Source organism: Rhyacophila brunnea, unplaced genomic scaffold (genome assembly GCF_057557595.1).
Source record: "Rhyacophila brunnea isolate RB1 unplaced genomic scaffold, BYU_Rbru_1.0 scaffold_4, whole genome shotgun sequence".
Lineage (NCBI taxonomy): Eukaryota > Metazoa > Arthropoda > Insecta > Trichoptera > Rhyacophilidae > Rhyacophila > Rhyacophila brunnea.
In genome coordinates this window covers 27,292,229-27,398,170 of record NW_028233068.1, presented here as the reverse complement: position 1 = coordinate 27,398,170, position 105,942 = coordinate 27,292,229, and the positions used below count along the sequence as shown (strand labels likewise).

Below are 105,942 nucleotides of genomic sequence, written 5' to 3'. Positions count from 1 at the left end.
ATTGATTGAAGATTTTAAATGTATGCAACACATAACATGCGATTTATGATTGATAATATTATGTACATAATTTAAAATATTATATTACAGTGGCGAAGGGTGGAGGTTAGGCTGTTAAGATCCGCCATAAACAATGCACACTAAAATTTGTCAGTCATGCGTATTTGTTTTCATTGAAATAAGACTACAATTTACAGATGGTGTTGGTTAATCTAAAAAATTCAATTAAACCCTGCGAAAACCAAGCCATAATAGATAATATACAAAAAATACTCGTCTATCTATAAAATATCTAAAATTATGCAATTAAATCATACATAACTTTGAATATTTTATACATACTTTATCTATTATGGTTTGGGCAGAGCTGGGCTTAATGAATTAAAAAAATGAACCAACAATATGTGTAATATGTATTTCATAATCTAACGAAAACAAATAAGTATGAATGAAAAAGTGTGAACAATTTTGTTATATCGCCCAAAATATACCAAAACTATTATGGTTTGGTTAGGCAGGGTTTGACTGTTTTTTTTAAACCTAACCAAAATCAAAATAAAAACAAGTACGTATGACTAATAAAGTTTAATGTGCACTAATTATGGTGGATTTTAACAGCCTACCTCCACCCTTCGCCACTGATACTATAGGTTTTCTTCAATATCGTTGGACTAATATTTATTTAAAAATAAAAGTAAGTTTCAACTTCTGTACTTATGCGTTTTTGATTTACTGATTTAGGTACCTATCTGATGATTTTTTATTTAAAAAATGCTAGATAATTCCATAACTTGAAATTAGTTTATGGTAGATATAGATAGCACTTCCGAATTTACCGCGAATCACAAATAAAATTATTGACTTGATAACTATTCTGTTATATTATTGTAAAGTCAAGTTGAAATTGATGACTTCCAGGTTGCCCTTAGATAACGATAACCGGTGCACCGTTATGCTATATTATGGTACTTTTATGTACTTCTCACAATTTATTCTCCTAGATAAGAAAAATTAAACATCATCTAGATACATAATAACACAGACTTCCTAGTGACCAATGGCAATAATCACTAATGCATGTTACATAACAATACGTAATATCTTACAAAATGCGTCTAGTTCGTATTTTTTCTTCTTAGAATTATTATTTAGTCATTATTTATTCAGTGTGAAGTTGTCTAATAATAATATATAATATTATACAAACTATCACAGGTGGAACCATGATTCCCCTATTAGTAATTAATACAAAAGTGATACATTGCGATCATGGCCCCCACAAGAGGGGGGCTGACAGGGCTCTAGCCTGGGGGCCCGGGCTAAGGAGGGGCCCGGCGTGGCGAGTCGACCAGATAGGTGAGATAAACACACATCACAAATTTGCAAAAAAAAGTCGCCTAAGGGAGCTATTTTCCTTCCATAATGTTATTATTTTAAACTCGACAACTCCATAATTCAAATGGATGTATTAAAATATACAAAAAACATTAAACATACACATTAATTTTACCGCGTACACCATTTGGAAAATACTACTGTAGAGCATCACACTGCCTTTATCCTTAGCGATAGGTAGGGGGGGGCGCCAAGATCCTAGCCTGGGGGCCTGCTTCAGGATGTGGGGCCCATGATTGTGATACTAGATATTATGGTCTTTCCGCTCGAATACCGTTTAAATTATGAAAGCTCGTTTGTACGACAAGATGGGGTCTAGTGTCGCAAACACCCGGCACCTGAGGCGAGGAACTCCCGCCTGGTGACAGACCTAATGGTAGAGCTCTCAGGCTCCTATCTTCCCTGTAAATAAATCTTAAGATTCAGCCCTTCCTCGATATGCGTACAGTATGTAAAAGTAGTAAATCCTAAAACGCTTTCGCCAGGAAAACCTTTCACATTCACCAAACTTATAAATTCACATCGATTGAGGTTCCCAGTGCCTCTCAAGCTATAACTATTTATGAGAATTTGATTTAGTGTTATTACTTGTGATTGTGTTTATATGTACATGTCATGTTGTATTCGATATCAAGCTGCCGTACGTGTGCATGAACGAATATATAAAATATATTTAACCATCATTCTCCTATTCGCAAAACAGCGTATCGGCGTAGTGATAGCATTCGTTGAACCGGTCGGACGCCCTTTACATAAAAAGTCGTTTTAGAGTGTAATGACTAGGGCCCGGATTTATATGCTAGTGCATGTTTTGTTAGGGTGTATGCAGAGCTATGAGAGTTGCACAGAAATCCGTTTTGAAAGACGCAGACTCCAAAAATGAAATTTTATTGTGCATATAAATGCATATTTGAGACGTTAGAGCATATTTGAGACATTAGTGCATATTTCATAAATAAATGCATATTTTAGAGCTTTTGCATTCATAATTTTACTAAATATTACTAGAATAGGTAGGTAGACAGTTTAGATGCACTTGCTGTGGATTTATCAGAAAAAATGAAATCAACTCGGGCACCTTTATTTAAATTTTGCGCAATCACCTCTGTGGACGTTGAGAGGTCGTTTTCCGCATATAAACAAAATACTTACAGATATGCGGAAAATTTTAATGCCAAAGCACAATATTGAAAAAAATATTGTAACTTTTTTCGTACAAAAAAACAGCACTTAAATAATAGTATTTATGAATAGTGTGTCGTTTTTGTTTTTTAAAGTTGTGTATAGTTTATATTGCATTTCTTATTCAATTATTTGTACTTGTAAACAAACTATTTTGAATATTGTGATTGATTATTTGCGTTTTTTTGTCATTGTATTATATTGATTGAGATTATTAATTTGTTATTCGATTTTTATCAGTAATATTGGGTGAAGTGGGTATTTACAATTTTTTTCATAAAAATGTAGATTTTTAACTGCGTATTTCTTTGGTTTTAATGCATATTTTAATGATTTTAAGTGCATATGTGCCTGCATATAATCATGTTTTTTGTTGCATATAAATCCGCTCCCTAGTAATGACATCTGCGGTGACGTCCCGTGTGGGTAGGCAGGTCATGCGTTGCATATGCGCGTCACATTATAAAGTGTGGCGTATGAAGGAAAGAATACAAACTATACAACTTTTGAGAGCAGTGGCGATTTTACATGAAGCAAACGATGCAATCGTTTCATTATAAAGTACCTATCGACATTCCAGTTTAAAAAATAATTGAAGCATAAAAAATCCTGACAACATAACTATTATTATATTGTAATACTAATAACCATTGTACCTAATAGATATTGTAATAGCGGTTTATCGCACAAACAACATTTTCAGAAGGGTGCCTCCAAACATGTCAGCGCCACATATCTAGTAAGAAACTAAAACGACCAATGTTTGAGAGTAGATTTCGTGTAAATTCTCTAATTCTCAGTAAATGGTGTTCTATGTAAACTTAAAGATTTTTGGTACAGTCGAAAATAAATGATAAAATATGTATGCATGTACCTAACGAGTTTGCAGTCAATTTGAAACTAAAAATGAAAGGGGACGGCATTTTAAGTTTGCTTAAGGACGGTACTTTGCCTAGGGACGTCACTGGACATCTTGGTGGAAACTAATAACAAGTGTGATTCTTCCTTCAACCGCATTGAAATTCCATTACACCCACGTTAAAATTATTGTGTTAGAGATGACAATGAATCGTAAAAGCTCTCCGCGGAAATGGTTACTATGTAGTATTGGTCTGAGGTTAAAGTATGGTAACAAGTAATATATACTCTAATGATAAAAAAAATGAATAAAACCCATAAACACAACTACCAAATTAACTAGTAATAATAATAGACAGGCTATTTTGCTCATATTATTATTATCTAACTGGCGTATGCATATAACAGCAAACTGCATTCAAGCTATTTACTGCAAATTTGCATGCATAAACCTAATTTGAATCTGTCGAATAGTGACGTCACGTCGCTGACGTAATACGCGTCATGCCGTGGCTAATGTTTTTTTTTTTTTTTTTTTAGAATTATTAATAACCATGTCCTTGCTTTTTCGTACAAGGTGGTTGTTGTTAGTAATTTTGAACAATCGCAAACACCCAGGCTTTGAGAAAAACACATAAATGTTTTTCTCACGACCGGGAATCGAACCCAGGAACTCTCGGGTGGAAGGCGAGCGCCTTACCAACTTCACCACGAGAGCCGCCCGTGGCTAATGTTACCAACTTTTAAATTTAAATTTCCCGATAATTAATTTAAAAATTTGAAATGGTGAATAGGTGTAAAAATGTGCAAACGGTACCATATAAATGAATAATTATCATGAACTTATAATATCATATTTATTTTATACTTCTTAATGCACAAAATGATAAAGTATACCCAGTAAATATTTCCATAATATGGCAATACAGCTTTGCGGACTCATTGACAATATTAAATACATCTTTATCGATCCACGATCTGTATACATTTTTACAAGCATTTAGCATCATTTAGCATCATCATGAATCCGATTATAGCACAACGGCACGTTTCAAGTCTCCTACTAAATCAGGGGCGGGCAAACTTTTTGGATGGAGGGCCAAATTCAAGAATTCAAAATGAGCGGCGGGCCGCAAGTAAAATACCATTTTTAGATATACACTATTTATTATCACGAAAAATAGACAATACAAAAAAAATAATGAGAAGAATGAAACTGTTGTACATTTTTTTAAATTTAGGTGAATTTTGTAGTTGATATTCTCAAAACTGCTAGTAAATGGGCATCGGAGATATTTGATCGTAATGATTTTTTATTGAGGTTCATGATCGAAAATGTTTGTTCACATATATAGGTTGATCCAAAAATAACGAACATTTTTCTTGCAAACCTACTCTTTAAGTTGGTCGAATTTGTCTGAATTAAGGGCATTGTAAAATTTGGAGATTTCTTCACGACGATGCAATTCTCTTAAATCAGTGTCACACTGCAGATTAATAATCTCAAGTTGTAGCTCTGTCGGTACACTATCAATATCTATTGAAATCGATGTTCAACGTAGAAAATCGTGGCTACATAGTGTGAGACGAGACGCAAGGAATACGTACTGAGATAATACATTTACGAAAACACAAATTCTTCAAATTATGATCTATTATCAATATTTTTTTAAAAATTATAAAAAAGTTATTCGTAATCACAAGTACAATTATCGATGGCGGGCCGCGAAAAAATACCCGGCGGGCCACATGCGGCCCGCGGGCCGCAGTTTGCCCTCCCCTGTACTAACTGCTTGTTGTGATGAACTCATTTTAGACGTATATTACAGTGACACTGACAGCTCGCGCAGATCGCCGCCATTTTAAGTTTGGTGCGCATTCCTGTACGCATCTTCGTGACGTATGCATTTTTTATAGTTTTCTTATTTGGCCGATAAACCGCTTACTGCGTTGAATGCGGTTCAAAAGTGTATGAATACGGCAGTAAATAAGGAATACGCAGAGGTGGACCACTAACAAAAGTAGTTTATTAAGTATATGAAATTGAAGTTGATTTGGCTTCTTGAACTTTTGCCAGTACCAATTTAGAGCACATTATAATATTATTGTTGTTAACCGTGATATTATGAATTATGTATGTGGACATAATTGAAAAATATGAGCACTGAAGAAAAATAATATAACATCTGCTAAGATGAAACAAAATGTATGATTCAGAATCAAAGCATTAAAATGATAACAGGATAAAAAGAAATATTTCTTTTTCTGTCAATACTACAGTCTATTGTAGGTAATAAAATACCTTAGAATATACTGCGCATTACATTCAGGCGCGCACACAACGGGGTGGGGGGAGTGAAAAATATACAAATTGTCTAAATTCGTCAGGACCTTATGACTGAGAATCATGATACGAATGATTTCGCTTTGCTCTCGCCATTCTACGACACGCAAGATCTGTGTTAGTGGAAAACCCGTGGTACTCAAATTTTAGCTTTAATTAGCTGGCCTTCCATCCCGGAGCTCTGGGCTTCATTCCCGGTGAGGTGAAAATATAATTACATAATTTAATATGTAAATTCATTAAGCCTGGAAGTTTTACCACTGTTATTGGGCTTCACGGCCTGTTGTGGTGTGTAATAAAGAAACAAAAAAAAAAAAGACAAAGTGGACGACACAAACGGACACTAACGATAATTATAACGGTTAGGCCACACGTATTTGATAACCACGTTTTGTGGATGCAACAGGTCGCAATAACGCGTGTTCATCACCAGACTCAAAATTCGGAGTGTCTGGGTATGGGAATATGCCTCGAAAAGTACAGGGGTCTACCATATAAGTAGTAGGAGAGGTAAATGCGGAAGTCAGTGGCACCTGCAATAATTCCGCCCCCTCTCACCGCCTTTAATAAAAATCAATAACATATTATTATAGCCATGCCATTTTTCTGTGTGTGCACCTGATAACATTTACCCATAATTAATGATTATTATAATCTATTGCAAATGAAAACTTAATTGAGTACTTATATCAAAGTAGTTAAAAGAACTAACAACACAATATTATAATGTTTGTTAAATATGCAAATTTATAATACCTTTTATAACAAAGGTACACATATCGTCGCTATAGGACTGGTTTCCCGAATATCCGTTTTTGTCGAAATAGACCTTTTAATGCAGAATGTTTTTTTGTATCTAATTGGACTAGAACCATCCCTTTCTTTAAATTACTTTTTAATGATAATGAATATATCATTAATGTGCTGTAAAAATAACAATTAAAATATCTCCATGTATTTAAATATAGGATTATGAAATTTGTTTTTCGTCTCCTGAACATTTGGTCTATTCGGGAAACCAATCTTACAGCGACGATATGTAGGTACCAGTTTCAATCAATCAACAATTATTCTACAATGTCTTTCCAACAAGAAATAACAGTTAAAAAAAAAAATAATATGTTAATGTAATCAATCAAAAAATATTGGATGAATACGAGATAAAACATTTTTTTTTTATTAGAATACAAATAAAAAAATGGGTATTGTATTAAATTTGACAACTAAAACATCATCCCCTGTTTAATTTAATATACCTATATTTTTTTGCTTAATTCATCAATAATTCCGATAATCAGTTAATCAGTCAATTACTGATTGTATGTAATCTACCTAATTACAGAATACGTCACGTATGAATGTGTATTTTTCAGCTGCTCCAATATTCTGCTCATGGATGAAATAATTCATTTTAAAAGAAGAGGAACCCGACGAGAATAACAATATTGTGCTAAATAACACTTCAATGAACGGAGACACAGCACGAACGTAATGCAATTCATTGCAATCAGGCGATTCATAGTCACATGAAAATACATTCAAATTCACGTTCATGCACAATGTTTATGCACGTAGGTACCTTGTGTATGAACCTGCATTAATAAATCGTAAGATGGGCACAAGTCCATGTATTATTAGTATTACGTACCGGTCACATTGAATAAATATAACATAAAATGTCTACTCGCATAGTATTATATTGTATGTAGGGAATCCAATCCCGAGCCAAAATTCTGATCCCGGGATGTTGGGATTACAATTTGACAATCCCGGGATCCCGGGACTGGTCACGGGATTGACATTGTTTTCCATTGTTAATATAAAATTTTTATATTTACAAATAGCATTGATAAAATCGGTCAAAAATAAATCTAGTATAATTTATACTATTTAAGACATTTATTGTTAATATTGTATACGTTCAATCTTGGAAATACACAAGTTTAATTGAGTAAATAATATTGTAATATAAATAATAATGTGAATTTAATATGAGATTGCTGTTTCTGATAGTAAAGACATAATGAATGGATTAGCGAGATTTAAAATAGTAAAGCAAATAATCATGGCGTACTTATGGCCTTTCCGCTTCATAAATCTAATTAGTCAGCCAAATATGAAACTGCCGTAAAACGTATGATATCATGGTGGAATTACTTTGTTAAGAGTGCGAAGCATTGTTTTTTTCCAATCTTTCTCATTTTTAGTAATTTATGTGAAAAAATAAAATGAATCGGCAACCTACACATAGGTATTAATCAAACCTTATTCAAACTCAGTTTATTTCTAATGTAGTTATTTTTTATTAAAAGTATTTTTTCTGTTATATTTTCCATAAAAATTGATAAAAAAATCTATCCCGAAATCCCGGGATTATGTTTATCAATTCCGGGATTCATAGGTATCGAAAATAGCTCGGGATCCCGGGATTGGAATCCCTAATTGTATGTATAACTACATAATACAACTATTAAATATGAAGTGTAAATATTATATAATCAATAATTATTGGGCGATTGTCCAACCATTGGACATAGTTGTAAAACAAATTAGTGATAATTGCCAAGAAAAAAATCGCTGGCAACATTGCATAATCTTGGATTATATGCATCTGCACCTAGTCAGGTGACTTCCAATAATAAATAAATTATGTATTGATTGAAATTAAAAACAAACTTTAATCTATCGTTTCATTCTTTTGTTTTGTTTACTTGTATTGCTACTCCCGTAGTCACGAAAGCGCGATGCCCGATTGGGCCCAATTAGTCCAATCGACTAATAGGATACCTACACCAATAAATTAATTATAAGTACAGACCTACAAACTTATCTGTAGAATGGCCAAAAATGGAACTACTAACTACCATAGGACGCCATTTTGAAAATCTCATTCGAATGTCACATTTTGTCCAGTTACGAGTCTTGATTGGGTAGTTTTCGACAGTGGGTCCCCCCCCCATCCCATTCTTCATATAATTTGTAGGTCTGTACAATAATTTATAATCGAACCAGTCATAGACGTGTTATAATTTAATAGACTAGGTGCGTTTAAGAACATCTCCGCGTCATCAAAAGGAATTGACGTTCTAGAAAATTGAATAATTTACTACGAGCTACGTTCGAGTATGTACTATATTTAGGTATGACGTATCTCACGGATGTTCGTAGAATGTTTGCATTTATGTTACACGTGTAAAATACCCAGGGACGCAATGTCGTAAACCGGCCCCTATGAAACATAGGAACATTAATACATGTTTCACACATTAATTTATTACACCGTATAGAAAAGGTCGAGCTTCCGAATAGTTGAGGCGTTAAAATTACGTTTTATGTTTACTATTTACGTATATTTGGATGCAACTTATATACACTTTTTTATATCTCTATGCTATGGTTTATCCCCAAGATATTAAGTGAATGACTGGCAATACGTGTACCCTGAGATACACACAAGAAAGTGAATTTCCATATATACTCCATCTGTACATATTATATATAATTTGCCGCATTGTATTGTATCTTTAATCCAATAAAAAACGACAAAAAGAATTCTACTGACTTGGAAAAATATTTTTACACGAATAAGGTACGATGTACCTATCATATAAAATCGGAAGGGGTGTTTTCACAAATATTTTTACAAATTACAAATAACATAATATTTTGCCATACAAATTTTGAAATACATTAATAATTATGCTATATACTTGATTGCAGAAGATTTTCAAAACAAAAGAATTTTGCATTTGCTGTCATTGCTTGCACGTGGATTGGGCAAGCTAAATTTTATTAAGTCATCAACAAATTAGGTGCTATTGTTATAGTAGTCATACATGATAGTAATATTCCACTTTCATGTAATATTAAATCCATAACTAAAAATACCAATTTAATATTAACTACCACATAGCAAATCCCACACCACACCACATTTGCTCCCATAGAGAGCAGTACCGGCAGCTAATGTTTAATTATTTATTTTACTGAAAAAATTCTGCCGAAAAACATACAAGTAACATTCGATTCGAAAAAAAATCATTTTCATATCCAGAAAACACTTTTTGAGCAATTATATTTCATTACATGGATTGGATAATAATAAGTAGTTAAATTGTCCAATCGTCTATTTGATTTTCAATATGGTGTTTTTCTAATACGTTGTCAGTTTATTTATAACACGATTAGTAAATGCACGTTCTTCTTGCCAATACGCTAAATGTGTTGATTAATAAAACAATTTTGCCGAAATTGAATTGTAAATATAATTACCTAATCACTAATGCAAACACAGCTATTTCAGCGGAACGATCATGGCAAATAATATACTGGCCACCTCTTCGTAGAGATCAACATTATATTTTTTCTGTTGCTAGCGACAGATGCGACACACCCACACCACCTTAATTCTTAATACCAAATATAATTAATTTTCATTGTGTGGCAGAATAAATGTATAAAAAATAATGCTATCAGAGTGTTTTCTAGTTATCTTCAGAGTGTAAGAAGAAGCTTGCAAAAACATTGAGTTCAACGTGATTAAGACGTGAACATTTGAAAACAATTAAATGGACACTTTAAAAATGTGTGCGATTAAAGAAATATTTGTAAATAATGCAATTTTGCATGTATGAATTTAAAAAAAAAACTGTGTAGGCCACTTTAACAATATTTATAGCAGTACTTACCTGTTATAGACATTAGGATCTTAAAATAATACATCAGAAGAATTTAATTATGTTTTAATCTCACATATTTCTATAAATACAATGTTATTTACGTACCTACCCATTTAAAAGAATGAATAAAATAAGTAATAGAAAATTCTGACATAATCATCATCTTCACCTTACACTATCCTCTTAGTATACTTATAACAGCAGTTGAAATGGAAAATTGTACGAACTGGAGCGCTCCTTAATTTTCCGAAAATATTAACATATTTATGTAATATATTATATAAAAATTGTAAGTAAAGTGTAAGTATTAGATTTTTTGTTATATACCTGCCAAGCTCAGATGGTCAAAAAATGGAATAACAATCTTTAAACTTATGATATGCAAGATGGGGGCAAGGAAATGTTAGCGTTTAATTAGTATAGTATAGTTAATTAGCGTTAATAATTTTGATATATACCCATTAAATAATATAATATTCTGAATTATAATGTAAAGGTAAAGCGTCTTAAATCGATACACATGTGTCGATGGTACACGGTCGCATAAATTATGAATGACTATTTAATGACAATGGCGCGACTTTTGCATCAAGTTGATTGATTGATTAAGGCGAAGTCTTCATTGAGCCTTTTTTAAAGAGGCACCTAGCGGAAAAATACGAAGCTTGCAATTTGAGACATTTTTTTGATAATTTACAATTTCAACTGTAATAATGTATAAATATGTATTTGAAAACATTAAAAATAAAAATATTTTTTATTTTAAGTCAAAGACAAACTTACAATTGTAAAAAATGTAATAAAATGTGAATTTGTTCTATCGGTCCGCACCCTATTATTACATATATTTTATGGTCATATTTATTATTAATATTTAGTTTATTAAGTTTTCTAAGCATCACCTAAGCGATTTTTGACAAATTCATAGTTTTAATATTTTTTATATCTATTTTAAAAAACATCGATTTTTACAAAAAATATAAATGTGTATAACTTGAAATCCTTTTTATTTATATCAAATCAATTATTTTTATAAATATAAATAAAATATTTATATTAATATAAATAAAAAGGATTTCAAGTTATACACATTTATATTTTTTATAAAAATCGATGTTTTTTAAAATAGATATAAAAAATATTAAAACTATGAATTTGTCAAAAATCGCTTAGGTGATGCTTAGAAAACTTAATAAACTAAATTTTAATAATAAATATGACCATAAAATACATGTAATAATAGGGTGCGGATCGATAGAACAAATTCACATTTTATTACATTTTTTACAATTGTAAGTTTGTCTTTGACTTAAAATAAAAAATATTTTTATTTTTAATGTTTTCAGATACATATTTATTCATTAATACAGTTGAAATTGTAAATTATCAAAAAAATGTCTCAAATTGCAAGCTTCGTATTTTTCCGCTAGGTGCCTCTTTAAAAAAGGCTCAGTGAAGACTTCGCCTTAATGCATTTAATTGAATACATTTTTTTTTTTTTTTTTAATAATATCATCAAAATGTTTTTTTTACTTTTGCCGCCCCCTGAACCCCGCCGCCCGGGTGTTACGCACTCGCACTTGATTAATGGTGTAGAGCAGTGGTTCTCTTGTGCGGCCGCTAGATGATTTTGCTGCGGCCACCGACATCATTTAATTTAATTAACTGGGCTAACGTTAAATAATATGCAAATTGTTAAATAAAAAGTTAAATAATATGAAATTATTGGAAATGGGTCATGACCAAGTACTTAAAAACCATTTTAATAATACCACGGTTGAAAAATGTTGGTCAAAGTTATACGTTCACCAAGAATTGGCAATAATTGCTTTATTAATATTGTCGATTTTTTCTACTGCTGTGTACTGTAAAAGATTATTCAGTATAATGCACTTCACAAAAAACAAATATCGAAGCCAGTTGACAGAATATGTAAACTTAGAAGCAGCCATGCGGCTCGCATTGGAAAAAAGGAGTATTGAGGAATTTCCATTTGCAATATTTTTAAATAAATATGTAGATGTGCACTAAAGTGTTCAAATGTATTTTATTAAAATAAATGGACTTGTCTATAAATAAATCGATCCATGTTTATAGTAAATAAAAATTTGCTTTATTTTTTTCAATCACAACAAAAGTGAAATTTAGTGCGGCCACCAAACGTTTCCATAGAACTGTCAATTTCAATTGTGCGGCCACAGTTAAATATCACATGAGAACCACTGGTGTAGAGTGTAGACTGTAAATTGTAGGTACATACTTACGTCTATAGGTAATATTATAATGTATGTATAGTTACATTATTAAATTTAATGAATTTATTCCATTTTCTTTAACACATGTTTGAATGGCTTGATATAAAATAAATAATGGGCAAAGGTGGCCCACTTATCTCACGGGTCGGTCATCATCACGAACAAAGGCAATATAACAATATTATTAATTTATTTATCGTAAAATTACATAAAAAAAAACAAAGCCATTTAATGTTTTAATGAGATTAAACATGCCAAATGATACGACATTCGTATTGTTTTATGTTATCTGAAGGCGCCTAAATCCTTTAATTACTTTAATATTACATAATATTGTGACAAATTTAACAGAAATGTCAAAAAAAATGATATGCGGAGGACGCCCTTGATAATGTCACACAACCAGCGGCGAGTTTCTTCAACGAGATAGGATTTAAAAGGGGGCCTCGTAACAGTTCAAATACGTCATACAAGTATTAAATTTCACCAAATTTTTAAAAATAAATATAATTTCTCACAAATTGAATAGGTACCTATAGGTAACAAACTTCCTGCAACGAACATCAAGGTGGCTTATAATATTATAATCACTCAATAATTATATTTAGAAACAGGACATTTGATATTTTTACTTGGTACGTTATTAGTGGGAATTTGTCGGTTTTATTTGTTTTTTTTTTATTACGGAGTATTAAAAATCAGTCGGTGCTTTAAGCCTCCACGTCCTTCAACACGCGACTGCACACAATGTTTTTAAAGGTTAAATATATTATTATAGAACTAATTCTTAGCACCCAGTTAGCATTCAGTAGTGAGGTTTAAAAAATGTTGGTTATTATTAACTTTTAATGTGTTTCTGTGGTGTTATCCCCTTGAAAAATTCAATAATAATTTCGCTATATAAAGAGTGTTGAGTGATGTAAATAATCAGAACCACAAATAATAATATAATCGCGTGTACGTACGAATCGTATGCATAAATTTATTATGACGTAGACCCTTTTAAATTAAATCATTGGTCTACGGTCTACGCCATTCCGTAGACCTAAATTCTGTTCTACACTGTGCACACACTGTGCTAAATACCAACGTTTACACTTTTATATGAGGATTTTACCATATATATATAATAATATATGATCTATTTAAGACGCTGAATATCACAATGTAATGTCCAACAAGAAGATTTAGGCACAAGTCGGAAGGCGCTGTTGTTGACTAAATGGGAGGAGTTTGTTAGTTTATAATGAAAGTGTGGTTAAAAATGGGAGGAGCATGTTAGTTCACAGTTTTAACACGTAGCCAAGAAGATGTTGTTCGACTATAGCATTATAATTTGTCGTAATACATGCCTATTCATCCTTTTTTGTCATTCTTGTCATGTCATAATATTAGGTTTAAAATGAAAACATTTTCAATTTACTTTTGACCTCTGGTTGGTTAGAAACTAACATTGTATATAGGTAGTAGGTACCTATGTATATTAATTATATTATTTCGTATTAATTTTTTTAGTATAAATTTGTTTAATAAGAACCATCACACGCATATTATAGTATTATATAACCAAGCTAATCTTTTAAAATACTTCTTTATTTTTATAACTAGGTCAATTGATAACTGTAACAATTTTATTATTTGTTTTAATCAAAAACTTTTACAAAAATGTGGTTGTACCTACTAATTCTATCGGAAGCTTTTTTGCAAATTTTTCGTGCAACCCTGATTAGGAAACAGTAATGTATTACCTGAACAATTTATTATGCCGGTCGTTGATTAGAGCTTTGGGATAATGAAATTAGGCAAACACTGGCCATAAAAAAACGAATAAAAGTGAAGTCAACAAAATCCATATAAAATTGAATAGAAAATAAATATAATATGTAGGTACACAGTGTTCTAGCTAGATCAACGCAAGATGCACTTATAAAAGAAACCTTATATTTATTTATATTATTACTCACTGTTTTTTTATTAAACATCTAATAATAGCTATTTAATATCTATCACGCTATCGGTATTAATTAATTAATTCTTATCAATATGTCCCCAATTCAACATATCGCAAAAATGTTTTATTTATCGTTATAATACTACTTAGCGACACTCAATAAAGCAATAAAAAACAATATTTTCGTTTAAGTACCTACTTTGTTTTTAGAACATAAATAAATCTGAGATATTACAGCCACTAAATGCAAATTTTATATTTTTATATATTAACTAACTCGAAGATGGTCGATATGTCATTTTATAAAGAGAACGGTCAACGATTATAACTTACGGTGGAAAGTTACAAATTATATTACAAACGATATGAGTATCCTCTCTTAATACACAATATACTATCACAAAGTTTTCCATGTCAATGTCACATTTGTTGAATGTAATCACTAATCAGCTAGATGTGACAGAATCCTCGCAAATTATTTTTGCACAATTTCAAATCATTTATCATATCTACAGCTAAATAATATTTACCTATTGTGACAATATCTCATACTAGGCACATATTATTTTCATTGTTTTACCGATAAAGTAAGTTTTTTCAGTAGTTAATTTATAAAACAATTTGCAGGAAGCAGACATTTGATTATTTCAAATAGGAATACGTTATAAATTTATCATATACGTAGCAAGTATTAAATATTAAACGCAGTATAAATACATAAATGGTAGGTATCTAGTTATAGTTTTATAAGGGTCCAATGTTGATAAAATGTCAATAAGTATATTAATATTTTTAGGCACACAGCTGATACACGAAAGGCATATCCTGCATACATATTAAAACACAATAAAGTATAATAAATTATCCAATTAGGGTAATTACGTTAGTTTAGTAAACATAACTTTAATAATTATGATTCATCAGTATACAGTGGAAATAAAAAGTTAATTAATATTATATTTATGTTATGAGCTTTTAATCATTAGGATCTTACTGTCACCGTTTTACATTCAAGCATATTCGACATTTCGACTTTATTATTTTTGCATGCATTCTATTATAATATTGATAATGTGTAGCACTGTCAATAACAAGGACATTAAATTTATTTCGAATACCAGCATTGTTTCACTACATAGTACATACTAAGAAACTGCATATTCTGACATCTGACAATAATTATTATAATTTATTAAACCTACCATTCGCTGTAAATACTTACTTAAAATTTATAATACTTATCAAAGGTTTAAAAATACTTACCTAAATAAAATACACGCTATATTTATATATGAATATTAATAGAATAATGAATTTCTGTGCCGACTGCACCTTGACATCTGAAAATGATTTAAACGGTTGGTATACCTAACCAAATAATGCGAAGTAGAGCAATAGTTTACAGTGCATTAAAGCTTCGGTTCGAATGCTGGCTGTGGCATAAAGTTAAAAGACTACATTCCTGTGGCCAACTATACAGTGCAGCTTTCTGTAGAAACTGTTGGTGTCTGTTGGTTATATTATTTATAATTAACTAATTTTCCTATTGATCCTAGGTAGAAGGGCATCAGAATTGAGTATGAATTCAATTTTGGTTCTGGTATGCTGGTAAGTACATACTTGTTCCACATACTTACACAAGTTAGATATTATATACATACATACATACATACATACATAGTACATAATGGATATATCTATATTTCGAGAAAAAGTCTAGCGAAATATGTATGGCGTACATTGTGGCGCAGGTATACAGTGCATTGTATAATATAATATGTTAAAAGAATGAGAGCATCACACGCCATAACTCGTTGGACAGACACGTATAGCGCGTGGACTAGGTACTCAAGTCATCCAATCAGGTAATTTTCGAAAGCTCTAGGAGTTAAGTCCGAGGCGTCACTGATTATAATTGAATTGATATCCGGGATTGGTGCTGACAATGGAGAACCGTCGAAGTTGAAATCTACTACTTTTTGAAGCTAGAACGCGATATGAAATTGGTACCTAATGATTATTTTATATAATTCCGTATAGTAACTGAAATTATGCGGAAACCACTGACTTAATTTCGGCGTTTGATGGCTTGAATAAAGACTGGAGTCCCAAGATCAGTGCAAAAATAAAAATTATTACATAAAACTAAAGGATAAAGCTCCGGCTAGACGCTCATGCTTTACCACAAGCTTACCTGCGTAAACCGGTTCGTATTGGGAAACCCGTGTGTATGGACGGGAAAACTGTAGCTCGCGCAAACCGAAAAGCGCTGTAAAAGTGTTCCGTATTTTTTGCACAAACTATACCGCGTAGGCAAGTCGCTACCGTCTACCCAGCGCGTAAGACCTTGTCCTCGTGGCGCGTGTCTCGCCGCGAGTGAATGTGGACACCTCAATGAGTTCACCTGTACCGCGACAGTCGACACGGCGCAAGTGACCATGACCCACAGCAGTGATCAAACACGCATCAAGTACAATAGCTGTGGTGAGAATCAAAATCAGCACCCGGTTCCAACTTAATTTCCTTAATCTTGCAATATATCTTTAATCTTCGTTAGTACATAATACATGCCTAATAATACTGTCAAATAGCAGAGATCAAAATAAGTCTTTAGATAGCAACGGCATTAATCAATTAGCATGCAACGAATGTCACCGAATTTACATTGGAAAAATCTCGCGTAGTTTAAATATCAGGGTTAAAGATTATAGATACCTCAAAAGAATTACTTTTAAGAATTCGCAAACCAACTTATCAAAAATAGCCCCTACTTTATTAAAAATAAAAATCTCCATTGCATGAATAAAGTAAACTTTAAAAAAAATATAGTAATACTTCTTGGTACTTGGGTAATAAATAAAAATATTAACAACAATTACAACACCTCAACTAAGGTTATTCGCTTCCAAGTCAGTTACCTTCATATTGCGTATTTTATAGATAAAATACTGTTATTGTCATTAAAATCAATAAAAAAATCGTGTTTAAAGTTGAGTGAACCTCCGATTTAATCCTATCAAACTAATAAACATAGCTGAATTTAATAGAAATTACTTACAATTAATAGAAATATAAAAGTTAAAATGGAGGTAACCTACTTTGATACCAAAATGCTCAATTATAACATTATTTTAAATCCTAATCGATCCCCACTCCTCGTGATTTTCTCATTTAAAATTCCTACTCCCTCTACTCAATTTTTGTTTTAGCTGTCGTTTTCTCATACTATTCTTACCAACCATATCATAGAATTGACTATAATGACACAATAGGTACCTCTTATATATATAAAAAAAATACTTATATATTTATATTTGATAAAGCTTAGGTAGATACTATGCAATTGTAACAAATGTCGTATTAAATAATTTTGTTTGTGGTGAATACACTTTATAAAATTTCATAATTTTGTTCGTGGCTCAATGGTTACTGATTCTTGCAGAGCAAGGTAAATAAAAAGGGTATAAGTAGGTAAGTACCTACTTGAATAATGCTTGTTATGCATATCAGCATATTGCATACGCTCTTACAGCCTTTGAAGTGGTTGTTTAGTGTGCTGGTCCACGAGAAACCCATTCGATGTATGGATAAGAAAGAGTCTAGTATGACTGGCGTGTGAGAAAATGCGAGAAAAGCAAAACAAACGCCATTTATATTTGTTACGAGCACACATTGTTCTGAGAAAACGATTTTATTCAAACTGCTCAGGGAGTTAGTCGTAAACAAAAAAATCACATCGCCGATAAGTTTTGCACAGAAAAGTGTACCTACCTTATTCATTATCGCACAATCGACACATAAGTCATATCGTATATAAAACGTAATCGGCATCCTGTTATAAAAATAAAAGTTCACTACTGTATATTTGCATTTGGTTTACGAGATAAGATGCAAGTAGAATAATATAAATTGTAATTCCAAGAGAGAATGTACACACAATATTATTAATGTGATTGGGTTGATCGACCGGCTAGAATCGATCCTCATAAAAACATTGACATTAATCCCCAATTTTAATGACATACATGACATGGAGGAATATTATAGACATGTAATACATGTTAAAGATTAAAGAAGATCAAGTTACTGTCAAAAGGAATGTACCTACCTAAGGACGTCATATCGAAAGATGCTTCTCCGCGAGGGATTTATTTCCTCACTTCCTTTATTACGACGAGTATATTCTAGAATTTTATATAAATTATATGATATGATTGTATTTCTAATGTACTTACCTATATATTATTTTCTTCTGTCTTTACCTTGTATTCTCGTACTTTATATGCGACTTTGTTTCTGTGCGAAATACTAAGAAATTGAAAAAAAATGTAACTGATGATAATATAGAATTGTACGGGAAGCATATTCGTAGTGTACGTCTTATAATATCTGTATAGAGATGTATCTAATTATTATAAAGATATGTACATATTATTATGTATTTTATGTTATCTATTCATCACCCTAAAGTAGCAATATTTCGTAAAAATAAAAAAAGTGTTAGGTACCTATCGAATAAAATGGGTACCTACATATTATTAAATATGTATACTTAATCAATTTTTACCCACTGTTAATCGTTAATGGTAGGCCATATTATAATAAACGACACAAATTGATTTAATTGCAGATGAGTAGGTACACAATATTCCACTTTCATTATTCAAATAAATCAATGCTGATATAATAAGTGCTTTTATCAGGACGCAAACAGTGAACATCAACACATCTGATATCTATACCAGGAGGTAATTTTCAAAAGTAGTCAACTGTAAAAACTTTTTATTTACTGGCAACGCTAGATCACTCTCTAAATTCAACATGAAATAGCCTAAAAAACCTACTAACTATGGGACTAATTTTAATTAATAATGGATAAATATATCGGATTTATATTCAAATAGCGTCAAATCCATTTCAACCAATCACGTCATGGCTAAGGCAGACGTCATTTTGCTAAATGCCATATATTATGAATGTGATCAAAGAGACAATGTGTTTGTTTTGTTACTAGTAAACACACACCTTTTAGGAAGGAGAAGTGAAAATAACGGATTTTCTCACATTGTCAAAAAGTGGATTTGACTATATATTTTAAATTGTACTCCTGATACAAACTAACAAACAAAAAAAAATCTATAGACAACTGAATTGTGTTATTTTATTTAATTATTAGTAAATATTGTAGACAATATACAATGCACTTAATTCATTGTTAGAATAAGAATAACGGTATTTAAATAATATTCTACTCAAGATTAACTGATATTTCATAAGATATCGAGAATGAACTGCATACCAGAATTTATTGTATGTAATCACGATTAAGTCCCACCAATCTAATGCATAATGCGTCTTTCATGATCGCCGCTCCCCGGGCGAGGCGCACATGGGCGGCGCCGACATTGCGCACTACTGCGAGACGGGCCTGCATTCATGAAATTATCGTTTTATTAGTATGGAGAAAGCCGCAGCGATACATTAATAATTTATTATATAGATCGGGCGCGCCGAAGCACCGCCCACGGGTTCCGGACGTACGGGGGCGACAAAAGCACAACGAACTAAAACATCTAGGTACCTACCTACCAACTCCAAGTTGGTTTTATTCAATAATCATCGAGGGCAGAATATTATATCACGAAGGTAGGTGTGTAAATGTGGATGCTCAGTGAGGTATTTCGGTACTACAATGTCTCTAAATACACGTTGAATTTATTGAATGAAAAAAGTCCGGACGTTTTTTTATGCTAGCAGGAATTGAACATAATACCCCGATCATTTTAATTGACAACCCAAAGCAGCATTATATTATTTAACCGACTTTTATGCTTTGACGGAATTTACATAACTTTAAGTTAAAAGTGCTCATGTGAGAGACGAACATAATATAATGTAGACTACAAAATTTAAAATTGTACCTACTAAGTAACAAAAGCTAATAGAAAACTTCCGAGCAATCTAAAAAGACCTAAGTAAAGAGATCATCACGATGGCAATATGACGCCACAAATTTTCTAAATGCAAGAAAATTAGCATTGTGGCGACCAGGTCAGATGGTTCGATGGGCCCAACAGCTGGTTGAACCGACTTGAGCAGCTCTTCCCTGTACGAACATCCGTACGTGAACAAGTTATATAAAAGTCTGTCCTAACACAAATGTCCATATGCAAACATCTGTTTACAACTAAACGCACATCCACGCCAGCCAAGATTCCCATAAAATTAAATGAAGTTTGTACTGTCCACGTCATACATTTTTTGTGCTTTAATCAAAGCAACATTCTACGAAACCATACGTCGCTACATCCGATTAAACACTATAAAACATGGTCACACTCGTTTGTTAGTATTTTTTCAAACGTTTTCTATACGGTATCAAAGCATTTTAAATACTTTTATACAATCAATGTCATAAACATTTTTTATACAATATACATTCGTTCACGCACATACGACGATACGACGTATCTTAATTCGTAAATTGGAATCGGGTACATGCCATTTTGGTATGCATTTGTATTAGAATATAGTAGGTACGTGGAGACCCGGGGCGCTGACAAGATTGGTGACCCTTTTCCGAAATCTTTGCATCGATTTTTTAGTAATTATGTTGTGAAAAGTACATATCTTTCATTTTCATTATTTCTGACAAAGCAACCGCCTCGTTACGACTTATTTACGACCTTAATATCGAATCACTTTTTACATAAAATACCATTTTTTATTTTGTCTTGTTATTGGCATGACACCGAGGACTACAAATAAAAAAAAAGTTACATTAATTCTAACAATATCATATTTCAATATCACATTGTATTTCATTGTCGAACTCATTGTCATATTATAGTACAAGACCTTCTTATATGTACAGTGGCGCGGAAATGGAGTTTCGCTTAACGCTCAAAAATAAAAATTGACAAATGTCGGAAACCAGTGATAATTCAATATATTATTCAGAATCACTGATCAAAAAAACGTTTTTCATAAGAATATTATGCGTTAATTATTGTGTGCAAAATATTAATCAAAAGGCGACGGTAATAACATCACCACCCTACCACAAAATTTAATATCAGTGCAGTGTTTCCAAATCGTGGAAATTTTAGGAGTAGAAATCGGAAATAGTGAAAGGAAAATATAATCGTGAAATGATCAAATCATGCGAAGGACGATTCTTATTATAATGAATGTTTATTTATTTATCACACAAATAAATTACCTCTTTGTTTATTACCTGTAACAAAAAAATCAGGGATTATTGAAGTCAATTTTAGGTAGCCGTACATTTAAAAAATCTTATATTACGAGTTATTAAATCTGTATTATTTAAATTTATTAATGGCAATTGAATGCAGGTAAACTTACGTATAGGCAATTTCTATGCAGTTTGTTATCACGTAAGGGGGCGCATGTTTTGTAACTGAAGGGGCGTAAAACCACCTTGCTACGCCCCTGTATGTATTAAAGCAACACAATAAGTAGATAGTTTTTGACATCCATTTATGTTACCGACATTTTTTTTATTATTACCATATTTATTAAGTATCACAATGTCATATTTAGTATAGAGAACAATGTTTTCAATGATTGACATTTTGATTGACAAAAAATGATTTCAAATAAAATTAACGTCTTGTACCTACAATGTGGTACCGAAAAATGAAATCGGAAAAACAAGATATCGAACAATTCTTAATATGTAAACATTTAAATTTAGTACCAGTTTTATTGTTCTAAATTATGCATGTTCGATAGATATAAGATAAGATATTAGTTAAATGCATTAATAAGCATTACTCCCAGGCGTAATATGTCCCAGATACGCGGCTGATAAGTACAATGCGTTATAAATTAGGCACTATAATTTCAGACAAGCCGCAAGTCTGGGCTGAATGAAATAAATTGCTTCGCTTTACACTTTAACGACCGCACCTCGTATGTTAAGTTTGTAATATAATTTGAACGATATAACCCTAACAAGGTTTATAAATAGACAGAAAATCGTTTAAATATATTGATTTGAGCATCTCTTACGCAATAAAACGATGAGAAATAACATTTTTTTTTTAATATAATGCTTCCAAGTTATATACATTCAACCTTTGTTTCTACCTTATACCACTACAAGTAGTTTCCACACATATACGTTAGTTTAATCAACTAACGTTGTGAAAATTAACTGACGTTGGAACTAAGGGGTAGAGACAGAAATATTTTGTGTGCAAAAAATAAACAAATTAAATTTACTACATAAAATTATAATTCTAAAAGCGTTCCCTGTTCTATTTTTAAATTCCCTACTAGCTACTGCTACGCTGCGTAGGTAGTGACGTAGAGGAAAAGCTCAACGAAAATGTATTGACTAACTAACCTAGGAATAAGCCGGGATCCAAACCAAATTGTACGAATTTCAGATTAAGTCGGATACACACAATCAAGTATACACATGTGTTGGTATTCTACAGTACACCTTTATACATTATATTATTATTTTATTAGTTCATTTCTAACCGTATCTCATTTCAAAAGGTTTGATGGTCGAACCGTACGATGTAATAAACTCCCTTTAAAATCTACGATAATCAGTGGCGAAGGGTGACTTTTGGAAACAGGTAGGCTGTGGAGAAAGCACAGTTGTTAGATGTATTTACGGGAAATAAAAAAATAATCTGACATAACTACTGATGAATAGGTAGGTACACAAAAATCGATGAAATTTCAAAAGTTCACTGATGGTATAAAATTAAGCAATTAATTTGAATTATGTATTTTCTTAAATATAAACCCAAGATACGCTCAATATATATTGAAAATATCCGTTGTTGTGAGTCTGTTCCATAACAATTTATAATTTAACCCGTAAACTAGACATTTTAAAATACTTCTATATTTAAAACACATACTTAGATACAATATCAGATTTCAACTTACATAATTGGCTGAATAAATTGTCTTACTCTATCACGAGATAAATTATTTATTATTTTTAACAACAATCAATATGTGATTGAATCCCTAGAAACAATTTTTTAAAATATCTTATAAATTATTTTGAATAAATGTGCACTTACGTAAAATGTAAGCGCTCCTTAAATAGCTTACCAATTTATATGGGCCGCCGCAGACGTCTTGAAATTATGAGAAACAAACTTCATATAAAAAAAGTTTTCGATTCACGCGAACGTAATCCATACAATATGTGAAGCGAAACGAGATGTCGCTTATTTTTTTAAACCTTCGAGACATGCCATAAATGGTGCTTATTGAAATAGTGGAAAAGATCGTAAAATTATTATGACAATTATATGATAGATGTCGTTGGGCATATTGAATATATTAAATTTCTGTGATTGTATTATTTAATATGTCAATATAAAATTAAAAAAATATTTTTCTTAAGAATGTAGGCTTTAAATAATCACCTAGTACAGAGTCTTCGCCACTGACGATAAAAAAATGTTATATAGACATAAACAATGGTTTAACTGACGTGAAAATAACTTACTATATCTATTTGATTCAAATAGGCACAGTTTCTATCTACATTCATTAACTAAACTTATATCATGAATATCATGATATATGTTATATTATATAGATCAGTGTTTCCCACGGTGGGGCGTACGCCCCACCGGTGGGGCATGACGCCTCAGAGGTGGGGCACCACGTTTCAGAGATGAGACACGTCGGAATTTCACATATAAAGGGGAATACTCATCGGTCATACAAAAAAATGCCTGAGATGTACAAAATTGAAATAAACTTAGCTTAGTGTTTTATTATTGTTTTAATTTTTATTTTATTCTACTTAATGACATTTTCAATTTGTGTTTTGAAATAATTTCAGTTATAATATATGTATTAGAATAGGTTTTATTTAATTTTATTAGGGGTTCATATGTTTACAAACATATTACAATATGATTTGAAAATTTACCTGCTGTTTTATTAAAAAAAGATGCCGGTGGGGCATTTGACTTTTGAAAAGGCTACGGTGGGGCATGGCATGAAGAAGGCTGGGAAACACTGATATAGATAGTGTGTATCTAATATCCATCCAGACATTTATTATTTATTAAGGTGACAAAAAATGACATTTATGGTCATTGACTATTTTAGATTATGAACCTGTTATTGTAAGTAGAATGTTATAAATATATTCCACATGTGTGATATAGAGTTGAGATCAGATGATCCTAAACCAGGGTTGCGTTGCGCTAAAATTTTTCAATCCTTTGTAATTGAGTAAAACGTGTTAAATTATTAAGATATTCACCTATTAATCGAATAAACAAGCATTTTGAAAATGTTGCTTGGTTATAATTATATTCAACAATCAAAATTAAAAATGTATGAACGCAAAATACACATACAGACATTGTTTTTACGTAATAGCTTTAAGTGAAAATGTCATTTTTCCGTCTACCGAACTATTTATATAATCATTGTGTCAGTCATGTCGGGGTTCCCCGATATTTTAGGGTATATTGAAGGGTAGGTCCCTAAAACCAATAAATTTGGTATCGCTGGTATAGATGGACTGGTTTGTTCACGCGATAGACTTCCTTGCTCATTGAGTGTATAGTATATAAGTAGGTAGATTGGTAGCTACTAGGTATATAAAAATATAATATATTGTTATTTATTATAATGTATATACAATGAAGTCTCACAGGATTGCAAAGGATAATATGTACTTATATGTAATATGTATATCATGACGATACATGAAATGAAATAATGCAAATAAGACAGATTATAATTATGGCAGTGCTATGCAATCTGTGCGCCGCGGCGCTGTTTGAAAAAACTGGAAAAAAACCCAGAGTTTTTCGACGTTTCTGGACGGTAGCTAAAAATGCTCGCACAATTCGGTTTTGGATGGAAGGCTAAAGATTTTAAAAAGCTTAAGGTGAAGCCTTTACTGAGCCGTTTTTAAAGAGGCACCTAGCGGAAAAATACGAAGCTTGCAATTTGAGATTTTTTTTGATAATTTACAATTTCAACTGTATTATAACTATAGCTGTAAATAAAAAGGATTCCAAGTTATACACATTTATATTTTTTATAAAAATCGATGTTTTTTAAAATAGATATAAAAAATATTAAAACTATGAATTAGTCAAAAATCTCTTAAATGATGCTTAGAAAACTTAATAAACTAAAATAAAATATATGTAATAATAGGGTGCGGTACGATTCAACAAATTCACATTTTATTACATTTTTTACAATTGTAAGTTTATCTTTGACTTAAAATATAAAATATTTTTCTTTTTAATGTTTTCAGATACATATTTATCAATTAATAGGTACAGTTGAAGTTGTAAATTATCAAAAAAAAACTCAAATTGCAAGCTTCGTATTTTTCCGCTAGGTGCCTCTTTAAAAAGGCTCAGTAAAGACTTCACCTTAAAAAAGCTCTGTAAGTAGTAAGTATATAACGTCACCGTTTTAGCAAAACCATCTATGTGCACTTTCTCAAATTGTGCAGGAGAAGGATAAAACTGAATAAAAAAATAATGTTACATTTAAACATTAAAATTATGAAGAATGCTTTATTATAATCAGAAAATGGTCTAAGATTATTATTTTGTTTACAAAAATCTTTTATTTTTAATACAAAAATAATAAAAATACAGTTTGTGATGTCACATAAGTTGTTTTGACCGTTTTGTAAATACACATAGTTTAATTTATTCATCAAAATGTGAATAATAATAAATTCATGAAAAACTGTTACATAAATAATAGTTGAAATATACATAGTGCGTTAGTGATAAATTGCAATATCATTTTATTAATTATTAATGCAATAGTGAGATGATATTATATTTATAAGTTCGTTTACTTTCTATTAGCATGTTTAAATGTTAGGTTATCGTAGAAATAGTGGTGATCTTTCTCTATTACACTTTTTAATTCCTGAAGATGTATGTATTTCGACTGCGATATGTGCAATGATTCATTATATATATTACAAAGGCAGTCAAACGGTTGCACTGATAAAGTTGAGTTTGTAAAAGATTGTTCCATCTGGTAGATACTGTAACATTTTAATATCATATACAACAGGATCTCCGATTCGTTTTCCTGGTCTGATTGAACTTAATCCAGATTTAATCTTATCCATAATTCTTAAAAAATCAATGACATTAATTTTATAAGGTTGTTTTGGTCTTGCTAGCCGCATACGTGCTATATAATCAGATGGTGAATATATTGGAGGCTTAAAATACTTTTCTTAGGTGGCATGTGCACTATCGGCCTCTATCATGGTATGGCCTTTTTCCAGAAAAAGCTGTTGAATCTCGATGTTTTTTCTCTCTAAAGATATAACTTAGAGCAGTAGCGAATAATTTATTTCGGTTTTGATATCCACACCCATCCGATATTAGAATTATTTCATTGTATTGTCCTGCTTTCGATGAGATGAAACAAATTCATTAGAAGATACATTATGAAGAATGTATATGGTGAAATTGTGTAGTTGCAGTTTTTGTTTATAATACATTTGTGCCTGTGTTTTGGACATAGCAGCACACTTTGGAGATCCATTGTGATTACTAACCGTCCAGTAATACTTCTGGTACTCTCCTTCATTTCATTTTTGGTCTTCTAGCAACTTTTTTTTTTTTAATAATGTGGCTATTGTATTCCATTTCTGAAACATTCTTCATTTTATAACTACAGCAGATGGCAGTGATGGCACACTGATCTTTACGTGGTTGGTGGATACTGATTTTTTGGTGGTAAATATACTGGAGTATATTCTGCTGCTTTATGACCATTTTCCAGAGACCATTTTTTATATTCATCATGCATTTGTATTTTGGATCGGAAACACGATTCCACATACACCCTGGAGATATTTTCTCTGCAATAATGGCTGGGAACTTTGGAATTATATCCAACCATAATGTAACATTTTTCCACAAATCTCTCCGTTTTGATTTTTGGTTGCACTACCAATTATTTATCTTCAGTCAGATTCTTATTACCTGTCATTGTTGGTTTCAATTGGCCACTGTCATCGATATGTTTGTAGTTGTTTATCCAACTTTTAAATTAATTCTCGCCTATACCCTATTGACCATGTAGGCATCTTCCAGAAATTATTGAATATTTCCTGTCTCTCTTTTTGAGAAAGCATCTTTCAAACCGTCGTGCAAGACCATAATGCATAGCATATAACATAGAAACAAACAATGTGTAGCCAAATTGTAAAAAAACATTACACTCTCGATATCAAAATACCATCTATATGTTACTATAATATACACATAGTTGTTTTTGTGAACCGTGGTTTTTGAACCTTACACATAGCTGTTTTTTTATTTTTTGAAATAACTTCGGAGCGAGTTTACCCAACACATAGATCATTTTACTGGCCTATAGAGAAAAAAATAAGGAATGACTTGGTATTTAAAAGTCATTTTTGATAAAAGTGACACATAGATGGTTTTGCTAAAACGGTGACGATAATATGTATGACGTATATTATATCATGTTGTGAACGCCTTAAATTTAAATGTTCCCTTCTCGAAAAATAACAATATAATATTAGGTAAGTATGTGAAAACATCAAAACACCGAATTTTTGGCAAAACAATTTCTCGTCGGATTTCATAGTATTCAATGGTACAATAATATTGTTAATTTGAATAGAGAAATGGTTACATAAATAAAATGAATCATTCGGACTATTTGGATGTCGTGTTGACAATCCAACATTTATTCTAAACATCAAAGGCAAAAACTGGGATTAGAATAATAGTGTTTCGGATATAAATATAATAATATAACATTTAGTCAAATGTCGTTTGCCTTGGAAGCGAACGAGGTGAGTTCAATTTTCAACCTTCACATACGAAATTTAGCGGCACCACAAAATATACGCGCTTAGCGCCACCATATCATTAGAGCATAGAACATAATTCATCATAACGATACTATTATTATTATGGATCGATATTTTTCATACCAAAATACATACCAAATAGAAATCATTTAAACCAGTGTACCGTGTACCTACTATTCCGTCTTTTCAAGGCGTACAGAAAATTATAGTTGTTTATGGTCTCTACCATCATGCTTACCAAACATTTTTTTGATGATACCTTAGGAATAATAACAAATGGGAATGGTCACATCCTTATTCCTCCTTCCGAAATTTAATGAGCGTGTCGAGCCGTGTTGGCGATAATAAATATAATTCCGGTGGGCTATACCTACTTATACCAATACAGTAAATTTTGACGCAGGGTTTTGAATGTGTGAGTATCCTACGAAAATTAGCCATGCATTATAGACGTGCAATAGTGTGTGCAATACACCAATATGTATTAAATGATCGTCAATGCATAAACCGAGAACGTTGTCAGTATTCGACGTATGAATTATTCTTGATATGTGTTTAAATTTATCCCGTATTCTTCCTTACTCGAGATCGCTTGCCTGCTTCTCCTTACCCGTTAGGTATTTCAGTTATCTTTATTTCTGAGTTCCCTGATGTTGTCAACTCGTTTCAGTAGGTATACTGATTTATAGTAAATCTTCTAGCGAACGTATAAAATTATCGGACCTTTAATGGTGACATTGATTATACAAGATTTTTTTATTGCAGTGTTTTCGATTGGCTTCCGTAACCCAGTTTCGCGTCAAACAAAAATTGCAATATGCTGTCGTAAAATGTTGCTCTACCAAAGGCAACGGCATTATGACGTAAAGTTTGGCGGTCACTAGTTACCCATATAATCACAATCCGAGCTTCTATAGTCCTGTCTTCTGGCCTATGTCATTTCAAAACCCCGTAACTTCCTTGTAATATTTACCCATGTTAGATTTATTTGTGTTAAATAATAGTTAAATCAACCATAGGCATATTATATTATTTATCATAATATAAACAAAAACTTTTTTTTAATTATTAGTTTTTAACTAGATATATGTAGGTAAACGTAGAAATACAAGTTGTAATTTTTTATGTAAATCTTTATGTTTGAATATAGGCTACTTATATTATGATTTAATAGACTATTTTTTTATTCAATAAGACTGTAATTCAATGAGAATATAAATAAATTGTAAATGTACCTTAATTGGAAAAGCATACTGGCGCGGCGCGAGTACAGCAGATGCAGGTTCATGTCCCGTCGGGTGTCGTATTTATTTTTCTACAACATGATTTTTTCTAGTGTGTATGTATATGCATGAGATGTTTTCAAATTGTGTATAATATTATGATTATTATGATAGTTTGGTTGCAGCTGAAATAATCGGTTTTGAAATAAATCACAATGTTCAAAATACTCTTGCTTAGAAGTTATAGTCTTTGATTTTGTCAATGTCAGTGTTTTCAATTAGTACTTTTACTAGGAGTTAAAAATGATTTACTAAATTTAAGCTATTTCTACAAATTAACATATCTACTTATTTAGCTTACATGTGACAAAATCTATGGATACAAAAAATAGCACAATTATATACACACGTTGGCATTAGGTATAGTCTTAATTTCGTAAAAACGCGACTTAAGAAACTTTTACCCTGCAACCACAGAAGTTTTGTATTCTTTAATTCCAAGGTAGGTATGGTAAAATTAGTACGTCCCTAAATTATAATATGTACTTATTTCACTTGGAACGATCTTAAACAACCAACATATTTTAATAGTTTGTCTTCCTAATGGTTGTGTAATGAAGCAAAAAATATGAGTATTAAGTATGTTCTAAAGTCTAAACTGTTCTAAAAATGAATAGTTATATCATTATTCCACAAAGACGCCGCACTTCCACTCTATTATCTTATGTTTATCTGTGTTTAGGATAATTTAACGATTCAGATTGATACATTTCCATAAATCTTCTTTTTAATATTGCAAGATAAAAACATGCTCCACCTACACATATCGGGATATCTAGAATTTATTACAACTGACAGGCCCTTACTGCCGTGCTCTGTGGCCGAAGTAGCACACCACAGCGGAGTGAAATCTGTCGTAGGGCCATCGTCGATTTCACCGGCCTCCGCGGCTCCGCGATATCCTACCAATCTACCATTGCCATTTCAATTCATTCACACGCGATTATCACGCGAGGAACTCACGTAACGGAGTGATACTTTAAAAATACTCGAAAAATGCCTCGGGCGAGAGCGAATTTCGAACCCGGGCGCCGACATTGGAAGACATGTCGCGAGGCCACCGAGTCTTGCTTCTGTAATTCTTATTCTGGCTTTGAAAGAGCGACGAAAATTGTAACACATTATTAAATGTGTAAAATTCTCGTCCGATGTAGGAAATGCAGATTGCAATAAACAATAACATTGAATTTTAATCACATACACAATAATACAGCTATTTAAATTCAGTCGGTAACACATTAAATTTGTTGAAACATTATAGAATTATTTACATAACATTAATATTATTTAAATTCATCAAAGATTTCAATAGATAGTTTCTTATTATTCGATTCGATGGTAAAAAAACAAGCATGCATGTCTTTAATTGATTAAATTAAATGCGGTGAAGTGAAATGGTGAGCATATGCACAGTGATGGCGTAAGTAATGCATAACGACTCGTGTACCTACATCACTGTGGTACCAGCTGGATTGGGGAAGATATTATACGAATCTACGAGTGAGGGCGTGATGTGAAGAATAATGTAAGTATAATATAACGATGGAATTTCTGAAGCTGAACTGAACAGAGCATGCCGGAGACATGCGTAGATATCAAATATAATGTCATTATTGGTAGCGACGATTTTATTTGACGCAAATAACGCAATCGATTCATCAGAAATTTCAAAAAGGGACCTCGAAATAGTTCAAATTACTCATACAATTATTATTAAGGGGGATCCTTATATCAGCAGATGTACCTAGCGGAAAAATACGAAGCTTGCAATTTGAGACATTTTTTTGATAATTTACAATTTCAACACTGTATTAATTAATAAATATGTATCTGAAAACATTAAAAAGATTTTTTTTTAATCAAAGATAAACTTACAATTGTAAAAAAAATGTGAATTTGTTACATATTTACGTCACGAATAACGTTATTATTACATTATATTTATGGTCATATTTATTATTAACGTAACGCATTCGGCGTGTGACAGTGATGTAACGCGTTTGACGTGAGACGGAAGCTGCGTATTTCTTACAAATTGAGAGTAAACTATCACCCAAAGCATTACGAAATCCCTTCAATTAACATAAAAAGTCCTATAACATAACCATTCGAAATAGATAATAAATGTACTTTACTAAGTACTACAAAAAATAAATCACTAATATTAAGGGTCATCACTGTTATCTTCAATAATAATTCGATAGGGAAGAGATAAAATTGTTATTTCACTAGGTACCTACGTTGGTAGTTGGATTTGTATTGTTTATCGTGAGGAGGCTCAAAATCATATAATTCCGTAAACTCGCCACTGATTGTTGGAATTCCAGTAGGAAAGTGATGCGCTAGGACAGTGGTCGGCAAACTCATTAGTCAAGAGAGCCAAATATCAACAGTACAACGATTGCAATTTCTTTGAAGAGCCAAATTCCTTGAACTTAAACTATATATTATGTAGGTACACTGATTATTAACTTAATAAACTTTAATTAAAGTTTTAAGTCTTAATTCAACTATAGGTAGGTACACTGAAAAAAACTTGATGTCTTACTTAATAATGATATTATTATTATTGATAAAAATTAAATTGTAAGTAAGGTATCCATAAAATGAAATCAATAAAGTATATAAAAGTCTATAGGGATATAAATTACATCAATTCTCTTTAAATTAACAATCGCCTTCTATCTTTAGTAGTTTGGGTAAGTCAGGATTGTGTTGTTTTTAATTTTAGGCACGATTCCAGGTTTTCATCAATAAGACGACTTCTCAATTTACTCTTGATAAGGTTCATGCTTGCAAAAGATTGTTCGCATGAATATGTAGAACCGGAAAGGGAAAGAACAGCAAACGCTAGTTTTTTCAATTGATCATAATAATTATGAGTCAAGAATACTATTCCAGGTGTTAGAAATCATCATGTCTTCCTTCTTCAGGTCTTTCAAAGTAGATTATTGATATGTTATGAACCATATTCATATTTGTTTTTCTCCAATATGTCCATATCAACACAGAGACGTTGAAATTTAGAGCTCCATAATTCTTAATTTTTTAAATCCAGCAATTGCATTTCAAAATTTCAAAGTTGCCAATGTCAACATTAAAGGGAGAAAAAAATAATTCTGTTACCGTAGCATTAATAGGTTTTTTTACAAAGACTAACGTCGCTTTGCTGTTTCTGAATCCTGAAACCTGTTGAGAAAAGCTTCCCTCATAATGAAAATTGTTGTTTTGAAATAGCAAATGTCAATATCAGAATTATTTTCGTAGCGATGTTTCAGCAGGCTTTGAAAGTGAATCGAAGATTCTCTTTCGAAATCTTAAACAAAAAGGGATAATTTGTTTTCGAATGAAATAACTTCTTCTAACATCGAAAAAAATCCTTCCCCTGCAGTTTACGATTAAGCTGATTTAGATGAGACGTAACGTCTTCCATGAAATAAAATTTTTGGATAAAGCGATTGTCCGTTATCTATTTCTGGATAGTGAACACCCTTCTCAAGGAGAAATGCTTTAATTCTGTTAATAAGGAAGCAAAACGTTTTAAAACGTTTCCTTGTGATAACCAACGTACCCTGTTATGCAGCAGAAGATCTGCGTACTAAACTAACTAAAAATGATTAAGAGGTAGCTAACTTTCCAAATTTCTTTTGGAAGTGTCTGCGCACAAAGCGCTTTTTGACGAATGATGCAATGTGCTTATTTTTTTTTCGTTCAAAATGGTAACAAACCCTTTTCCTACACCGGTCATACTTTTCGCCCTATCTGTTTAAATTTAAATTGGCACTCAATTACAGCATTTGCAATATCCTCTCCACCTCTTTGACCTTTGAGTGGCAATAATCCTAAAAGTTCTTCTTTATTACCTATAGATGAAATAAATCGTACGACTTTGTCCTGTATCATTTATGTCACAAAACTCGTCAATTTAAGATCGTCGATTTGCTGGTTGGTTATATTCGAAGACATTTTGACTGTTTTATCTTTCACTGTTTTAGTCCGTACGTGGTCATTTGTGGTAGAGCCACACTCAAGGGGCCAAAGAGCCACGTGTGGCTCGCGAGCCGTGGTTTGCCGACCACTAGGAGAACGCTTCTAAACACCGATTACTAGAGAGGGAGGGTCCGCAGTGAATTGCACCGGATGTAGGAAAGTGGTAGAGGAGCTCCCTCGTTTATCGAAATAAGATGAAAAAATGATGAATCTTAATAAGTAGGTGTGTGTGTTATAATAATAAAACATACCTGCGCATCCATTCATCGTATACACAAGACTGCTTTCGGCCGCCACAACAGCTAGATAGCTAGGGTAGGAAAGTATCAAAATATTAGCAATTATTGTAACAATTACAATACGTTATTTGTAATTGTTACAACAAGTGCCATGTTTTAACAGCACCTCTCTTGGCTATGATAAATTTTAGAGCGAGATAGTCAGTTTTGGCTGTTTACGACGGCTAACTTAGCGTAGTTGTTACAATAAGTGTTAATATTTCGATACTTACCTGCCCTAGATAGCTGCCGTAGCAAACCGAAAGCAGTCTTTTGTATAGAATAGATGCGCTGGTGAATTTAAATTTTAATATTTTTTATTCCGAACATTGTTGAATTTTATGCATTAACTTGAATATGTACGATTATTTAATTAAATAATTATTGTTGAGTTATTCCTAAACTGTTCAATGCATGTAGGTATAGTTTATGTTTATACCATAACAAGACGAGGTATACTTTAACTTAAACATGTAAGTTAAATTGTGTGACGAAGAAATTAAATATCATTAACTACAAAGTAAAACACTCCCTCTCTCTACAGCAGAATTAGTGATTTGTAATATAAACGAAAATGATGTTTTATAATATAATAACTATAGCTGTTTGTACATGAGCCATTAATCTAGAAATACAATTCACCGTATATCAATAGTTATTCTGATATCCAGCGCTCGAAATGGAAAAGTTTACGAACCGGAGCGCTCAACAGTTTTCTTAAGATATTTACATAGTTATCAAATTGTGTGTGTCTTATTCCTCGCCGTGTCACGTCTTCAATAGCTACAATGTGTCGCTCCAGAAGTTAGCGAAGGCAAAACCATTTTCCTCGGCTTGTAGGATCTCGTCGAAGCTGTAACTTACTGGGCGAACCTTGCATGAAAATAGGTGCTCCATGATTTGCATTTCACCGCACTCGCAAGTCTAGTATTTCATAAAAATAAGTGTGTTAGATTTTCTATTATATGGCCTATCTAGCTCAGACGGTGAAATTATTTTTTCCAAGAGACGGAATGATCATTTTACCGATTTCACGAACAGGAACGGCGCTCCGGACCATTTCGAGCCCTGCTGATATCTATTATTGAAGTGTAAACGGTACAAGAACCTTATGTATTTTATGTTATGGCCTGACTGACAATATCCTTAAATGCACACAACAACCAACACGACAAAATAACAAAGACATGTGAATCTAATCGGCGGTTTGAAATGGATTAGGCTGTCATCGTTGGCATGGTTCCAGGCAAAGATTTTCACATTAATTTTCTTTATGGCCGTGATATATTATTTTTCGCATATCTAGACATTTCGAGGCTGGGAAAGTCAACACACGAGAATTAATACTGCTCCGACTTTATCGACCAAAAATAAATGAAGCGTAATACCAAATAATTGTATTATTATCATCTCCGCGTATGCAACACGGTAAGTGTGTCACGTAAAATGACTATAACATTATTGACCTATGGTGTATTTAGGGATTGCAATACCGAATGAAAATGTCAATACCGGTTTTTCGGTATTTCTTATTGAATACCGGTATTTCTTGAACATTAAAACAATAGAAGTAGGTGCTCATCAATAAATATAGCTATCAAAATCTTTTTAAAATACCATTATATAGCAAAAACCTACATACCTACATTTATTATGATGACATTTAAAGATATGTATTGATCAGAATTGTCGAACTAGTGATTTTTTTAAAAAATAATTTGAATATATTGATAATTTTAACTAAAGCTCTCAAAAGTTCATCAAGTGCTCAAAAAGCTTCTGAAATTCAACGCTTGTACAGTCATCAATAATTATAGAATAAAATGATCATTTTTGTCACGGATGTTTTCTATTTCGAAATAATATTATGATAATTCATCGCGACAATTACTTATATAAATATTATATTTGATGAAATGTTTTATTATTTTTTCACCTGTGTTGGATTCACTCAATATATTTGCATTTTAGCAGCACATAATTTACAATTCATTTTCAAAAACGTAAACGAGTATGCTTTCTTAATACCTAAAATTTCGGTATTTTGGATTTTTAAAACCGGTATTTCGGTATTGATAAATACTGTAATACCGGTATTGCAATCCCTAGGTGTATTACAATATACATTTATTTTTTTAACTCCTCTAGGGGCATTTTCAAGATGGCGTCCCACTAAGGCATTCACTATAGGCATTTGTTTTATTGTATATGATTAATATACAATATTATGAAACGAATTATAAAGTTTCCACACTTTTATCCTAGATAATTTTATTATACCGGATGACACTCTCGACGAGTTTCGCCGAGCCGCTCGGCAAGGACGTTCCCTTTACATAATATTTAACTATAGTCCTTAATATGTCATAAGTTCACTCTAAGTAGCAAATTATTTTTAAAATATCCTTTAGCCACAACTTTTCCTATTTCTGATTTGTCTGTTGTATTACGTTTATCTGTCACACAGTTAACTTTATTTGGAAATCTGTACTTTACTTTTGAAGGAAAATTAGAAAAGTAACATAATAATACAAATTTACATGTCGAAAAAACTTTTTACATCTGAGCGGTCCAACTTACGATTGGCAGCTTTATATAAAAAAAAACCCACAAATGAATCCAAAAAAGAAAACACCATAGTCATGGCGGTTTTTTCGTTTATACGATGATCGCACAAGTAAAATCAGTACCATTTGAATGTACACATTGAATTCGGTTGCGATGATCGCGTAAAATCACACCATCACCTACATGTAATTTTATTATATGATGAAAAATGGTAAAATTTATAATTGGCAGGTCAGAAAAACCGTTTTATTTGTGAAGGGAAAATAGGCGAAAGAAGGGCAACACAGAAAAGTTTTAAAAAAATGTCTCTACAGTCTTACAAACTTATCTAAAGAACGGTCAAAAATGAAACTATAAGAACTACCATATGGACGCCATTTTGAAAACGTCATTCGAATGACAGATTCTGTCCAGTTGCAAGTCTTGATTAGGTAGTTTTCGACAGTGGCTCCCCCATCCATTCTTTAGATATGTTTGTAGGTCTGTAAATTGACTTGAAAGTAAAGTTAGCGATTGACTGTTCAGAACAAATAAAATAGGACTCATTGTTTAATTCGTTGCATAGGAAAAACTCAATAATTGATGCCCACCATTTTACTAAAGCCACCGTAATTATACGCAATGCTGAACTAAAAAATAAGTCTAGATAAAATGTTGACACTGACTTTTAATGAATAATATGCATCATTATAATTAATTATCAGAGTTATCTGTTATCATTATCATGGATGTTTTTAGGACAATGTTTTTTTTTGTTGCTAAAAATGCAGTGATTTTAATACATTTATCACTTTTTAAACTGGTGATGGCCGGCGGACGAACAGCCTGCCGCGAACCGGTCACATCTTCTGTTTTAAAAATAGCCATCCACATCCAAGCCGGTATTAATAAAATAAAATGTAGCGGGAGTTGTTCCGTAAGTAGATAAAATGTATCCAGATCGCAGACATCACGCCGCAGACGCGTGTTATTCGATTGGAGAAGAGAAATTAATATTATCAGTCGGGGATTTTTTATCACCACCCGACCGATAAAAGAAAATGTAGGTAGGTAGTACGCATTTTCACGTAATACATCACAAAGTAATCATTCCGCGACGGATTATTGCTAAAATTTTACCAATAGATTAATTAAATCCATGAGTGGAAAACAATTATTCTTATCTTGATTCGAAACCTGCGTAATTTTATAATCTTATACAGTGCTTCTGAAACTCAGGCATGGCCACGAAATATTTTCGTTTTTGAAGTCCTTATTTTCCATGAGTTTAGTGTTGGCATTGATATATCAATGAGTGTTAGTTATATCCATGTATCGTCAGTCCTACTGCCGTTTAAAGAAACACTTAAGGCTATACTTCAGCTGAGGCATGGTCTATAAAGATCGTAGCTAGGCGATGCGCGGATTGTGCAAATGACGCGTGCCGAACGAAATATAATTTTTCATAAAAATCCAACATGCGTCCATTTAATGTTATGTTTATTGTTATATTACCAATAATAATAGTATCATTGACATGTTTTCTTTTTTAAGTACATACGTAAAGTTTTTTAGACATCTTTACACGATTTAAGAATATTTTCATCCGAAGCCATGACAAAACAAATCGACGTGCGCACACCTCTCTTTCTGTCTCCGATTGGCGACTAGTGAGAAATTTCGTCGCACCTACTGTTAAAAATTATTTGCCGTTTCACTGAAGAACGCTCTTAAGATAGTCCCTTAAAATACCATATAAAACTCTTATCAAACCCATACCTATGTCAAAGATTCTATACTGACCAACGAATCGCAAAATATGAGACGAACTAGGATATTTTTGAAAGAAAGTTATTGTGGACGCTCTTTCAACCCGTATGTTGAAGTGGAACGTGGAGAGGAATTTAAGGAGTACTAAGTATGAACCGTATGCATTGTATTATAGTGCCTTCCCCTGTTATCTCACATACAGACTTGGGGTGACGCCGTAGGGCAGACCACGTCTGAAAGAGTGAAAGATAGAAACAACCCAATAATCCAAGAAACCATCTTTCAATATAGGTACTGAACAGGGAAAATAGTGCGGAGGTTGGACTATTCATAAAGAGACCCAGAATATCAGAGGCTAAACTAGTGGACAGAGCTCGCAACAGACAGCAGGGGGGGGGGTATAAACGTCAAAAAATATATCCATCTACTAACGTATCAATTTATTATTATTCACATGTTGTTTTTGTAAACAATATGTAAATCTTGAGGCAAAGGGATTGAGCAAATGGCTAACAATCAATTTATTGTTGTCTAAAAATGTCCAATTCCAAAGTGAAAACTCGAATTTACTGTTTCAAAAATATAAGTAAGTAGGTGTATCGATTCTAAAAAATATATACAATTATTACGCCCAAAGTCGCAAAACTGTGTTCCCCCGTTCGCCGACGTGTAATGTGAAAGTTTTCCACAACCCCTGCCTCACACGCAGCGAATATTATCGCACGATATAAAGTCGCGACCATTTTCCATTTATATTATGTACCTACTTACGCGTCAGTACACAATGGTCGCGCGACAATAGTCTCTGCATGAGAGATGGGGGTAGTTCTACTCTCCACTGGAATCGCATTGACTTTGTATCACGCTATAATATTCGCTGCCTGTGAAGCGGGGGCTATTCCATACCCAACCGAAACAGTGAGTAAAATTACGCGCAATGTGTAAATAATATTCACCTATATTATTGGTAATATTGATCAAACTCGTGCGTTATAAGTGTTATAACGAAGTCAACAAATAGTATTATTCAGAAAAATAATAGTGTTTGAGTAGAGATAATAAATATTCATAGTATTTTAATCTATACGATATCACGATACGAGCATGCTTGAAGCACGGGCAAATTTTAATTATGCCATAACAAGTTTTTCTTGGTGGCCAGTTACATTCAAAATATTATTATACGTCGGCATGGTTTGGGGAAATTTTATGCTTCGAGGATGAAAGAAATTTCACCTATGTCGTTTTGTTGCTATGCGTTAACGTTAAGAAATTACCTGATTCATCTTACTGATTAGAATTAAATTAAAAGTAGGTTCTAGACTCCGTTAGAAAAAAATACTTATTGTTTACAGTTAAATCTTTGGTAGAGGACCACAATAATCGAATACCTTTGTATATGTTTTATTATGTTTTGTTTTGTACTAAGTAAATTATTTATTAATTGAAATTGCCTTTGATAAAAAAAGAAAGAATACGGAGGCGAATAACGTGTGTATTAATACTTTAAAAGAAAAGCTCTTCACGTATTTTGGAAACAAATACGTGTTTGCGGTAGACACAGAAACCGTATTTTTTATGATTAATTTGGCAAAAAAACAACTGTCGCGACAGAAACAGTTAATTTTTATTTGATGTTGAAAATATGTTTTCAGGAACTGCCAAGAAAAATATGAATGTCCGATTGCTTGTCAATACGGATGTTCGATTCACGCTAAACGTAAAAGTTATAAAATATCGATTCTACAAAAATCTTTTAAATAGTAGCCATCTTATAAAATGAGTTTCTATATTTTTATTACAAAATTTTGAAATCAGATTCTGATTTTTTATTAATACGTTATCGGTGCCTTTACCTTTACTTGCGAGTACTATGATTTATAAGGAGGTAGGTAATAATCATTAATAACCCTTATAGTGCCCAGGGAAAACCTTTATACTTAAATGATATTTTAAGGGAAATCAGAAAAAATGACTACATCATTATTAAATATAGGTATCGAGTTTATCCATTCAGAAATCAGTTAAATAAAGACCGAAAAATCGCATACCTATCTCTGACTGGCGACTGACGTAGTATTCAGGTAACGCAGAATTTTATATATTGTTCTGAGATTATGATAATATAAAATAGTAAGTAATAAAACTAAATTTTATTTGACTTAACAAGAAATACAAGAAAACTAAATGTTCGTAAAACACCGTTATCATGTAAACTATTTATAGCTCACGAGATGTTAAATTCATTAAAAACTAATATAAACTTTTAACAAATATATTTTACTAAATAATGTTGAATGAAAATTAAAATTAATATAAATGTCCGTGTTGACAAAAGAATATTTATTTTTTAAAAAATGCAATACCGCGGATATCTGAGTATCTCAATATAAAATAAATCATGGCTTTACTAAATTATTATTAAACCATGAGACCTACCTCAAAAATGAGTCGATATTCTTTTTACCTACTTAACGTCACATAAACCACACAAATATTTTTATTCTTACTTTTTTTCTTGCAACTTTACTCCTAGTTGTGTATTAATTTTCCCCTTGTATTATGTTATTATTTATTGTTATAATAACCGATTAAAATGTATCAATAATTGTCCACTGTGACCCGGAATTTGAGATTGTTTTGACTTATTTGTATTGTTCTTATCCCAGAGATTATATTATATATATAAGGTATGTATGTATGCATATTAAATAATGAATAAAAATTGCATCATCCAATTGCATCATCAAATTGCAACACTCAAAATCTTATTTATTCGTTTATTCTTTCAATGTATGGGTATTTTTCGTTAAATGAAAATTAAACAAAATTTTATCGTTATGAGCATACACATAATATATATCTGATTATACCATATATTAATTATACCTTCATAATATAATATTATGAATTTCATCAATCATTATAATATAAAAGTGCTTACCAGTTATTTACGTTCTGAATCAAAAACGGGAAATATGTTATAAATAGTTTAATTCTCTTGAATTACCTATATTAAAATAATAAAATATGAAACTAGAAAGAGCAGTGACGTCCCATGGGGGTAGGCAGATTGAGCGTCGCTTGGGGGCGGCAGTTACTTTAAGGGCGGCAAATCGAGGAGAATCATTTGGAATATATAGAAATAGCTACCTAAACTTAGTAATAACGAAAATATCGTTACATTAAATAATTCAGCTCACTGGTTTTGTCGGGTTCGCGATATCTAGTTTACTTCCGTTGCCCGTCGACGTCATTGGTGACCAGAAACGACACGTGAAAATTTGCGAATAATTAGTCTAGATTTATATATCTAGTTATTGGACTCATGAAAGGATGACAATAATACTGACTACTGTACAAAAAAATGAGGTAGCATTTTGGCGCTGCCTAGGAGCGGCATTTTATCTAGGGACGTCACTGAGAAAGAGTATCTCAATATCAATCTTTAGGGGTCTTTAGGTACATATCAACTGAAAGTTTAGCGAAAATACGAGCCAACGCCCAATGACAGAAAAGTGGTGACAAAAGAGAGACATTCATCCAGCCGTGGATTGAGAGTGGATGAAACGATGACAATAATAATTATCTTATCTTATCGATATAGATTGAGCAAGTGACCAACACGTAAAAGAAGACTCTGGTTAGAAACCTCTTCGTGAGGCGGCCGAGATCCACATAGGATTGTAGAGCTATTATATATATATATTATACATATTCAGTTTAGAAACCTTGCCAAGTTTTAAATCAATATAAGAATTAGAAAAAAATGTATTTTTTCATCATCGGAAGTTTTAGTACCACCGAACTGGATCGATTACTGTTTTCATTATTAAATTTGACTGGCATTTTAGTACGCTACTGCATTAATGGAATCACTAAGAGAAAAATTGCATTAGTTAACAATAATAATTATATTATTGGATATAAAATAATATTTTTGTTTACAGTTCCAACTAATCTCAAACTATTCGACCCGCGGTAACCTTTGGATAAACTTATATTAAACATGGGCGCCAGTCGCCTTCGACCGGTGGCACGTGATGCCTTAACGAGACATTTTTTTGCCGTTGATTCGCGGTTCAATGACAACAATTTGTTATTAGTTATCAGTTCAATTCCTTATGATCTGTGACAGAATGTTGCATGCGAAATTAAAGGAAAATTTTGAGTTTTGTATCAAATCTTTCAAATCCTTATAATGTATGTCTTATACCTACACTACTAGATGCCAGTCGCCCTCGAACTGTGATATAATACGTTATGTGGCACTTTTATGTTAACGATTAATTGATTCATGTAAAATTCAATATGAATTAAATTTAATAATATAGGTACTTACTTACCTATATTTTGGCTGCGTGGCGTTAATTAAAATGTCACGTAAATAGGTACATATTAGGTAAGTACGTAAAATGAATGTGACAGTTTTGGACAGGTTACAATATTTCTACCTATTTGTATTTTGTTTATATATCTATATAGGACGCTAGGACCAACGTTCTCTTGAAGGCGTGCGCAGATGCGCGCGCATTTTAAATAAATGTTCGCGCAAATGTTTCCGATGCACCCAATGATTAATATCATTGGATGAACCTAATTTTTGTAGTATCCATATCGCCGTAACACAAAAATCGTGAAAAGTTGCGCACATATTTTTTTGTAAGAAATTTAGTGCTCAGATGCGTTTATCATTCGCACACCCAACTGAAACACTAGAGGGAGCGTTTCCGGGGACTTGGGCGACTATTAACATCGAACATAGGTACCTACTCAAAAAGATCCAACGAATGCCATGTAAAAACATAACAAAGACAAGAAGGTTTTTTAAATAAACCTATTAGACAATTAAAAAAGAACACACACAAAAAAGAAGTAACGCAAATCTTGTATAAATAAAGAATATCAAAAAACAAGAGTTTTTGAAAGAAAACTAGACTAAGGATAAACTCAGCAGAAGGGATCGTTTAATTTTACAACACAATGCACGGCATCACCCGATGTAAAAGGTCTTACAAATTGCTTTTTGTGAGTGTGTGACAGATGGAATTTTCCTTTAAGTAATGCAATTATTCATCTCATCATAAACGACTGCACAGAAATAGAAAAGTTAGGTCAGTAGACAGTGTCAAGCACCTTCAACCTCGTCGCAATATAATAAATAACATTGCTAAAATGTAATTAAAGACTTATCTGTTGGCAGATTTATTTAGATATTATAATAATCTGTTTTGAATGTACAAAATGCGTTTTAATGCATCCTTATCAACCATAATTATTTGCATGAATGCAGAAAATGTTCTGGTCTGTTTAATTTAAGTAAGTAATAATCCTATAACTAGGGATGTAAAAATATCGATACTTTTAAAACCAATAATTCGATACATTTATTCGATAATCGATAGGTACCTATCGAGATATTTTTTTTCGATGTGACAACTCTAATTAGAATATCGTTTACTAATGAGCAATGTTAAAATATTATTATTAATAGCAATAAAATACCTACTCTCATTTAAATATGTGATATCTACTTATACATAGATGAACTTACATCAGTACATCACTAATGATATGCAATCATTAAATCCAGATATTACTGGTAAAATACTTACTAACTTCCCTCACAATATTGCAAATAAAGCTATTTATTATATGACTGCTATAACTAGAACCTAAATGGAATATATGTATACATATATATGTACTTATGTAGAGGTTGTTATTCTTGATAAATATGAGAACTATTGATTCCTGTTTCTCTAGAAATTGTAAGGTACCTAATGATAATAATATTCTAGAATTCATAATTCGAGATTTTTCTCACCATACGCATAAGTCTTGTGTAATATGTATTTTCCCAGCTCGGAAAAACTTATAATGGTCTCGAGTCCGATTTTGAAGAAAAACTAAACAGGTCACAAATTTAGTTTAGAAATTCCGTAGTTACATTGTCAAATAATTAATTATTACTTTTCTTAATATATTTATCATTTTGATTCTGAAAGAAGGAATTTTTAGGTTTTCGAAAATTCACGACAATATCAAAAAATCAATTTTGATTCCTCGATAACCAAAAATATTCAATTTCTAAAACTCGAAATCTAAATCTAACTACTTCGATAAATAACATGTGTTTAGTGTGCATGCATTTTGAATGTAAAACTGGGGTGGTAAATAAAGCCTCTTTCTAGTAGGTAAGCTCTATATTCTGTGGTATTTTGCATGTTATTTGCTTGTATGATTCAATTCGCTTTTATTTTCATTCCAAGCATTATTTTGGAGATTAGTTAAACAACCACATTCTCTATGGCTCCACATGTTTTGAAATTACTGACACGGCAAAATAGTATGGAAGGCCAAGTACTTCTATTCTTCAATCATCAGATTAACCCCTGCATTTATGATTTTAACCATATTTCTAGTTGTATTTAAAGTTCTAGCGCGATGTGTCCAGCTTTACCTGTTATGTTAGGTACTTAATACATCTAGTGACGGAATTAAGACACACGTAATAAAAAAAAATACAATTTACCTAAAATACATTTAACATATCAATCAATGCATACGTAACAAAACTAAAGAAAATCATTGGTAACAGTTATTTTAATTCAAAGATAAACTTACACAAAGAGAAAAAAAAACTGTGAAAAATTGATAGTTAATTCACTGAACCGTTTTTTGGGTATTATTACTTTTTTTGATTACTTTTAATAATAAAATATAGTTTAATAAGCTATCTTGACTACAGCCATTTTTTCAATTATGAATTATGGCATTGGTATTTTATTTATATATTTTTTTTAGGAAATATAACATTTCATACATATAGTAGTTATTGATAATACCGCATCTACCGGCGCTACCCTGCCAAAAGTACATTACAATCATTGTTTTATAAAGAAAAGTAATTCATACCTACTATGTTGTGTCATCACACACATCACTCACTCATCAGTCATCACTCATCACTCATCAGCATTGATAATTATTAATTACTTTACATATTAGGTACCAACATACTTTTTAATTCATTGCAAAATATCGACTCCTCATAGAGTCTTCTGAAACCGCGTAAATACTTACGGTTGCAGTATAAAACCGCATTCACATATTAAGTACATATTAAATTAATATCGAATTTAGCTATAAGATTACAAACCAATACCTACACAATACATAATATTATAAACGAATATCTATCCAAATGACCTATGCAATGAGACTAAACTCTATTATTGCTCTAAATAATTCCCTTAGTCAATATTTTTGGTCTACAACCACTTTGTTCTAACTGTAGGTAACAGTAGTAACTAACTAATTTCCACGACGCATTAAAAATAAAATCATACGTAAAACATTTTCTACATAAATGTGGGTACCTGCTTAATATGTGAATTATTACAAAAGTATTTAAACTTAAATATTTCAAAACATCCGATATTACTATTTCCTTAATTGTTATAATACTAATATAATATGTTGCGAAATGAAGGGGCAAGGGTTAACGGTTAAAATTATTACCTACCATAATTCCATGTATGGTATGTATATGGGGAATATAGGACTACATATATTTATAAAATATAATAGTCATGATAACGACCTTCACAAAATGTGGTGGGACTTACGCCAGCTACAAACGTAACTGCATACTTGAGCGGATGCACATTTTTTGCACAAGTACCTATACATGACAGCCATAATATTATGCTATACTTACTCCACACAACACAATATACAGATCAACAATGTCAGTTTACGGTTAAACAATGTCGTCAAAAAACACAACTGGTTCAGACTTACGCAAGTATACAATAATAATAATATACAACCTGGGCCCCTCAGATGATGGTTACTTAAACCCTGACGGCTAAAAGTATTAAACATGTAACATGCTTTGCCTACTGATTCTCTGAATGCTGATTGTCCAAATTCGGCCTACGGCGCTATTTATATGGGGATCGCCGCCTACGCTGCTAGTGCGTGGTGCTTGCATATCCCGAAAAGTGTCAAACGAAGCACTCTTTTAAGCGGACTTTCAATTACCAAGGCCTACCGAACAACTTCTACGGACGCGCTCCCGGTCCTGGCCGGCATTCTCCCACTAGATCTGCACATACAGGTCAGCGGCGCGTCAACGATGCTCTTCAAAGGCGAGGAGGCCGTTGTTGGTGACTTTCAACTTGCCCCGCCTCCTCGGCTTGTTGCTGAAAAAGTGACATCGTTGAAGCGGACAATACGTCTCATGACGCTTGACGCGGCGTGGAAGACCTGGCAGCAACGGTGGGGTGAATCAACCAAGACATCGCCAATGTATGGCCACGTGATACGTTCGATTAAGACCGAGTGTGGTGCGTGGCGGGTTTTGGTTTGGAGGGATTAACTTCAATGTCCAAATTCGAAGGAAAATAAAATAAATTACGGAGCGCGGGTCACACGTCATTCCCGAAGCGCCGTTCGCGGCCGCGGGCTGACTGAAGCCACTCCGGCCCGCGCCGCGCTACTTCCGTGACTTTATTTTTTTGTTTTCGTAAAAATGTTATTTTCGTTTTTTCTAAGTCGTTTTCGAATCCGCCCGGGTGATCAAGACAAAAGCATGTTACATGCTAAAAATTATATCGCTTGTACAATCAAAAGACTTGCGCAATGCTGTGAATTATATATTAGGTATGCAGTTAAGTCTGTTGCTGGCTTTAGTAATTTTAGAAGTTCACCATCAAGTACAAATAACTACAAGAGAGATTTAAAATATATTTGATTGGATGATCCTTGAAATATGGTGTAAAGTAAAATCTCGTGGAACCCCTAACTGACATAATATAATATTATATTATAATCAGTTCGACAGGGGTCAACATGACAAGCATTCTCATTTTTCAACTAGCTTAGATAAATAAGTAGGTACTAGGTACGCTAGGTTACAAACATTGTGTTGTGAATATTGTTATAGGTTATATGTACTTATTATGAAATATTTTTTCACGTAAATATCTAACTAATATTTAGATAATATTTGAAAAAGCACCATTGGCTTTAATAGATCATGCGAAAATATTGATTCTTATACGCAATTACAAAAAGTCGTGCCTTTTTGATTTTTTTATAAATCCTCTATGGATGAGCTCGCATAATTGGTTGGAAATCACTGATCATCTACATAACAACTACAATCATATACAAATATAATGTCTACCTAGGTTCATACTTGTCAGAAAAAGACAAGTGTATTGGCACCCTACAACAAAACTTCAATGGATAAGGCAAACTGGTTAACCTACTTCTCATGTCTTTTCTCACACATATGACAAGAATGAGAAGTAATGAAAAATTAGTTTCTGAAATAATATTTAGGTAGGTATCAATGGACATACAGCAAAGCTGCACTAAACCTCGTTGGATCGACGAGCTTATTACAGTTTGGCGGAAGTACGTTGCAGAGCTGAACTGGGGACCGAGAAGAATGGAAGAAAGGAGCTAAGAATTGCTGATGGCGGTGATAGTAGTGGATTTATCGTGAATGGTGAGATGCCAAGTTTATGATAGTTTCTTAAACAGCTTATAAGGTGATTTGAGAGTTATGTAGGTATAGGTAAAATATATTGCATACATTTCCTTTCAATGAATATTTTTTGTATATACCTACTTATTATGAAACCGATAAGTTTACCAACATTATATACTATTACATAATGACAACTACCACTTTGGCATTAGAAGAGTATATAAAATAGATCATTATAATGTACCGAAGTATGCATTGTGAAATCTTACCTTTAATAGTAATATCTCAATAGTTGTTTTGCGGTTTCTTCAATAAAATGTTCTCCGGCAACAGTGTTTGATGTAGGTAGGTGATGAACAATGATTTTATATTATTCACTGCACAACATCAGACGTCGATGTTTCCAATCATTGAAATTGAAATTATTTTTATTTAGATCCAATATTGATGTTTTAATATTAATATAATACAGGCAATACGTATTAATTTACGTGTCCATTATAATCACATGTTTTTAAATACCGGCTGGTTACATTGGGTAGGTATATAAAAATAATGAAATATTAAACCAATTTAGTTTATTATTGACAACTTCGGATCATAGGTCAATTTAGTGCGTATTTTAATTTTAATTTTGTTTGCCATTCATTATTATTGAGTGACTTTTATTACTGGCACAAAAGTAAGTACAGGTGGTTGATAATATTATAGTTCTTTGGAAAGTAGGTAGGTACTTCGCTCTGTGAATTTTTACAGAGAAAACATGAAGTTTATCTTAGGTATTTGTTTAAAATCTTGTCACGTAAGGTATATATTTGTCAATGGGTTAACGACGTACAAAATTGACAAGCATGCGCACTGACATGGAGACAATAATTCATAAACTTGTATTTATTTCACTATGTTTAATAAATATTAAATGGAAAGTTTCAAACACCGGTACGCGGGGTAATAAGATACCGGCAAACACAAGACACAAACAGAAGTTTTATTTTTTTTATTGTTAAATGTTTTCCACTGTTTTTTTTTAATTAATATAATTTATTTTTCATAACAAATTAAATTGTATTCAGTAGGTAGTTATAAATTCACTCCAAGCTGTTTTAAATTTGGTGAACTGATTGATTGGCAAGTAGTATACAGGTCGGCGACTGATGTCGCAGTGGGAGAAATAATTCACAATTATGATTTTTCGTGTATTATTAATTAATTGACATAATAACCGCAGTATCGGAGATAACTTTTAGCAGCTACCGCTATGAACAACCACCAACACGTCCCCCACTACAGACATTCGGCGCCTACTGAAGAAATTTTCTAATCAGTTTTATTTTAAGGCGTCGCAGATGCGCACAACAATTCGGTCACTATCGACTAAAAAATCTACTTGATATTAAATTGAAGACACCTATCCTTGTAGGTTTTGTGTGATTATTTTTTCTGTGATTGATAATGGAATACCTACACCACTTAAATCAGGTACATTGACTTAATACAGCGGTAAGTAGAATGAGTACACACATACTTAGAAATTAATAGAAGTGACATAAAAATTAAATTAAGTAAGTACCTACTTATTATCCCCGTGCTAATTCATATTATTCGGCAACCTATAATAGTAACTTATATTGTAATCCCACAACTCCATATTATGATAAATGCACCGAAAACAGGGACGTATTTGATTCTTATTGGATTCATATTAGTACCTATGTGATGGGTTTCAAATTTTTGTTAATTAGTGAAGATATTGGTGTTCTGGATTATTGAATTACCTTCATAACTTTCATTGTCCATAGGTATTCAGAAAAAAAAATAACTTATCATTAATTTTATTATGTGACCCTGATTAAATTAATCTTAACCACCGACCGACCACATTTTAACTTTTTGTTCAATAGGTATTTCATATTAGGAGCTATAACCCAAGGCCCTCGAATAGATAGGAGTGCCGGAGCTGAAAACCGAATTTTGAAAACATAATTGAAAAATCTCAAGTCATACAAAGCAGCTGATACAAAGCTTTCAACAGTTCGATACTGTCAATAATATTATAATATGTAGGTAAGTATATACTATTATTGAAAACAATTGAAAAAATATTACGCAACTGGAAGAAATGCGCACAAATTTTTATATCAGAGCAGCATCAACCAAAACATTCGTGGTTGAAAGACATGCCATATCATACAGCAAACAAGCAAGAAGACCATTAAAAATGTTTAATTTAATATCGTGTAAAATACTGTTATAATAAGATTTTTGGGCGCATCAATAATATCCACTAGCCGGGCCCCTGGGTGTAGTTCGAGTATAAATACGGCAATGCATAAATTTATGCTTAATTAAGAATCGACGAGCCTTTCGCATAAAGTGTAACCATACTATAATATTTTAAACATATAGGTATCATAGCATTGTTGACTACGGTCTACCTGCACTACACTTTACAAGTCTACAATATGCTACGATAAGAATTATTATCAGACATTTTGGAAACCCTACTGCTAAAATGTTCACTACGTCTGTTTCGAAATCTTTCTCTTTGGTTGGCAACACTGTTCGATCACGCAGCAAACACATGAAGAACAAGTAGGGTGCTTGCCAAAGGAGCAACGCATAATTAACATACGAAATCACGTGAGAAAGAAAGAGAAAGAAATTGATTTATACATATCACGCCACTGCGCAGTGGTATGATACATCTTCTCTTCCCGCCAAAAAGTCGTGGAGTACTGCAGGAGTACTGTATGATACTGTTCCACAAGTAGACTTTCGTATTTTCATGTTCAGTATATTAGAAGTTTTAGTATATTAATATATGGATAGGGCGATGCTAAGTCGTTCAGCAACTTACAGGACACTGTACCGTAACCTGTGACAAAAAGTGGTAATTTGCGGTAGGTATGCTTGCGATGGATTTTGACTGAGCACCTAATGTTAGGCACGCTTTAAAACGTGTTGTGATCGTGAATGTCGAAAATCAAAGAGATTCAGTTCATCAATGTATCAAACTGCGTATTAGACGTTCTATTTGGATCGCTATCATGGATTCAACGATTCAACTGACTTGATCGAGATCCAGATTGAACGTTTAGGATAAGGCCACATAGGCAGGTGCCTTGCTTGGTGGCTACGTACTAGGTGACATCCTAGCGAACGAACGCACACTATTCTATCGCAATGGCCACACTGCACGCTTCGCGCCTCCTTACTTGATTATGAGTCACCTCGCGAGTCTCCTCGGAGAACAAGCGTGTTGGTTATTTATATGGTGTCACCTAGTGATTTTCCATTGTCATGGATTTTGCAAGATGGTGGATGCTTCTTCAGTATGACAAACGTCAAACACCGTATATGTTGAGGTTATGAATAATGACGCATGGGATGAATTAACATTATACGCCCAACAAATTCGAATTTGCGACTTTCGAAATTTTAAAATTAAATTATCTGTGAGAAGTAGCTTTCTGGTTATTTTTGAGAGTGACATATCGTTGTTGACTTGAGCACTACCAAATGTCAATGCCATTTCGGCTTTCGGGATTTCGACCATTCGGGATTTCGGCCTTTGGGATTTCGTCCGGCACCCAGTACCTAAGTAGTTTATCAATCAAACTACTGAAACATTTATACTTAGCAGATAACTTACTTAATATTTTGTTTGTAATTTCATACTATCTTAAAATACGCATTTATGCATAATAATATACATTTTTAAGCTTTATTATAATATTAAGTCGATAAAACGCTGAAATATAATGTAATTTTCATTCTAACATCTAACATTATTTTTAATATTTGTTGTAAATATAAATAAGTAACCATGAATAGACAATAAATTAATTGATTATGCACATCTTTAAGTTTTAGCGAGGCAAGAATTATTTTCTTTTAATAAACATCATAAGGCATAATAATTATTCTCAATCTATATTAAAAATGTGTCAAGCGCGAAATGTATAAGGTACAACTACTGAGAAGATAGAAGCATATTATACTGACTTGCTTATTTACTCCAACACATCGTAACGTACGTCTATTCTTTTGCGCATTTAATTCAACTGTGCGGCGTCAAATCCTCCCGGAGGCCAATTGGGTCGGCGTCCAATTGGGCCGGCGTCCGATTGTACCGGCGGCCAATTACCGGAGGCCAATCTGCGGAGGCCAGTTCGCGGTGCCAAATCGTCCTAGACCCTTAAGTCTGAAACTGCATGTACTAGCGATCCACTAAACTCAGAAGCCATTGAACTACTTGAACAGGTAACCCTCAACCAAAACTCCAATATCCAAATATTTCAATGTGTTATTACTAATTTCTTCTTCTACTTCTATAATGAAAATTAATTGCAAGTCAATTGTCATTTTCCAAGTTTTATTTTAAGGAACTAGAGATCAACGTGTTCAAGCAGGAAACGTGGCTGAAAGCATGGTAGTGGCAGCCTTACCGTATCCGGAAATTTGTACGTAAACAGTTCAACGTGGAACACTTATTCGTGCGCCGCAATACGTGAAACATGAGTTCGTGCAACATTTAATCAAATGACGAGTTCTTCGTTGAACATTTCACCGTGGAATACATTTCACCGTGGAATGCGTATTCTACAACATGTGGAGCTAGTTTGCTGTTCCAATTAGATTCAATACGAATTTTATGAGATGTCTTTATTGGTTTTAAATAATTTAATGTTAAAACTACATGAATAATATACTTATACGATGTGATTGTATTTATAATCTACTTACCTACCTATTTTTTAATGTGTTTTCCTTGTATTACAATGGTTTTATTACGTATTTTTAAGTGTTTTATTTAGACATTAATATTGTAAGTTACCGAAATAGCAATATTTTGTTAAATATTATAAATAAATAATATTATATTATATTTATAATTCCCTGTGTAATATATTAGTATTAGCTAGTATTAGTATATTAGTAAGTAATATTGCACTTTAATGGTATAAATTATCAACAGCTATTGGTCGTAATTGGTAAAATATTATATTAGGAGATTATCTTTATTATTAGAATATTATGGTTTCAAATGTTGTATTCAGATTCCTATAATCTTACCAAAACATTTGAATAAAAAAATATGTGAAAAATGTTCTCTTATTGTATTAATATGTACCTATATTTATATTTGTATATAAAACCAGATCAAATGTTTCTTATACATATAAATTTTGCGTGTGGACAATGGACTAGTTGATTTGAAACCTATATTAAGTAGGCATTATTGAAAATACAAAGATGGCAATACCTACCTACTTTAACTTTTACTATAGATAAATGCTGTTATTTAATTCATTTAGGATATTAATGATTTTTATAGATAAGTACGTAGTAGCGTAAAGACCCATTGGGTTGGGTGAATGGCTAACAAGTGACAACATTCTTTGTAAAAAGTTTATTTATTATTATAATTTCCATTCAATGGAGCCCAATGTATTGCGCTTTGGAGCAAAAATGTTAATTATTTAGCTAGTTCCAGTACAAGCGATTGTTTAATACCTTTCAGACTTGTTAATTGATAATTTTAACAATAATGATGCACTATAGATTTTTTTGTTGTTTTTAATACAAGTAAATAATTTGGACAAGACTAAAAAATAAAGCAATTTTTGAAAAATTTTAAGAACTTTTCAACACTTAACTTAGTACATATTAGACAATTTTGACATAGGCTTCAAATTCTTGGTCGATGGTGACTGGCTTCGAATATCTTATTACTCAGTTTTGTGGTATGACCTATATATATTTAAAATGCACTATTATGCAACTGTAACAAAAGTAACCTATAACGTAAGTGTATTAAACATTACATATTATTATTTATAAATCATATATGTGTGAATACTTAGTAAACAGAATACAGTATGTACCTAGTTGTTGATATGATGTATGTACCTATGTTGATAATTTATACCATTAAAGTGCAATATTACTTACTAATATACTAATACCAGCTAATACTTATATATTACACAGGGAATTATAAATATAATATGATACAAGGAAAACACATTAAAAAATAGGTAGGTGAGTAGATTATAAATACAATCACATCGTATAGGTATATTATTCATGTAGTTTCAACATTAAGTTATTTAAAACCAATAAAGACATCTCATAAAATTCGTATTGAATCTAATTGGAACAGCAAACTAGCTCCACATGTTGTAGAATACGCATTCCACGGTGAAATGTATTCCACGGTGAAATGTTCAACGAAGAACTCGTCATGTTTCACGTACTGCTGCGCACGCATAAGTGTCCCACGAAGAACTGCATACGTACAACTTACATGTAACCCAGCCTTACTGGTTGGGTTGAACAATGCGCGGGCATAGGTATTATTCTATAATATACACGGCACATTTAGGTATACCCCGTATTATCGCGGCCATAACAAGAAAACGCACATGTAAACACGTATTATCGTGCATATTGTTGCAAGATTGCATGGATCAAAAATTTCAGCAGCTTCTGAATTTTCTCGCAATAGTTGGAACTTGCATGGCGGATGCGCATGCGCAATAGTACGATAGTGGCGAACCTGCCAGAAACAATTCGAACGTATGAGAATGCGAAAAAGCATTTTTGACGCCTACCAATTTTCACAACCTGTCAAATAGCACTATACAATGATAACATCGCGTCTCGCTTACGCCTAAAGGCCCTAAAGTGCATAAAGAATGAGGCCACAGCCAGCACTTTTACGTGTAAACAGTTGTTATCGCGATAGTTTAAAATACACACTATTGTTGCCAGTAAATCTATGCAGCTATAAATACAGGCGCTATATTGTGAAATGCCGATTGCGCACATACTACCTACCACGGTTTACCAAAACACTTCAGATCATCAACACGCCTTCAAAGAAAAACAAAATAAAATTTTAAGTATGTATCTACAAAACCTTTTCAGGCCCATACTTATTAATCTATGGTCCGGAATGCTGTGGTGTACCTTTAAGAAACAAGATGAATTTGGACTTCTTTGAAAGGAAGATACTCAAATATCTTCGGAGCCGTCTGCGACGAAGATGGCACGTGGTATGAAAGGTAGGTAAGAACCTGGGTCTGTGGGTAGGTACTGACATACCCATGGACTTCCCGTCTTAAATGGGAAGTCAAATTTAATAAATATTAAAATACGCTGACGAGCAAACAATATAATATTAACCAGTGGTTTACAACTTTGTTCAATATTCTGAAGGAGTTAATTTTATTATGGATAAACATAGTTTCAAATTTAATAAATATTAAAATACGTCGATGAACACCAATATAATATTAACCAGTGGTTTCCAACTTTGTCAATATTCTGAAGGAGTTAATTTTATTGTGGATAAACATGGTTTCAAATTTAACAAAAAAATATTAAAATACGTTGATGAGCAAACAATATACTAAACCAGAGGTACGCCAAGTGGGACCCTAAATTTAATTGCCAATAATAATGATGTTTAATTTAAATAAAATTAACTTCACCGTTTGAAGTTAGAAATGAACTATAATTAAACCAGGGGTTCATTGAAAGTGACCATAACTTTTTGTAGTTTATGACTACCAAAATAATTGAGAAAACAGTGTTAATGTGTACTGGGTCTGTGGGTAGGTACTGACATACCCATGGACTTCCCGTCTTAAATGGGAAGTCAAATTTAATAAATATTAAAATACGTCGATGAACACCAATATAATATTAACCAGTGGTTTCCAACTTTGTCAATATTCTGAAGGAGTTAATTTTATTGTGGATAAACATAGTTTCAAATTTAACAAAAAATATTAAAATACGTTGATGAGCAAACAATATACTAAAATAGAGGTACTCCAAGTGGGACCCTAAATTTAATTGCCAATAATAATGATGTTTAATTTAAATAAAATTAACTTCACCGTTTGAAGTTAGAAATGAACTATGATTAAACCAGGGGTTCACTGAAAGTGACCATAACTTTTTGTAGTTTTTGACTACCAAAATAATTGAGAAAACAGTGTTAATGTGTACTTGTGTTCTGAATAAACAATAACTCGAAAAGTTCTGAGCGTTTTATTAAACTAAACACCACCAACTGAGCTACCCGAAACCCCCCTAGATATGTCAGTACCTATGCGTTGTACGATGATCGCCCTTACATATGTGAAAATGCGGCGACTCCGTTGGACAAGCCATCAAGGATAGAAAATGAAAGAAACTACGGAGACTTGCGCCAAAATATAGTTTATCCGGGGCACCACATACTCCTGTGGCCGGGCCTTAATTCGCAGTAGGTATGAATAATTTGTTTCTCACCCGCATAATGTTATTATTTTTGTTTATTAAAACTGACCCAAAATTCTCAAGGAAATAAAAATTAGTCCGATCTTCAAAGTGGGGTTAAACGAGATACACTCAAAATAATAATGTTATTTTTTACGAATGGATGGATGGTTTAGGTTTAGAGTTTATCAGTGATTGTAATAATTCTCACTTACTGTAATAAAATTAATTGCAATTTGACATTTATTAAACTAACTATCGCCGATAAAGTAGCAATAGTGGGTATGTACCTATCTATTAAAGTTTAAAAAACCTTGAAGATAGGTAGGTAGGTAGGTACCTACCTACCTTCTATCTTGCACTGCAAAATAAAACAATCTTTATCTTTTTCACTCATTAAATATTTGTAAATCATTCATTATTGGGTATGCTTGCAGGGCCGGATTAACGCTTAAGGGGGAAAAACTTATTAAAACTGATAGATTATAAATTTAATATATTATTATAACCCTACAAAATTTTGAATATTTTTCTTCTTTTTTTTTCAGATTTGACTAGGTACCATACATGCAAAATTGATATTGTTTGTGCCTAAACGCTATGGAAGCTTCTAATGATGGACTAATATACCTACTCTTCTAATATTCAGATTTGTGTAGATATGGTAAACATTTCTTCCGGTAGTATATTTTTAACTCTGCTTATTTATTTCATAAAATAAAAAAAACTTTGTTCTGAATTTATTTGTGAACTTTCATTCAATATAAAATTATTTTGAAAGGTGCCGTAAAAAATATTTTATTGTGACAACCAGTGTTGCCAATCGTACTATAATTATAGTATTTGTACTATAATTTTCGTCTGCGTACTATGTACGATATAAAACAGGTATAGTACGCCCAAAATACTATAATTTTGAGAAATCGGAAAAAAGGTTGCCAATAGAAGAAAAACAACGTCAAAATAATCCGTGAGAAGCAAAAAAAATAATCCCCATGCTAAAAGAAAGTGACGTTAGCCACAGGTTTGCAGTTTTCAAATGCATAATTCATAAAACGGCCGCTAGTTATAAACTACACAAAAAAACAGTACTATAAAAGATTGTTTGCAAACCTTTCTGCAAATATAGAGACTCATTTTACAATCCCTCACTTCTATACTACTGTGAAGCGCAATGGGTATCTCGTAAAAAATGGAATAAAAAGGTCAAATTAATCATAATGTTGAAATTTGAGACAAATTTGTTTAGGAACGATAATTTTGTTGTTAAACTTGTCTATTTGGTTGAAATTTGAAAAAAAAAGAGTGAATAAATCAATCCAAGGACCACTAATGCATTCACTGATTTAAAACGACAAAAGTGAAGGCATTCTTAACAAATTGAAGCTTAGGAAATCAAAATGACAAAAAAAAAAGTTCGGCATGTGTCCACTTTTAAATGATTTCTACGCCAGATATATTAAAGCAAATAAAAATCTATCTTTCTTTCTTTTCTTGGTTAGTTTGCTAATGCACTTTCTTGGTTAGTTTCTTCTTGGTTAGTTTGCTAATGCACTTTTCACATTATTTTATTAATAGCAAAAAAAGTCGCCTGCGGCGCTTCTTTATTTCAGAGCTATTAAATATTTTGAATATGTGGTTGAAAAATCCTGACCCGGGGGGTCCGCTTCAGGATGTGGGGTCCATGATAGAATCCATTTGTCAATGAACGAAGATGAATTTGGATTGATTACTATTGAAATTGATTGTGCTAATAATCAAGCATATTCGTCAAAAAATAATGTAATATAAGTAGTAAAACAGTGTTTATTTTTTTTTTCATTTTTGTATGTTTAAGTAGGTACATTGTTGACTATTTAAAAAGGTGTCTGTATTATTACATGAAATAAGGGGGGGAGGCGTCTAGATGAGATTTTTTAAAAGGGAGTAGTAGTAACCTAAAGTTTGGAAACCACTGACTTAACATTTGAATTTTGTCTAAAAAAAACAAGACGTTCATTACCTACCCTTCCTGGATATTTTGTCTAAAAAAAACAAGACGTTAATTACCCCACGTATGCAGAAAATTATTAGTCATTCAACGCGTACTATATTTTTTGCCGAAATACTATAATTTTGAAGTCACTGTACTATAATTCCACTTTCAAAATATGGCAACACTGGTGACAACACTTACGGTCAAACTGAAACAAGGTTTGGCGGCCATATTGAAATATTGCCCAGGAAGCGGGTGTCAAATTTTTCGCCGATATTTTCAGGAAACTTGGAAAAAGTATGTAAATGACTGTTTGGAAATTATTAATATTGTAATTGGTATCCTTTGCATGAGATTTTTGTAGTTTAGTTCTTTAATATTGATTTTAATGATTACCCACTCTGTCAACATCAGTAGATTTACAAGGTTTTACATTTCCATTATTATGCTTAAATCCTTTTACACTAAGTAATGTTGAAATAGTTGAACAGATATTTTCACTCTTATTCAGCTGCTCATGTTTTCGATTGATTACATAGGTATTCCGTTACAAATAAATCGATCGGAATTCTTCCGTAACCTAACAATTTTCCATCATTGTTACATTTCTGGATTATCGATCGGATCGATGCAAGTAGTTAAACTACGTCACTGCATTTGAATTCCCATAAGCGATATGTATTGTCATTAAAAACACAAATATGATAGTAACCGGAATAATTACAAATGTTCCAGAAAGTGCGACACATAGGATTTGAGGTCAGCAAGGTTGAACCTATTTTACTATTCACCAGATTAATAACATTAAGCCTATCCTTTAATGGTCTTACAAGGAATGAGAGATAATATAATATGTCAATGCATACCTCCTGTATGTAGGTTTGTTTCCTGTATGTTTCTTAGATTTATTTATGCCTTTTTATATTGGGTCTAAATTCTGTTGTTGATCTCGGTGGCCACCTCGCAAAAAGGTTTCAACAGCTGATATTTTTATAAGGAATGGTGGTACATGTCAGTTTACAGGAAGCCAGGCAGCACTAAATTTATAGCCGATTTTGGCAAAATTCAAAAATGAAAACCTAACCTAACAAATAATCCAGTATATCGGCTATTTTAAAAAATTGTTTGCCGCTGACTTTCGGATAGTTTAGAATTGAATAGACGATATGGACACCATGCGGCACTTCCAAGAATCTCGGAATCTTTTTGCGTCTTTCCAGGTCATACCAGCATTCCGTAGTTACGCCATATAAACCCTGCGGGTGGTACTCAACGACGTTAAATTACTGATAATTAATTGCATTTTTTTGGTATAGCACAAAAAATGGCCCGCGGAGCAAGAGGAGGTCGCGGTCGTAGAGGAGGAAGTGGCCGGGGCGGACCTTACGGAGGCCCCCGACTCTCATTGAGACCACCATTCGACCTGGCATTGGCTGAGCTTGCTTTCCCAAGATGTAAACCTCATCCTGACGACACTGCGTTTACTCAGGTATAATTATTATTGATGTTATCAGCCCTGACAACGAATATGATTTCAATAATAAATTCAACAACATACGATAAAGTTTTTCTGGGCTGATCACATCATCCTGAGGGGTTTAGACCAATAAGGCAAGAGATAGATACTACCAGACAGGAAAACTACATGCTTTACCAATATTTCCCGCAATTATTGATTGATTTCGTTTTCAATATGATTGACTATACACATAAGAAGTTTTTACTCATATTATGGACTTCTTTGGCATCATTAAGCGATAAACTAGTATGCGGCAAGTTTAATGTGAAGCGTGGCCGTTTCTAGAACTACAAAACTGGCATAGATAGCCATAGATGGCATGGATGGCATAGCAGCGCCCATGACACTTCAACATATCATTTTCGCACTGTATATATGTATCTGCTAAAGTTAATAGCTAATAACCGATGTCTATTTAAGAAAAAACATGATGTTTTAGGCACTACTTAAACGCCACACGGAATTGTGTCCGAGCCCCGCTGATCAAGCAGCCGTTTTAAACCTGGTGACTAAGATTGAAAAGGTTGTTGAGAATCTTGCCGTGGTTCCTGGAGACTTTGCTGCATTCGTAAGTAGACAACTGTTGTAACTTTCAAAATTACTTTGAACTTGATATAGTAGTCCATTGCTGTGATTTATTGTCACTATTATAAACTCCTATTACAATTCTTACACCAAGTAATTATGAGTAATCTAACGGTTAGCATGGAAATTTACTCTCATTATCTGATATATAGTGCATGCTCGATGAGATATGAGGCGTCTAACTACAAAAAGCGACAAGTCCACAATTCAATATATTCGGGAAACAACGTTTTTATGTTTCAAGCTTCAATTATTTGTTTTAACGTGAGATTATTTTTTCCGTTGTATTCTATGTCGAAATTAGAACCAAATGGCAATTTGTTTCAGCCGATAAACTCTTAAATGTAATAAATTTAGGCAAAATAAAATTGGACGAAGCGCTATTTGTATCTCACTTTTTAATTTACTCCGCATAAGGCACATATTTCCGTGGCACTGTCATGAGTTTACCAGATGCTACAGCATGGGAGACGCCCTTTTCAATATTGAACGTTCTCTTATTGGTTGACTTAAACACGCGCGAAATCAACCAAGCTTTAAATAATATGAAACACGGACTTGGCGCTTTTTGTAATAAATCGAGACTTAAAATATTTTTTTTCGTAGTGTTATGTCGCGTTTTGGAATTTATAGATCAATACATATTGTGTAAAATTATACAAAGAATACGGTTCGGTGACAAAACAGAACACGACAAAACAGAACAACGATAAATATAACTATGACATTTCAGGAAAAATATAAATTTAATATTGAAATTATCCTATCTCTATTATGTTGATGGATTTTTAATAGCAGAGATTTTTAATACGCCATAATAAATCAAATTATATACCTAATTTCTGCATTACTAATCGCTAGAAAGCCCCAAATAAACTTAACTCGGTGTTGCCGGCAAGCTTAGGATAGGTTCGGGTCGAAATCTCGAATGCTGAAATCCCGAATGGCCGAAATCCCGAATGGCTGAAATCCCGAAAGCCTAAATCCCGAATGCTGAAATCCCGATTGACCGGGATCCCGAAGGCCAAAATCCCGAAAAATAATTAAGGCCATGCATTAGTTGAGGCACGGTCTAAAAAGATCGTTGCTAGGCGATGTGCGGACTGCGGGTCGCGGGTGCAAATGACACCTGTCAAACGAAATATTATTTTTCATATAAATCCAACATACGTTCATTTTATGTTCTGTTTATTGTTCTATTAGTAACAATAATAATATATTCATTGACATGTTTTCTTTTTAAAGTAAATGGGTAACGTTTTTAGTCATCTTTACACGATTTTAGAATTAATTGACCCGTCGCCATCACGCAGCAAAGTGACGTGCTTCTGGCTCGAGATTCTCTCAGTGAATGGCAGCGAGTCCAAAATTTTGTCGCGCCTACAGTTGGAAATTATTTGGCGTTTCACTGATGCGTCACCTTAAGAGAGATAAAAAAATGCTTTTTTGTCTCCCGTAAAAAATTGCGCAATCGTAACTCTTATCTTGAATTGCGCAAATTTTACAAAATGTATGATTTTTTTGTCTCTTGTAAAATATGCGCAATTCAAAATACGTGTTAAGGTTGCGCAATTTTTCACAGGAGACAAAAACCCATTTTTTCTACAAAAAAAATATTTTTTTTTGTTTCCCTTGTAAAATTTGCGCAATTCAAAATAAGTGTTTCGGTTGCGCAATTTTTTCAGGAGAGACAAAAAACCATTTGCCTATACCTCAGTTGAGGCATGGTCTAAAAAGATCGTGGCTAGGCGATGCGCGGATTGTAGGTCGCGGGTGCAAATGACGCATGTCGAACGAAATATAATTTGTCATATAAATCCAACATGCGTCCATTTAATGTTCTGTTTATTGTTCTATTAGTAACAATAATAATATATTCATTGACATGTTTTCTTTTTAAAGTAAATTTGTAACGTTTTTAGTCATCTTACACATATTATACACAATTTAAGAATTAATACCCCCGTCGCCATCATGAAACAAATTGACGTATTGACACCTCGACGTTCGCTCTCAGACTGCCAGCGAGTCCAAAATTTCATCGCGCCTATAGTTGAAAATTATTTGCCGTTTCACTGATGTATCGCCTTAAGGGATTCTTTATGAAATGGTTGTGAGTCAGCACTGCTTTCAACATGACAGCGCCACATCTTAAGTAACAATCACTTGTCTTTATTGCGCTCGATATTCGGTACGGGAGGTGAATTGTCTTTCTTTGGAAGCATTTATAAAATATACATCAGTGTATATACCAACAAAACACTTGAAAGACAACATTCAATCTGTCATAATAGCGTCTGTACACGTGCATGGAATTACTGTGCAGATCGAAAATAATCTTGCGCGCTGAATTCAGAACCGTCCAAACTTGTTTGATTCATGCATGCAATCTTGCCAACTGCAGAATAATACATGTTTCCCCATACATTTTCTTATTGTGCACAGTAAATCTATGCACAGTAAATCTATGCACGTGTAAACGGGGTATAAATGCCATTGATCGCAAAAAGTATTTTTTTAAAAGTAAAATTTTGTCTTTAATGATTGGCTGTCAACCAAGGTCAGAAGAACGATACTTTGTTCCATGTATAATAAAATAGACATTGATCAAACTTTCAGATAATCTTAAAAAATATACACTCATAAAATGTGTATTTATGTTATACATAATTATGTTCTGTAATAACATTTGGTGTATAATCTATTTTTACAGCAATTACTTATGGTACGGCATGTGGGCGCCTTCAAACAAGGTACAATGGTAAAAGGAGACAACTGCGCAGATCTGGTCTTTGTTCTGAAGACATTACCCACCAAGGAAGCTGTGGAGGGCCTGGCCAGTAAGGTATTCATACTTTGATATTATAGTCTTCATCTCGACACAGCAATAATTTAATATTAATTGTAGATAATTAACTGAGTATAAATGTTGTTTTATAATACTGATACCATCAAATGCCTCCCAAGTTAGGAACTTGACCACAAACTATCTAAGTTTTTACGTATATGTATGTCTTCTGTGTAATTTTACAAAATGCTTCAACAAATTGTTTTTCATGCTGCGCAGGTCACAGAGGAGTTAAAGGTCCTACTGAAATCAGATGCGGCGTATAAACCGGAGCAAGTGAAGACCACCACAAACGAGCGAGGCTTCTGTATCAATCACGCGGATGCCACAGTTCGAGTTCTCGTCGCCACCATTAACCCCAACTTGAGGAAATTGAAACCTGAAGTAAGTTGTTGCCGAATGGAATTTATTTAAATCCTCGAGATATGAGAGATGGCAAATTTTATGAGCATATTTTTTCCCTTCCAGGTGCATTTGCCTTATGAGATTCTACGAGGTCACATGGTGTCTATTGGCCACACTATGTGGTTCGAGGAAAACGCCCATCATTCTTCGATAAAGGTAATTTTATATTGACAATTTATATTATTGTTCATGTATGCCTAGTAAAAAAAAAATTGTGTGTGAGTCGCGTTAGTCGCTGAATATAAGGAATATATTTACTTTGTCGAAGAGGTCCAAATCAAACATCGCTCATTTATATTAATAAGTACAGTAATCGACAAATAACGTATTACAATAAATTGTACACAATATTATAGCATAACAGAAAGTATAACTCGCCGCATTGGAGGAGTTTATTATCCGTTGCGCTTTTTGTTATGCTCAGATTTTGCACACATTGCACATTTGCACACATTCCACAAATTTGCGCTATTCCACCCTAAGAAGATTCACTTCATAAACGTTATGAAGATGTCTATTTACTTATGTTGAATATGTTATTTATCTATTTTAAGGTATTGGTTCGTTTGCTGAAGGACTTATGCGCTCGACATTCGGGTCTGTCACCCGTCAAGCCATGGCTACTTGACACTTTGGCTCACCACGCCATCATGAATAATCCCACCAGACAAGCGCTTCCGCTGAACGTTGCTTTTAGGTTTGTTAATCATATTACAGTGATGTTGGGAGTAAGTTTCTTCTTTCAGACACTTGGACGAAGCATTGACACTTTTTGACCTATACTTCGATGCGATGCCATTGTCAATACATGCTTTCGATACAACGCCGCAATCATTTCTATATGTACGTCGCTATTCTTGTATTCTTGTAGCAGGTGTTGTACATAACATTTATGGTATGTAATTAACTCTACCTGCATTGCAATAAAAGGGTGATTTTCTTAGATGTCCTAAATGTGCTCACTTTGATCGATTTTCAGACGTGTGCTACAGCTGTTGTCATCGGGATTATATTTGCCCGGGTCGACTGGAGCACCTGCTCCAGTGAGAGGGCCCCGCGGACCGACACACGCCGTACTCACTCCTGCTCAGCTCGACAAGGCCACCATGACAGCCCAGACACTGCTCAGGGTTTTAGCCAGAGGGGGCTACGCCTACGTACTGGGACTGCAGGAATTCGAAGATGGTAAACCCACAATATTTTGGCCTAAACAATACTGCCCTGAGTATTGGCATTAATGACGTTCAGGCCATCCAAGTGTTTATAGGCGTTGGCGAACCTTTTTACATACGCATGCCAAAATTTCCCAAATGTTATTTTTCGACTGTGACATGCCGAGCAGTTTTTCATGGGGGGAAAAAATAAAACAGTAGTTTTTAAGAATGTTGTTAAAAAAGTTTAAAAATTACAATTGAGTTCTTGAGATTCTATTTTCACTGTGTTTCTAGCCGAAGTTGAATAATTTTTTCCTTGTTTTCAAAATTTTCAAAGAGATCGTGGAAGCATTTTATCTTCGCTTCTTTCATATTATTATGTTCCCCACGCGACCGTTTCCTATGTTTCCGACACTATTAAAATGCAATAGTTGTATTTGACAAGCACAGAGTAATGTATCTCAAAATTTGTACTTCTCTGTACTGACTAAATCTGGAGAAAAAAAATTGTAATCTGATTTCACAACCCAAGTAGGCTGCTACAAAACGTCTACAAAATGCAGACGATATTCAGCATGATAGTCTTTTGTATTTTTAATTGTTTACGCTGCTTGTCATGGCTAGTCTCTTCAAGCTGTCATTTCTTCCGCCCTCCCTAAAAATATACCTATGTCTTTTAAAAATGTGCTACTCATATTTAACTCTCCTGTGTCAAAAGTTTGCTTACCAACTTTTGTGGTTTGATTCAAGGTACTAATGATACATTGTTACGTTGATTCAATATTATCGAATTTTAAAAAGTTGCGTTTATCGAAATTTGGTAGGGTACAGGTGGCTGAATTGGTAAAGCACATTGACTGGAATCCAATGTATGCAGGGTCGTGTCCTATCTGGTAACCATATTTTTTTCAAGATTTTTATTAATACATAGATGTTTCTTAGGTGTTTCCAAGTCATGTATGGATAACATAATTTTGAAGACGGTGAATAATGCAGAAATTAATTTAATATAGATGATTAAATAGTGTTCAATTTATTATTGTAAGCGTTGCAATAACAGTTACCTTTGAAGGGCGTCAATATAGATGAACATGCGTAACGTGTATTTAAACTCAATGTTTAGTGCTCACAATGCCGCAAGTAGCTCAGGATTATTATTGTTCAGTTCTTTTACTTGTATTTCATGATTATTTCTCAATTATATATTTATAATTTTTCATACATTTCTCCAGGCAAAGACATATCGTGCGAGATCACCATTTGGGATGGCGTAGTGGTCTCACCACTAGCTCCTGCGTATGAAGCACAAGAAAAGAATTCCACTGACGGAGATGACAGCTTTTATGCCGCTATGGATGAAACGGAGAGCGACGGCATCGCTATTGGGGACCACCCATAAAAAACATCACCGAGGAATCCCTCTTTTTCGTTCTTTTTTTAAAATCTGAGATGATGGTGTAAAAACATTTTAGCTGTGATCTCTTATAATATGGTGTCACTCTCATACTATGCAAATCATTAAAAAAATAACATTTGATCAATTCATAAGGCTTCGGCCACATAGGCAGGTGCTTAGCTTGTCCTGAGCTAGATGCTATGCTTGTCTACTAAAAACACTACTGCCACATTGCGGGCTACGTGCTTAGGTACAAATTCATGCAGTGTGGCCATTACGATAGAACAGTGTGCGTTCGTTCACTAGGATATGTCACCTAGCACGTAGCTACCAAGCAAGGCACCTGCTTATGTGGCCGAAGCCTAATGGATATCTTTCTTCACTAGTTAACTGTTAACATAACAGTTATACGGATAGCATTAAAATTTTCTTTCTATACAACATAATGATAATTGATTATTGCATTACATACAAAGATGTACAATTATTGTCATGCCCTATGCCCAATGTTCAGTATCAGTAACATCAATCAATGATCAGGAAAGTGTTTATTGATTGAATCAAATTCAAAAATGGGTTTTCAAGTTTTTTTTTTGTCGAAAAGAAGGAAACAGAATGACAACAATATACAATTAACACGTTATATGTATTTGTGTTCTATCCGAAACTTTAAATACACAGTAAATTCATGATAAAAAATGTCCGCATAATTTTATACTTATTTAGTGGATAACTAAGATTTAAGATTATAATTTAATAATTATTGTCATGTATACATATTTCTTATGCATGGTTAATAAAAAAAATTAAATCTAACATTTATGAATTTTTTCCCCTCGAATTTTCTTATATGACAGCCGTGGCGAACATAATATTGCATGAATGGAAATTTTGCCGCCACGAAAGAATTATAGAATTTTCAATGGTTCCGATAATACGTAGCACCTGGCAAAGGTTGGAAATCGACTTGGATTCTGTATGGATAATTTTTTTTAATGAAAAAACTGAGGAACAATTAAAAAAAATTCAGGAGGAAAGTTAAAAAACAGCTCTAATCCTGGATTTTTGATGGAAAGTTGTTTTAGAGAGAAAGCAGTGTTGTGGATTTCATTTTGGGAAAGGGTTTAACCCGGCCGCCGCGTCAGTTTCAATATGAAAGGGGCTCTCTCTGCGGTACCATTTTTCTAAATGCTATGCTTCGCTATATTATGATAAATACGGCAATTAAAAATAGCTGGTATTACTGTTATCATGTCTAGATACATAAGGTTCGAAGTGCCACACTAAAAAATAGAATCGATTGTTGAATTTAGCTGTGAATACTTGAATAAAATTGGCCATAGTCCCTTGTACTGAAAAAATACGCAGCCATGTTTGTGACGTAAAAACGCGTCATTGAGATTGTGCGCCTATGAAAAGAAATAAATCACTGACACTAATTTTATTTTAGTCATGTTAGAAACACTTAAAAATGCCGTTAAAAATATTGAAAATAATAGCTTTTATTGTGTCGCATATTATTACAAGTTTTATGGGTCGCGTAAAGTTGAGTCCACAGTGGTTGAAATATTGTAATAATTTCTTATGATATTTTTTTAGTGTAATTTGGATTTTTACTAGATTAAACTTTTCAGTTTTATTGAGCATTGTGTTATGTTAGTGATTGTCGTTTTATGTTTTATAAAAAAAAACATTTATTGCGTGAGGTTTTAAAATTTTATAAACATTAAATTGCATACAAAGATAATATGTAATATAGTTGAAAAGTCAATATTCCATGATTTACATTTTATATTATGTTGTATACCCGTGTGTTTTTTTTTATACTTACGTTTATTTATACGTTTTATATATTCCTTCATAGTAGTTCGTAATTTATTGGTAAAACTCGCAATCGTCCTAACTAAAATATAATAATATATTATATTTTTTCATTCCGTGTGGACGTATCTTTACGACATATTTACGACTTTCAATAATGAGCTCGATTTATGACTTTCAAACAATTGGGGTGACACATGACGACATGACCATGAGTAATAAAAATAAATGACATAATCCAGAACACAAGTTCAAGTACATATTTATAAATATTTCGACGACACAGGTTCGGTTTTTTGGTTGTATTTTATTCCCGCAAACATGGTGTTGTAAAGATCGCGGTGAATATTCAACTTGACACGATAAATCACTCGGCGCACACTCAACTCGAATGAAAATATTTTGTATACCTAGTGCGCAGGCGCTATAAAATACCGCGTAGATTTGAACTGATGCAATCGTACCGGCGAATCTCAATAGATCGAGAGGGTTCGAAAGATCGATGTTTATGAAATTAAAACAACATATTTTTTACAAAGTTATATAGGTGGAAGTAGGCGGATGGATCGGGCTATTTTTTAATAAAATTCTCAATGCCGCATGAAAAATATTTCTTGCGTTATCCACAGGTCAAGGTTTGCGTATCTGACTGCTATACGGTCGCCCATGTGTTACGTACTAGCTGTATCCTACTGGAATACGGTCGCCGGGAAAGGGTTAAGATAAGTCACTAAAAGAAGTAAGCTTACCGGTGCGTCACTATTACAATATATTATATTCGGAGAAAGGCTTCAATCTTATGGCATGCTATTTTTATTTCCCGCGTGGGAGTATATTTAACAGAAAAATATTAGGAAGATATTACAAAGGGTTCACAATTATGTTAGTTTAGCGTAGCATAGCAGCTAAACATTGAAAATTAAACATTTATAAATTGCTCTTTATACATGTCTTCTTAGAGCATATTATAGTCACCACATGGCACCTCCAAGAATCCCTGTCTAAATTTAGCCCATATCTGGAAAACGAGGGTTTTTCGCCAAAGCCGTTTAAATTACGCGCCATACACTTATGCACGCACTCACCAAATATTACTTTGATACTCTAAAAATAGGTGGCCGAGTGGCTTAAATGCCGGCCTATAGAGTCGAGGGTCCCAGGTTCGAATCCTGGGTCTGGCAAGTAAACATATTGTTTTTCAATTTGTGTATGAGTCAGAGTATGGACCTAATAGGTTGAGCAAGTGGCTGACATCCATTTCTCGTAAAAACAAAAATCTGTCAATACAAACCTCCACTCTGTGGAGGCCCATATGATCCTATTAGGATCGGACATGGTCGAAAGAAAAGAAAGAAGACAGTTCAGAACAACAATGATATGCACGCTGTTTATCCGTATATGACATACACACAACTCGTGCTTGCGGATGGTTGCATCATTTCGATTTGTTATTGGGATAATTACGTTAAATAATTCAGTTTTATCATGTCGGATAGTAGTGAAAGAGACAATGAAACTCGTCAAGAGTATAAAATTTAAATGTGTTTTTTCTAAAAAAGGCGAGTCATTAAAGAAACTAATCATTTAGTCAAAAAGAAATAGTGGTAAAAATTATAAAACTGTCAAAAGGCAAGATTATCAAGAAAAAAACTTTTGTGTATGTGGACAAGTGCTGTCATAAGCTGTGCTATAGATTATTTTCAGTTGAACAAAATAATCTATTTTCCAAGTTTTGGGAAATGTGAAACAAAATTCAACAGGATGCACTGCTATTTACATATTTGGAAGGGAAGCCAAAAACTACACAAGTTGTTGATGCAAATGCAAAGGTGAGGGATTTTCAATGGAAGTATTTTGTACCAAATAAGGGAATCAATGAGAATGTGTTCGGGAGTTTATATTATCACTTTTGAATATTTCGGAAATGAGGCTACGAACTGTACAAAAGGCCAGGAAAAACGATACTCCTGTGGTAGAACGCAGAGGACACCACACCAATCGGCCGCACAGGATTGATGGAGAAATTTGGAAAATGGTTGAAGAAAACTGGGCACTATATCCACATAAACGTTCCCATTATAAAAGACGAACATCTCGCAACTACTTTGATGACCCAACTTTGAACATTCTGAAACTTTTCAATGGTTTTAAACAATTATTTACCGTTTTACGGAAAAACAGCGTTATTTTTTCTCTCGTATATTTGTTATAAACATGATTGTTTATCAAATAACGTTTTTTTGATTAATAAACAGTGTTTTCAATTACTCAAACCACCTTTATTCAAAAGAATTAAATATTTTCGATAATGGGTATCTCCACAACACCCAACTGAAATGTTTAACTGCCACTATCTCCGAACGCCGTTTTCAGGATAACACTCGTTTTCCGGATATGGGCTCAATTGTTACTAGGGCTTTAAGTTAGCAAGGCAGAGAAGGTTCGTTTTTTACCCGTCGGTCACTTTGAATCACTGTAATCGTTAGTTCACCTTATTACACCTGAATACATATTCTTTTATTTGCTTTCATTCTTATTTAATTACACACCGTCATATTATGCTAGTATCTATAACTAAACTTAAATAAGTATGACAATTTCGGAGGGTATTACAACTCGCCCAGGCAAGGCGTCCACCAACCTTACTCTTCTAAGGGGTGAAAAGTGACTGGATGTACTTTTTTCAAATTATCTCTGTGTTGTGTATTATATTAAAACCACTGTTAGGATCTTGGATCTGTGTAGAAAGTCTTGAAGCAGTCTGGTTTCTTTTAGCTTTTTTTCCTGGCTTCCCTCCAGGGGTGTTCCTATATCCATATTTTTTATAAGAACGCGGGAGTAAACCAGAAGTTGCACACGAAGTTTCGGATATTGGAATATGTCATGGATATTGTATGCACATTGCATGTTTGCTACTTTACTTTGTTATTCATAATACATATTATGACATTGTAAAGTAATACATTTCAACACTAATTGGTGGCTTTTTTGGGGGAAGTTAGAAATGATGTTCCTAATTCTAAATAAATTCATTGTAACCATTTTAATTGAAAAAATACCTTGTTGATCCAAAATTCTGTTTTTTGTAAGCATATGGATTTATTTTCACTGTAATCACCAGTTTTATGGAGATTCAACGAAATGAATATTGTATAATCTATAATAATCTCTGGATTGGATTGCTTATGTGTACAATGCTTGTAACCGGTAAGCCATATTTAAAAGTAAATGAAATCTAGAGGATTTCACAAAATAGTTGAAAACTTCCTCCAATCAAAAAGGTGGTAACTTTGCGAGGATAGCTCGCTATCCGAATGGGAATGGCTGGAGCAACATTCAACTCAATGCAAAATGTCTGGGACTCACGACTTTCTTCGGTTAAAACCTAATGCCGAGTATTCGACAGTTGCATTCTGACGGTGTTGCTTTACGGTAGTCAGTCATGGCACCTTAGGCAGACTCAGAGTAGCTCAGAACTTCGATAATAAATTCGTAGGAGGATACTGTTCGTACGGTGGTATATCTTTATAAGTAATGAGGAGAGTGAGCAGAGCAACCATTACATTGAGAGTGAAGAAGCAACGTTGGTCTTGGTTCGGTTATGGATATCTCAAGAGAGCTTTGACTTGACCTGCTTGGTCTTCAACCGGATTCCCTGCCGCTAAATACCATCTGCAGGATGTATATGGCATAATGCCAATATGCTACCAACTGTGGTGCGGACATGAACAAAGAGGTAAGAAGTAAGTAGTTAGTTTGTCTAAATAACCTACTGCAGTGATGGTGAACCTATGGCACGCGAATGTTTTATTTTGAAGAGAAAAAAAATTGTCCAAGTAGATATAATAGTTTAAAAAAAATTTTTGCAAATAAATATAACATAATATACAAGACCTATTAAAAATAATGACGACAGCCATGTGTATTTTCTTCAGTTTTTTATATTATTTTTATCAATCACAAACGGAAACGATGACGATGATAAATGACAGATCGCATTGTATAAAAAAAGCAGGCAAGTACTCTTCAATAATAAGCATTTCATTTAATGTAAATATATAATTGCATATGTCAGTCTTGAGGTTTTATGCGCTACACATAATATTACCGCACTGACCTCATCAGGCAGCGGGGGAAGCTGTGCCGTGCCGCGTACCTCTGTTTTTAATCAATTTACAATGCTCGAGACCACTATAGCAAGAGAATGCCTCACCCGATCGGAGTGATTTTGAGTCAATTTGTGCGTAAAGAACCAAACTAAGTAATACAGAAACAACCAATTTCATTGCTTCCCACAAAAATGGCTGTGCCAAATAAGAAATAAAAACTTGGGAGTTAGTTGTAGTTTTGGGAACAGTTTGAAAATTATTGATGGAATGAAATGTATGGTGTAATTGAAAAAAGTGATAAAGCTATAAATATGTGCAATATGTTATGACGTATCAGTGGTATCTAGAACATCATCTGTATGAAAAAATCATATGGAGCTTCTTGGCAAAAGCAAAAATGAACAAAAAGATTATATTTTAATAGCAATTAAAAATCTACAATCAAGTAAGTTTATTAATAGTAAAACCAATACTTACTGTTGCTGCTATCTTTGAAGTAGAAAAAATCATTCTGCGATGGAGATTACAACAAGAATGCATTTTTAGACTGTACCATTTTGAGGATTTTAGAAATAAAGAAAAAATAGTCCCATCGAATAAAAGAATTTTATCGCCCATCTCTTGAAATACAATAAAAGACAGATGGGTAAAAATATAAAACATCAACAAAAAACAGATATAAAATGATGTAATTGGATTTGTATTTGTCTCGATGAAATCACTGATGTTACTCTCTCGGCTCGATTAGATAGTTTTGTTCAATATTTTGATGGCAATAAAATAATGGAAGAATTGATAAATTTAGTATCTTTACCAGAAACTACCAAAGGTATCTACAGATGTTTGCAAATCAGTTGTAGAAGCTCTTTCTGAAGCAGTAATAGATCTGTTGATAATCGTATCTGTAACTACAAATAGTGTACCCAGCATCATTAGCCAGGCAGCTGGATTCGTCAATCTATTTACAAAGTTTGTAAGTCATTCAATTTTAGGTTTTCTTGTAACTAAGATAGTGTATTGCTGCGCATGCTTTGAACAGTAATAGGAATTATATGAAAAAAGCATGGTTAAAATGATCCCACGATCCATTTGAAAACAGAAAAAATTATTCAAAGAATAAAACATATGCCTTCAGCTAGAAACACGGTAAAACTCAATAATTGTAATTTTTATGCTTTTTTATAGAATTTCTTAAAGCTATTTTTTCACCATAAAAACTGCTTGGCACATCAGACAGTCGATAAATAATGTTTTGGAAATTTTGGCACGCGTTCGTAAAAAGGTTCGCCAACTCTGACCTACTGCTTATAATACTTTACAGGCGTCAATTTTGTAATTTATTTTTCTGGACCTTAATAATTATTATGATATATATGACCCATCAGGGGTTTCTCTAGATATTTTTACAAAATTTTTCATGGATTCCGCTATATAAAAAACGCTGGGAATAATAAATTAACGGTGTCGAGAGTGAATTTTAGATATTTATTATTTCTACATATTGGAATAATGTTGTAAAAAATGAGATCTACTAGACATCACATCACAGCATACATAAATTTAAGGTAATAATTACAAGATAAAAAGTACTTTTTATATACTTACCATGTTTTTAAATTTTCTGTTGAATGATAAAAACTTGACAATTCTATGTATTAATAATTTAGGACACATATTAAGACAATTATTATTATTGTCAACAAATCAATTTTTTGCTGTTTTGCAACAAACAAAATAGGTAAATAAAGAGTACTGAAATGTCATTTTGATTTCCATAGTATTGCACATATATATTAATAATTTCGTTGCTAGGACCACCCCCTTAGCAACCAATAGTTGTATTTTACTTTTTACGGTTTTCTTCCGAAATAACTTTTCATACAAAACAGAGTTAACTGAAAATGAATTCAATTCTACTTAAAGATGGCTAGTATTAAAAGAATGCATTGGCATCGTGTTCTGATATAAGTATTCTAAAAGTTTCAAATGTCTAGCTAGTCGGGAAGTTAGTTAAAAATCGATTGAAAGATTTGTACTGGATAAACAGCCACTGGACAAACAAGAATAACATAATAAAGCTAAGAAAAACGTGGTAAAAATGGGTTGCAAAATACAATTCACATTGTAAACCATAACATGCACTTAATAAATAGGTAGGTAGGTAGGTAATAAACTCTTTGGCAGACAATTAATAATAATATTATGTACGCGAGTGGAGAACTACAAGGCTCTAAGTGTTTGTCTTTGGCGAAACAAAAGTAACAATGAGGCAGCTTACTAGAAGAATAGTACTTCTTTGTTGGGTTTGTTTTCTCAAGGACGAACACTTAGAACCTTGTAGTAGCTCGCGATTACTGTACAGTTAACTATCCCTATACTTTAAATGGGGGAAATGCTGACAATTTTTCACCAGTGGCAACTGGCAGCACCGTAGCACACGTATTCGATACGTGGAACGTCAGAACGGTTCGCAAATTGTGATATTCGTGGCTGTATTTGACAGACTTCAATATAGTCCACTACTTTAACAGCATAATTACATAGAATCCCTGTGTTAAAAGTAGAATTATATCATAATGGATTCGAAGTACACACTCTGCTCTTTCTTAATTGTCGCTTTTTTAAGCGCCGTGGTCTCTGATTCTTGTGTGAATCCACAAGTCTCTGCAACATCATACACCACAAAAGATTTAGCTGTCGTTACACAGACTGCTTTCATTACTGAATTTTCTATAAAATGTGGAAATTCTCTGCCGCCAAACTTTGCTCTGTATGCAGAAGTTGAAGGAAAGACCATGCCTGCTGCCAGAACTGGTGAAAATAAATACCAGGTTAGTTTTGTCAGTATGTTGTTTTTTCGCTAGGGGTTTGATTATAGGTTAGTTTAATATAATCTACTTATTACTTTCCGCATTTTTTCTAAATGCTTCAGAATATTAGTGTGAATTCAATTACTATTGCAATAGTTTATGTGCACCGCCAGTGTGTCGTTAACATTTTTCTTTAGTTTTGATTATTTGATATCGAAAGAATGCGAAACTTTCTATTTTTACAGTGAGTAGCTAAGAGAAAAATAACCTCCTCGATTATAATTTTTTTCAATGATTTATGGCATTGCAATATTATGCCTATTTCCCAAAGAGCTTTTTCTGATAATTGACATGCCAGTGATGTTGGAACTATTGTCAAACTAACCCATGTGAATATGTTAGTTTTCTTTAAATTTATCTCGGCACAGTAGAACCTCAATTTTAATATTATTAACATATCTATGAAACGTTATGCCAGTGGCGAAGGGTGGAGGTAAGCTGTGGAGATTCCACATAACTAGAGCATGCTACACTTTGTCAGTCATAATTATTTGTATTTATTGAATTTAAAGTACAGTTAGTTTTTAAAATTCTTTAAACACTGCCTAGACCAAACTACAATGGTAGAGGTATACTATGGGGATCTGACAAAAATAACACACTTTTTCAGTCATGCTTATTTGTTTTCATTGAAATAATATACTTAGATTGCAGATGAGAATTCGATTAAACCCTGCCTATATTATATAATTATTCTTCTATCTATTAAATATCTAAAGCTATGTATGATGGATACCAGTAAGATGTGAAAGAGATAGAAATGTAATTATTGGTATAAGCAAAGCGAGACAGCTATAGTGACAAGTTTTACTTTCACTTGGTGAACAGTACAATTCAAATGTGGTCTCTGCTAAGCTATACATTGTTAATTTAACATTCACTTGCAGGTATCATGGACTGAAGAATCTGCACGCAGCGGCACCCGGGAGGTTCGTCTGTACACAGAAGAAGGATACACCGCATTGAGGAAAGCCCTCAGGTCTGGAGAAACTGCCGACAGCGTACAGAGCCTTACCAGCATTCCACTTTCACATTCAACTGGTAAATATTCCCGTATAGTTAGTAAACATTAACAAATTTTTGTTTAGTTAGGTAGGTATCTAATATTCAGAGGTTTTTTGAAAAGCAACTCAAAGGAAATAACAAGAGGGCATCGAAATATTGAAGAAATAAAAGTGACAATCGTGTGATTATAATGTTGAATTATTCACATAGCTATTTTGTTCTTTGATTCATTTACAAATTAGTAATATAGTTACGAAATTGAACCGAGTTTTGCCAAAGTGACAACAGGCCTTCTGGTCAGTTGCACTTGAAAAAGAAATCATTATAATCAATAGTTATCATTCCATGAAAGTGACTATGAACAAACAGTGTTTAGATTAGATTTAGTATTCCAAAAATGATTATTTGAAACATCATAGAGCTTGCTTAGATTGTTTACATAATATATATGCATTTGTGTTGATGCTGTATTGTGGATCATTTCCCTGACTAGTGGACAACCTAAAATTTCTGGCTAACAGATTTTACCCAATGAACACTAATAATATCTGTACCTCAGAGGCAGACGGATGCAAGTGCCAAATACCCAATTGTTCAGGAGAGCCAAAAAACAATTTTTATTTTAAACGAATACTCATAACTTCTAAGAAAATATGCATAGAATGATCATTATTTTTTTTATTCTAATTCAATTAAAGTACTTCTGGAATATGTCAGAAAGGAATAAATATAATACAATTTTATATCTAAAAAAAATAAAATAAAAAACGTAGTGTGGATTTGCATCCTTCTGCCTCTAAAGATATTTTGTTAATGTGGATTTGTATCTTATTTACCTAGCAAAAATAAAACAATTTATAAGTTAAAAAAATTTATAGGTATAAATATAACAAAGCAAAACACATTTTTTTTTTAATTTTATTATGTCATCATCATCATCACCAGCCTGAATCTATTCACTGCTGGATGAAGGCCTCGCTAATCTCCAAGCTGATTCCACTTCTCTCATTCCTGTGCGTTGCCAAGTTTTTCCGCAGAACTTTATCATTTCATCGATCCAGCGGCCTCTAGGTCTACCTTGCGGATGTTTTGTACCTCTTGGATACCACTGGATGACTAAATTTGTGCAACGATTGTCCTTTCTTCGAGCTATGTGTCCAGCCCATTTCCATTTGAGGTTTTTAGCAAACTCTATCACATCATTAATCCTTGTCTGTTCCCTTATCCACTCATTCCTCTTTTTGTCCTTTTGCGTTATGCCCAGCATGCACCTTTCCATACCACGTTGTGCTACTCTAAGTTTCTGGATCTCTCTTTTACTTAGGGTCAATGTTTCACACGCATGTGATTACGGGAAGTACACACTGGTTGAACACTTTGCACTTTAGGCACAGTGGGAGGTCATTTTTGAAGAAATTATTCAGGCGGCCAAAATCACTCCAGCCTAGCTTTACTCTGCGAACAATTTCATCAAATATACATCCATCTATAGACACTTATTGTGCCAGATAGATGTAGTTTTTCACCTGTTCGAGCTGAATGCCATTGATGAGGATCTCTTTTTGGCCCGCAAAGCAGTTGAACATGACTTTCTTCTTTGATACATTTATTTTCAAGCCTACTTTGTTGCTTACTCCAGCGAGTTCCTGCACTCTGCTTTGGAGGTGTTCTGAGTCTTGCAAACTACTATTTATTGTCATCGGCAAAGCGCAGATGACTCACGTATTCTCCATTCCAGTCAAGTTGCCTAAATAAGTCTTCAGGTGTAGCTGTAAATAGTTTAGGTGAGATTGTATCACCTTGTCGGACTCTTTTGCTGATAGGAAATGCGCGATGGTTTATGGAGATGTTGTTGCGCTACTGTATATATTATTGAAAATATTTATATAGCGAGTGCATCGAGTATTGAAAATTTCTTTATGGAATCGAACGCTTTCTCATAGTCTTTATAACCCATGGATAGCAGCAGCTTGTATTCCTGTTACCGCTCTGATTTCTCTGATGACTTGGATATGGTCCATAGTGCTGTATCCACCTCTAAAGCTCGTTCTCCTGGCTGGTTCTCGTCTAGTACATATTGCAGACGGTTTGAGAGAATTTTATCTTAGTGGATTATTGGATTTGCATCCTTCTGCTTCTAAGGTTGGTATGGCATTTGCATCTTTATGCTATGCATATCTTGGACTAGGACTTCCAACTCTCTGCCTCTAATAAATAAAGCCTTTAGCATGATGATTCTTAAAAAAACTCATTTTCCCCAAAAATGGAGTTGCATCCGTCTGCCTCTGAGGTACAGATATTAGATCTACAAAATATTAGTAATTACTTTCAATGTATTGTGCATTATAATATTTATTTTTCAGATCTTTTGAAATAATTGATGGGTGAGTTATTAAGTTGCATTTTTTTTGTTACAGGCTACACTGGTCCCGGAATCAACTCAGAAGTCATGGCAGCCATCTTATCGGTTGTGGTTGCTTACGCTGCTATTACGAACAAAAACAAATTGCTCTCGTAGGTGGCAAACTACCCATAGAGCATACATGTAGTTAACAAATTCTTCGCAGACGAATATAATGGAATAAATTAATAACTGCATTATTTGTATATGTCTCGTTTCTGATATAATTTTCTTCTGTATCATTTGATTACTAAAAAATAGTGTATGTAATAACCAATGTAATGTGGTGCTGTGAATGCATTTACAAACAAAAATGTGCTATTACTAGTAATCTACTATGATAATCAAATAATATGCAAGTTTTCCAATTTGCAAATCACCAATTTGAGCTACTCTATGTGATTAAATTAATAACTATTATAATTATCCTAAGATTGGTGAATATTTCATGGACATTAATAAACATCAATTATTATTGATAATTTAAATGGTGCCCATGTCGTATTATGATGAATTTCATTTATGATGTATTATTAAATTTATCCTATATAAGTATAACCACTGTCAGAAACAGCTCTCTTACATTATTAATATTAACTATGTCACAATTGAAGTCACAAAAATCATTTTATATTTATTGGTTTATTTGATTGTATACTTCTCTGAAGCTAGAAATAAATTGTTGTAAATTATTTCTATGATAAATTATACTGTTGAATAAGCGTAAAATTATTTTATAATAAAAATTCAAGTTAAATCTGTGTTGGAGTTTTATTTATCTTCATAAATACTTACCAACTGTATTATCTACATACAAAAATAAAGTAAATGCACTGCCCTGTTTTTTTTACATAAAAAAAACCTCTGTAAGAATTACTCCACGTTGGATTAGTGGTTAGGCGTGTTTCTATATCAGTGTTTCCCAACCGGCGGTCCGCGGGCCGTTGCCAGTCTGCAAACAGAGTCGTCACCCATTTTAAAATACATATGCCAAAACTTCCAAGAAAATTGTCATTCTAAAAAATATATAGCAATTTTAATACATAAGTATAAGAAGAAGATATAAATAAAAATATTTCCACTCTTGCAAGAATTTTTACTTGGTACTGATATCAACCGGAAAGTTTAAGAGTGTTTAGACATGTAACGGAATTAGTTTAAAACTTTAGTCGCTTTATCCTGAAAACAAGGATACTCGTAAAGGCAATCAATGGATTAATAATCCCTTCACGGAAGATGTCAATTCATGAGCACTTAATACTAAAGAAAAAGGAAAACTTATCGAATTGTCTTCTGACACATCTCTGGTGTCAGATATAAAAAAACAAAAATCGTCTCAGCTTTGGATATCACTGGAAGAAAAATTCATATCTATCTGTTAGTTACAAAGCCATAACATAGTTGTCTGCATTTTTGGCTACCTGTTCATGTGAGAAGACTTACGGCTATGCTAGCATAAAATAGAAATAGAGAAACCGAACGGATGTCAATCCAGCACTTCGTCTCTCAAAAGCAGTGTTGCCATGTCTACTGAAATTTCAGTAGATCTACTGAAATTTTGGTCAGGAAAAAAAGAAATGATATTTGGGATGAATAAAAGTCATTTTTTACATGATATTTAAAAAAAACACTTTGAGCTTTGAGATTATGTCAATATGCACGCTTTCACCAAACACAATCATTGAATTTCATACATTTTTGTCAATCTACTGATATTTTGAAAAAAAAATCTACTGAATTTCGAAAATTTTAGTTGGCAACACTGCTCAAAAGCAACACTGCAGCCACGGATATCAACTATTTGCTTTCTCAAAATTCCAGAAGTTCTATTATTAACAATTTATTTTCTGATCGGTTTCTGATTATTTCCACCAACATTAGAATTTTCATAGTACCTATATATCTTTTGTATTCACTTTCAGATTCTTATCTATCAGTTATAAATATAAGATTTAAAAACTACTAAAACAAAATACTATAGATATACATTAATACTTTTTATTTTGCGTTAGCACCACGAAATATTTACTCTATTATCTGTAGGTGTAAAAAGGTTGGGAAACACTTCTATACCACTGTACCAAACAATAAAATAAGGGTGAATTTTAATTCCTTGTTAGTTTCTTTTGAAGTAACATATTATTTCATAGCTTCTTAGTGGCGGTCTGTGGAACTATGGATCCCCCTGCTCTTCACGTACCCCTGACATAGATTTTATTCATTACAATACATACAATGCAATGAAATTGCAGCCAGGTTGTAGAATAGATAAACACTCGTTTTCAGACTCCATCCTCACAATGACAACAAACCACGCTAGTTTTATCTAGATACGAGGGTGGGTCAATAAGTCCTTAGAAAAGCCGACAGGTGGCGCGAATTGTACTGTAAGCGGTTTGTTTTCATGCAGCGGCACTACCGATTCAGTATGCTGCGAAGTTTCAATTAGATCGGTCGAGTTGTTGTGTGTTTCTCGTACATTTAAAAAAAAAATTTGCTTGTGGAAAATGGAAAAATGGAAAATGGAGAAAATTGAGTTTAGAGCTGTTATTAAACATTTTAATATAAAAGGGTTAACAGCAAAGGCAAATAAAAAATGAGTTGGATTTAGTTCACGGCATATCTGCTCCTTCACTTTCAATTTATAACTGGTTAAATGAATTTAAACGTGGTCGTACATCAACAAAGGATGAACCACGCTCAGGACGTCCTGTAGAGGTGACTACACCAGAAATGATCAATAAAATCCACGATATGGTGTTAAGTGACCGAAGATTAAAGTTGAGTGAGATAATTGAGGTTACAGGGATCTCAAAAGGTAGCGTCATTTCTATTTTACATGACAAATTGGGCATGAAAAATATTTCTGCAAGATGGGTGCCGCGTTTGCTCACAGTCGACAATAAACGCAATAGGGTGGTGGCCTCTAAAGCCCTGTTGTCGCTCATGCAACGCAATCCGGATGAATTTTTTCGTCGCTTTGTGACTGTAGATGAAACATGGATACACCACTATACTCCCGAGACGAAAGAACAGTCAAAGCAGTGGATTGCGAAGGCAAACCATGTCCAAAGAAGGCGAAAACCGTAAAATCAGCTGGTAAGGTTATGGCTACTGTATTTTGGGATGCACGTGAAATTATTTTCGTTGACTATTTGGAAAAAGGAAAAACAATAACAGGGGATTATTATGCATCTTTATTGGACCAGCTAAAATACAAAATTGAAGAAAAACGGCCTCATTTAAACAGGAAAAAAATCCTCTTTCATCAGGACAATGCCCGTGTTCACACATGTTTACGATCAATGGCTAAAATTGAAGAGTTGAAGTTTGAATTGGTCGACCACCCACCGTATTTGCCAGATTTAGCCCCCAGTGACTTTTTCCTTTTCCCAAACTTAAAAAAATGGCTAAGTGGACAACGTTTTTTTTCAAATGAAGAAGTCATCGATCGGACAAATGCTTATTTTGAGGACCTTCCGAAAACTTATTTTTCTGACGGTTTAAAAAAAATTGAGAAACGTCTAACCAAGTGTATTGAGCTCCAAGGAGATTATGTTGAGAAATAAAAAAAAAATACAAAAATAAAAACTGTTTTAATGCTTTTTTCTAAGGAATTATTGACCCACCCTCGTACCATACTGGTAGCTACATACGAGTATTATGTGTATGTACAATAACTTATTTAATATTTAAAATATAAATATCGCAAATAAATAAAAAAACTGCATTTTTGACAAAGTTTATTTACATTTTATAGACAAGTTTTATTTCACTTGTGCAAGAGTTAAACTGAAACAAAACCATAATATGCGATGAAGAAGACATGAAGGATTAAGGACAACCCAAGAAAGTCCATACATTTTAGTTAAGTTAGTATAATATTCAATTAGTATGCAAAAAACATGAAATTATTTAATAATAAAAATATATAAATGATGGCTAATTTTTCTTAGTAACCTACTCATACATTTTTGCAGTTTTGTGCAGACACTTGGGATAAAAATGCCATTATTGTATTGGACACTAAAAAAATGAAACTATTTTATTCAACTTAATTAAATGTGCTTGATAGGTAGAGTGAATAAGGTGATTTATAATAATACATTTACATTTTCCCAACAATAATTAAATCAACACTGCTCCGGTACTAAAATTGTTACTGTTCCGTTGAAATTAATACTAATTATATTATAACTGTAAATCTACAGTGGACAAAATTTAGATAATAATAATTATGATGTTAAATTAAATCAATGATGTAATTTACAACATTATTCAATTTTGCTCTGCACACCAGTGGCGAAGAGTAAAGTTAGGCTGTGGAGATCCAACATAATTAGTGCGCACTAAACTTTATCAGTCATACATAATAATTATATTTTCATCGAACTAAGAATACAAATTGCAGATGGTTTTGGTTAATTATTATTAAAATTCAATTAAAGCATGCATAATCCAAACAGTATTAGATATCTATCCTATTATGGTTTGGTTAGGCAGGGTCAAATTTAAAAAAAACCATCTGCAATAATTTGTATTCTTAGTTCAATGAAAGCAACTAAGTATAGTTGACGAAGCTTAGTGTGCACTATTTATATCGTATCTCTATAGCCTACCTCCACCATTTGCCACTGCTGCACACCAGAGGTAGCTAAAATCCCAAAATGTAGGTGCCCCCCACCGCCCTTATAATATAATAATTATAATATATAAGAATATTATAAATAATATGAAAGAAAATCACAATATTATATTTATTTATGTATGAACATTTAAAAAAATGTTCTTCACTTCATGAAATTTTTGCTTACGCCTTAATAGTTAATATATATTATATTCAATTTTTATCGAGATGAGTTTCATTTTATAGCAAACCATTTTATTAATAAATTATAGCTTCATTTATTATTAAATTATTGATTTTCAAATTATATCATCCTGTTCTTGCTCAAGATTAATTGTAATGAACTATTATTAAGAATGGGTGCACACAGTAGGTATCTACTACATTTCCGTGTGTATTGTTCTTAAACTATGTACAGTCTTCTTAAAATAACACTAGGTTTACAAAAGTAAAACTGATTTTCCTAAGATCCTTCTGGAATACTGCAACTACTAGATGCATCCAACTGCTCGGCCATTTGTTGTCTTCTAGCCAAAGCTAACCGTTGCTGGGTGAGTTCTAAATGTTGTTTTCGCCATTTTATTCTACGATTTTGGAACCAGACTTTCACCTAAAAAATAAAAATAGTTACATATCAGTAAGAAACAACTTATGATGTTTTATTGCAGTCTGGAAAACGTTTTGCAATAGTTCGTGACGTTGACGACTTGGATCCACCATTACGAGCCAACAGTGCTCGAAATGGACAATTCTACGAACCGGAGCGCTGCATAACCTTCAAAAAAATATCAAAGAGTGTTCGATTTTTTGTTGCAATCTTAAACCGATGAAAGAAATAAAAACAATCTTTGAACTTTTGACATTCACAGCATTATAATCAAGTTATGAGTATGAATACTTAAATTTTTTCCACGTGGTAACTTTGATAATTGTATCTATTTACATCATTTATTTTCCGCCCCTTAATAAAATGGCACTATTGAACAGTGCCATTATCTGCATACTTTTTTATCATACGTATGGCATCACAAGTCCTGAAATTTTGTTATACCATATTAATTTAAATATCTAACTTAACCGTTTTATGGGCAAAGAAATTACAAGACCATAGATAAATTCTTTTTTATCGACCATGTCCGATCCTAATAAGATCATATGGGCCTCCACAGAGTAGAGGTTTGTATTAACAGATTTTTTTTGTTTTTACGAGAAATGGATCTCAACCACTTGCCCTACCTATTAGGTACATACTCTGATACACAATATGTGTACTTGCCAGACCCAGGATTCGAACCTGGGACCAACGACACTATAGGCCGACACTTAAGCCGCGCGACCATCGTGGGTGTTGTATATTTAAGATTTTGTAAATATGATATAAAAGATATTAAGTAAATTCTCTCCTAAAAATACACTTACTAAAAGTATCATATATTTAAAATTAATAATCATTATACATAAATACATTTGTAACCAGTGTAACATGCAAGAAAGCTTCTCTTTGTCAATATTGTCAATTGTTATTGTAATTGAACATGTGCTAAGCGAAATAATTTGTTCCCGAATTTCAAGGTATTATAAATTTTAATACGTTGGAACGTCATTCATACAGTATATTTTTATATTGGATTAATCTTGAACAACAAACAAATTAATTCACAACTTAACATTACCTGTTGTATTAACTGTTGTACTGTATTTTGTAAATAATACACATATTTTAAAATCTTGGCTTTATTGAATTTACACAATGCAATGAAACCGAGATTTTGAGCCGAGTTATAGACTAATTGTTTTCAATAAAAAATGAACAATACTGTCCAGATTGACCACGTGGAGGTGTAAGCATATTCCTTACCAGGAAAGGAATACTGTAGGATAAGGGCGTTAGTGGAGAGAGGAGGGATCCAAGCAATACATTATTAATTATTACAATTACATATTATTATGTGTGTGCATTCATAATTATTATACATATTTATATATAGATAGATAGTATGTATACATTTATATATTTACTACAAGGTTTACGTATTGACACGTTGATAAACAATCATTAAGAAAAATAAGAAATGCATATCCGCATTGGTTTGTTTAATTTTTACAATAATTTCCACAGGAGGTCGTACGTTTTGTCATCTTTCAATTCTCTTTTTCGACTTGCCGTGTCATCCGCTGAATGCCGACCTTTAGCTAACCATGACCGAACATATTTTTTAGGATTAAATTGCCTCAATGGCGGACCTACACTATTTATTAATAACAACGTAGCACACGTTTTAATATTAAGACATGATCTTGGTGGTGTCATTATCTCATTTAAAGCGCTAAAATTTCTTTCGCATTCAGCTGTTGATATTGGGATCGTCGCTATAGCTTTAAGGAGAGGTTTCAAATCTTCTGGAGTTTTATTAGAATCATCACACATTTTAAAAAAAACCTAAAACCGCGTTTAATATCTAATTCATTTAAATGAAATTGATGGCATAATCTGATAATGTTATCCTCTCCATATCGTATGTCCACGCCGTCATCATCTGATTTGCGATAATTATTACGATCCAGTACTTGTATACTCTCTAATAAATTGTTAGGTATATAGATTAATGTTTTCTTGGTGAATGTTTGCGTTTCGACTGACATGCGATGAACTTGTAATCATTCGATTTCTTAAGTTATTGGCTAGACTTCTATATAATTGAGAAACATTAATGGCTTTAACCTTATGATACACCCCTGTTACAGGCGGGCTTCTCCCGGTGTAAAATAATCATTTAGTAGCTATAAGTCGAAACGTAACCCTGACCTCTAGAAACGGCTTCATAAAACATCTAATCTGATTCCTTGCTCAACCACGTAAGTATTTTTTATTCATAGGTAAAGGCCTTCGTCCGGTGTGTGAAAATCGCATATTGGGCGGAGGTGTAATTAAGATAAATTTAATTTAATTTAAAAAGTATAAATGATGATGGATGAAAGCGATAATTTTAAGACTAAATATAAGTATTCAAATATAATAAATTTTGCCGGCAACGTTGAAGTCTCCGCGCGCCTGCGCCGAGGTGGTCCTCGTGATTCGTCAAATCGAAAGGATCACGCGATAAAATTTGGCCAATCACGAGAGTCCTTTTTGCTGGACGGCGTAGGTACGAGGAATTTAAAAAAGAAAAAGAAAGTTAGTGAGCGTCCTTTTTCCAACATGTACGGACCTGCGAAACTTATTGTTAAAAAAAAAATATGTAAACGTTTAAAGAAAATGTAAAATATAAGAAGACCACGTTACGAGCACGAAAGACCGTGTTTTATTTACACTCCAATCGTTTATATCTCATCTTTCTTTTTTTTGTGAATCCGGGGTTCGATGGACACCTGAGTTAGCCGCTGGAACCCCGGGTATTTCACTTACCTTCCTGAATAATTAGTCCTTTGTATATCTTTTCATCTATGGCTCTAAGAGCGTCTAATAATTTTAGACCGGGATCATTTGCCATCGAATCAAGGACACGAATGGTGGTTTTAATCGCTTTATCAGCATCAACTAGTGTAATATTACGCCTTTGAAGATAATTCGATAAGAAACCTAATTCATCTAGTGCATCTGACATTGTATTTAAATTTCGAACAAATTCCACACCTGTTAACATTTTTCCAAGGCCACTATATTTGCATCGTTCTGATTCATCCCTAGTATTATCTTCGGATGCTTTATTAAAATGATCGTATAGTGCCGAATAATTATTAATAACGGCATTTACTGTAAGCATACTTGAAACCACCCACCGCACTGATAAAACTCTTCCAATTTTTAATAACTGGGTTTCTAGTGAATTGGCCGCTTGTCTCTTGGGAATATTTTTCAATAGTTTCGGTTGGAACTTTTCGATCATCTAATTTTTTTTTTCTGCAGATATATTAGTTTCTTGTGTAATGTTATTGCCTGCTGGGATTTTTAATCAAATTTTTAAGAGAACCCATTTTCTTTAAAATGTAACTTACATATCGCTGTGCTAGTTCAATACTGTAACAACTAAAAAAAATGAGTTTTTTGACTTATTATTGATTTGGATTCCAAGTATCGACTTTTAGCAGTGTAACCCTGTAACATAACGAAATTAAATATTATTATTGAGATATCCTCAACGTTTTTGTATAACACTGTGATAATTTGTTAGGATTCTCAATACAATACAATAACATATCAAAATATTACAGTATTTACTTCAGTGAAGACGTAGCCACTAGTTCAATACAATAACTTTTAGATTTGTTATTGTATTACACTCAGGAAACTACAACTAAAATGCGTTGCCCGCCCTGAATATAGTAACAAGTAACAATTCATTCAAGATTGACAGTTAGCGTGGTAGTGTTGTTAGTGAGTTTGACGTGTTTTAAATAGTTTTAAGACAAAAGTTTCTTGCGATAGCGATAATTATGGATAAATTAATAAGAAGCTTACCTAAAAGCAGAGGGAAAATGATGTTGTTGGCCTGTACAGCTGAATCAATTGTAAGTAAAACATGCTCAATATTTAGTATCATAACCTCAATATTTCAATTTGAAAATTATATTTTGTCACTCTACGTTTAGGCTTTATAAAAATTATGGTTTTGGCAATAAATATGATGACAAAACAAACAAATATTATCAGTGCATCCATTCTCATAATATTATTTTGTCTATTTCCACTTTTAGGGTGAAACAACATCAACTGGCGATAATGTAAATATCGACAAATCAATTCAACGGGAGAATATTACAGTGACAGTAGGTGAAGAGCAAAACAATGTTGTATGTGATCGAGAAAATACTTCAAGTGACCCGATGGTGATTCTGGAATCTGATGCTGAGGTGATAGAAGATTTACTTATACTGGATATGGATGCTAACATGAACACGGAGGCACAATATAATATGGCAGAGATGGAGGTTGATTATGCTTTTTTAAACAATGAGGCAATCACAAGTACAAGTGAGTTTGGTTACGACACAGGATATTCTGTATTATCGGATATCATTATTTCTCAACAGTCATCATCGGAAGAGGTTGTTGAACTTAATAACATACCAATTGAAGGATCCACTGAAACTTCTCCAACTGAGAGTCAGTCGGAAATTAACATTGAGGTACTTGAAGACGCTCCTGCTGCAAAGCGTCCTAGAAAAGTTATTCCAAAGCCAGATACATGGAAAAAAAATATTAAAAAAAGGAAGGTTAATTCTGGTGAAGAGTATATAACCAAATCTGGTAGAATTGTTCCTGCGAAATCAATTAAGCCTGGATGCACTGAACGCTGTAATTTTAAATGCCACGAGAATATAAATTCAACTATAAAGGAATCAATATTTAAAATGTTTTATGAAATGTGTGATATCACTCGTCAACGCGATTTTGTTTCAAAGGCTATTAACGTGATTGAGCCAAAGTATAGATATCAGAAAGAAAACAGTAACCGTTCACTAAATTACGCATTTCAGTTTCAAAACGAGGATCAGCAATACAGAGTCTGCAAAAATTTTTTCATGGACACACTTAATATTAGTTCCACTTACTTAACTACAGTAAAAAATAAAACAGATGATCACGGTAGTGTTTCTATTGACAAACGAGGAAAGCACCTTTTAAATAGAAATTCATTGCCTTCATCACTGAAAGATAGTGTAATTGAACACATAAACTCTTTTCCCCGAGTGCCCTCACATTACTGCAGATTTGATAATAATAGAGACTTCATCCAAGGTGACCTTAACATTGCCACAATGTACCGATTATACATTGAAAAATGTAATTCTTCAGGTCAGCGATTTGTAAAAAAAGAACAATATTCCCACATATTCAACACCCAGTTTAATATCGGTTTCTTCCAACCTAAAAAGGACCGCTGTGTATTATGTGTACAATGGAAGAATAGTTATGAAACCGAACAGCAAGTTTTGAAGAGAAAATACGACATTCACTTGCAGCAGAAAGAACTTGCCAGAGAAGAGAAACAAGAAGACTCTGTTGCGGCTAAAAATAACACTAAGACTTTAAAAGTTGTGTGTTATGATCTACAGGCGGTCATTCCACTTCCTTGTGGCGAAGTATCTTCATTTTATTATAAAAGGAAACTGAATGTGTTTAACTTTACAATGTTTGATATAGGGTCTGCCAATGGTTATTGTACAATCTGGCATGAGGGTCTAGCCAAGAGAGGGGCTAATGAAATTGCAACGTGTGTGTGGAATTATTTAAAGGAGGAATGCACTGGAGGAAAGTCTGTTGTGTTTTACTCCGACAACTGCGTCGGACAGAATAAAAAACAATTTTTAATAACCATGTATTTGAAAGCCATAAAATCTCTAGATATTGAGACCATTGTTCACAAATACCTAATTGTAGGGCATACGCAAAACGAGGGTGATTGTATGCACTCGAGGATTGAGGCGGCAAAAAAACTCGCCTTGAAGAGTGGTCCTCTCTATCATCCGAGCCAATTTGTAACTTTGGCAAAAATGGCCAAAAAAACTGGGCAACCATACAATGTCCGTGAAATGGGCACATCTGACGTTATTGATTGGAAAGCAGCAACTGTGTCAATGGGCAATAATCTCCAAAAAAACCAAAGAAACGAGAAAGTATCATGGAATGAAGTTAAAATTATCAAGTTTGACAAGTCAACCCCTGATCAGGTGCTCTACAAAACTTCGTATTCTATAGAAAATTTTGAAGTAATATTGACGTAAATTTGGGTAAAAGATCGCGCAGAGGACATCAGACACGCCCTGATAGTTGCTCACTGGAAATTTTGCCCAAAGCCTATGATAGCTATCCTAAAATTACATTGGCAAAAAAATGTGACCTTCTATCGTTATGCAGGCACAATTTAATTCCAACCCCATATCACGGATTTTACAATAATCTGGAAGCTTTATCAAGTCAATCTCGGGGTGAAGAACATGATTCAGAGTAAAAAAAGAAGAGTGGATTGAACTATTTTTTTTATTTTTTACGATATTTCATTTTCTATTCAACAATTTACTTATTTTTTATATGCTTCACATCATTTTTATTGTATCCTTACGTTGATTAATAATAAAAATAAAACTATCTATTTGAGTTATTATTTAAAAAGGTAAAATATTATTGAAGTTTCAATTCAATGCAATAACAAGTCAAAACAGTAACACAAAAATCATTGATTTCCTAAGTTTAATTAATAAATCATTAATGTCCATGTTACAAACTAAAACAAGATACTTACCTCAATAAACTCATTTTAGGCTCTTGTCTCATTAAATTTCTTTCAAGTGATTTATATCACTACACCAAACTTTAAAAATGCGATATCTCAGAAGTACTGTTTTTCTACTTGTTACTGTATTGAACTAGCACAGCGATATATATAAAACAGTTAACATTTTAAATTGAAACACAAAACTTACCAGAATGTAGCGACGTCAGCATAAAAATAATTATTATAAACTTATAAACAATCAAATAAAATGACCTACTTTTAGTTAAATTGAAGTAGGTATGCAAGTACCTATACAAAATACATACAAAAAAGGTATAACATGACATAATAATATGGTATATAATTTAATAGATAATCACACGACACAACACTTAAATATGGGTATTACCTATAACCGCAATGAATAATTTAAATTATAAAATAAAATTAATGTTTTTGTCTGGAAATTTATTAATTGGTGAATTATTAAAAGTGGTATGAACTCGCCAAAGGGAAAAACAAAACTTTATTAACAATTACATATTTAATTTGAAATATTTCAACCCCTTAAAAACATGTAGGTTATTTAGGGAAAACTTTTTACTATTTACTACAAAGGCTTTTGTCAGGGCACACATTTTGTCGGTAATAAAATAATTTAGCGAACTCATCTGCGAAGGTCTAACTACCTAGTTAGGTTTTTTCATGTATGCAATATTTATTTAGTTTACACTTTACAGCTTTAGTGTCTTTATGCCGGCGCTCCATTGGCACGCAAGTCAGACGATTTACAGTCTTCGGACTTTTTTTCGCGTGGAGCACCCCGGATCTGCGGACTTTTTAATCCGCAGACCAAGCTCGTTGAATTTCAAACATGTTTGATATTTTACTCTCCGAGTTGCCAGACTTCGTCCGTCGATCACTATGCAAATTCGATTTGACATTAATACGCGATCGTTCAGACCGAAAAAAATCTGTAATTGTTTTAAACATTTTCATTGATTAATTTGTTAATTTACACATTAGAAAATGAGAGATTTATCAATTATTTTTTTATTTGTATTTATGAAATTCATAAAAGAAAACGTAAAACTTGTGTTGTTTTCACTGCTATATTATTATATGCAAGTCTACATATAAATAACACAAAATTATAGAATTATCGAAAGACATTACGATACTCGCAATTTTTTACTTTTGACAGCTCGAGTTTTTTATTCGTTCGTTGGTCAGTAGCAGAACATAGACAAATCGGACGATTTATTGTCCTCGGACTTTTGGCTCGCCAATGGAGCGCTGGCATTAGACAATGCATTTCGCCCGGTCGCCCGGAAGAATACGTAGAAGGTGAACACAAAATTTATGACATGCATTTGTTTTTTTAACACGCACGCTCTTAATATTTCGGTGCGTACCAAATTCTTTTTAAAAATGCAATGTTTTTTCTGTGACTATAAATGGAAACAATTGAGAGAAATTATACAATTCTCTCCAGTACATATGCTCGTGTTTTAAAACAATCTTTTTTGAAGCCCAGTTTCATATTGTCTTGAAAAAATAATATTTTGTTGTTTACCCACCGTTTAAAACAATTTCGGACATTCTTGAGTACGTAATATGTACGGGTCATAGAAAATTCAGTGGTTGTAAACCAGTAAAATTATTTTTTAATAAAAATTAATTTTCGTCAATTTTAAATCTGACCCGGAACGTAATAATATTAAGTATGACGCTTGAGGATTTTACTAGACGACTCGCTGTCCGTCGGATATTTTACGAACCGGTACGCCATTTTCGAATTTTTAACGAACAGGAACGCCATCCTCGGAAATCCCACGAACAGGAACGGCGCTCCGGGGCGTTCCGCTCCATTCCGAGCGCTGCGAGCCAAACAGCAGCCAAAACAAATAAGTATTGGTGAAAGCAAAGTGCTTCGGCAAAGACCGTTTTGTCGGAAAGCCTGAAAAGTTAGGTAGGTACATACTAGGGCAATGTGCCGTCCCACAAATCGACCGTTGCAAGTTGTAATGATACTCGTACAAGCGCGTCAATTTAAAATTTGAATTGGTTTATCATCCACCATAATATTTCCAGGACTTGATCCTGCGCGTCTTCTCCCTATTCATAACTATTTGTTTTTAAATTGACTCTGTAGGAAGACATTTTCGTCAAATCGAGATGTCATCGCCGCATTTTGTATAGATCGACCAAACAACTATTTTTAAGACAGTATAAAATAATTTATTTGAAAATGGTTGGCCTAAAAGGAGACTTCTAAAAAATATGTTTAGCTGTTTAACATACAACTGTATTCGGTGGTCAACGGCTGGTCGGCCCCAAGTGGACACATTGACGCCAGTAGATGTGTTCATAGCAAAAGTTGGGAAATGCCAAACTGCCAGCAAGTCCCATCTGCTGGCCTCCCCGTGGCGACCTCCGGGCAATGCAGCGTACGCTGTAGCTAACAGCAGGGGGCGAAGGGCGAGTGACCGGCGCCATAAAACTGGCCTTCTGGCTAAGGGAAGGAAATCCCCGACAGAAAAACCTGGTCGAGCCGACCTTCAGGGCCCTCGTGGCTCAGGCCTCGGGAGCGCTGGGCTAATCACCTTGCCTCCTTAAACGAAACAGATTAACAAAACACCTACACAGCAGCCTCGGACGACAACCGGCTCTGTAAAACGACGACCTTGCATGGAAATGGACAATGAAACAGGTAGAGTAATCCTCTCTAACAACTCGAGTATGCGCATTACCCGGGCGCGTACCCCCGGAAAGGACCTGCACGCCACACGCATCATGCACACCTATGGTGTGGACATCCTAGGGCTGAGCGAAGTGCGCTGGAAAGGAGCCGGGAGAAAGTTGATTGAGGGTTACTCTATTGTCTACTCAGGTCAGGAGCAATACCATCGCCAGGGAGTGGCAGTGTTGATGTCAAAGAGAGCGGCCCGTTGCCTCGTGAAATGGGAACCAATCTCGGAGAGACTGATACGTGCCTCCTTCAAGACGCCTGGTAGCTCCTTGACCGTCTTTCAGTGCTACGCCCCCACTGAGGATGCCGACGCGCAGACAAAGGATGCTTTTTACGATTCTCTCCACGCGGCAGTCTCCGCCATCCCCCGAAGAGACCGCGTGATTGTAATGGGGGATTATAATGCGAGAGTAGGAGCAGACCCGGTGCTTGGCCCCACGGTGATGGGACGACACGGCCTCGGTGACCCCAACGATAATGGTGAGCGGCTCGTAGAATTCGCCACTCTGAACGAGCTTGCAATCGGAGGCACTGTTTTTCCCCACAAAGACATTCACAAATATACGTGGACGTCTCCTGATGGACGCACGAGGACGCAGATTGACCACTTCTTATACAGCTTGAAGCACCGAAAGGAACTTCTCGACGTGCGTACTTACAGAGGCGCCGATATCCATAGCGATCATGAGTTACTTATTGGAAACATCCGAGTAAAACTCAGTCGCCAGGCGAGGCCTCCAAAGTGCGAACGAATTGACGTTGAGAAGCTCCGACGCCGAAGAATTCGGACCGACTTCGAAACTGCTGTACGAGATAGTGTAGATCGTATCTACGAGCGGCACAAATCTGAATCCGACCTCATTGAGGCGGACTGGAGCCTCATAAAGAGTGCGATTGTGTCGTCGGCTCGTACCGTCCTTGGTACCAGAAGGAGTGAGCAGCCAAAGTGGATGTCTGACGAAACGTGGGTTGAAATTGGTGAACGAGCCAGGCTGAAAGCCCTGAGAGACGAGGAGAGAGACCCCGACCGAACCGAGGACCGCCGGACTGACTACCAGACCCAAGACAGGGTAGTCAAACGATCCGTGCGGTTGGACAAGCGCAATTTTATGAACCGGCAAATTGAAGCGGCAGAGGAGGCAGCAAGCAGAAATGACACCAGGAAACTCTTCCGAATCACCCGTGAAGTCTGCGGCAGGCGACCACCGACTCCCGGAGCCATTCGTGGTCCCAGTGGAGCAATAGAGTCTGACGCAGAATGCGTCAAGAAGATTTGGAAGAATCATTTCTGCGGAGTGCTGAACCGCCCACCCCCCTTGGATCCCTTTGACATATCTGCGGAAGCTTTACTTTTGGACATTCCCCGAGCGACCGACATTTCCGATTGCCCGCCCACGCACACCGAGATAAAATCGGCTGTGAAAAGGCTCAAGAACGGAAAGGCACCGGGGGGAGACGGGATTCATCCTGAATTCCTCAAGTACAGCTTGAGCGCAATCCTGCACCCTATGTTTCATCTGATGACAAAGGTGTGGGAAGAAGAGCGCTGCCCAAGGGACTGGGTGAACGGTGAAATCATCACACTTCTTAAAAAAGGTGACCCTCTAAGCTGCGACAATTACCGAGGCATTACGCTACTCAGTGTTCCGGGAAAGATTTTGGCAAACATCATTTTGATGAGAATAAGGGACCCAATAATGCACGTCCTCAGGAAAAACCAAGCCGGGTTTCTACCTGGTCGAGCGTGTGCAGACCAAATCCACAACCTTCGATGTCTTCTCCAGCAGAGCCATGAGTTGAACAGTCCGATGGCCTGCTGTTTTGTGGATTATGAGAAGGCTTTCGACAGTCCGCACCGCCCCTCCCTCTGGATGATACTGGGAGCATACGGGATCCCTCCCAAGATCATTGCCATAATCAAAAGCCTGCACGAGAATAGCGAATGCTGTGTCAGAATTGGAGACACTGTCACGGAATGGTTCGGGGTCACGACCGGAGTCAGACAGGGTTGTGTCCTTGCACCGTTTCTCTTTATCATTCTCTTTGACTTCATACTACGGAAGTCAATACCACCCGACCGAGGCATACCTGTTACCCCCACGGTGAAGCTATGCGACCTGGAATACGCCGATGATGCTGTCCTATTCGACAACTCAATCGAGGGCATTCAAGAGACAATCGACAGGTTGCATAACAACTCCTCTCGCGTTGGTTTGAAAATCAACGCGAAGAAAACCAACGTCTTGTGCAATAGCACCTGTCCTGATCCAGATTTCCCTCTGATTAGCGATGGACAGAGCATCGAGAGCGTCGACAGCTTCAAGTACCTGGGGGTACACATCACGGGAGATGGCATTTTGCAGAAAGAGCTCGCTATCCGAATGGGAATGGCTGGAGCAACATTCAACTCGATGCGAAATGTCTGGGACTCACGATTGTACTCGGTCAAAACCAAATGCCGCCTATTCGACGCTTGCATTCTGACGGTGCTGCTTTACGGTAGCGAATCATGGCACCTTACGAAGGCTCAGAGCAACCGTATACTGAGCTTCGAAAACAGATGTTTGCGACGAATACTGGGTGTGCGGTGGTATGACTTTAGGAGCAACGAGGAGATAAGAGAACGTACCAAGCAGCCTCTCATCACGCTGAAAGTGAAGAGGCGACGTTGGACCTGGCTCGGCCACGTGCTGCGGATGCCAGAAGAGAACTTTAACCTGGCTTGCCTGTTCTTCAAGCCGACCGGATTCCGGCGTCCTGGAAGGCCGCTAAATACAATCTACAGAGTGTATACGGCGGAGCTACGGGATGCTGGTTTGACCTGGAACGAAGCAAGAAGACTGGCGAGCGACAGGGATTCTTGGAGGCGCCGCGTGGTGTCCATATGCTCCAGTTAAGGGGCGGATATGGGCAAAGAAGAAGAAGTATTTTTCATAATTTGTAAAAAATCCTGGCATCACAACATTGGCCGGATAATTACAACATTTATAATGGTGGTTTATCGCACACGCAACATTTTTGCAAGCGGATTCCAAACCTATCGGAAATTTTCTATTTCGGTCTTCAATAAAAGGTGTCAGTTTATGATTTCATTATTTAGGTAGGTGTATGTACCTACCTATAGATTGTTTTTTTAGCCATTATGGAAACTTACATAGATCCTTCCTGCTTTACAATTCCATTATAAAAGGGTTTTATTTATTTTTGATAGCTAATAAATAGATTATCTTTAAAAAGATAATAATAGATAATAAATTTTCATTAGAACCGATCTCTGCCACCATATTTAATAGCATAGCTTAATAAATATATTATACTATTTAATAAACAAATAGTTTATTACCGACGATAGCCGACCGGCTTAAGCGTCGGTTTACAATGCGTGGGTCCCAGGCTTGAAAACACACAATATGTTTTTTAATTTGTGTTTGGAGTCAGTGTATGGCCTAATAGGTTGAGCAAGTATCTAACATACATTTCTCGTGAAAACAAAAATCTGTTATAAACCACCACTCTGTGGAGGCCTATTCAGATCGGACATGGACAGGGCTCGAAATGGAGCGGAACGCACCGGAGCGCCGTTCCGGTTCATAAAATCTCCAAAACTATCGCTCCTTCTCGTGGAAAAATTTATTCGACCATTTGAGCTAGATAGGCCATATAAAAAAAATAGCACAGCTTTTATATTATAAAATACCTATAAAATTAAATAACTATAATATTTTTGTCAAGCGCTCCGGTTCGTAAAATTTTCCATTTCGAGCGCTGGACATGGATAATATCTTCTCAAATAGGTATAATATTTTTATAGCATAAAATATATAATGCATAGTAATAACCCAATTTAGGTGAAACTGAACATACAATACCTATCAGTACATAGTGCACTAATCATTTGATATGGAAAAATACTTGCCTGTGCTTCAGTAAGCTGTAATGCATGGGCCAGATATAATCTTTCTGGCCCTACCATGTACTGCTGTCTCTCAAATTCTGCTTCTAGTCTCTCCAGTTGCTCCGGAGTGAAGATTGTCCGTACCTGGTTGATTTAAAATAACGATTAAAGCTTCTTAATAGACTACTGTTCACTAGGGTGTTTTCACGCCTTTACGAAATTATTTTAGACTTAATGAGATTGTATCACAATGGTTCTTATGAACATAGATCATTGAAGTACAAATCAATATTATCATAAAACTTTCTATGCAATCTCTGCTTTCATACTAACCAAGCATCTTTCATAGAAGAGAGTGACAAGTTTTTTTTTATATGTAGGTAGCTTTTGTTGATTTACGCTAAAATAATATTTTGAACATACATAATTTGAAAACATATCATGCATATACATACTAGAAAAAAATCTTTTATAGAAAAAAAATACGATACCCGACGGGACCTGAACCTGTAACCGCCGTATTCGTGCAAGTGTGGCTACGGGAATGCTACTTAATTACGACGAATTTAACTAATAGTTCTTGCATGAAATGCTTATCAAATTACGTTAATAATGTTGGCTATCGGTTTTTGTATATTCAAATATATAACTAGTGGGGTAACAAGGGGTGTGCGAGCGGGGCAGCCCCCCCGGGCGTAGCGAACCTTCTTACTATTATGATAAATAATAATATTTTATCGTAAAAAATCAGCTGTATGTAGCCTAAGTGTTTATTATCTTTAAAAAATGTCTTCATTTTTTAATACTAAATATTACGCTGCCGATTATATTTTATCAATTGTTTCGTATTTCGTCTGGTTAATTATATGCAATGTTGAAAATCCACTATATTTCCTTAAGGGGGGGACATGCTCAGCGTAGGTCAAAATGGAGCTTTTATTCTATTTTCAAAGCATGATCCTGGACATTGTTCAAACACGCGCGTTATCACGATCTTACTCCTTACTTTAATAATAGTTTGTCAATTTATGTTGTAGCTTAACCACTGGAAATGGCGTATTTCAAAAAAACACTACCTTATTCTTAGGTCAATAATTATTATAAAGCAATCATTATTCGTAGGATGTTTATCACAGTTGAATGGTCAAAGACATAGCTTATAATTAGTATCTTTAGAATTATCTTCAAATGTGTTAATCTTGCCATTTTTTGAATAATAAAATGCCTAATTCTTGTCAAATTTGGGATCACAGAGATTATCAATATAATTTGTTATCGTAAATATTTCACTATAATAATGTCGACATAAATAATACTGATGGTTTTATAAATGCGTTTAAAAATTAATAAAAGTAAAAAATCTCAACACCACTGCACATATTTATGTACTGAAATATGACTATATTCTAAAACATTAGAGCGAGAGGTTTAAAAGAATACTATTTTATGTAATAAAAATACTCTGTGCAGTCATCAAATGTTTAAAATAAATATAAAGGATAATAAGGCTTCAAAATTACATAAATAGATTATGTACAACGTTTAAGAAATGTCCAGGATTATGCTTTGAAAATAGAATGAAAGCTCCATTTTGACCCACGCTGAGCACGTCCGCCCTTGTATATGATTTTTATACCAACAAATAAAATCGAGGATCTTGATTTTTTTCAATTTTAGAGGGCCGTACATTTAAAAAAAAAATACTTTTTTTAGGTATTAAATTCTATTAATGGTAACCAGACACAGTCGAACTTAGCACCTATTTATAGATTGGTAGTAAGTGTACATACCATGGGTACCCATCTGAGGTAGGTACTCGTAAGTTTTGTATTATGTAATGGGAGCATTTTTGTTACTTCCGCTCCTGTATAATATAACGATAACAGACAACTAAACAGTAATTTAATAATTTAGTAAGTATCCAGGAAGGTGATCTACCTTGCCGCAATTAGGTATCATCTAATTCCGATGTCTTCCGCTATTCAAATTAAATTTCGATCCCTCATTTAGTGCTAACACCGCGACTGGCGCGTTTGGAGCAGTTGGCCATTAGGTGTAATTAACATGTTATTTAAATGTGGTAATTGAAAGGTCAGCAGTAATAATAATAATCAGAGTAGATGTGTGTATGTGTTACTATCGTATCTAAACATTATGTTTCTAAATATATATTACCCTTTTTGATTTTGAGCTATGGTGTGCATTTGTGATAGGCGGGGGTTGACTTTGAATTGCAGGTCGAGGCTTTGTTCGCTGATCCTGGTTTGGCATCCCTGAACCACACTCTGCAACAGAAAAACAAATTAAAAAATGTTCGATAAAATCACCGTTTCTCCTCGAAGACTTTTGAGGTATTTCAACATTTCCTTTCAGGATGAACACCTAGTTAGCCATCCTACCCCTTAGCGGTAGCGCTTGAGCCTATTGGCTGGATTCAAATAAATATCATCCGCCATTTCTATATTATTGTACGGGGATCACGAATTGGGTCGATAAGAAGTTAGAAATCCTTTATCAGGGGCCTTATGTTAGAACTTACGAGTTGTAATCACCCGGTCGACATGACGTCATATGACATCATTGTGACGTACTACCGGAGTGATAATAGCATTCGAGAAAATAGCGCTAGTCAAATGCTGGCGTTATTCATTGTCCCCATACACAAATAGGTGTTTCAGCGTAATAATATCTATGGTGAGCAGTGTGTGTTGGGCGGCTTGCCTCGAGCGTATATTGGCTGACGTAACAATTACGCCATGTCGTCGGGTGGCTTGATATCACTAGTTAGAACATAGGGCTGCTCTGAAACATGATAATGTCGATATTGACCATTGCAAATACCAGACTCAACCCTGGTCAATGATATGTATAGTTTTGATTCACCCCCTTTTTGTAACCCCTGCTTAAAGTTTTTAACAATTATCTGGCTATTCACGTTGTATGTTAATTATGTAATCTGCAGGTAGGTATACCAATTTATGTTTAATTATGGTTTAAGTCACCAATTAATAACTATTAGGTACATACTTTTGTTTTCTATGTATGAATTTATTTGTTGTTTTAATTTAATAAAATGGATTTTTTTTGTAGTACTCATTCCACTTTTAACGCTTTCGCTGCTGAATAGATAATGAGATTTTAATTGCCCCCTTTAAAATGCACGTTAATTACATCGATCGGCCGCCTGGTCATTACGCACCGTGTGCGTCTTCCGCGTCCAAAGTATTAAAGTTGAAAATGTCCCTCTGAGGCGGACGAAACCGGTCCTAATTTATTGATTAAAAGTGGAATAAGTACTACAAAAAAATGCGTTTTATTAAATTAAAACAACAATACAATGCAGTTCCACCATGAATTGACAGTTAACAAAATAAAAGAAATGCATTTATTTATTATGCGTTTTCCATTAAAATTAATGACCTTTTAATTGAGTAACTTAATATGTCTATGAGCCTTGCTTACAGTGGATTTTTTGATATGATTGTTTAGTTTCTGTTAGGTTTTGTATGTTTGAGGTTCATATACATGTTAGATGATATGCCGTCATACAGTGGTACACAAGGGGCACTAAACGCTTACAGGGTCTCCCTAAAACCCGCTTGATAGTCGAACTCATAAAGTTCGGTGGATGCACGTGGCAGCAAATAACTAGGGACCGAGAAGAATGGAGAGAGTTAGGGGAGGCCTTCACTCAGCAGTGGATCGCCCCCGGCTGATGATTATGATGATATAAATAATATAATATAAAAAGCTTAGATTATAGAAAAATATAGATAGAGCTATTCCATGTGTTTGTCCTTCAAAACATGCCGAACTTTTTCACGCATTTGCATCGCCCCCTTCACGCTTCCTCCGCGACCTTTTCGTGGGTTATTCGAAAATATGTGTGACAGTGTGCGTGTCGTAGTGTTGCCAGATATCGAATATTTATTCCAATGTTATAATTTTACAAGCGATGTTTTTATAAATTATATTATGGTAACACTGGCGTGTTGGCTATGCACTTGGTAAAACATTACTCACTAAAATCGGCTCATGCGGAGGGCTTGATAAAAAGCCTTTTTATTTCTTACAAACAAAAGTCAATGACAGTTAAATGACTATATCTAATGAATATTTATATAACCTATGAATATATCTATTATGTATATATATCTATCTATGGTTGTATTATCTACTTATTTTATAGTTTATATAATATTAAGTATTATTATTATTTTTTATATATTTTTTGTATAATACATAATATGTATATATTAAGATTTTTTTGTATATAATACTATTAGATAATGTTTATAAATTGAAAAATGGTATGTAATTGGTTTGTTTGGTTTGTTAGAACCCCTCTTCGGGTGAAGGCCTCCTCCAAAGTCTTAATCTCTGGTCTCTCTGGTTTCTTTCTCCATAACCGTTTGATTTCGTAGCTAAGTATTCGTTTTGTCTGGGTTGGCCTATTTTTGCATTTAGGTCGTCCATTATTATGAAAGTTTTGTGTGCTTGGTTAATAGCTTTGTTTACATTTGTATAAAAAGTATCATTTTCTTCTTCTTTCGCTATTTCTGTGGGTGCGTATACTTGTATGAGAGATAATTCGTTTCCTTGTATTTTTAAATTCAGTAGTGCTACTCTATCTCTTATACCTATGAGGTTTTCTATGTTGTTCTCTTGAGTTTTTATGTATTGAGAATCCGACGCCATACTTTCCAGGTGTAAGTCCTATGTGACATAGAATATGATTGTCATATTCCTCTATCTTTGTTCCTTGGCGTGTCACTTCAGATATTCCGATTATGACGTTTTTTTAATCTTTTATTGCCTCTCTCAATTCTATAAAGCGTTCGTACGATGACAGTGATCTTGTTTTGTAGGTTAGTATGTAGAGCTTGGTTAGTGAGATAGATGTAAGATTTGTTAGCGTCGTTGTATTTTTCTTTGGAGGGTTTTGGTCGTGATCTTCCTCGGTGACCGGCCGTATTGGGAGATGGTTTTTGTTTTTTGTTATAGTATGTTCATGTATGAGATCTTCGTGGGAGGGGTGGGTTGATTGCTATGTATTCTTGCTTGGTTGTTTCTTATAGTGTTGGTATTTTTGTTGATTAAGAAGTTTAGCATTCCCGGTTTTGGGGCTCCTTCTGATAAGCTACTTGATCTTCGAAACGATGTCTGTGGTTGGAGCGTTTTGTTCTTTTTGGTGGCTTGGATGTTTCTATCGTTCTTTGGTAGGGGGTATTTTCAGATGATGTAGGGAGTTTTCTTTTATTGTAAGGTTTTACTATGATCAGTTTATCATATTTTATTCTGACTGTATTGCCTTTCTCTTTCTCTAGGATCATTTGCTGTTGTAATTATGTTCTTATTTCTCGTCGAGTGCGGAACGCTGAGCGAATAGGACGTACATCGTGTTGTACCGCGCCTCGTTAGTGAACCATTATCATTACCAATCAATAGTGCCAATATAACTGTTAAAAACTAATGACAACTGAATAACTTTAAAGCTAAAATATATATCACAGTACAAATACCAAGCAAAACTACTTACGAGCTAGTGTAATTAAGTAATCAGTGTTAAATTGCAATTAAGTGATAGTGCAATAAAATGTTGGCTCATTAAGTGTCGATAATTTAATACTTAATGAGCAGTAGCAGTCAAACAACAGGGGTTAGCAACTTCACAGAGAAAGGTCTCACACTCGATTACGCATAAAACATGGGAGGGAGGCTGCTGCCACGGTGCACGATTCACATCGACTCACACACCTCACAAATTTAAGTTTTTATTGTATAAAACAGAGTATTCAGTTCGTGTAAATACGCAAAAAGTAAATAAGATTAAGTGAACCAAAACAGACATTGGAGACTTGGACCAAGATTAACTACCAATCATATAAAAGCTAAAATACTGTAGTGAATAACAACATTTAGGAGGGCGCAATTACAAAATTCAATTTTTTAATATTTTTAATTTTAATTATTTAATAATAAAAATGGAAGATATTATGAATGCACTTCGTAACATACAAAAAGAACTTGACGAACAAAGAATAGCGATTCGCCAAAGTGGGCAGAATGTAACGGATCAAGTAACTCAGAATATAAATAAAATTTTAGACGAAATTTTTTTTTGTATGGGAACAGAAATATGAAAAATTGGAAGAAATGGTCAAAAATCAAGAGAAACGATTGTACTTTCTGGACAAACAGATAAGACAAAGAAATATAATGTTCTTTGGCATCGAGGAAAGAGAATCGTCGTACGGAGAACTGGAAAATAACATCGCCAAGTGGATAGGAGAGAGCTTTTCTATTAGATTAGACCATAAAGACATTCAAGAGGTAAAGAGAATTGGAAGAAAAGGTGAAAGACCTCGACCAATAATAGTAACTTTCACTACTCTCGGTCTCAAGATTAACATATTTAAACAAAAGAGAGCGCTGAAAGACACTCAATATTATATGAAGGAGGACATCCACGGTACATTTTAGAAATAAGAAAAGAATTACAACAGCAAATGATTATGATGATAACATGATATATGTGTACTTATTTATATGTAAGGACTTAATCAACTATGTGTGTTGTTCTGTAAAGTTTTATTACCAATTGAGATTGTCCGTCAGAACAAAAGCAGTTTTGGATTTATATTATTATACAATGTGGAATAAATATAGATAACATTTATAACTAAACATTTTAAAGTATTTGTTAGTTCTGATTACACATCGTTCCATCAAGAGAAAATAATTAATAGTAAGTACACATCCGTAACTTTCAACCTCCGTTTTTCCAGAAAAAAATGCTGTGTCCGTCGGCAATACAGGTACATTTATATTAATTTAGATATTTAATAATATTTCATACGTATTTCTGAAGATATTAAATGTTAGTATTCATATATTATGTAATATTGAATTTATGAATCATGCATGACGTTCAAGTTAATGTGTGTTAATTCTTTATATTAAATATTGTTATGTAAGTGGGTACTGATTTAGTTACATTGGATGGTTCGTTACTCAAATTTGGTACAAAAATGGTTATAGTAAAATAGGTTTCTAATAAAAGTGAAATCTAAAAAAAATCCGGTTAAAAATGAAATAATGACTAACAATGTTCCACCATTTTCAAGCGTTTCGTAATTTTTCGTGATTTTGGAAAGTAGATATAAATATATGTACCTGCCAACCTACACAAATTATAATATAAAGTTTCTATTTGCCATTATATATAATATACTTAACTCTATTACACACATATTTCATAATATCTAACAGTGTGTTTAAAATTAGGAAAACATATTGAAACGTTTTTATGGTTAATTATTATATAACGTGAGGTACTACCACATACAAAAAATTAAAATGGAAAATTCAGTTTCAAAGGGTAGTTCATAAAACTTACGTAGGTGATGTAAGTACAACGTTTTTCTTTTTATCGCGAAGAGCTACTTTGATTATCTATAACTCCGCCGGGACCTTTTTTTTATTTCAAGCTAATATTGTGACCATGTCTGTTTTTTTCTTTAAAATTTCTAAGATCGTATATTTTGTACCAGTTGTCTAATCAAAGAGAATAAAACCGGTCCTGATCATAATTGAATTGTATAATATATATACCTAGTACATATTGTGTTTTATTCAACTGACACCATGTCTTTCCATCAAGAATAATTCTAAAATCATTTTAAAAAGACTAGGTACCGAATAGTTAGTAGACTGTGGGAGAAAATAAATGGAATTTTATTATTCAATTTCGTCCAAAGGCGCATTCAAACTGACTTCGTTTCATTACCATTGTGCCAGTTAGATTATCACTTGATATAAAGAATAGTAAATACATAGTAGTAGGTATGTATATAGCACAATATATTGCTACAAATGCCTACTGGAGTATTTTGTTTTCACTCTAATCATTATCATTAAAATTTCTTCGCTTATTGCTGGTTTTCATGATTATATTACTATATAACAATGACTTTAATTTTTGGGTAAAGTCGGTTTTGTTCTATTCAACATAGCTTGGGGACTTTCGCAAAGTTTGAACCTAACACTAATTTATACAATGATTCTATCGCTGGTTTTTACAAGGAAATATATTCTAAATTAATGTTTAATGGCACGGAAAAGTAATCGGTAATTCGCGTAAGGGAGTGACCAATATCATATGTTTTGTAAATCTATCGGTCAATTTTGTCTATCTATGTGTTAAATTATACAACTTTGTTCAATAAGCTCTGGCGTACATAATTTTGACAATTAATATTATGGCGAATTTAACCCCGCTTCCAAGCCAAAGCATATATTATGACGGGCATATTTGGCTTGTTTATATTGAGGTAGTAATTAACATTGAATTCGTTTGTCGTCAATTCATATACATAATAACACCTTTTTTAAGAATTGCCTTTGTTTCCATAATATGTAGGTACATATAATTCGGTTTCAATCGCTCTTTTAATTCAGATTTAACGCAATAATTATTGTGCAATACGAAACATTATAGGTGCGGTGCCTATCTAATTTTGTAAAGCTTTTAAATGAGCGTGGATTAGATCTTCATTTGCATATATTTGTCTCGAAAATATGAGACATTTTACGATTTGATTAATCAATGCTATTGTCATTTTTTCATAATCAATAAACTTAAACTCGTGTTACTTACCACTGAAAGTATCCCTTGCCTTCAGGCCAAGGATGGCAGCTATCGTGAAGGATTGTCCTGCGATAGCGGCGGTGGAGGGTGGAGCGACCGGTCCGGGCTGGGCCCCCGTCTGCTGGGCCCCTCCGGCCGCAGCAATTCCTCTTAATAATCGACATAGTGAGGCAGGACAAAAGCTGCGATTGTCTTGGGGAGCCAAATTCATGGTCGATTAATTTTAAATTCTTATAATTCACAATATTAGGGTCCGCTGCACATTTTCACACTTTCTTTAAAATTCAGGCGTTCAGTTTATAGTACACGTGGTTTTATGCATCATTATAATCGCATAAAAGTTTTTGTTTTTTTTCACTTAATATATTTTAATAATGTTTTCATTAATGCAGCATATTATTTTGCACATTTACCAGTACTTTTCCAGATTTTTAAGGTTCCGACGGACATTATTTGTAGATTTACTTGAGTCAATCTTTAAGTAACTTTTCTATAATGTAAAAGGAAAACTATTGATTAGATTTGATTGTTATTGTAG

General features: G+C 33.7%; 2 protein-coding genes and 1 pseudogene across 2 annotated transcripts; all 3 read left to right on the top strand.

Moving 5' to 3' along the window:
- Nucleotides 1-58,360: 58,360 nt before the first annotated feature.
- LOC147067184 (interleukin enhancer-binding factor 2 homolog) lies at nucleotides 58,361-66,871 on the top strand. Its single transcript, XM_085955060.1, has 9 exons — nucleotides 58,361-58,447; nucleotides 59,467-59,639; nucleotides 60,109-60,237; nucleotides 62,968-63,099; nucleotides 63,322-63,486; nucleotides 63,571-63,663; nucleotides 64,062-64,204; nucleotides 64,487-64,692; nucleotides 65,894-66,871. The coding sequence occupies exons 2-9, from the start codon at nucleotides 59,475-59,477 to the stop codon at nucleotides 66,058-66,060; spliced, it is 1,200 nt and encodes a 399-aa protein (XP_085811186.1). The 5' UTR covers nucleotides 58,361-58,447; nucleotides 59,467-59,474; the 3' UTR covers nucleotides 66,061-66,871.
- Nucleotides 66,872-74,447: 7,576 nt separating this feature from the next.
- On the top strand, nucleotides 74,448-79,264 carry Tapdelta (Translocon-associated protein delta). The gene is made up of 3 exons (XM_085955059.1): nucleotides 74,448-74,818; nucleotides 75,745-75,898; nucleotides 78,280-79,264. Exons 1-3 carry the CDS (start codon nucleotides 74,564-74,566, stop codon nucleotides 78,378-78,380), a joined length of 510 nt encoding a protein of 169 aa, XP_085811185.1. The 5' UTR covers nucleotides 74,448-74,563; the 3' UTR covers nucleotides 78,381-79,264.
- A 23,474-nt stretch (nucleotides 79,265-102,738) lies between these two features.
- On the top strand, nucleotides 102,739-103,284 carry LOC147067182 (uncharacterized; annotated as a pseudogene).
- The last annotated feature ends 2,658 nt before the right edge of the window (nucleotides 103,285-105,942 follow it).

Excerpts from the sequence above, each read along its gene's own strand:
- LOC147067184 (XM_085955060.1), top strand. The coding sequence starts at position 59,475 with ATGGCCCGCGGAGCAAGAGGAGGTCGCGGTCGTAGAGGAGGAAGTGGC. Across the intron at positions 60,238-62,967 it reads CTGGAGACTTTGCTGCATTC|CAATTACTTATGGTACGGCA; the intron begins GTAAGTAGACAA and ends CTATTTTTACAG. Across the intron at positions 63,487-63,570 it reads TGAGGAAATTGAAACCTGAA|GTGCATTTGCCTTATGAGAT; the intron begins GTAAGTTGTTGC and ends TTTCCCTTCCAG.
- Tapdelta (XM_085955059.1), top strand. The coding sequence starts at position 74,564 with ATGGATTCGAAGTACACACTCTGCTCTTTCTTAATTGTCGCTTTTTTA. Across the intron at positions 74,819-75,744 it reads CTGGTGAAAATAAATACCAG|GTATCATGGACTGAAGAATC; the intron begins GTTAGTTTTGTC and ends ATTCACTTGCAG. Across the intron at positions 75,899-78,279 it reads TCCACTTTCACATTCAACTG|GCTACACTGGTCCCGGAATC; the intron begins GTAAATATTCCC and ends TTTTTGTTACAG.